The sequence below is a fragment of the Labeo rohita genome, chromosome 21 (genome assembly GCF_022985175.1).
Source record: "Labeo rohita strain BAU-BD-2019 chromosome 21, IGBB_LRoh.1.0, whole genome shotgun sequence".
Taxonomy (NCBI): domain Eukaryota; kingdom Metazoa; phylum Chordata; class Actinopteri; order Cypriniformes; family Cyprinidae; genus Labeo; species Labeo rohita.
In genome coordinates, this window is record NC_066889.1 from 11,188,522 (window position 1) to 11,332,700 (window position 144,179).

Below are 144,179 nucleotides of genomic sequence, written 5' to 3' on the forward strand. Positions count from 1 at the left end.
ATAAATACTAGGCCTATATAATTATTGTTTGTATTAACTAATGTAGTTAACACTTCACAATAAGGTGACATTTGTTAACATTAATGTATTAACTAACACAAATGAACAATACATTTATTACACCATTTATTATGCTTTGTTAATGTTAGTTAATAAAAATACTCTTTAATTGTTTGTTCATGTTAGTTCACAGTGCATTAACTAATGTTAATAAACACAACTTGTGATTTTAATAATGCATTAGTAGATTAATAAATGCTGTAGATGTATTGTTTATTCTTAACTAACTAATGTTAACAAATGAAACTTTATTATAAAGTGTTACCCTATTTTTTAAGTTTAAACTTTTCATCTAATATTTATTTCTTGTTTTATGCATTTCAATGAACAAAAATGACTTGTAATAGTTTTAGTTAACAATAAAAACACTTTTGTTGAACTACTCCTTTAACCATAAATATATAACAGCAATAAAGATGGTAGAATTTGTGAATATGCATGTTTATTTTGGCAAATACAATATATATTACAATCACAGAATATATAAAGTGAGCAATACAAAAACATAATATTGAACAATGGACAAATTCATATTTATGTCAAACGTCAGTGCATTTATGTATGTTCTAGGCTTTTAATTTAACAGAATTGAAATGCATTGCAAAAACATAACAAAAAACACAACATAAAAAACGGGACTGGGAGCAGTAGCCCGGGGTGATTACTGTTGTCTTTCAGCTGCAACATGAATTAGATGATGTCAGCAGGTGAGTCTGAGAAGAGCGTGTGAGGGCATTCACACAACCGTCTGATAGCAGGAATCTCCTCTGTGTCCACTCGGACCTGCTGACTCAGGCACTGCACTGGGAACTTGGCTCACGATGCAGGCCGACCGCTCCCTCAAGTGCCTGCGGCCACGATTCATACCTGACGGCGCTACATCCCGTGCTACACCTCTGTTCCCTCCCGCGGATACAGTAAGTCGGAGGATCCCAGCACAGGATAGAGCTGGCTGGTGTACGGAGTGAGCATAGAGTCACTGTAGCTCTCTGTGTACGAAGTAGGCGAAGTGGAGATGTTGGATGGGACGGGAGGAGGGATGTGGGTTTCCCATTGCGGCACGGTAGCGCCCGGAGAGTACGAGCCATACGCCCCAGTCGGAGAAGATCTTTGGCTCAAAGGCAAAGCTAAAGGAGAGCCTGAAGCCACATCACCCATTTGACTTAGAAAGCCATTGAGACACGGAGTTGGATCTGTGGAGAGCGGAGAGTTTCCTCTTTCTGAGGTGTCACTGGGCTCTTTAGGACTCGATAGAGCCGAGTCCGATCCGGAATAGCCTTTTCCCTCTTCTTCGGCCAGAGAGTCAGACTTTCTCTTCCTCTTGCGACGGAAGTTGCCATTGTCGAACATCTTCTCACAGTTTGGGTCAAGAGTCCAGTAGTTGCCTTTACCTGGTAAACAAAAGAAACTTTGTTATTTTGCCAGTTGAATAATGAGCTATATCAAAACTAAAACACAAACAGTTATACAAGAAGAAGTTTAAACATGTTCTAACCTGGATCGCTATCATCTCTGGGTACTTTCATGAAGCAGTCGTTGAGTGAAAGATTATGCCGGATTGAGTTCTGCCAGCTGGCTTTGCTCTTGTTGTAGAAGGGGAAGTTGTCAGCCACATACTGGTAGATTTGGCTGAGAGTGAGGCGACGGTTTGGGGCTCCGTGTATTGCCATCGCAATAAGTGCTGAGTACGAGTACGGAGGCCTTACGAGTTTCATCAGATCTTCTTGGGAAGGCAGGGAGAACCAGCTGAAGCCCCCATCGGAGCCTCCGATCCCGCTTGCTCCTACGTATGGCTTTGGCATCCCATAGTGCTGAGGCCCTCCGCTGAGACACGGAGCTGGATTGAGTCCAGGTCCATTGAACCACAGGTAAGGGTTGGAAGTCTGGCCGGAGTATTCTCCGAAATCGTAAGCGGACGGCAGGGTTTGCTGTGGACTGGGCACAGGCTGAGTGCTGTAGAAGTTGTCACCATACAGGCTGAACTCTTGGGGCTCCTGTCCCATGGTGTGGAACTGGGGTGAGAGGGACTGTGGAACAAATGATGTCATGCTTTCCTCCTTTTTTCTTCTGTTTGTTCTGAGAGAAAACACCTCCTTATGCTCTGCTGCCTCTGTCTAATGCAGGTGGAGTGGTCAGGTGCATCACAACCTGACACCTGTCTCACCTGAGCTATTTATACAAGTTTTGTAACACCCTCTTTGCTCCGATTGGCTGTTACGGTTACACCTCAGCCCTCATTTGTTTGGGGGGTGGTGTGTGTCTGTGCAAGGGGGGTTGATATATCAGTAGATTATCTTGATTAGAGTTAAAGTTGCCTTGCATTACATGAAAATATAAATAATTCTTAACTTTTAAATCATTATACACAACAAAGGACCTTTTGTATGTCACATATGTTGAATGTAAGTAAAATAAAAGGTTTTGGCAAAACAAAAAGTTTTGGCAGTTATAAAGTAGCACAATTTACCTTAATATTTCATACTGTACAAATAGAGTGTTTTAATCTGAGCTATTGCAGTGAAATGGTAAATAAATAAATAAAGGTTAGAATAAGAAATGTTAATTGTGCTGGCAAATTTAATTAACTAATTTTATGATGATACCTATGTGGTTTCAGTGGCATTATAAACAAGATGCACCATGCAGTTGGCTTAATTAATTGTTTACATTTTCAGATCACTTGAAGCACTTGGGGGGGTGAAATGTGCCCCTCATTTCACCCCCCGCCGTTTCACTTGAGATAATGCGAATTCAATTTGAGCCATTCGTGTCTCAATCGCAATTTACATTCTAAAACAAAAACATTCCTCCACGCGCCGATCGAGCGATTCCTCTGCTGTCTCGGAGGCAGTGTTGCCAGGTCCACTTTTTCCCCGCGGAATTGTGATATATTTAACACTATTGCCGCGGGTTGAAGATTTAGCCTTTGGGATGCGAATTTTACTTCGGGAATCCCGCCAAAACTAGGTGACAAATGCGATATTTACCGGTGGAACCCGAGAGTTTTGTTGTGAAAACTTGGCAGCCCTGCTCGGAGGCATAGCCTGATCGCGCGGGATTAAATGAAAGTATGCATGCCTGCCATGGTGCCAACTGTAGTGAACAGATAATTAAAAGCTATATTTAAATACATCCAAACCACCTTTAAAGTGCGCTCACATTTGACATTGTTGGACGAATTTTTCTGAAAGTTTCTCCTGAGGACATGAAAGTTCCTCACACAGATTTTCAAGCTGGTCACGAGAATTCTCTGGTTGACTAACTGAAAACTGCTTGTGTGAAAGTGACTTTGTGTGAACAGTGTTTCATACCACTACTGGCCTAGTTTGCCAACAAAATTTACATCCCTGATAGCACAAGTACATCACGGAGACGTCTATTTGACCTCTACATTTACATCTGCAAGACGTATTATTATTATTTTTAAAGTTTTGGCTCATCTGCAATATGTCTGTATCCTGTTAGATGTCAAATAGATGTTTAGTTGTCTTTAAGATGTCTATGATTTAGAATGTATGTAAAACTGACACCTTAAAGACGTCTGTCAGATGTTTGTACACAGCAGATGCTTTCCAGATCAAGCTATCTTTTAACAAACATCTAACGTTAGACGTACATGTGCTATATGGGATCATATCAAAACAAGACGGGCACACATATTTGATTTGACACAAATTTCGCAAAAATCCTAAAAGATTCCGATCCTAGGCTAAAATCTTAAGTCTTTGATGGGTAGTTTGACATGTTCTAACGACCAAATTTTACCTCAGACGTAATTCTGTCAGTGTCAGAAGATTTGACGTCCGGCAGTGTGACTTCTTATAAGACGAACGTCAAATTGTCTTCGTTTTTCAAGACAAGTCATAATTAGACTTAATGCTAGAGATTTTTCTTCTAACCGTCATAAACTCCGGCGCGGTTAATATTGGCTACTTAATACGCAGGTATTTTAATGTGAAAGGGTTGATAATGTAGAACTCCAGACAAGTGTTCTTCCGCGCACTAGCTTTTAACGCGTCCGGACTGTCCTACAGTCTGACATTAATGACAACTCAGATCCCACAGGGTGGAATCATCATATTCGTACAGTCTGACAAGCAACAATCGTAAAAACTATTAGGCTATAAATCGTGCATTGTGCACCCAGCTTACAACTGCAGTAAGCCTAATGGACAGGTGTGTAACTTAACTCTCTCAAAGCACATGATGTTGGAGGACAAATGGAGTCCTTTTTGAGTTAATCATTTTTGCATCCCAGAGTTAAATGGGTGTCCCACAGAAGCTCAGGAGTGCTGCCATGTCTGCTTACTATTGTTAAAATGTAATTTAGCCTAACCTGATTCATGTTAAGAATTAGGCTTTTTATAGCCTACAGTAGTCAACATTTGAAGTGGTTTCATCAAAGTTGTCCTAAAACCAAAACAATAGCCTTAGGTCAACTTTGATTAACTTTTTTGATCCACTTCAAATGAAGACTACTATATAAATAGCCAGTTCTTAACTAAAACATTTTTAAAATAATTTAGTTAAAAAAATATTTTGGGTTTTATGAGATTTGGCAACATCGCAATAGAATTTATTATTGTCTTAGACCTACTGTAAATCGTTTTCATGTTAGCCTAAATGTATATAAATATTTAGAATCCATGCACCAAAAAAGCACATACATCCACAATTTTCACATGACAATTTTCCAAGAACGAATGCAGCATTATGCAGTCAGGATTTTTATTGCAGCCTGTTGCTTTGACGTCATATGCCAAAGTCATGTAACCAAATATCCTAGTGTACACTGGTGTGTTGTAAGCAGTTTGAGACAGTTTGACAGGCGTAAGAGCATTTAGTGAAACGGTGACCCGCGTCTTCCCTCTAGAAAGTCAGTCCTCAAATTATTAATGGCAGATGAACAGAATGATTTCACAATAAGCGACGAAACACAAATCCTTGTTAGTTAGCGCACTGTAATCCTCAGTTAGTCCATCACGCCACGTATAACGTTCCTCGTAGAATTGGGCTATATAATCTTTATTGCCATGTCAATATACAATTCATATTTCATGATCACACAAATATAACAAATAAACACATTAAAACGTTGAACCATTCAAATAAAAGAGACAAAGAGAATAGTTTGAGAAAATGGTCATAATAGTGATAAAGTATTGATTTATCATTTTGTTTTTAATATGAACATTTAATATGAACATGTATTCAGTATTATCGAACGTGCAGCGCAGCTATGCATTCAAAAACTTTATAATGTTGTAGACTACCAGAGTCATATTTTTACAAACCTGAGAAATTTCGACAGTTATGAACGTTGTGTTGGTTTGAGTTGGAAAAAAAAGCTGAATGAAATGTAATACAAAACCAGAATGGAGGTTTAATATCTAGCTGGATAAATCAGAGCACACTGGTTCTGTTGGCTTGCTTCTCGGTTCTTAGCATCAATAAGAAGGAGTGGCATTTGTTTGTGCTGGCTGATAATGTCGCTGACCCGCTCGAAAGTCTGCCCAAAACAATCAATAGTGTTACAAATAAGTCATTACACATGTAGCTTTGATTACAGACATAAAAACAACAGTTTGAATACCTCTGAGGATTTCAGACCAGTGCCTAGCATGAATCCATCATGGTTTCTGCGAATCTGAATGTTGTAAACTTTGTCCTGGTACAGGACCACGAGTGTGTAAGGCTGGTTAGAAGATCGATTCGAACTGTCTCGCACAAGGAACGTCCCATCCTGACAGACGGCAAATTTCAACAGATTAACTTTGTTAACCTGATACATTAACAATGATATTTTTATTCCCTGTAGATTCTAAGAAGACAATAAGAATGCAAACTTTAAAGTGCCATATACAGTTCATTTGAACACAATGGTCTCACCCTGTTAACTCTTCTCAGGCAGCTCTCTGCCTCACCACGGCTGATCTGACCAACATACCAAGCTGGATCCATGTCCTGTAAATGGAGAAATTATAGTATTATAAAGCTGACAATGACTAATGAGCAATGTATGTCTGTTTTCTCTGCATTTATGTGAGAAAATAATGATTTTAGCTGGTATTTCTTTATCAGAACAGGTTTGGAGAAACTGTATCACTTGCTCACCGGATCCTCTGGAGTGAATGGGTACCATCAAAACGAGAGTTTAAACAGCTGATAAAAACATCACAATAGTGCACAAATACCCCACACGACTCCAGTCCATCAATTAGCTATTTGTTTGTAATAAACAAATCCATCATTAAGATGTTGTTAACTGTTGTTAACCTGCTAAAATATCCATAGTATTGCTGTCTTCAGTTAAAAAGATCAATTAGGAGAGAAATATGCACATATCACGCAACATCTGTAAGCAAAAATAGCCCTTTGTGTCTTACAAACATGCAGCTTATCACTTCACAAGATATTAATTTATGGACTGGAGCCGTGTTGATTAATGTGATCTAGACTCTCATTCTGACGGCACCCATTCACTGCAGAGGTAAGTGATGCAATGTGATGCTAAATTTCTCCAAATCTGTTCTGATGTGGAAACAAACTCATCTATATCTAGGCTGGCCTGAGGGTGAATACATTTTCAGCACATTTTAATTTTTGGGTTAACTGTTCCTTTAACGCATACAAGAGACTAGACTCCAGCACCTCAAAGAAAATGCAATACAAAGGCGCCATCTGCTGGTTGATTGTTTGTCAGCAGTTCAAGTATTTTTAAGCATTTCAGTCTACTGTACCTGTGGCTGTGGTGCTCTTGCGCTTCTTCGGTGATCATTCATTGCTTGCGTGCAACAAAATAAAGGATTTAATTAGTCATTTTAATTAAATGTATAGTAAGATTAATCAAACTAATGCAATGCGCTTACCATCCGGCAGTTTTGCCGGTAGTGATCGAGTCGGGTGTACGCTGTGAAATGTGACAGGAAAGTAGTTGGAGTAATTAATATTTCTGAATATCAGCATTAATTCAGCAGGAGCTTCTTGAATAGGCTGAAATCTGACTTCCTCCTGACAGTATTCTCATTTGAATACATACTTGTCTGTTTGATAGGACTGTCCGTGGGTTCCTGGTGGTCTTGGTGAAGGGTTCCTGGTGTGCAGTGGGAATGTGTTGGAGCTCCTGGCAGCTGTTAGAATTACAGAGTGTTAAAACTTAATTAGGGTTTTTACTGATCATAAAGCTTAACCATCTCATCAAAATATAAAAGCACACAAAATACCACAAAGAAAGTTACTTACTGTCATCGTGAAACTGCTGAAGAAAAAACATTAAAATTAAGTATGGGTGACTGAATATTATGTAAATTCCACAAATATATACTACCAGTCAAAAGACTCACATCTTGATGATGAAGACATTTATAAAATTACAAAAGATTTCTATTTTAGATAAATGCTGTTCTTCTGAACTGTCTATTTATCAAAGAAACTTGAAAAATTCTACTCAGCTGTTTTCAAAATAATAATAATAATAATAATAAATGTTTTTTTGAGCAGCAAATCAGAATATTAGAATGATTTCTGTAAAATCATGTGACTGGAGTAATGATGATAAAAATTCAGCTTTGAAATCACAGGAACAAATTACATTTTAAAATATATTCAAACAGAAAGCAGTTATTTTAAATAGTAAAATTTCAAAAGCAGAAGAGAATTCTTTAAAAAAAAAACAACATTAAAAATCTTACTGTTCAAAAACTTTTGACTGGTAGTGTGTGTATGTATATATATATATATATATATATATATATATATGGTTTCTTAATGTGATTACCTCCACTCTGTTGTCAGGTTGTCTGCTGGAAAAACAAAGTATGAGTTACAGTGGCAGCTTTGTGAAAAGAATTGTGCAGCGTAAAGTTATGAAGTTATTACATTTTATGAATCTGACCTGTTTTGAGAGTAGCCTGGTGTAACGGATGAGGCGCTTCTGCGCACCCCTGATAGAGGAGGAAGTGAGGGTTTGGGAATTCTCATTGGGTCTCCTGGTGGCTCCACTGCAGGGAGTCTGATAAAAGCAAATGTAATAAGAGCAAATGAAAACATATTGAAAACTAGAAGACAAATGTATTTTTTTATTCACAAAACAAAGAGATTTACAGTAATTTGCAGCTGCTGTAAATAATGGACTGAAATAATGAGAATATCAATGTTTTTAAACAGTAAATTATACTACTAAATATGGTCATACTAAAGAAGCAAGTGCAGTCATTTCTGTAGTTTATGAAAGAGGAAATTAAAAGAAACCACTTTACCGTCTTGGCTGGCCAGCCTAGAATAACAAAAATAAATTACTAAAGAAATAGCATTTTAGCACTGAAATGTAAAGTTATTGTGTATACTATGTACAAAAAAGAAAAAAAAAAAAAAAAAGAAATTTAGCAGTGGGATTAGGGGGTAAAAGTATGCATTTATTTATTAAAAATACAGAAAAAAACTGTATTATTGTGAAATATTATTGCAATTTAAAATAGTGGTTTTCTATTTTAATATACTTTAAAACAGAATTTATTCCTGTGATGCAAAGCTGAATTTTCAGCATCATTACTCCAGTCTTCAGTGTCACATGATCCTTCAGAAACTACTCTAAATTTGATGATTTATTATCAATGTTGGAAACAGCTGTCCTGCTTAATATTTATTTTGTAACAATACACACTACCATTCAAAGTTTGGTGTCAGTAAATGTTTTCTTTCTTTCTTTCTTTGAAAGAAATTAATACTTTTCAGCAAGGATGTGATAACCGATAAAAAAGTGACAGTAAAAATTATATTGTTACAAAAGATTTCTATTTGAAATAAATGCGGTTCTTTTTAACATTTATTCATCAAAGAATCCTGAAAAAAAGCAACACTGTTTCCAACATTGGTAATAAATGAGCATATTAGAATGATTTGTGAAAATTCGTGTGACACTCTGAAGACTAGAGAAATGGCTGATGAAAATTCAACGTTGCCTCACAGAAATAAATTATATTTTAAAGTATATTAAAATAGAAAACTGTTATTTTAAATTGCAATAATATTTCATAATATTACTTTTTCTGTGCTTCGATGTGTAGTATATAGTGTATAACTAATGGAAGCATTTTAATGAATCAATTAATTGATTTGAAAAAAAATTAGAACAATTTTTAATTCGAAGCAGGACAAAACAAACTTACTCTTTCAAGCGAGCATGTGCCTCTTCCACCTGTGAAGACGAAATCCAGTTTAAAGTTAGATACAGCATACAACCCGCAATTGCAATACAGTTTAGAATCAAAGCCTTCCATTCAGACGCTGCCTACATTATCTTTACTAATGGCTTTGACACCAGATCATATCAAGGTAATCTGAATTGCATCATTTCTCAGTTATTATTTGCTAATAGAAACCTGCTACAGCTGGAGGGTGGCTTCTGTCCAGAGCTCCTGGCTTTTTACTGCGATCCACAGCAGGTGCTAAAAGAACACAGGATGGTAGAAACGACATAGAAAAGATGGATAAGTTTAACAACATCACACCCAGTTTATCTTTCACTGAAAATAAGAATGCTTTCCTACCCGGGGGTCGTTTTAGTGGCCGCTCTTCTCTCATAGGTAGACAGACCTATCGATCATAATGTCCAATATAGAGTTTATAGCAAAGAAGGCTCAAAAAATGAAAATCAGACATTAAGTGGGACACACTGTTTGGAAATACGAAGGACTCACATTTGGCCGCTCTATAGGAGGGAGAGCGGGTCCAGGGCCTGGGCGCTCCGGAGGAACAGGCGGTTCTCTTCTCGCCCCTATATGTGGGCGGTTATTATCTGATAAAACAACACATCCTATCATGATTCTTCCAAAAAGACTACGACAACAATAGGACGGAAGAGTCCAGTTCTCCATACCTATATAATCGCTGTTTTCCATGGGTTTCGCGGGACAGATCTGGGCTGTATCTTCATTAGGCTCGGTTGGTGGAGGCTCGTAGCTGTTATCACTGTCTGACGCCTCCTCTGGGGACTCATAGTCTCCACCGCTAGCTTCACCCTCTTCATTCGAATCTGGATTCTCGTAGTCATCATCGCTCTCCTTAATGAAGAAAGAATACATGGCAGTCAGATGTGATGCTGATCACAAAACAGTTTTAAAAAAAAAACAAGACTTACAAACTCTTCAGAGTCCCATGCTTGATCCTCATTGTGCTCAACTGGAAATAGTAAGAGGAGACGACTTCAAGACACTATTTTAAAAGTGTAATTTGTAACACTGAATATATTGTTCTTTATATAATACCTGGTGGATGTTGGTAGCTGGGAACTGGGGATGGCCTGTTGCAAAACACTAAGGATAGTTAGTTGTCTGCTGACAGTAGATGTTCTATATGGTGGTTACAGTTGAGGTCAAAAGTGCAGAATCTGCAAAATGTTAATTATTTTACCAAAATAAGAAGGATCATACAAAATGCATGTTATTTTTTATTTAGTACTGACCTGAATAAGATATTTCACATAAAAGACATTTAGTCCAAAAGAGAAGAAATAATAGTTGAATTGATAAAAAAAAAATGACCCCGTTCAAAAGTTTTCATACGCTTGATTCTTAAAACCGTGTTGTTACCTATTTCAATATTTAAGTGTGAATGTGTATTAACTGTTACACGTTTAACAAACATATGCAAAAATACTGAAACAAATAAAAAAATTAGGAGTACAAGTGAGCTTGAGTAAACAGATACACATGAAACACAAATAAAATATAAATGAATTATACACAAAAACTAAATAAAATAAACAGAGCCTGACTAGACGTAGGCATACTAATATTTATAAATGATAAGAAATGCAGGCTGTTCTGCTTGTTTTTAAGGACTAATTGATGATCACAAGAAAAAAAATTATTGCATTAGACATTAAATGCAGGTCTGTAATTATTTAACATAACATGCTAAATGTGGCTCATTTTTCCTTATATGGCAAGTCTGTCTGTGATCACTGGCATCATTGCATGTAAAAAAAACAAGTACTACAGCAATAAATATTATGTATATAGCAGTCAAAACATCCTTTTTTCCATCTCTCTATCATTCTTTCATTTCAAATAATTTAAAAATAGCATTTATGTGTAAGAAGACTTCATTTTGACTATTTTAAGACTTTTTTTTATTTTTTTTTTTACCAGAAATGATAAAGAACACTGTTTGTTGTGCCTGTTTGTAGTGCTGCACAATTTGGCCAAAATGTTGTTTTTTATCAAATGACTAATTCTGATTATTGTTATTACTAAATTAAAAAAAATTAAACAAAACAATAATTATTGTTAATGATTATCAATATATTTTACAGAAAACTGCAGCATGACCTGTTAACATGCAGGAGGCCTTAGAAAAGTATAAAGATTTATTATAAAAAAAAAATTACGATTATAATTTTTTTGGTAGAAAATCTTAAGCATTCACTGAGAGAGAGGAAAAAACTCCTCTACACTGGAGATAAAACTTTGAAGTATTATTATTCCTATTTTTACCCAGAATAATGTATTGTGAGCACTAGAGAGTTCACACATGTAATATAATGTTTAACTCATACAGGAAATCCCTAATATGGACAAAGTTATACGCTTTTGCGTAGCTGAATAAAACTCAGATACAGACGTCTTAACTGATGAAACATGGAGATATGTCTGTACGATTGCAACTAAATGGTTTATCTGTTCTTTAAGCCATATGAGGTATTTTTATATGAATAAACCATAGATGCAACGCAATGCTAATCAACAGTCTTTATCACTTTATAGAGTAGGCTATATAAAATATATAAATAATGATTTTGCCTCATTCTGTAATTTGAAACCATGTGAGATCACAAAAGGAAGTTATTTCAAACATTCGACTGATGTTAAATGAATTTGGATGTCATTAAAATGTTCTCTTTAGACAACAGGTTTGTAAACGAACTCAAACACATGCAAAATCCATGCACGTGTTCTACTGTGGTAAATTTGACGCACAGACTGATTCTTTAATACGTTCGACATATATTCCGCACTGTACAGCCCTGGCGCGTCACTGTAGTTATGTAGTTAGAAGGTGTGTGCGGCTTAAAGTTGTGCTGCGTTGATTGGGGCTTAAAGTTGTGCTGCACCGATTGGGGTATGACATTAAAGTACCGCAAGAGCGATTTGAAAGCACGCAGAGCTGTCTGTGCTTTATAGCTCTTGCGGTACCTTGATTTTAATCATGGATCTTTCTGCGCAACGCCGCTTCAAGTCGAACGCACCTAAAAAAGTCCAACTGACAACCTCACGGCCGCGGGGCCCTAGGCAACCGCCTGTATTGCCTGTTTTGGACGGGCCGGCACTGGTTACCTGAATGATCCACAGCTGTTAAACTACCCATTGCTCTTTAGAAAAATCTTTCAAGTGCCACAAATTCTTTGGTTTTTCAGCATTGTTGTGTATTTTAACCCTTTCCAACAATGACTGTATGATTTTGAGATCCATCTTTTCACAATAAGGACAACTGAGGGACTCATATGCAACTATTACAGAAGGTTCAAATGCTCACTGATGCTCCAGAAGGAAATACGATACATTAAGCGCCAGGGGGTGAAAACTTTTTAAATTTGAATATCAGGGTAAATTTAACTTATTTTGTCTTCTGGGAAACATGTAAGTATCTTCTGTAGCTTCTAAAGGGCAGTACTATATGAAAAAATATGATATTTAAGCAAAATAAGAAAAAAGTACACATCTTCATTCTGTTCAAAAGTTTCAACCCCCGGTTCTTACAGCATTGTTTTTTCCTTCAGAAGCATCAGTGAGTGTTTGAACCTTCTGTAATAGTGCATGGATGGATCTCAAAATCATACAGTCATTGTTGGAAAGGGTTCAAATACACAAAAATGCTGAAAAACCAAAGAATTTGTGGGACCTGAAGGGTTTTTCCTAATGAACAGCAGGCGGTTTAACTGTTTAAACAAGGAACAAGGAAACAACACAGTATTAAAAATCAAGGGGATGTAATATTTTGAACATGGCTATTTTTTAATAAATTCAACTATTATTTTCTCTTGTGGACTATATGTAAATGTCTTTTATGTAAGATATCTCATTCAAGTCAGTACTAAATAAAAAATAACAAGCATTTTGTATGATCCCTCTTATTTTGGTAAAATAACATTTGCAGATTCTGCAAGGTGTATGGAACCTTTTGACCTCAACTGTATATAATGAACCATTTCATTCACTCGCCCTCATGACGTTTTTTTTTTCCTTCTGTAGAACTAAAAAGATCATTCTATTTTTAACTTTTCGGTCCATACATTGAAAGTCAGTGGGGTCCAGCGTTGGGGGTAATGCATTTACAAGTAACTTGAGTTATGTAATCCGATTACTTTTTTCAAGTAACTAGTAAAATAACAGATTACTTTTAATTTACAGTAAAATATCGGAGTTAATTTTTAAATAAGTAACAACAATTACTTTTGGTTTCTCATTTCTTGACTGTCAGCTGTCGTGCTGCTCTGTTGAGAGAAATCGGGAGTAAGTGCGGAGGCGTTGTGTGCGCTGTGTAAAAATTATGCTTACTGTAGTTCTAGATTAAATGTCAACGTGTATTTACTCATCTAATTTGCATAAAGATTCAGGATTCCAGTGAATCAGTGAAACGCAAACCCTGAATATGATACAAACCTGCAATAATTAAATATGTTAATAATTGAATTTACATTTCCTTCAGTATTAAGCATATTCATTTTACTTTTGTTGTGAAAAGGATTTTTTTCTATTAAAAACATACAAGAAAACCCAGCCCGTACGCAAAAGTAACATAATGCTAATTACTTCAATTACTACTTCAATTGCTACAATTAATTATCCACTTATTTATTTATTTTTTGGTTTTAGGAAGTAATTTAAAGGAGAAGTCCACTTCCAAAACAAAGATTTACAGATAATGTACTTACCTCCTTGTCATCCAAGATGTTCATGTCTTTTTTTCTTCAGTCGTAAAGAAATTATGTTTTTTGAGAAAAACATTTCAGCTTTTTTCTCAATATAATGGACTTATATGGTGCCCCGATTTTGAACTTCCAAAATGCAGTTTAAATGCGGCTTCAAACGATCCCAGATGCGGTTGTAAACAATCCCAGTCGAGGAAGAAGGGTCTTATCTAGCGTAACGATTGGTTATTTTCATTAAAAAAGTACAATTTAAATAATTTTATTCTCAAACACTCGTCTTGCCTTGCTGTCATTGAACTCTGTGTATTCTTGCTCAAGACAGTTATGGTATGTCAAAAATCTCCAATCGTATTTTCACCCTCAACTTCAAAAATCATTTCAAAATCATCCTACACTGCAGAAGCACCGACCCAGTCTTTGAAAAGTGAAAATGCAAAGAAGATCAAACACCCTTAACAAAAAAAACCAGTCCGGGCAGAGTAAGATAAGACGAGCGTTTGACATTAAAAAGTATATAAATTGTACTATTTTTATAAAAGTAACCAATTGTTTCGCTAGATAAGACCCTTCTTCCTCAACTGGGATCATTTACAACCACATTTGGGATTGTTTGAAGGCGCATTCAAACTACATTTTGGAAGTTAAAACTCAGGGCACCATATCAGTCCATTATATGGAGAAAAATCCTGAAATGTTTTCCTCAAAAAACAATTTCTTTAAGACTGAAGAAAGAAAGACATGAACATCTTGGATGACAACGGGGTGAGTACATTATATGCTAATCTTTGTTTTGGAAGTGGACTTCTCCTTTAATAATGAAATGGATTGCTTTTAAAAGTAACTGTCCCCAACACTGCTGAGGTCCAATATTGTTTTAAACCCCACTGATTTTCATTAGACAAAAACATTTTTCAAAATATCTTCTTTTGTGTTTTGGCAGAAGGAAGGAAGCTATACAGAACTGGAACAACATGAGGGTGGGGAAATGATGACAGGATGTTAATATCTGAGACAACAAACCTCTAAAAGTTTTACATTAAAAATGTTTGAGGTCAGTAGTTTAACACTTTTATTATGCAAGAATGAACTAAACCGATCAAAAGTGACAGCAGAGACATTTCTAATGTTACAAAAGATTTCTGTTTCAAACAAAAGCTGTTCTTTTGAACTTTTTATTCATCAAACAATCCTAAAGCAAAGTTCCCACAAAAATATTAAGCAGCACAACCATTTTGAACACCGATAATAATAAGAAATGCTTCTTGAGGAGCAAATCAGCATATCAGAATGATTTCTGAAAGATCATGTGACACTGCAGTCTGCTGAAAATTCAGCTTTGCCATCAGAGGAATACATTACATAGATATTTAAAACTGTAATTTAACAATATACAATATTGTTTTTATACTTTTTGATGAAATAAATGCTGCAGTGGTGAGCATGAGACTTCTTTCAAAAACATTTAAAAAATCTTACCGACCCCAAACTTTAAATGCTTCTTATATTAGACAAAATTTGTGATGGTAGAGATGTACTGGCCTTATTGTTGGAATCGACGTAAATAACCCCCCCTTCTTCTTCTGTTTGTTGATTTCCTGACAAATCTTGGAGATGAACCTAAAATATTACAAAACACCAGTTTCAAATCCTCAAAGCTTAACTACCATTACTGGCACATTATTGATTTGTAGGCGTTTTAAGAAAAAGAACAGAATGTAATTATTGCTTTAAGTACCGTCTGAGGGTTCAGCTTAAGCAGGATGTGGTAACATAGCCATAATTTTCTGTCCTCGTTTCTTTGCACCTGACACTTCTTAATAAACTTAATAAACAACAATCACTTTACCACAGAGTCACTACTGTCATATACCTAAAGCCAAATACACCTTTGGGGGAAAAATCAATAACATCTGCTTATATGCGTGTTATTGAGGTGTGGGGGCTTCAAGCGTTTCACACCAAACATGCTCTGCAAAACAGTTTCTGCATCAACGCAATGGTTCCTGCCACATCTGCTTCTCTGGTTTATCTTTCCTGTGCAGTATTTCCTCTTAATGTCACTATGTCATCAATAGCGTTCTTGCGCATTTCTACCTGTTTGTACACTCTTGCACTGTAAAATAACATGACGAGCAACATGATGAGCTACAGCTGTTCTAAAAAGATTTGTACTTTTAAAATAAATGAAAACTATGTATTTGAATATTGTGGATATATTATCCTACACTTTTTATTGGTCTACAATATCTGAAGTACTCATGTGATTTACCCAGTATAGATTAAGAAAGAGGAATAACAAAAACACAAAGTAAGCACAAAAAACTACAATCTGTACTTACGGCGCATGAAGCTTAGGGAACCTTTGAAGGTCATTGTCAGACATACTCTGAAAAAAATATATACAGATGTTAAATTTTGTATTTTTTAATTCATTTAATTTAATTCAACTGGCTGTGTGTGTGTATATGTATATGTAAATGTACACTGCCTGGATTTGGATCTAAATAAGCAAACACTGAAGAGTCCACTTGATCATTATTGCAGCGATTAATGTTTCTGGCATATTAACCTTCCTTTTAACCCTAGCTGATGCAGTGTGTAGCGTTTCCTTTTTTAAACAAAAACTCTAAAAAATGCTGGGTTAAAAACAACCCAGTATTGGGTGAAATATGGACAAACCCAGCAATTGGGATAAAAGTTTACCTAACCTAACCTTCTGGGTAGTTTTATTTAAAGTGCAGACACAAAATGCACATTTTAAACTACTGTATTATCTTTTATATATTTGCTTTATTATCTACACTACCAGTCAAAAGTTTTTTTTATGTTTTTTTTTTTAAAGAATTTTCATCTGTTCACCAAAATACAGCAAAAGCAGTAATATTGTGAAATATTTTTACCATTTAAAATAACTGCTATCTATTTGAATATATTTTAAAATGTATTTCATTCCTGTGATCAAAGCTGCATTTTTCAGCATCATTAATTCAGTCTTCAGTGTCACATGATCCTTCAGAAATCATTCTAATATGCTGTTTTGCTGTTAAGAAACATTATTATTATTATAATTTAAAAAATAATTATATTAATTATATTTAATTAATACTTTTATTTCGTAAGGATGTTTTAAATTGATCAAAAGTGATGAGAAAGATGTTACAAAAGATTTCTATTTCAGATAAACGCTGAAACCTGAAAAATATCTACTCAGCTGTTTTCAACATAATAACAATAATAAATGTTTTCAAGTGTTGCCCTCAACACTTAAAAATGACTATTTCTTGCTTAAAAGGAACCCAAAAATAGGTTGGTTATTAACAAGTCGTCACCTTAGAATTATAAGGTTCTATCTGACGTTTTTGTCAGAATTGACTTATTCACATATTTTTATTCTGTGACAGCTTATTTACATTACGTGATGTTTCTTTTGTAAGCTGTGTACATTTAGAAAACAAAAAGGGTTCTATCTACAGAAGTCTAAGGAACCCAAAAACTTTGAAGCTCAATATCTTAAAACTGCTCAGAATCCAGATAGAACCTTATAATTCCAAGGTGGCGAAGTATTAATATGTTAAATAAATTAACATGTATTAACAAGTTGAACAGGCCTAAATAGTAAATAAATAATACATTTTTTAAAAAATTGTTCAGTAATAAATACCCACCTTTTAATTGTTGCTGACGCCTCTAGTAATTATGTGTCTAATTTTTACTTCACAGCCTATTTTTGCTTCAATTTAAGCCAGCCATATAGTCATTTGTAAACAATATTTGAGTTAAATAAAACCATTCAAAAGGTTGGATTAAATATTTAACCCAACTGCTGGCTGAAAACAACCCAGTCACTGGGTTTGTCCATATTTAACCCAGCATTTATATTCATATTCCAGGATGACAATGTCAACTCATGTTGTGAAATAATGGTTCAGTTAGCATGAAGAACAATTTTCACAAATTAATTTTATTGTGCTCAATGAACTTACCCTATTGAAATTCTTCCAGTATTGCGGAAAGTTACTTTCAAAAGTAATCCATTACAATACTGAGTTACTCCCTAAAAAGTAACGAATTTAATTACTTAGTTACTTTTAATAGAAAGTTATGCATTATGTTACTTTTGTGTTACTTTTTCTCATTTGGGTTGGGCTTGCCTGTATGTTTTTAAATAAAAAAAAGCTTTTTTACCCCAAAAGTAACATGAACACGCCTCACACTGAAGGAAATGTAAAATCAATTATTAACATATTTAATTAATGCAGGCTTGTGTCATATTCAGGGTTTGCATTTCACTGTTATTTATTTATTTTGAGGAATCCAGAATCTGTGCAAGTAAGATGAGTAAATGCATGTTGACATTTAGTCTAAGCATCATTTTTACACAATGCACACAACGCCTCTGCACTTACTCACGATTTCTCTCAACATAGCAACATGACAACTGTCAGTCGAGAAATGAGTAAAAAACAAAGCAATTGACGTTACTTGTTTGAAAAAGTAACTCAGATATTTGACTGTAAATTAAAAGTAATGTGTTACTTCACTAGTTATTTGAAAAAAGTAATCCGATTATGTAACTAAAGTTACTTGTAATGCATTGCCCTCAACACCGTTTAGTCGACTTTACAGAGAGGTGTGACTCGAAACTTATAGTTCTGACTCTTGTCATTTTCAAGACAAGATCTAAGCCAAAAATGAATACAGCTCTTGACGCAAATAAATGTTTATACCACAAAGCACAATGCTATAAAAGCTAAAGGCTGCCCAAAGAAATATCAGAATGTGTGACTTTTTTTTTGGACTTGCAGTGTAAAGTTGTCACCAGCACATCCGTTTTTGTGGGGTTAAGGTCAGTTGGTGGCCAATCTTTCCCAGTTTGAGCCTGATGAATCTTGCCATTGTCATTGTGGAATACGTACATGGGTACAGGCGTCTGATTGTTTGAGAAATAAAATGCCATGCGCTGCATCAGTTAGTGTAAAAGTCCTTCAAAATCATTTGACAGATCACTTGAACAGAAACGCACAAATGTTTAGAGCTTCTTTATTTCTGACCGATTATGAGTTGGTAGTTTAAAAATAAAATGCAGGCGAATTAGGAGTTCTTGGTAGTCGTTAGAAGTTAGCACTTTACTTGGTAGTTTCTAATAACAGCACTTCCTGAATTGCTGGATCAAGGGAAACGATGATACCACATTGAGTCAGACCACAGACATCTGTTTTGTGAAGGGAAATTTGTGTCTGTGCTCCATAATGGATATAAATGTTTAACAAAATGTAATTTTACAGCTGCACAACATGTAAACGTCCTTAAAATCTAATTTTGTTACAGGTCCAAAAATAGACCAATATTAAACAAGTGACAACATATGCTAAAAATAGTCAATTCTGGTTTCTAAATGCCTTTCGGATTTCATTTTCCCCCCTGCTGTCTGTGATCAGAACAGACCTGTCAAACAGTTTTGGGTTGTTGTGATCATCCAAAACAGCTGGACTTAAATTTTTAAAGTGGCACTTACCAGGAACCTGTGTCCATTGATGCTATAACGTATCACAACCTTGTCACACCCAGTCAGATTGCGCTGAAGATAATTAAAAAGAAAGTGTGTCAGTTTTAATACACAGACTTACAGACATAACCATATCTCCTACATATAAAGAAAATGATGTAACATCATTAAATATCAAATTTCTACACATCTATAGAAATACATTCAGTGCCATTCGGTGCATAAACGGTTTTAAAGAGTATCAAATTCATAAGTATATTTGTGCTGAAGCCTAATAATATATAGATAACAACAAAAATGTTTTCAATTTCACTTCACATTTTGCATTAAAAGAGAAAGCAACTTACCCTCTTCAGAAAGTCTGCTAACCGTTGTGGATCCCAGCTTTGAACCTCAGCTTTGGATGGAATATCAGAACTCATTATTCCAAATGTGCTGCACTTACTTATGAATATCAAATCTAAGACACCTTCAAGCATTGAAAAATATGTTGCCACTCTCGCAGTGACTTGTTGCAGTATTCACACTATGCCTGACACTATGCCTACTGAGAACATAAGAAGACTGGTGCTAAACCCCAAAAAAAAAATCAAAGAAGAAAGAGATAATACTTTAGTGACAGAATCACAACAAATGTAGAAGCGGGAGAATTACTCAAAATTCTACCAACATTCTCAAAAATAACTAAAAAGCCCAACACCCCGGATTCGCCTGAGCTCAGTATGAAAAGAAAGAATGACATCTACTTCCCCTTAGACTTCCTGTTAATGATTGTTGTTACAAATAGGGGAAGTACAGCCCCTTCATGAAAAAAAAAAAAAGTTATTTCTTAATATACTATAATTCATCGTCACCCCTCCAGCCAGTTTAGCCTATAAGCATTGGACATTATGAACTGCTGGGCTCAATCTGAGGTTCATTTTAGTATTTGGTGAGATCCAGGACACAAAACGCAAGTTTAAAACTACAGTATTATTTTTTATATATTTGCCTCATTATCTACACTACCAGTCAAAAGTTTTTGAACAGTAAGATTGTATGTTTTTTTTTTTTTTAAGAATTCTCTTCTGCTCGCCAAAACACAGCGAAGGCAGTAATTTTGTGAAATATTTTTACTATTTAAAATAACTGCTTTCTATTTGAATATATTTTAAAATGTAATTTACTCCTGTAATCAAAGATACAGTTTTCAGCATCATTACTCATTCTTCAGTGTCACATGATCTTTCAGAAATCATTCTGATTTGCTGTTCAAGAAACATTTTATTAGTATCAATAATAAAAGATTTTCAGGACACTCTGATGAATAGAAAGATCCAAAGATTAGCATTTATGTGAAATAAAAAGCTTTTGCAACATTACACCATTCAAAAGAGTCAGTACATATATATATATATATATATTTTAGGGGTAGAAATTATATAAATTAATACTTTTATTTAGCAAGGATGTTTTAAATTGATCAAAAGTAATGCATTGATGATAAAGACATTTATAATGTTACAAACGATTTCTATTTCAGATAAATGCTGTTCCTCTGATCTTTCTTTTCATCAAAGAAACCTGAAAAAAATTCTACTCAGCCGTTTTCAGAATAATAATAATAATAAATGTTTTTGAGCAGCAAATTGGAATATTAGAATGATTTCAAGGATCATGTGACTGGAGTAATGATGATAAAAATTCAGCTTTGAAATCACAAGAATAAATTATATTTTAAAATATATTCAAATAGAAATCAGTTATTTTATATAGTACGAATATTACACAATTTTACAGTTTTTTGCCGTACTTTGGATCAAATAAGTAAAACTTGAAAAATCTTAGTTCAAAAATCTTTTGACTGGTGTACCTTATCTTGCTTGTTGCACGTCATGTGATTCTTAAATTTTAGTTTTGATTTTTCATAAGCACAAGCAAAGTGTTATCATGGTGGCTTTCTTTGCAAACATTTTTTTTTATAACGTTTGGAAGTTTACAACACAAATCATATATTCACCAAAGCTGTAATTTCATTATAACTATTTTTTTTTTGTGTTTTATATTTTAGTCCAGAGTTTTATTCACCATTAGTTGAGGCTTCCCAAGTTAAATATTTCACTTATTATTTAAATATAGATTTAACGTTTAGATTTTTTTAAACGCAAACCTGGTTAAATTGTACGATTTTTAAAGCATGTTTTATTTTAAAATTACCCCGTATTGGGAGAACCATGCAGCTTTTTCAATCAAAAGTCACTTTGTGTGAATGGTTATGTGGATCATGAAACCTGCAACACAGTGGCTGGTTCAGTCCCTGAACAGTTTGCATTTAACACCCACAACTGGAAACTATGAGTTTTGAGCTTTCAGTTGCTCCTGTTCTAGGGGTTAGTTCATGGAAATATTTCTCAAAATGTTCTTCTATCACTAAATATCCGCTGTGATATAGCTGTAAGGTGCATATGATTCGCAAACCTGTAAACGGATGTTCAGATATGATTATCATATTGCATTTACTTGATGTCATGCACCAGTACACAATAACCCCTGCCTGTGTGCCTTGTCACACAGATATTTCCATTTCCTGGCTGCTTACGAAATAAGAAGGTGGTTCAGTGGGTGTATTAAAATCTGTTTTAAGGGTGAAGTCAGCGGTCTTGATTCAGAGTAATGTCATCCTGTTGTTTATATGTCAATAATGTTTTATGGAGCTCCCACACTGAATTCTGTCGAGACATTACGCATAGTTTATTTTAGTGGAAACTGACGTTACATGGTACGTTTTCGTAGTGACTCTTAAGAAACACTAAAAACAACCCTTTTCCTTCCTTGTTTCTATTTTAAATTCAATTATTTGAACATTTTGTGATTGATGATGCAGTTTATAACTGAGTCTACAGTCTCAATAACTACATGTTTGTTTTTGGAGATCATAAACCTGTCACTGCTGCTCAGTTTTTCCTCATTTTTGATACAACAGACACGTTATATTTCCTCTTTATCGGTGCACAATGGAAATGGCATTTGTAGGCTAATGAAAGGACAGAACCCTCTGGCACGTGTCACCATATGTGTCTGTGAGAACTTGTATGAACAACTGAGCCGCTTCCCCTTACGAATTCACATTTTGGTTGGTCTTTTTGTTGGAATATTAATGTAGTGAATTGGCATTTTTGAAAATTTGGAAATGATTTAGAATGGTCGTTGCTGACTTTTGACTTTATGGTGTTTTATTGATTATTTTGCCAAATGTAATTTTTCATTTGCCATAGTAAACTTATGGGATCCAATAGCACCACCAGGTGGTGATGTACTTTAAAAATCAATAGCACCTAAAACTTTTGTTTTACTTTAGTTTTGGTAATTAGTCAAGCTAGAAATTCTTAATTACTGAATTAAGTTGATATATTATATAATTTTCATTATATGCACTTGCATAAAGTAAAAAAAAACAAACAAACAAAAAAAAACGCTGTAACTGAAGTAATTAAAAAAACTAATACTAATAAAACTAATAAAAGGAACTGAAACACTAACATTTCACACATATATATGTGTGTGTGTATGTATTCTATTTCTGTTCTAACTACTTTTTTAATTAATTGTTAGCATTCTCTATTCTTATGACTTGTTTTCTTTTATTTTTTGAAGAAAAAAAAACCTCCCTAACACTGCCATTCTCTATTCTTTTTTTATTCTTTCAACTTGTTCACTTTTTATTTAACATAACTGACCCTCTAATACTAGTGTTCTCTATTATTTTTTTTAAAAAAAAATATATATATACTAAACTTAACACTAGTTATCTATTTTTTTCTATTTTCAGTTTGTTTAATTTTATTTCTTTAAAAAAATGAACCCTTTAACACTAGTGATCTCTATTCTTTTGACTTATCTTTTTCTTTAAAAAAAATTAACCCTCTAAAACTAGCGTGTGCTATTCTTTTTATTTATATATTTTTTAATTAATCCTCTAACACTAATGTGCACTATTCTTATTTATTTATTTTTTTTATTAATCCTCTAACACTAGCATTCTCCATTCTTTCAACTTGTTTTCTTTTTATTAACAAATAGACCCTCTAACACTAGTGTTCACTATTCTTTCGACTTATTTTCTTTTTTATTTTAAAAATGTATTTCTTGAACAAAAAAAATAACCCTCTAACACTAGCGTTTTCTATTCCTTTTCCTATTCTTTCGACTTGTTTGCTTTTTATTTATTTAAAAAAAATAACCCTTTAACGCGAGTGTTTTCAATTCTTACGGCTTTTTTCTTCTTAAAAAAAAAAAAATTTACACTAGTGTTCACTATTCTTTATTTATTTTAAAAAATTAACCATCTAATATTAGCATTCTCTATTCTTTTTCTATTCTTTTGAATTGTTTTATTTTTATTTCTTAGAAAACACTAGTGTTAAAGGGTTATTTTTTTTATTCTTTTGACTTGTTTGATTTTAATTTATTTAAAAAAATTAACCCTTTAACGTGAGTGTTTTCTATTCCTTTTCTATTCTTTCGGCTTTTTTCTTCTTCTTAAAAAAAAACATTTAACACTAGTGTTCACTATTCTTCTTATTTATTAAAAAAAAACCCTCTAATACTAGCATTCTCTATTCTTGTTTTCTTTTTATTTATAAAAAATAGACCCTCTAACATTAGTATTCTCTATTCCTTTTCTATTCTTTCGGCTTGTTTTATTTTTATTTCTTAGAAAAAAATGAACCGTTTAACACTAGCTTTTTTTTATCCTTTTGACTTGTTTGATTTTAATTTATTTTAAAAAATTAACCCTTTACGTGAGTGTTTTCTATTCTTTCTGCTTTTTTTCCTTCTTAAAAAAAAAAAAAACATTTTAGTGTTCACTATTCTTATTTATTAAAAAATAACCCTCTAATACTAGCATTCTCTATTCTTGTTTTTTTTTTTTTTTTTTTTTTTTTTTAAATAGACCCTCTGACATTAGTGTTCTCTATTCTTTTGACTTCTTTTTATTAAAAAAAAAAAAAAACTAACACCAGCGTTTTCTTTTCTTTTTCCTATTCTTTCGACTTTTTGGCTTTTTATTTATTTAAATAAATTAACCCTTTAACATGAGTGTTATTCCTTTTCTATTTATTCGGCTTGTTTTCTTCTTTAAAAAAAATTAACACTGGTGTTCACTATTCTTGTTATTTATTTAAAAAAAAAAAAAAAAAAAAAAAAAATCAACCCTCTAACACTAACATATTCTATTCTTTTTCCTATTCTTTCGATTTGTTTGCTTTTTATTTATTTCAAAAAATTAACCCTTTCAACACTAGTGTTCACTATTCTTTTTATTTATTAAAAAAATAACCCTCTAATACTAGCATTCTCTATTCTAATTTTCTTTTCATATATTAAAAAAAGAGAGAGAATGCTATTGTTAGAGGGTCTATTCTTTTGACTTTATTTGAATTTTTTTTTTTTTTTTAAACTAACCCTATAACACTAGTGTTTTCTATTCTTTTTCTATTCTTTCGGCTTGTTTTCTTTTTATTTAAAAATAATTAATCTCTAACACTAGTGTTCACTATTCTTTTTCTGTTCTTTTGACTTTTTTCCTTTTTATTTATTAAAAAATTAACCCTTTAATACTAGTGTTCTCTATTTGTTTTATTCATATAAAAAATAGAGAATGCTATTGTTAGAGGGTCCATTCTTTTGACTTTTTTTTTTTTATTAAAAAAAAAACTAACCCTCTAATACTAGCGTTCTCTATTCTTTTAACCTGGTTTTCTTTTTATTTATTAAAAAAAACCCTTTAACAATAGCATTCTCTATTCTTTCGACTTTATTTAAAATTAACCCCTTTTTTAAATTGACCCTCTACCACACACATTCTCTATTATTTTTCTATTCCATCTACTTGTTTTCTTTTTACCTTATAACACCTTGTTATAGGTACTACATTAGACTAACTTAGACTTGTCACAGCACTTACATATTATTGCTCTTTTGTTGATCTTGATCGCTTCTATTGTCCTCATTTGTAAATCGCTTTGGATAAAAGCATCTGCTAAATGACTAAATGTAAATGTATAAAGAAATCTTTACGTCAGTATTTTATTGTACTTTAATACACTAGAAAACTCTGAGAAGGTTGTTAGACAATATTTTTAATGTAAAATAACCACAAATTACAATCTATCAGTCCCCTTATAATAAAAAAAAATCTATAATTACACAACTTTAACAGGTTTTCCATTCCCTTGTCTGCCCCACATCTACAAAGACACTGGGGAATAGAAGCATCAAGTCTTGTCTTCAAAAGAGGTCATGTTGTTTTAATTTTAACCTTTTCTGTTGCATTGTGTGGAAGGTATAAGAGGGTAATTTCAGACACAAGTCAAAAAACATTTATGTATATGCAGCCCTATTTACACAATGAACTTATAACAAAAACTTCATTATAACAAGGAGATCAATTTAGATTGATGGAGTTATGCTGATGTTCTATGATCAAGGGCCGAAAACTGGTTAACCAACCACGTGTATTGAATCAGAAGTATTTAACAGAATGTGTGATAAAAAGCTGTGCGGTCCTGTAAAACAATAATGAAGTTCTTGAAAATTTTCATACAGTTCAGGGATACCTATTCAGAGAAGGCCTTGGTGAGCAAACTTTTAAAATGAGTGATCAGTGGCCTTTTTTGGAGGATCCAAAACCTGAGAATCCCATCACAGCAGCCATTTCATCATCATCTTCAAAGTTGAGATCTTCTTCAGCCTTTCTTTTCTTTTCCTTTTGCTTTTCTTTTCTGTAGGCTTTTGCTTTCTCCTCCTTAACAACAGAAATAAAATAAAAATCAGGATGGATTATGAACTGAGCATTGACATGCTCTCGCTAGAAAAATATATTCAAATTCTTAAATGGACAGTTCACCCAAAAATGATAATTTGCCGTTAATTTACACACACTCGGGACAACCAAACAACAAAACGTGGGTGACTTTTTTTTCTTCAGAAGATTTTATAAAAACCATAGTCCTTGGTGATTCATAAATGCCAGTGGCTACCAGCACTTAAAAGAAGAAAAAAGACATATTAACGACATATTAAACCAAAGCAACTGGTCTGTGCAAGAAACTGAGCCTAAGGCTATGGATTACAGGTAATAATGTTGTAAATAATGTTCAGTTTCTTGCACAGACTGATCATAAGACCTCAATATATTGTTTTCTTTTACTCTCAAGTGCCAGTAGCTGCTGTTTTGCATTCATTTGCAAGAATCACCAAGGATCATGGTTGAAAAAAATATTCTTTACTGTTCTACTGAAGAAGTCACCTACATAGCTTACAGGGGAATACATCAGCAAATTTTCATTTCTGGGTGAACTATCACTTTAAAATCTGGACATTTTTGTCAGACAAGTTACTACCATGCTAGTGAAAGCATGCACCTGACATTACATTTTTTTTTTTTTTTAAACTCACAATCTTGAGTTAAGAGGCACTCATTTTCAGAACATTTATCTGCATGTCACCTGTCCGTAAATGAACCTTAATTTCAACACTGACCTCCTCTCGCAACTCCTTCATTCGTTCCTCAAAATCGTACTCCTTCTGCTTTTCCTCCAGCTTTTTCTTGTTTACTTCAAAACGTTTTTTAACTTGGTCCAATGAAGAGCGTTCTACTCGCATGGACATTCCCAGGTTTCTTTGATCTGCGTCAAGGTAAAAATTGTTTTAGAAAATGCTACTGGCCATGTGTGCTATTGTTTTCTATAGAAATATAGCAGTAAGACACTGAAATACAAACATACAGAACAATAAAAAATAGAAAAGAAATATATACATACAAAGTGCTGTAATGCACAGAATATAAATATTTGTATATACAATACCAGTCAAAAGTTTTTGAACAGTCAAATTTTTTTTTTTTTTTTTTTAATTCTCCTGTTCACCAAGGCTGTGTTTATTTGATTAAAAATACAGCAAAAGCAGTAATATTGTTAAATATTTTTACTATTTAAAATAACTTTCTATTTGAATATATTTTAATCATTTGTAATTGGATTTTTTCCTGTTATCAAAGTTAAATTTTCAGCATCATTACTCCATCCTTCATTGTCACATGATCGTTCAGAAATCATTCTAATATGCTGATTAGCTGTTCATAAAAACATTTTTATTTTAATTATTAATATTTAAAACAGCTGAGCATATTTTTTTCATAATTATTTGATGAATAGAAAGACCAAAAGATCAGCATTTATTTGAAATAAAAAGCTTTCATAACATTATACACTATACCATTCAAAAGCATAACTTAACAAAAGCATAATTTTTTTTTTGTTTAAAAATCAATCAATACTGGATGCTTTAAATTGATCTAAAGTGATGATAAAGACATTTATAAAGTTACAAAAGATTTTTATTTCAGATAAATGCTGTTCTTCTGAACTTTCTATTCATCAAAGAAACCTAAAAATCTGCTCAGCGGTTTTCAACATCATAATAATAATAATAATAAACATTTTTTTGAGCAGCAAATCAGAATATTAGAATGACTTCTGAAGGATCATGTGACTGGAGTAATGATGCTAAAAATTCAACTGTGAAATCAAATTAATATATTACATTTTATATATATATATATATATGTGTGTGTGTGTGTGTGTGTGTGTACAGTAAACAAATAGAAACACGTGTGTATAGTACATATATATAGCGATATATATTGTTGATACAGCATTTAAAGTGTTGCACAGAATAAACAGAATAAAGACTGCAATACTTACGTTTTTTGCCATTGATATGATCCAAGAAATTTATGGAATCTTTTACTACACAATCACAGACATTGCAGTAGTATCTGAGAGGAAGAAAATTTGACAAAAATATTTTTATATGACACAAACGCATAATAATATCAACAGAAATTCAGAATTTCCTAAAATATAGTCTTCCAATAAAAAAAAAACCCTCTGGGCAATGCACAACAGGGCTGTGCAGTATGGACCTTTTTTCCTATGGAATTGGGCTTCTTTAACACTGTTGCCAAAAATGTGATATTTAGCACCCGGAATGTGAATTTTACCAGGGAATCCCCACCACAAAAAAAAAAAAATAAATATTTTACTCCCCAAAACGCGTTTTTTTACTTGGAAACCCTCTGAAACGCGGTTGGGCTAGTTTTGAGAAACAATTGGGTGGGTTTTGCTGTGAAAACCTGGCAACCCTAATAGTTTGACACACTATTTTTTTACAATTTACATTCATAAATGAAGTTTGGGATAAACCAAGAAAAGCTGTTGACAATCAGCTGAAGTAGCTGCGGCTTTATTGACAATATTTGTGGGCACCATATCTATCAGTGGTGGATAAAGTACACAAATCAAGTACTTGAGTAAAAGTACAGATAGGTATAATAAAATATTACTCCAGTAAAAGTATTCCTTTTGTGAGTACTTGTGAATTCAGTTAACTGGAGACTCACTCTAAACAGACCATTTGAATCAGTGAGCTGTCCACTTGAGAACAGCTGCAATCGGATCATTCCAATTCGTGAATGAATCATTTGGAGCGTTTTGCGAACCGATTTAACAGGTTCATTGAAAAGAATCAGTTTGTTCATAAATCAAACACTGCTTCTGTGTCTCGAAATACATGATATATTATAAGGAGTATAGATACGTTTCATGAAGTGCAGTGAAGTAAAAAATACGATCTTATGCTTTGGAACGTAGTGAAGTAAAAGTGAAAGTTACGCAAAATAAAACTACTCCAGTAAAGTACAGATACTTAAAAAATGTACTTAAGTGCAGTAACTAAGTAAAACTACTTTGTTACTGTCCACCACTGATATGCATAAATCGTGCTTTTTGCATTTTAGAAATCAAGCATGTTCACATTGTGATTTCATGTACAGTCATAGTACAGCAAATACCCACCCTCCCATCTCAGCCTGTGGTGTGGTCTTTGTGATGACAATAGTCTTTCCCAGTTTTGACTCCAGATCCACTTTATAATCTCTGTGGCGGAGAAGCTCCCGCTTGACGGGGGGCACAGGCTTGCCTGGAGAAAAAAAAAGATGGATAACATAGAAAATACTACTATAAACCATTTACTTGGATAAACGAATGTAAGCAACAAAGTTTATTTGACCCTATATGTGTCATTCTCATGTAAAATGTAATAAATTTGTTCTTTCACTAAAGCTTATACAGTGAAAAACTGAATATATATAACACTACCATTCAAAAGTTTGGGGTCAGTACATTTTTATTGTTTCTTTTCTTTTTTTTTTTTTTTTTTTTTTTTTTTAAGAAATTAATACTTTTATTCACCAAGGATGTATTAAGTTAATAATTAAAAGTTTATTAAAAGTTAATAATAAATAATTTACAATGTTATAAAATATTTATATTTTGAATAAACACTGTACTTTTAAAACTTGTTATTCATGAAAGAATCCTGAAAAAAAAAAAAAAAAATCACAGGTTCCAAAATATATTTGGCAGCACAACTGTTGATATTATCCAACATTGATCATTCTAATAATAAATCTGCATATTAGAATGATTTCTGAAGGATCATGTGACACTTAAGACTGGAGTAACAGCTGATAAAAATTCAGCTTTTCATCACAGGAATAAATTCTATTTTAAAGTATGTTAAAATAAAAAAACATTATTTTATATTGTAAAAACATTTTGCAATATTACTGTTTTTTTTCTATATTTTTAATCAAATAAATGCAGCCTTGATGAGCATAAGAGACTTCTATAAAGACTATTACAAGTCTTACTGACCCCAAACTTTTGAACAGTAGTGTGTGTGTATATATATATATATATATATATATATATATACACACACACACACACACACACACACATACATACATATAGAAAGGTTACAGCATTGTTTTGCTTACCATCTTTTTTGTCTCTCTCTTCTGTGAGTCGTTTCTGGGCCAGCTGTTCATATTCATCTTTGTCCCATTTGCGACGAAAATCATTCTTGGACTACAAATAAAAACAGATTACAAACATGTTTAACAAAGGAATCACACCAGCTCTATACAGAAATCTGATGAAGCTGCATAGAAAAGCATGTGCACAAAATCTAACGTTAATAAAACTCCTCTGATGATTTAACAAGGCTGTCGGCAAATCAATACTAGAGATACTAGACTGCAATACGTCTCATAGTTCAAATAAAACCATGTTCTTGCTTTTGTATACGACAACAAAAACAAAACGATCTGGCGTCACAACCCTGAACCAGTTTGCTTTTTCCTCAGCTAAGTTACCACGACATCCACACTTCATAAAAGAGTAAATTAAGACCAGATTTCATTCATAACGAATGGTCAAAGAAAGCCGACAGACTTCAATTCTAAACAAAGAAACTAATCTAAACAAGTCTTAACAAATTTCTTACCCCACTGCCGGACGCCATTTTGCTATGGTGATGCCGTAAAGCGTGTCGCTGTCGTAAACAAGTGCCGTTGCTACTCTATTTTCAAAAGTGGTCAAACCAAAGCCGCTCTCTGATCAAACTGCAGTCGCTGAACATGAAAAAAAAAAAAGGAAAATCCCCATATTACCTGGACATAAAAATGTTTAATATAGTTAAGTTAACGTGATTTCACGATCACGTTTCATAGCTGTTTTATTGTTTACATTTTGCTGCATTAATAAAATAGGCTATTTAATGGCAGGTTACACTGTGGCAACTTACCCTATAGTATAGTATAACTTCCAGTTATTTTTATTGCCAAGAATATAAGGAAATATTTACTGAATATTCAGTAGAAACTATGACAGCTACATCTTTGTCTCCGTGGCAACGATTAGACACTGTACACTAATAAAAGCGCAATTAATTCCTTTCACACGAACGATAGTATGTAATTTTATTATGTAATTTTATACATTTTTCTCATTTTTATGATTAGTGGCCTTACCTGTCTCATTTGCACAGCCCCGCCCCCGTTACACCTGCCGCTGATAAAAAGCTTAGTCAAACGCATGGTGTCGTGTGGCTGTAGCCAAAATCATGACAACACGCATAGAAAGCCTTCTTCAAAGCCCCTTTGAGTCACGGTTGTATGTTTTTAAAATTCAGTTTATCGATTTAAAATATCCTTAGGCCTTTGTGTTACTGTAGCTTGTGTTTTGTTTGTATTTTAGAGGTCTGCCTCTTCATTTGTGGCCAACAGACGTTGCCCAAGACTTAAAGACTAAAACACATTCTCTCCCATGTAGCCCAGAACCTTGGCTTCTGCCAGGCTGCAGTTCAGTCTATGATAGTCTTGTCAGGTAAAATATCTTTGTTGTTTGAGAAACAATGTTGGGTTTTTATTTATTGGTTTAGATTGCAAACTTGATGCTGATTTGTGAACTGTGGAATCCACTTCCCAGCTGCTCTAAAACCCCACAGTCAGCTTCGCATAATGGAGAAAAGACTCCTGCTGTTCAGAAGCCTCGCAGGTCTGTTTTTATTCAATGATGTTTGGGTTTACATTTTAGTGTAAGAGTTTAATTGTAAAGTTTTGAAGCATTTAAATTGTGGATTTTCTGTTCAGGTCATCCATTCTTGAGCGGTGTATCCTTAAGATGTCTACAGCTAGTGTTGCTGTTGGAACGGAAGACATTGATGGGATCAAGAGGTCTCTTAGTACAGTTATTGAAGATGGGGAAAATAAGTAGTATTAATAATGTTTATAGAATTTATATGCATGCATAAAACATTAAATATTTAAACATTTTTAATAAAGTAACGTTTTAAGTAAATCACATGTCTATACACTACCAGTCAAACATTTTTGAACATTTAATAAGCCTGCATTTATTTGATGCAAAAGTGGTAATAATGTTAAATATTTTTACGAATTAAAATAACTGCTTTCTATTTGAATATATTTTAAATTGTAACTTATTCCTGTGATCAAAGCTAAATTTTCAGCATCGTTACTCCAGTTTTCAGTGTCACATGATCCTTCAGAAATCATTCTAATATGCTGATTTGCTGCTCAAGAAACATTTAGCAATATTTAAAACCATTGAAAAAATATTTATGGTAAAGATTACCATAAATTCTTACTTTTATTGAATGCTTTAAATTGATAAAGTGATGATAAAGACATAATATTACAAAAGATTTCTATTTCAGACAAATACTGTTCTTCTGAACTATACATTTAAAAAAAAAAAAAAAAAAAAAAAAATTGAAGTTCTATAGCAACTCAGAATATTAGAATGATTTCTAAAGGATCATGTGACTGGAGTAATGATGCTAAATTCAGCTTTGAAATCACAGGAATAAATTATATTTTTAAATGTAGGCCTATTCAAACAGAAAATGGTTATTTTAAATAGTAAAAATATTTCAAAACTCTACTGCTTTTGCTGTACTCTGAAAAATAAATAAATGCAGGCTTGGTGAGCAGAAGAGACTTCTTAAACATTCAAAAATACTTTGTACAAAAGTACACTTGACTGACACTGCCAGTCAAAAGTTTTTGAACCTTGTTGTTGGTATGTGTGTGTGGTGTGTTTTTTTTTTTTTTTTTTTTTTTTTTTTTTTTTTAAATGTGTATTGTTTTATTTATTTGGCCTTTTTGGACCAGCTGATTAAATAACACGATTAAACTTATTTATTTATTTTTAGGTCACCATCAGGGCGCCCGTGGTGCCCCAGCAATGCTGACCCATCACAATTTGAGACTAATGAGGCAGTTTTGAAGCGTAGACAGAAACAGATTCAGTATGGAAAGAACACCTGTGGCTACCAGAACTATGTTCAGCAGGTTCCAAAGTGAGAATTGGTGAAAATGTATTAAATTGCTAACAACCATTAACTTCCTTTCATCTATCTTGAATGTTCTCCTGATTGTACTGAAAGAGGGGTGTGATAATTCTGGCTATTATGTTTCCTTACTGTTCAGGCGTCTGCGTGTGCCTGGGATTCACCCTTCCACTCCAAACAAATACCGCAAATATAGCCGTAGATCTTGGGATATGCAAGTCCGTCTCTGGCGGAGAGCGCTTCACGCTTGGGACCCACCGTCTGCATCCCAGAAAGACATGGAGGGACAAGATCCCGTCGATCAATTGTAAGTCTTTAATGACACAACTTTTGGTTTTGCAGTAATTCTATTAACGTGCAAAATTAAACCCTCTTAGGCAGAGCTTGCTTGAGAAGATGAATACAGAGCTGTGCGACAGTGGAGAAAAGGAGGGCACGAAGTGGGAAATGGAGCCGGATACCATGTCGTCCATTATTTCACAACCTTCCGAGTTATCAACCGACGGTCCTTGGCTGTATTCTAATGCTACTCAGGTCAGACCTAAATATTGAGTCGATATTGCCGAAGTCACTATATAAACACCAATTTGATTAAGTGTTTAAGTCTGCTGCACCTTTCTGCAAATGCAACAAGTCGTCAATGCATTTATTGTATGCATGCAGAAAATTTGCATGCCATGCATGGTATATTGTAGCAGTCACAAGTAGAGTGCTGTTCTGAACAAAGCAAAACTAAATTCTATCCAGGTTGGAATCCCATGCCACCAGAGCCAAAACTCTCCACCTGGATTGGGCTACACCTTCAGCAGTCACCTAACAGCACAGGAGAATGTCCTAGGATGGTTGCGATTCCTCCTCGAGACTGACCACAACCGAAACCAGACGCCTTTGCTGCACGAAGAGCCTTTCTGGAGATTTACATAATGTCTCGTCAAATGCGAACGGTCTGCACAGATCAGGTGCAAAGCTTGTTCTCCAGCAGTGTTTGAACTACACTTGGATCACTGTTTTCCTAGTTCAGTATGCTGTGCACTTTGTATTTTGTAATCAAGTCATCTCCAGATGAACGTTTCAATATTGTACACTTTCAAGTACCCGTTACTGCAACTTTGTTCCTCACTTTGTGATTTCCTTTAATTTTCTGTACTTCAAAAGCACAGGTTCTATTCCGTTTGTTCTGTGTTCCTAACACCATCTTTCCCTCCTGTTTGTCACGTCACTGTTTTTCTAAAAACAGGAAGTTCAGAAGTTTTATTTCTTTTTATTTACTTTCTTTTTGTGTGTGGACCTCTATGAATGGAAAAACTAATAAAGATGTGGACTCTGCATATCTGCTTTTATCCTTAAATCTCCTCTAAATGCACTTGAACATGAATAACGTTTTATACTTATCTTTATTAGGTCAAAGACCTGATAATATAAGCAATGCAAGTTTGACTGGGTATGCACAAAAAATGTTAAACTTTAGATTGCATACTTTGTTTCAGTACAAGTGTGTATTTATCCTAAAATGAACTCGAAATTAGGATTATTCATAAAAAATAAGAGAAAAATCATTTTTGGAAGTCACTACAATTCCCATGATTCTGAGTGTGGTATTATCTCAGGATCGGTTCAGTCCAAAGAGAGTCGAGTGTTTTCGCTTAACTGTATTGTTTGGCACCTCCAAGCTCATTTTGTTCATTTATTTACCTCATATTTCCTTTCATCTGCAAATTCCCCACACAACACCTTCCACGCGTTTACATGAAGACGGTTGCAAAATAACCCGGAGACCGTATTTGCCCTGAGTGTTATTTACAAATTCCTCCATAGAAGGGACGCACTTATTTTTCCCTAGTGGGCGACGTTGAGAAGACAGTCTGTATCGACCAAGCGTGCAATTGCAGACCAATCCTCAATTTTACACGATCCTCTAAATCATCTGCTCGGTCTTCGCTTACAATCCAGCGTGTTATTTCAACGGTATGTTTTTTGTTAAGCATAGCGGTCGGGAATTGTATACAGATATATTTCCAGGCCAAAGCGAGGACGGTGTATTAGACTGCAAGCCGACCTGCTTTAGCTTGTTGTACCGAATCGGCTGAATCGCTCGGTTGAGAGCAACATACAAGGCCTGGGGTTTTATCGACCACTCTCGGTTGACTCAAGGTAAGCCATTATCGTCGAAAATCATCAGTGCATCTCCGTGTAAACGCTGTGTTATTCATACAACATGTAGTTTCACTGCAGTCAGGCTCATTGTGCATGGCTTAGCCAGAAATCGGTTCGTGGGGCAGAATTGCATTTCATAAACGTGTGTAAACAAATCTGCAGCACATGGCAGGGATGCGGTAATTTGCTTTTGCAGGCTCGCGAACGGAACGTACTGTTTGTGAGGGGAAAACGCTTAAAATGTTTATTTCTTTAACAGGCCTGTTTACAGCACCGCGTTAGCTATAGCCCGGGTCGCCTGTTCCTGATTGGCTTGTCATATACTCAGTTATTTTTAATTATCATGAAACGAGTAGCGATTTATTAAATGCTAAATACAGAATTTGACATTTCAGTTTGATGTGTTAACTTAACGTATATCCTGGAAAATCGAGCACAATACTGTACAACCGGTGTACGCGATATGAAACCGCTTTCTGCTTCCTAATGTCGGCCGATGCTTATTTATAGTCTCAATTCATTCGCTTGCCTTCGGCGTGCAAAAATCAATATACTCTTAATGTGTATGCATGCTCGGAATGGCTAAACTTGGCTAATGCCCCGTGCAAACCCTACGCGCACGCTTCGGAAATGTAACCCAGTGGCCTACGCCGACCTTCAGCGCGATTTTATTTGATTTATAGGTGTCGATGCGATTGAGAAATGCGTGTATTTTGATCTCAGCAGATGATTTGAATTGTAGACGAAGGATATGTTGTGCTACATGTCACGCTTAATGTGCTTATAATGGAGATGACAGGCAGGCTGAGGCTCCCCCTCCCCCCTTCATCGCCTCCATCAGTCGCGACCGCTCAGCGCGTTACCAGGGCAACGGCGGAACCGAACCCGAATTTACTCGTGACCGCCATGATACGTCATTACTAGCCACGTTTTTTAAGTTAAATCAGTGAATTTGCTTTTCTTTATTTGCTGTCTAAATTATATGCTTTCAGTCTTTATACCATGGACCTGCATGTATGTTCATCCACCTCATTCGAGGGACCCCCAAATCCCATTTTTTCTACATATGGTACTAGATTTATCATTTTTACTAATTTATTTACTTGTTTTAGTCTCTCTTTTTTTTTTTTTTAATTTGTAATTTTTTTGTCTCTAAAAATTTTCAGCGCTCTTATTTGCCCCCCGATCTAAATAAAGTGCACTAACATGTACACATCAAAGCAGTCACGTGGGACAATGAGTTTTTTAGTGCTCCGTGTGTCCGTGAGCACAGACAGGGAAGGATGTGTTCGCAGGAGTTCCCACAGTGGCATCAGGCCAGCGGAACAGCCGGTTCCTTGACTGTGCAGCTTTCCCAGACACCTGTCACCAAGCAGTCCCTATTCATGTGTGCTGTAATGGGAGACCACTAGCAGACTGGGGCCTGTGCCCTGCAGGGTTACAATCCAAGCGGGGGCTTGGAAAGCGAGAACTTCAGTCGCCTTCTTTAATTAAACCATAATCTGAGGGTACTTCAAAAGGAAAATAAAGAATAAGAGTTTAAAGCATGAGAATATTCAAATATGAAGTAGAATTTGCTCACATTCTGTTCATGTGAGATCACAAACACCTAATTATTAAACTGATTACAATAAATGAATTGCCAGATTTAGCCAGTTACTAGAAATATCGTGTTATTTTGTGTATTTTCGGGTTTGCCTATTTTTAAGTGTTGTTTTGTCCACACTTTGAATACTTTCAAGTCAGTCACCTGCAGTTCCTGGTTTGTTTCAGTGTGAAAGTGTGATGTCAGCAATTTAGCAGTAAGGACTTATTAATCAAAGGGAATTTTATATGTTTGCTGTAGGCAGTGCATACTTAATTAATAAAGACTGCTCTCATGTCTGCTTTATAGAGAGTATTGTTTGTAACAACCTTTTCTAATGACAAAAACACCTATTTTTTAAAAAACGTGAAATATGTACTGCCGCCAGTGTTGCCAAGTCTGTGGATTTCCCGCTGAATTTGGCTACTTTAACACTGTTGCTGTGGGGTTTTTTTCATGTCCGTGGGTTGAAGCGACCCCAGTAACATTATTCGCTTGTTAACGGCAACGAATGCACCTACGAATGCTGTTTCCGGGTCCAAGCCTCAACTTATTTTTCTTGAGACTACTGTCTCAACAGCTGTTTATGAGCACTGTTTATTCATATTAAACATTTAAGCTAAACGTTTTCAAACTTACGGTGTACACTACAGTCTCTGTGCTCACAGCACCCCAAACACAAATAATTTTTATATTTATTTATTTTTTATTTATATGTATATTTTCATTCTGTGGATTTTAAAGGGGAGGATTATAATTTTTTTGGTAGTATTATATCACATTGTGAGTGTATATTGGCACCGTTTGTTGTTTTCTTGTGGCATCTGAGCGTTTGGACACGGAAACGGTGGCGTGTGATGTCAAACTTAACAAGCAAATATTTAGCCCCTGGATGCAAACTACCAGGGGAATGCAACCAAAAACGTGCATTTTACCCCCTGAACGCGATTTTAACTGGGGTACCCCCCTCGAAACAGACTGGGCTAGTTGTGGGCTAGTTTGGAGTTGCGGTTGGGTGGGTTTTGTTGTGAAAACCTGGCAACCCTGACCGCCACCTACGTTTCGTGACGTATGCGACAGGGCTTCAGACTGCGACTAAAACGGTTGCATTTGCGACCAAAAATTTTAATTGGTGAGTGAAGTTTTTGCTAAGGTCGCCAATGGCGATTACATAAATTTACGTTATGATTTTAAAATGTGCATGTAATGCCTTTTTTCATGATAGTTTGTGATCACATCATTTGTTTTGTTGATCTAATAAACTGAGATGATGTGCATCAAAGATTCAGTGGAAAAAAGTGTTTCAAACAGTCCTCATCTCACCGAACATCAGCGTTGATGGCACAACTGCTAAAAGCATCTCCATTGTGCAGCATAAGAGAGATCGAAATGACCAAGACGTGCGAAGTGAAAGTGCAGAAAAGCAGTCTATTTCGTGCACAACTTGAACAAACTACAACAGGTAAAACGGTCAGATGTAACAATATTGTTAACAATTCTCGTTTATAATTGATACTATGGCTATTGTTAATGCGTGAACTTCATATTATTTGTAGCAGACTTACACTCCTGTAACCGGAGTAAGCTTTGTGCTTTGTTACTTTTAAATAAACAAAGTATCAACTTTAAAATTTAGCCAAATTCATAACAAAATTCAAAGAATAAATACGGGTTTTGGTGCTCCTTCATGCGGCATGAACGATCGCCTTAGTTTAGCGCCTCAGTTAAAACAGCTTATGAAACTATCATATCTTTCTCTTTACTACTATAGTACGAAATAAACATGAATGGACATCAAAAGGTAGGCTATTTTATAATATAGCCTACAGTACGACTTACTGAAATGTCTCATGTAATTGCTCATTCAATGTTTCAAACTTTGGAAAACGTGTAAAGTCTAATTAATGCCACCTAACAATGCATTTACAATGCATAGTAAAATAACTATAAAGAGGAGCATTTTGCTAAATTTATGCGCTATATTGCACATTCGTATTTTACTTAACCTGTTGTAAACATAAGAAACGATGCAAGGAGCTAAAGAGAAAATTCAATACCTATAAAATTGCATGTCACTAATAAACAGTTCTTTGTTTATGTATATAGTATGTTTATAGTTCTCAAGTTGGAAAAGAAGTTTAGTTCCCAGGACATCTACAAAATGGATTAAAATGCTGATAAAGACAAAAAAGATGAGCCATAAAACATGACAGTATAACTGAAATGTTAGTGTTAAAATAAAATAAAACACATTTACTCTGAGGCACCTAAAAAATAATTTTTTCTCATAGGAGCCAATGGCTCCTGAATTGATTTTTTTTTGTTTGTCTGGAGCCCTGTTTGATGTGAAATGTCCACTGGGTGGCGCTAAAAGAGTGTTTGATTTTTTTTTTTTTCCCCTGAATAGATGACGTTTTTGTACGCGTCAGTTCTGACTTGAAATGTCCATTGAGTCACGCTATAACTCTAATGCTATGTGACGTTTTAAAATAACACACCATGTGCACTACACCTACGTAAAAACACAATCGCAAACATGCCTTTTTAGCTTGTTTTTCAATCTCAACTTTTAGCTCTTTCATTGTAAGTCATGTTTTTCACAGGATTCGTACCCAAGGATTTCATATCCTAAATCTAATTCCGTGCCGGCTGAGCTACTGAGCCAGCTTGTTATGTTCGGAAAGCGAAACATATGGAGATGTAATCATAACTGTGACGAAAACGATTACAAGTGCTTGTTATTTTACCGCCTATAGTGTTAATTTCTGTTGGAAACTGCAGTGATATGTACTTTTTGGTATGCGTTTTGCGTCTTGCGAAAAACTTCCCAAAGGTACGTTTTCGTCAAGGGTTCAGGTAGTGATTGAACTATGAAAACAATGCAGGTGAAATTGCAGGGGTTTTTTTCTACTTTATGCAGGACTCAATGATTTTTCAGAATGGAAATGGTGAATACTGTCAGGGCCCGTCTAGACGGAGACACATTTAGCTGTATATGTAAAAAATTTGTATTGTATAGCGTTTCGTCCCAACAGATCCAGCGTTTTGGGAGCGTGAAACTGCTATTTTTTTTAAACTGAATCCCAGAGTGGACAAATCTGAAAGCAACTTCTTTTTTTCTTCCTTTTAGAAAATTTTGCTATTGGCACAGTCTTTTAAATATATTTAGCTAGGCAGGCATTCAGAAACAAAACTTCAATTTTTGAAGTTAGGCAAAAAAAAAATTCTGTACATCCTCTTGCACAGTTTAGTTACACAGGAAGGACTCTTATCAAGGATTTATACTCTTCCTTGTAAACATGACAAGTTTTACATCTGAGTGTAACTGTAGGGCTGCACCTATTGTTAAACATTTACCACTGAATTGTTATTTTTGTTTGCTTTGTTCCGCCATTTTGGATTGTCTTTTAGAGCAACTAATTGTCATTTAGGGTTCACATACATTTATTTAAAATGGGTCATATCATGAGAAATCAAATTTTTTCATTCTTGGATAGCATTTATGATAACATACTGTACCTCAAAAACAACTGAAAAGTCCAAAAATACCATCTAAAAGCCAAATGATTCAAAGTGGTAAGAGAGATGGAGGAAAATGGTTGTAAAATATATATTTGAGAAACACACTTGAATAATATTGTGCGTTTTTGTTTTTCTATCGTAAGTGAAATAATAAGTAAAACTTAAATATCTAATAATTTATTTGACAACTTCTGTCCCAGGTGATGACGTCATCATGTTTCCTGAGTGAGATCGAGTGAGCAGCGTGTCCTGGATGTTTGGTGGTCTGTGCTTCAGTTTTATCTAGCGCACATCAGCCTCTTTCCCCACCTTTCCTTCCTCCTCCAATTTGCCATGCCATGGTTTCGTTAAATGTTAAACAACAACGTTGTCCCAGCATCAACAACCACCACTGGACAGCAAACTGGTAAAGCTTGTGTTTTACACTTAACACAGATTTGTTTCACTTTAGCATTTATCTGTTTCTTAAAGCAATATATATATTATTATCTTATCTTACAGTCTCTACTTCATCGTCAGAGCCCCGAAACCAGCCGGCCCACAGATGGATTGATGCCTGGTATGTAACCTACCTCTTGAGTATCTGGAAATCAAACACTGATTTAAGAGTTTCATTACTGTAATAGTGAAAATAATGTACACGTTAATGTAAATGCTTAAGTACTAGGGATGCAATGATATCAAAATCTCACGAAACGATAATATTGTGATTTGAGGTCCACGATACGATATTTATTGTGATATTTAAAAAAAAACACAAATAAATAATTTTTAAAAAATGTACATTTTGTACATTTTAAAGTTACATGTTTCTATCTAATGCACTTTGAGAGTTCAAAGTTAAGAGCTCCAACCCAAAACTTAAGTCGGAAAAAAAATCAGTGAAGTTTACCTGAACTTTCTCAGTCTAAATTACATTCACACTGGTGTTTTAGGAAGCCAAAAAACTTAGAATAATAATAATGACAACAACAGTAATAGCCATATATTGTAAAACAACTACACTGCAAAATAAATGAAAATAAGTATTTCTTAGTTCTGTTACTTTTGCTTTACACTACAGTAGGGAAATCACAATACTTCTTTCCTAATTTCCACACTTGAAAGAGATGTTTTGAATTTGGACTGCGGTAATGTTACCCGTTTAAACCGCTAACTGTCAGCAGTTCACACTGCACTTTAAGGTTTTATTTTGATGGAAATGACAGGAGAGCTTACATTTTGAAGGAAAACTCAAGCTTTATTAAAAAAAACAGGCTTGCAAAAATGCATCTCACTACAAATCTAGTAAAATGCTGTAATCATCAGCCGCGAAAATAAAGGGCAAACAAACGCACGCTAAACTCACAGTACATGCAATAAACCAGTTCACTGCATTCATTCATTGTAATCTGAACCATTCTGAGAAAACAGCAGATCACGAGCTGATCACCTGAACGAAGTACACGCTTCACTTTAAAACGCACAGTGAAAACAGACAAAACAGGGATTAAGCTACATTGTGCTTTCGGTTTGTCGGTTTGTTTGACAGATACTGTGCCAAAGCATAATGGCCCAAAATACAACTTTAAAGACCTTTTATGTTAGAATAAGAAGTTTAAATATATTTAAAGAACTACACTTTTTGCCTGGAAGACCTATCGTTTTATATCATCATGTGACCACGATAATAACAAATGTAAAACCCCCTGTAAGTCTAACTCTAAATAATAGCTGCTAGTTAAAACAAAATTAAGGTTAACCTGTTAAAAAGTGTGAAAGAAATCAATACTTAATAGAAAATTTGTTCTAAATGGGTATATTTTACAATATTACTGTTTTCTTGATCAAATAACTGCAGTAGAAATGTCAAATAGTATAGATTTTCCTTTGAAATATGTTGTGAGATATTTGAACTAGTTTCAGTGGGCAGGACCACTTAATGTTAATTACACATGAGAATAAGGTAAAATGGAGTAATGTGAGCGTCCTGATTAAAACATGTTCCAAACAAGTCAAGACTTCTGATTAAGGTGTGTAATGTAAAATGTGCTTGTTTACAGTTGCTGAATTATTCCACTTGGACCAGTCGCAGCTCATCCAATCAAAATTTATAGCCAAAACTATCTGTTACTAAAATCATTAGAATATTAGGTAAAGATCATGTTCCATGAAGATATTTTGTACGTTAATATATCAAAACTTAATTTTCGATTAGTAATGTGCATTGCTAAGAACTTAATTTGGACAACGTTAAAGACGATTTTCTCAGTGTTTTAATTTTTTTGCACCCTCAGATCCCAGATTTTCAAATAGTTGTATCTTGGCCAAATATTGTCCTATTCTATCCTTATTTATTCAGATTTCAGATGAATCTCAGTTTGCAAAAAACTGACCCATATGATTGGTTTTGTGGTCCAAGGTCACATATCTCCCTGATAGTTTGAATTAGAAAGAGCTTGTAAGAGTTCACCTCTTCGTTGTGATGATATTTAGTGTCCCCGACAACCTTTGTAGTCCCATTTAGCCATTTGTTAGCAAGTAAATAGGTCTCACGTAGCTAGACCTAGAAGGTCTGGGAAACTTGGCCTCTTTAAATGGCCAAGGAATCATACAAGAGGCCATATGACTGACAGGTAAAGCAACCAATCATGTTTCATTTTGTGCCATGTTAATTTTTAGGGGCATGGAAATGTCCCTACAATAACGGACCGGTATCTAAAACTTTTGGACGTATTTTAATAAGTCTATGCCGCAAACTTTACATATTCCATACATTTTTAGAAAATCGGTTTCAAAAATGTGTGTAATTCAACCAATCTAATGACGACTTCAAAACTCCTACTCCCGACTTCGAAACTAAAGTGTTTCCAATTTTGTGTGCCATATGCATCAGTCGTTCAGCCAACGATCTGTGGGCGTGACGTCTGAGATTAGCAAGTAAAAGCTTGTTGTAGAATAAAATGGAAAAATATCTTGAGCTAGTGTAAACCTCAGACCTTATTTCAGCTGTTTAACCAAAAGCCCATTAAAAAAAACTGTCAACTTCAGGTTGTGGAAGTGGAAGAGTTAGAAACCTTGTTTCTGGGTTTGCGCCTACAAAAATGCGTAAAACGCCCACCTCTAGTGTCTTCATTGACATTAACATTGTGATTAACTCGTAAAACTCTGTCCTTCCTTTTTCAGAGAGCAGTTACTGGCAGCTCTGCCCTCCTTCGAAGGCCAGCCTGCAGGGGGTGCTCAGCTCCAGCTTCCCCCCCGGCCCCGTGCCCCTGGGTCCTCCAGAAAGCCACCTGCCGGAGGGGGATGCCCTGAACCGTCCGCTCGCCCCTAGCACCTCTGTGACGGACCTGTCTTTTCCCGGGCCTCCCCCTCCCCCCCCGCCACCCCCCAAACGCCACTGTCGTTCGCTGTCTGTACCAGAGGACCTTTCACGCTGCCGGTACACCTGGCGGCCGAGCGCCTCCAAGGTCTGGACACCAGTGAACCGCCGATGTCACAGTGGAGGGGGCGCGGGGGGGCCGTGCCCACTGCGTGCCCCCAGCTCCTCGCTCAACTCCTCGCTGCATTCTTCTTCCAGTCCCACCTTTTTCAGTCTGGCCCTTTCCCCAGATTCCCCACTCCCGTGGACTTTCCCCTGGGACCCGAGTGACGGTGCCGGAGGCGGCGCCTGCTGCTGCTTCTTCCCCTCGCCGTCCTCATGCTCCTCCTCTCCCTCGCCGCTCCACCCGCCGCCTCCGCCGCAGAGGCGTTTCTCCCTCTCTCCCGTGCTCATCCGCGAAGCTGCCGCCCAGTTCTTGCCGCCACCTCCGGTGCCCCCGCAAATCACGTCTCACCCTCCGGCGGTGCCCGCCTCACCCTCGTCCGCCTGCAGCACTCCGTCTTCTGTGCGCCGTGCTCTTCCTCCTCAACTTCCACGGTGCCATTCTCAGCCCTGCGACCTGCTCCTGCTGAAACCTGGCCTAAAGCGCCGCAGGGACCCGGACAGACCATGTGCACGGCCTGTGCTAGATTTCGCCAAAATGACACAGGTATGCTCTTCTTTACCACTGTAAAGATAAATAGATTAAAAATAGATATAAATAGATCATAAATAGTTTTTTGAGGAAAATGTTTCAGGATTTCTCTTCATATAGTGGACTTCTATGGTGCCCACAAGTTTGAACTTCCAAAATGCAGTTTAAATGCAGCTTCAAAGGGCTCTAAATGATCCCAGCCGAGGAAGAAGGGTCTTATCTAGCAAAACGATCTGTTGTTTTCTAAAAAAAAATGAAAATTTATATACATTTAAACCTCAAATGCTCATCTTGTCTAGCTCTGCCATGCACATGCGTACTCTGTGCAGCCTCTTCAAGACAGTTTGGCTATGTTAAAAAACAAATTTTCTCCTCCAACTTCAAAATCGTCCTACATTCATTTTTTTTGTAAAGGGTGATTTGACGTCCTTTGATTGTTCACTTTGTAAACACTGGGTCGGTAGTTTTGCAGCGATGTGGGGCGATTTTGAAGTTGGAGAAGAAAATGAGATGGGAGTTTTTTGACGTACCCTAACTGTATTGAACCGGAATGCACAGAGTTCATGCAGAGCTAGACAAGACGAGCATTTGAGGTTAAAAAGTCTATACATTTTAATAATAAAGGAGTACTTATGATGGATAGATGCACTTCATTGACTTCAAAATATCAACACCTATTCACTATCATTATTAATCTGGGAAGAGCCAGGATATTTCAAATATAACTCTGATTGTATTCATTTTTTGGGTGAATTATCCCTTTAATTCTGTATTTGCTACTGGTTGTATATTTGAACAAAGCAGTGTTTCAGACTGATTTATTCTGATAGCTCATCTTTTTGGACTATTGATTAGAAGAACCAGTTTGTTAGTTAACTGGACTAGAAACACTCATTTTCAGATAGGAAATGTTATTATTTCAAAAGTCCACTCCACTGCACTGAATTTTGTCTAAAAAGTGTCTTGGTAAAATTAGAATGTTCTGGTTTAACTTTTTAAATGTTTAAATAAGTTGCTTCCTAGGTCAAGAAGTATTGTAAAATGTGTATGCATATGTACAATTTGTTTGTGAAAGTTTCAGAAGTGTAACACTGGAGGGCCAATATAAAATATCATGAAATGGATTTACAAGATTTTGTTTTCTCATGATGTGATGAAAATTCTCATCACAGCTGCTTTAAGAAGTTTCGTTTTTTATGATTTGTTGTTGTTGTTGTAGCATCTGTACAGTTGTACAGCTTTGTGTTTTTGTCATGTCTTAACTTTGAAAACTTTGTCATAGGGGCATGAAAACATCTTAAAGACCTTATCACAACCAAGACTCTTAAATATTGATTAGGTGCTGTGACATATGCCTAGTAATCCTTGTTAAAAATGCAGGTAAGAGAGTGCTAGCTATAGCAGATTAATGCCAGCATGTTCATATACTCCACACCAGAAACAACCGTTTGACGCAGAGGATCCGCCTGCTCTTAAAGTTGTTTTATTTGGCCAAAACTCTTAAAATATATGATTGTGCCCCAAAAAGTACTGGGGAGAAATCTCTTAAAGGGATAGTTCACCCAAAAATGAGCCCCTTATGGCATTCCAAATCCGTAAGACCTTTGTTCATCTTCGGAACACAAATTAAGATATTTTTAAAAACAGAAGAAATCCGAGAGCTTTCTGATCCTGCATAGACAGCAACACAACTGACATGTTCAAGGCCCAGAAAGATAGTAAAGACATCATTAAAATAGCCCAAAGCTCTCAGATTTCATCAAAAATGCCTTAATTTGTGTTCTAAAGATGATCGAAGATCTTGCAGGTTTGGAACGACATAAGGGTCTGTAATTAATGACAGAATTTTCATTTATGAGTGAACTATGGCTTAAAATTTGTTGTCACTAAAGTACCAAAGTAACTGTATTTGTCTCTTTGATTTCAGACTCGAAGCACAGACCCTCTCAGTTATATGGAACGTGGCAGACTGGCCTGCGGTGGGGACGTCTGTATGGGCCTTGAGCCTTTTTTTGGAGACTTCAGAGGCTCATGTTCACCAGCTGAAGGCCTGGGTAGGACGAGTATTGGGCCGTTAAGTGAAAGTGACGAGGAGGAGGAGAGAGAGGAGGAGGACCCCGAAGAGCGTGACGGGGGACAAACTAGCGTGTTTGAAAGGGATTGTACCGAACTAGATATCACCCTCATTGAGGAGAACTGAAAGTTATCCGGGGAATATCTTCTCCCCCTCCCCTCACCTCCACCGCCAGCATTCAGCTCTCTCTGCACCACCTGCTACCTTACACTGGCAGGCCTCTCAGGAACCCTGCTGCCCTCGCACGAGGCGCGCAGGCGTAGACGCCCATTAATGAAGACGTGCCGACTACTATCATATGCAGGCAGTCACAGACGCTGACCCATCAACATTGTACATTCCAGAATGAGTTGCTGAGACATTCTGAAGGATGCAGATATTTCGAAAAGGAGTTTTCTGTGTATCGGACGTCCTCTTAGAATTCATCTTCAAACGGACAGAATGGAACTGGAGGCCAACAGCTTCCCGCTTCTTTCTTTTCTCGTCTTTCCTCTCGACTTGTTTTGATAGTAAGAATAGACTTTCTTGGATGACGGTTATAAATATCAGTGTTTTGTTCAGTTGAAATATAAAAGGGCAGTATGACATAGCAGTATTTACTCTGCAGACCTTTATACTTCCTGACGAAGGTCCATCTAATTCAACATAAGCCTTAAGATGCCTGTTTTTTTCTTCCTCTTAATCAAAAGATTCCTCAAGGAAATGAATTGTGTACTGTAGCTGTTGTTCTGTTTTTTTTTCTTCTGCAGTCTCTCTCTCTCTCTTTCTTTTTTTTTAATCTGTACAATGCATTCCTCTGAAATTGAAATGTGTATACATTTATTAATGCACTGTATTTGGGACATTTAGAAAGAAACAATGAAAGCAACCACTGTATTCTGAAGGCACATTGTTATACTGTATTGTACAGCGAGTATTTGTTCAAATAAGTTGTGTAAAGATGGTAGCTTGAAGGTTGGAGACAGGCTATTTCTGTCATTTAGAGATTTTTTTTATTGTATGTGTGATAAATTCAGACTCAGTTTATGTAAAAATAAAGTTTATTTGAAATTACAGTGAGTTGAAATATTCTAAAACAAAATGGTAGAAGGATATGACTGACTTGATTTCTTGTTTCTAATTTACATACTTTTTTTTTTATTTTCATAGTGGCAATATTACAGGCAAATAATTTATGTTTACATTATGCATATCCGAATTCTCCTAATCTCCTAAGCATTATAAAATGCAGTGTCACAAATCTTTTGATAGTAAATGTCCCACTAAGGTAAGTTGTATGCCATGTGAGTTGACACATTTTGTATATGGGCTATTCTACAGAACTGGTGCAAAGTCAGAGTTGGAAACCTCTTTTTCTTCAAATTTTGTATGTATGCAAATTGTATAATATCCAAGGTACACATTTCTAGTAGGGCAGTTAATTTTCTTATTGTATTTTAGTTTTGGAATATTTGTCTTCTCCCCAAATCTGTCACTACCGAAACACAGTAATATCTACACTGAGCAAAATTATAAATGCAACACTTCTGTTTTTGCCCCTATTTTTCATGAGCTGAACTCAAAGACCTGACTTTTCTATGTACACAAAAGGCCTATTTTTTTCTCAAATATTGTTCACAAATCTGTCTAAATCTGTGTTAGGACTTCTCCTTTGCAGAGATAATCCATCCACCTCACAGGTGTGGCATATCAAGATGCTGATTAGACAGCATGATTATTGCACAGGTGTGCCTTAAGCTGGCCACAATAAAAGGCCACATTAAAATGTGCAGTTTTATCACACAGCACAATGCCACAGATGTTGCAAGTTTTGAGAGAGTGTGCAGTTGGCATACTGACTGCAGGAATGTCCACCAGAGCTGTTGCCCATGAATTGAATGTTCATTTCTCTAGCATAAGCCGTCTCCAAAGGCGTTTCAGAGAATTTGGCTGTACATCCAACCGGCCTCACAACCGCAGACCATGTGTAACCACATCCAGGATCTTCACCTCCAAGATCGTCTGAGACCAGCCACCTGGACAGCTGCTGCAACAATCGGTTTGCATAACCTAGGAATTTCTACACAAACTGTCAGAAACCATCTCAGGGAAGCTCATCTGCATGCTCGTCGTCCTCATCGGGGTCTCGACATGACTGCAGTTCGTAGTTGTAACTGACTTGAGTGGGCAAATGCTCACATTTGATGGCGTCTGGCACTTTGGAGAGGTGATCTCTTCACGGATGAATTCCGGGTTTTCACTGTACAGGGCAGATGGCAGACAGCGTGTATGGCGTCGTGTGGGTGAGCGGTTTGCTGATGTCAACATTGTGGATCGAGTGGCTCATGGTGGCGGTGGGGTTATGGTGTGGGCAGGCGTATATTATGGACAATGAACAGAGGTGCATTTTATTGATGGCATTTTGAATGCACAGAGATACCTTGATGAGATCCTGAGGCCCAGCGTGTTCCAGTTCCTGCCAATATCCAGCCACTATAGAGGAGTGGACCAACATTCCACAGGCCACAATCAACAACCTGATCAACTCTATGAGGCAAATGGTGGTCACACCGGTTTTCGGACCCCCCAATACAGTAAAACTGCACATTTTAGAGTGGCCTTTTATTGTGGCCAGCTTAAGGCACACCTGTGCAATAATCATGCTGTCTAATCAGCATCTTGATATGCCACACCTGTGAGGTGGATGGATTTTCTCTGCAAAGGAGAAGTGCTCACTAACACAGATTTAGACAGATTTGTGAACAATATTTGAGAGAAATAGACCTTTTGTGTACATAGAAAAAGTCTTAGATCTTTGAGTTCTGCTCATGAAAAATGGGGGCAAAAACAAAAGTGTTGCATTTATAATTTTGGCCGGTATAATTTAATTAGAAGGGTTATATTGACCTATTAAGCTTTTGCTTACATCTACCTTGTAAATATATATTTTTTGCTATTTTATTAAAAAGTTTTCAGAGGTAGATCAATAACAATTGCAATTTTAACAATATTTCAAGTGTGATTTATGAGATTTGTTTATTTTGAATCCAGTTTTTCTTTATAAAGGGAAAAAGTTGATCATACTGATTTTAAAGTATGGATTCATTAATTTGAATATACACTGAACCAAACACTGTCATAACATCTTAGTTGATAATTCAACATACTTCATTTTTGACAAAACATCTCATCTTCGGTTGTTTGACTACATCACATCACAGAATTTTAACTCACATACTAAAACACTAAAATATTAAAAATGTGCATAACTGTACTAAAATTTTGTTTATTTTCCACAAATAAAGGACTGTGTTCTGTTTTGTCACTACCAAAACATTGGTAGTGACTTAGTCGTGACTGTTATGGTATTGACAATTTTAGATACTTTCAGGCCTAGCTCAAAGATGCTAATCAGCACATGGTTAGCTAACACAGTTCTAAACAGTTGTACAAACATAAAAACAAAATTTTATGGAATAACACACACACACAAAACAATGATGTCACTACCGAAACTTTACCAAATGTGGCTGTTTCGGTAGTGACAATTTTAGATACTTTTGAAACTAGCTCAAAGATGCTGATCAGCACATGGTTAGCTAGGACAGTTCTGAACAGCTGTACACACATAAAAACTAAATTTTATGGAATAACTCCCATTTCGGTAGTGACATGCGGGGCACATTTTTTTACATGAAAAAATATATATATAGAATTTTAATTTTAAAAACAACAATGAAATAAAATGCAAAAATGATTTCAATATTTTCATAAACTGAAATTTAGGAATTAGGGTTCGGGACAACCACCTCCCAATTGAAAGTACCAAATAAAATATGATTTTATATATATTAAGCTTACTGATATTTTAAATATTATTGTGGTTTTCAATAGATAATACAAAACATCTAAGATTTAAATATTAAATGCTTTTTAAATGTTTTTTTTGTGTGTTAAATTTTGTAGAATGGCCCATATATTTCATTTGAATTCCTCATGTCACGTCTGATTTAAATCACACATTTTGTTATAGTTTCTAATAAATGCTCACCATCAGGTAACTCATTTTATTTCCTCACCAAAACAAATTAGCTGTTTGATGGTTAATTTTGGACCTTTTATGCAGTCTAATAATATTCTGATACTCCGGGCTTTAAATAGTAAATGGAGGGCCACATTAACTCCTCGTAGAGATGTTACTTACCTGGTATTACTTACCTTTTGAGTTTATCTTTCAAATAAATGCACAGAGTGATAAATATAAACTGGCAAAACGAGAGCCACAGGAACCTGCCTGTTGTGTTTTCCCAATAAAATAACAAATCTTATGTTTATTTTCACAAGCATTGTGTTTTAATGTGACACAGAGTTGTAAAATATTTAAGTAGTATTCACACCAGTGAGAGGAAACACTGGGGCCGTGAGAGGATCTTTCTCATGCAGTCGAGACAGAAACCTCTAAGGCCAGAGCAGCTTTAGCAGGAACCTCTGGGACCAGGGAGGTTGAGTGAGAAGCTCTGGGACTGGAGCGTCTTTAGACATCAGCTCTGGCTGAGGTTATTACAGGAAACACTGAGGCAGCCTTGGTTGGAGGTTTTTTGGCAGCCGTGGCTTGAATCTCAATACCATCATGACAGGAGCTATTGTGACAGACATGATGGGAGGCTTTCAGACTGTAGCTGTTATGACACAGAGCTCTGGAACCACTGTGGATTCTGGGGTTGCATCAGCATAAACCTTCAGGCCTGAAGAAGAAGCTTTCGGACCAGGGCAGCTCTCAAAAGGTACCATGTCAGGTAACATCTGTGGTGCCTTTGATTCGGTTCTCTCTGACCTCTCTCTGTTCTAGTGCAGAAGTGTCAGGAACCTTTATGGAGGCCTTCAGAGTGATTTTTGAGCAGCCCTGGCAGAATTTCTAGGCCCAAGGTGGCTGTGAAAGTGAGCTCTGTTGCCATGTCTGTGTTGCAGTGCCAGGAGCTTGTGGGACAGGCTTGACAGGGAGCTCTGAGAAGCTCTAGGTGACTCCATTTTTAGAAATATGATTGGATGGTGTAATAACTAACTAAACTAAAGCTAAACTGTTTACACATCCCTAGGCAAGTAGTTCCGCAAGACGCTAGAACTACTCACCTCAAGCCATGGCGCAAGACGCAACCATGGCTTGCCAGCCACGCAAGACGCTAAGGCTGGAGGGATGGGTAAGCTAACCTAACTAACTAAAACTAAACTAACTATTTAGACTATGTGCCCATCCCTAGGCGAGTAGTTCCGCAAGACGCTAAAACTACTCGCCTCAAGCCATGACGCAAGACGCAACCATGGCTTGCCAGCCCCGCAAGACGCTAGGGCTGGAGGGATGGGTAAGCTAACTCAACTAAAACTAAACTATTTACACTATCTACACATCCCCAGGCGAGTAGTTCCGCAAGACGCTAAAACTACTCGCCTCAAGCCATGGCACAAGACGCAACCATGGCTTGCCAGCCCCGCAAGATGCAAAGGCTGGAGGGATGGAGGGGTCACCCATGTCAGCCCGCAAGACGCAAGGCTGACCCTGTCCTCCATGACTTACAAGGTGACCTAAAACACAATTACAAATTGTACATTTTGCAAACTGTACAAACTGTACAAACATATTTCATAAGGTATAAAAATGCAAATTTTTATCTATGCAGTGTATGTGGATTGACTATAATGTTGCAGGTATTGACAGGTAACATAAGACAGCTGATGTTCATATTCACATAATCAAACTATAATACCAAAAATCCACAATATATAACTACAAATAATTTTAGCTTGTCTTTGACACTGTACCTTAAACCAGTCATGGAAGAGCAACTCATCCAGATGAATCCTGCACTCCGGGTCGTTCTTCAGACAACCTCTGATAAAGCAGCAGCATTCTGTGGAGAAAGATGGAGAGATGTCTGATTATTACCTTATTACACTTTACAGCTGTGAATCTGAGAAAGATTCCTGCATTATCTGTAAGGACATCTTTTATAAAGCCATTTTGTCTAATTAAAAATGGTTGAAATAAAGATCTCACCATTGGAGAAGCCTGGCTTGGACCAGATATCAGTGTCCATCAGACTGATATCGCTGCTCTCGGGGAAAAGGCTGGTGATCATCCGGAAGAGGAGCACTCCCAGTGACCACACGGTCGCCTGTTTCCCATGGTACTCGCCCTTCTGAAAATATTCAGGAGGGCAGTACCTCGCTGTCCCTGGAGGAAAGAGTTTGTCACAGGTGTCTGCATTTAATATTAGTCACTAAAAATAATTTTATGACTGGCTTTTCTTCTACTGAGAATGTTGTTAGTTCATTGTTCATTGTTCATATCTGATTGGTGTTACTGGTCACTACAGTTTAAGTCCCAAAGTACATGTTTGAAAATAATACATACCACTGTAGGATTTGTACTTGGTGCTCTTCAGGAGGTCCCCACAGCTGAAATCAATCAGCTTCACCTCCAGGGTCTCTATGTTGACCAGGAGGTTCGGCATCTTGATATCGCGATGGAAGACCCCCCGGGAACAGCACACGACAGCAGCGTCTATAACCTGCTGCATGAAATGACGGGCCATCCCCTCAGTGAAGAGCCCGTCATAATGCAGCCAGAAATCGTGCATGTCCATGCAGGGTGAGGGCCGCTCTAGGACCATGATGTACTGGTCAAGATGGTCTTGCCAGTCCAGCAGCTCTATAATGTGGCGACAGCTCGGGCCTTGATTGGCCAGAACTGTCAGGGCCACTTCTAGAGGTACTGGTCTGGGATGGTCAGGCTAGAAGCAAAACAGTTTTTATGATGGTAAGATGTAAGTGATTTCTCAAATATGGATTTAGCTCAGACTGTTTGAAATACTGATTATTTGTATGCTGTGATTCACATTAATCCAAAATTTTATAAACTGCAAACAATGACTGAGGGATGACACAGAGAGCACAGTCTACTTACAAGGCTGAGGTACGGCTCTTTCTCCGTCTTCGCTGTGATTTTGACAGCCACCTGAAGGCCGTCCTCACAGCGGGTCCCTTCATACACTGAGCCGTATGATCCTTCCCCCATCTTTTTGCCGATGACATATTTCCAGCAAATGTGTTCTATTGAAACATACAGTTATATTTTACTATACAGTAAAGCAATGTTCTCCAGTGTGGCATCCCATGCTTACTCTAAAACTATTTTAACACTGTTTGTAATTCTCATATTATCACTATACTTGCACTTTTATATTCATTCATACACTTTCTTTTATAAACATACACCTAAAATAATTTCAAGAATAGCATGTGTTTTTGAGTTATATTTTGGATTATGACAGTAAACTCACCCTCAATCCTCACGATCTCCTCACAGTCCAGCTGTCTCAGCAGATGGGAATCATTCTCACCTGCTGACGGACTGGCTGGACCGTCCTGATCTTGAGGATGGGTGTCCATCATTTGCTGGTCATCGGGAGCGGCAAGGACCTCAGGATCACTGGTAGGAGGCTCCTGATGATCATCATCCTCCTCTACAGTACAGACGACGTCCTGTAGAGAAGTCTGATCTAAAGAGACGAATATCAACCAAATGCTTGTTTTAATTAAACAATGTCAATTAAATATTACATACTCACATTCATTTTCATTTAGAGGAACATTTGATTACTTCAGAGATTAATCTTGAAATATTCAGTTTCTTACAAATATTACTTTCTATATTAAAACTTTTATCACATGTTATCAAAATAACTGATCTGCATTTTTACAATGTGTCATTGTGATTTTCACATTGTGTGTAAACGATTAAGAGACTTTTTGATGGTCAGAGCTTGAAATTTACCATCAGTACACCTCGATGGGGCTTCATCGGTGTCCTGGTCCACCTCACCCTGCTCCACCTGCTCATCATGAGCCCTGGTGGATTTGGGACGAGACAAGTAAGAGAAGAAAGAGGTAAATCTCCGAAACCTCTTTCTCTTCCTCTTCTTCTTGGCCTTGTCTCCCCCTCTCTCCTGCCCGCCTCCCTCACCGACACACTCAGGCGTCTCGTCGGAACGAGGATGGACCTCCGCCTTGTGGTCGGTGGGTGTAAGTGATGCACCGGGACTGATCCCGTGCACACATTCACCACCCTCCGCTTTCTCTTTACGAGATTGTCGCTGTCCCATACTCAACAAGAAAAACGCTATCAACAACTGAATACTCAAAGTAAACACCGTTGACAACAATACTCCGAACTCGCCACAAAGTGAGCAGGTGAGTTTCGTGCTTTATATAGTCCTGCGCAACGTTCTAAAACTCTTTATGATATCATAAGAGCTTAGAACTGAGAGCGGAAGATTCTCACAAGAAATAATAAAATAAAACAAATAAAAATCGTAGCTTTTACAAAATATTTTTCAGCAGTTTTAATTTTTAATCTCTCGTGGTTAAAATGTAATTATTATTATTAGTAGTAGTATTAGTACGCAATAGGATAATTTTGCGATTTCATTTTAACAAGCATTTAACACAGCACTGATCTGTTCATGTAACTTTTTTTTTTTTTTTTTAATCAAGAAAGCATAAGGACACATGTTTCAGTTGTCTAGTGGCCCCCAAAATATTTGACCACATTTAAATGTGAGGTAATGTGATTTGATATTTTATCTAATACAATGACATTCATTTTAAGTGTGTCTAAAATGTCCACACACTTTTTAAGGCCACCATATGAAACATGTAAAGCACAATGTTGAATTATAATTTATTTTGAACTACATCATTCATGAAAATCATTATTTTATGTTTTAGTGTTTGAAACCAGCATCCATCTTTTTTCTTTAAACCTATGGGTGGGACTTCCAGTTCAATAGCCACTATAGTGAAATAATGAGAAGAATAACAATGTGAAGAATAACAAACGGTAAAGCTGTTTGCACTACAAACCAGTGTGTTTATAATTAGGACAATACATTAAAATATTATAGTAACTCACCAGCTTCCAATATCAAGCAGCAAAACGAGCTGTTTTGTACAGCTGAAAATAGCTGGACTCGAATGAGACCAGAAGCCATAAAATTTACAAATGGACACGCCCACTCTTACATAAAGAAAAAACAGAGGTGCTAAAGGAAACAACCATTGGTGCAACTGAATTCATGTCTTAAAACCTTATATTTAGTTAGAAATTGCCTTTGTGTCAACACAAATTCATTTGAGTTTTGTCAGATAATTAATGTTTCAAACTAAGTATGTGATCACATTACAGGTTTGAATTTCCCTGTTTATTCTCCCTCTTGGGCTCATTGAAACTTTGCTCACTGGCCAGTAGATGATTATTACAATTATCTGAAGTGGCTGGTGGGAAGTGGTTGTAATTACTCTCACAGCCACATGAAGGCATGGAAGTTATTTTGTATCTTGCTAACAGCCTGTAGATTATCTGTATATGTTGGTTCTTTAGACCAAACATACTGGATAATGTCTATGGCTTTCCATGGGCATTTCAAAAACTTGGTGGGGCAGCATTATTTTACAGTGGCTGGTCAGTTTTTACATCACTTTATGAATTATAGGTGTTTGGATGAATTCAAAAGCAATTTTTGGCAAATTCATGATGATAAACTTTGATTTTATTATTTCACTAGTAATTAATAAAATATATTTAAAGAATATTTTAATGCTTTATCTAATGTGTCCCGCAAGAAAACTAATCAAGATCGTTTATGGCACCAAAGGTAATTCAGCAGTAACAGCTATTTTAAAACAAAACTAAATAATAACTGAATTTACACACACACACGCAAAATAAATAAATAAATACATAAAATAAAAAATCAGGTTAATCAGATTACCTGCTTGATTCTTAATTCTTAAAACTGATTTTTAATACTGTGTACTGTCACATGGATGATCAAAAACTGCATAAATTTACTGATGCTCAAGGCAACATATAATGATTTTTCTTCATAACAGAGGAAAGAATAGGACTGCACAGGACAAACATGACACTTATCATAAAAACAAATAATAAAACAGTTGTGGATCACCAGGTAATGAAAATCAAGGTTATGTAAACTTTTAAACTGCTTAATGTTGTGTAAATGCTTATGAACTGTAAACCCCTGTTATGAGAAAAAGCTTATTCAGGGCAGTACTAAAAAAACAACAACAACATGCAAGATCTGTTGTTTTTCTTTTATTTTTCATCTTTTTAGAGCTCTGTTATCTTGCAGATTCTGCTAGGTCTATGTAAACATGACTTAAACATTTATAAAAATATGGAGAGCGTTTGTTGTGAATAAAGTGAAAATGAAATGAAAAGTGTTTACTGCAGAATTAAATTTAGATCTGCGCATAGTGCATCATATTCTTTTCACGTGTTTTACAGTGTTTTGCATTATGACCAATCACACACATTCTTACTAGGCTTACGTCAGTAATAATGATAATGTAAATGTTCTTTGCTCACTCGCTGTATTAATTTATACGTTGTTTGAATAACCATGGACATGCTGCATTGGGTATGTCCTTTGCCCACTTGTTTTCCATTTTGGTTATAAGACTGCTGTCCATAGTCTCTAAAAAATCTTGATCTCTTTGTGTTTCTCTTATCTGTTGTCTATTCTTTTCACATTGGTTAGCAAGTCCTCAGAAAGAAGCAGTCACTGGTGTTGTTTCAGTCTGTGCAGTTCTTTCAAGTCCATCAATTCCATGGTGGATTTCAGCATTTCTAGATCTTTTAGGCCTGGAGTCTGGAAATCTCTTGATTTTCTAGGTCTTGGTGGTCACTCTGTTTTTCACAAAGTCCTATTTCTTGTGGAAGTCCCCTGGCTCCACTGGTTCTGCTGGCCTTCTTGTCCTTCAGATGACCGGATCATTTTTCTCGATGCTTATACCTGAAACAAGATCAAAAAGAAGAGGTTGCCCCCCCCTTTCCCCCACAAGAATCTTTTCACATTCAAAACATCAAAGCTACAAAAATGTAATCACAGAATGCAATTAAATAATTTATCATAAATTACATTTAAATATTATATATATATATATATATATATATATATACTCCTGAACAAAATCTTAAGACCGGGGTAAACATTCACATTTCACACTGGTGGATCGTAACCAGGTTTTAAGTACTGCTTCAAAATGGCAAAAGAAGAAACATGAGCAAGAGCCAAAAAAACAGAGAGTAGGCAATTTATAGAGAAATGAAGAAAACTCAAACAGGCTGTTCATCAGCTGATTAAAAGTTCAAGACCATAGCCTTAAAAAGTTAAAATCTGTGCAAAAATATGGCTTTCATGTCATTGTTATTCAGGCAGTCACATTGATATGACCTCCTGATGGCAAAGGCAGAAGGCTTTCTGTCTTTGAACGTGGCAGGATTGTTGAGCTGCACGCGCAATGCCTCGCACAATGCACCATCACTGTTGAGATTGGACGCAGTAAGACAGACATTTTACATTTCTCAAAATCCTGAGAGTTATGGGACAAAAAAGTCAAGTGGTAGACCCAAAAAGAATTCACCTGCACTGAGCCGAAGGATCCGACAGGCTGTCCATAAAGACCGGCCGATCCTCGACCCAAATTAAGGCCCTTACTGATGCTGATTGCAGCCCAATAAGCATAAGACGGCATCTGTGAGAGAAGGGCTTCAAGAACAAAAACCATCTTCAAAGGCCACATCTCCTCCCAGGCCACAAACTTCCCCATTTGGAATTTGCAAGGGAGCACCAAACATGGGACCTTGAAAGGTGTAAGAAAGTTTTATTCTCTGATGAGAAAAATTTTACCTGGACGGTCCTGATGGCTTCCAATGTTATTGGCATGACATGGAGATCCCACTGGAGATGTTTTCTGTGCAGCACAGTGGAGGAGGTTCCATCATGATCTGTTGTGCTTTTTCCTTCAGTGGAAAAATGGAGCTTCAGGTTGTACAGGGGCGTCAAACGACCGCTGGCTATGTGGACATGTTGCAGTGGGCATCCCTCTTCACTGAGGACCCTCGTCTGTGCAGTAATGACTGGGTCTTTCAACAGGACAACAGTTCACATGAAGACATCTTCAGTAATCAACAAGAACGCTGCGTCTACTCACTACTGAGTCCTTTTTTGACACTTTTAGTTCTGTTGTGGGGTTTTTTTTGGGCTATGGTCTTAAACTTTTGATCAGCTGATTAACTTTTTCTTCAGTTTTCTATAATTTTTTTATTATCATCTTATTATCTCTTCTATTAGTTGAGAAGGGTTAAGTGTGTTATTGGTTATATTAACCTTTGATTTAATTCTAGACTTAATTTGTTGATATTGAAGGAACTGTTCTCCCCCAAGACCGAACCTCTGGATTAATTGGTTTTAAACTGTGTCAATTTATTTTCTTGAAATAAATGACGGAGGTGAGTAATCCCTTTTTGTCACCATGATGGAAAGTGGATAGGTTATTGAAGTGTTATTGCTTTGATTTTGTTCCAGATCTATCCATAAAGTAGTGTCATTGTTTTTGTGAATCCATTTAACTACAGTAAGTATTGTAGTTGGTTTGCTAAAAAGTTTGCTGAAAAGTGACAAAGTACAGGCAGCACTTCAGATTTAATTAAGTCAGAATGAATCCAGAACATCCTAAGCTCAAACCTTTTATATCATTACAGTTTACTATCCTTAATGTAAATGAAGTTGCTCCTGTTGTAACAGCTGCGGTCTATATGTTAATTACGTCTCACAGTTAATTGTCTGAGATGGTCCTCAGTGTCCCACACCCATTCCATTCTACAACTTGTCACCATTTGCTCAGCTTGTGATTAACCCAAATGGTCTAGAAACGACATAACTGTTGACTTTCTTCTTCTCTATAATAATTAAGCCATTTTGGGAAATGAGCATGAACAAACATTGTGAAGTGGAATCTGGGTAGAGGCACACTATAGTTTCTTACAGCTTTTTAAATGTGTTTTTTGGTTGTGGGACAGCTGTTTGCATCAGTTCTGTAGAATGGCCCATATATTTCATATGAATTGCTCGTGTCACTTAAGTTATTTTTACAGGCTGATTTAATTCATATACTTTATTATAGTTTCTAATAAATGCACACTATCAGGTACCTTATTTTATTTCCTCACCATAACAAATTTGCTGTTTGATGGTTAATTTTGTACCTTGTATGTGGTCTAATCAAATAATATTCTGACACTTTGGGCTTCAAATAGTAAATTGAGGGCCACATAGTGTAACTCCTTTTTGAGATGTTACTTACCTGGTATTACTTACCTTTTGAGTATATCTTTTAAATTAATGTACAGGTGATAAATATAAACTGGTTAAAACGAGAGACTTAACCTCTCTAGAACCTCTCTGATGTAACAATAAAATAACACATCTTATGTTTATTTTCACAAACATTGTGTTTTAATGTGACACAGAGTTGTAAAATATTTAAGTAGTATTCACACCAGTGAGAGGAAACACTGGGGCCGTGAGAGGATCTTTCTCATGCAGTCGAGACAGAAACCTCTAAGGCCAGAGCAGCTTTAGCAGGAACCTCTGGGACCAGGGAGGTTGAGTGAGGAGCTCTGGGACTGGAGCGTCTTTAGACATCAGCTCTGGCTGAGATTATTACAGGAAACACTGAGGCAGCCTTGATTGGAGGTTTTTTGGCAGCCGTGGCCTGAATCTCAATACCATCATGACAGGAGCTATTGTGACAGACATGATGGGAGGCTTTCAGACTGTAGCTGTTATGACACAGAGCTCTGGAACCACTGTGGATTCTGGGGTTGCATCAGTATAAACCTTCAGGCCTGAAGAAGAAGATTTCGGACCAGGGCAGCTCTCAAAAGGTACCATGTCAGGTAACCTCTGTGGTGCCTTTGATTCGGTTCTCTCTGACCTCTCTCTGTTCTGGTGCAGCAGTGTCAGGAACCTTTATGAAGGCCTTCAGAGTGATTTTTGGAGCAGCCCTGACAGGATTTCTAGGCCAAAGGTGGCTGTGAAAGTGAGCTCTGTTGCCATGTTAGTGTGGAAGTGCCAGGAGCTTGTGGGACAGGCTTGACAGGGAGCTCTGAGAAGCTCTAGGTGACTCCATTTTTAGAAATATGATTGGATGGTGTAATAACTAACTAAACTAAAACTAAACTAACTGTTTACAACACATCCCTAGGCGAGTAGTTCCGCAAGACGCTAGAACTACTCGCCTCAAGCCATGGCGCCAGACGCAACCATGGCTTGCCAGCCCCGCAAGACGTTAAGGCTGGAGGAATGGTTAAGCTAACCTAACTAACTAAAACTAAACTAACTATTTAGACTATGTACCCATCCCTAGGCGAGTAGTTCCACAAGACGCTAAAACTACTCGCCTCAAGCCATGACGCAAGACGCAACCATGGCTTGCCAGCCCCGCAAGACGCTAGGGCTGGAGGGATGGGTAAGCTAACTCAACTAAAACTAAACTATTTACACTATCTACACATCCCCAGGCGAGTAGTTCCGCAAGACGCTAGAACTACTGCCTCAAGCCATGGCGCAAGACGCAACCATGGCTTGCCAGCCACGCAAGACGCAAAGGCTGGAGGGATGGAGGGGTCACCCATGTCAGCCCGCAAGACGCAAGGCTGACCCTGTCCTCCATGACTTACAAGGTGACCTAAAACACAATTACAAATTGTACATTTGCAAACTGTACAAACTGAACAAACATATTTCATAAGGTATAAAAATATAACTTGTTATCTATGCAGTGTATGTGGATTGACTATAATGTTGCAGGTATTGAAAAGTAACATAAGACAGCTGATGTTCATATTCACATAATCAAACTGTAATACCAAAAATCCACAATATATAACTAAAATAATTTTAGCTTGTCTTTGACTCTGTACCTTAAACCAGTCATGGAAGAGCAACTCATCCAGATGAATCCTGCACTCCGGGTCGCTCTTCAGACAACCTCTGATAAAGCGGCAGCATTCTGTGGAGAAAGATGGAGAGATGTCTGATTATTACCTTATTACACTTTACAGCTGTGAATCTGAGAAAGATTCTTGCATTATCCATAAGAACATTTCATAAAACAATTTTGTCTAATTAAAAATAGCTGAAATAAAGATCTCACCATCGGAGAAGCCTGGCTTGGACCAGATATCAGTGTCCATCAGACTGATATCGCTGCTCTCGGGGAAAAGGCTGGTGATCATCCGGAAGAGGAGCACTCCCAGTGACCACACGGTCGCCTGTTTCCCATGGTACTCGCCCTTCTGAAAATATTCAGGAGGGCAGTACCTCGCTGTCCCTGGAGGAAAGAGTTTGTCACAGGTGTCTGCATTTAATATTAGTCACTAAAAATAATTTTATGACTGGCTTTTCTTCTACTGAGAATGTTGTTAGTTCATTGTTCATATCTCATCTGATTGGTGTTACTGGTCACTACAGTTCAAGTCCCAAAGTACATGTCTGAAAAATAATACATACCACTGTAGGATTTGTACTTGGTGCTCTTCAGGAGGTCCCCACAGCCGAAATCAATCAGCTTCACCTCCAGGGTCTCTATGTTGACCAGGAGGTTCGGCATCTTGATATCGCGATGGAAGACCCCCCGAGAACAGCACACGACAGCAGCATCGATAACTTGCTGCATAAAATGACGGGCCATCCCCTCAGTGAAGAGCCCGTCATAATGCAGCCAGAAATCGTGCATGTCCATGCAGGGTGAGGGCCGCTCTAGGACCATGAAATACTGGTCAAGATGGTCTTGCCAGTCCAGCAGCTCTATAATGTGGCGACAGCTCGGGCCTTGATTGGCCAGAACTGTCAGGGCCACTTCTAGAGGTACTGGTCTGGGATGGTCAGGCTAGAAGCAAGACAGTTTTTATGATGGTAAGACTGAAGTGATTTCTCAAATATGGATTTAGCCCAGACTGTTTGAAATATTGATTATTTGTATGCTGTGATTCACATTAATCCAAAATGTTATAAATTGCAAACAATGACTGAGAGATGACAGAGAGAACAGTCTACTTACAAGGCTGAGATACGACTCTTTCTCCGTCTTCGCTGTGATTTTGACAGCCACCTGAAGGCCGTCCTCACAGCGGGTCCCTTCATACACGGAGCCGTATGATCCTTCCCCCATCTTCTTCCCGATGGCATATTTCCAGCAAATGTGTTCTATTGAAACATAATTTTAGTTATTTTTTTCACATTTGTATTATATGATAAAGCCATGTTCTGCAGTGTGGCATGCCATATCTACTCTAGAACTATTTTAAAATTGTTTCTAATTCTCAAATTATTACTAAACTTGAACTTTCTTTTATATACATCCACCTAAGATAATATATTACAAGAATAGCATGTGTTTCTGAGTTATATTTTGGATTATGACAGTAAACTCACCCTCAATCCTCACGATCTTCTCACAGTCCAGCTGTCTCAGCAGATGGGAATCACTCTCACCTGCTGACGGACTGGCTGGACCGTCCTGATCTTGAGGATGGGTGTCCACCATTTGCTGGTCATCGGGAGCGGCAAGGACCTCAGGATCACTGGTAGGAGGCTCCTGATGATCATCATCCTCCTCTACAGTACAGACGACGTCCTGTAGAGAAGTCTGATCTAAAGAGACGAATATCAACCAAATGTTTGTTTTAAGTAAATAGTATCAATAAAATACTACATACTCATATTCATTTTTCATTTAGAGGAACAGTTGACTACTTGAAATCTTGAAATATTCAACTATTTTCAATGCGGAAGTAAGCTGTTTCCTGGTAATGTGAGACTTCCAGTTCTTAAGCCACCGTAGGGAAATAACGAGAGGAATAACGAAGTGCAGTAAACAGTATAACTGTCACACTACAAGCCACTGTGTTCATAATTACGATTATATATTGAAATAATATGTTAAGACACCAGTTTACAATATCAATATCATTTACAGATAAAAGTATCCGGATGTGGATGAGACCAGAAGCTAGACACATTAAATTTACAAATGGCCGTGCCCACTACAGGAACAATAATGTGGTTATTAAAACTTTTATCACAAGTTTTTGCATTTTTATGATGTGTGATTGTGATTTTTGCATTGTGCGTAAACAATTAAAATGTGTTCAGAGCTTGTCATTTAACTTACCATCAGTACACCTCGATGGGGCTTCATCAGTGTCCTGGTCCACCTCACCCTGCTCCACCTGCTCATCCTGAGCCCTGGTGGATTTAGGACGAGACAAGCAAGAGAAGAAAGAGGTAAACCTCCGAAACCTCTTTCTCTTCCTCTTCTTCTTGGCCTTGTCTCCCCCTATCTCCTGCCCGCCTCCCTCACCGACACACTCAGGCGTCTCGTCGGAACGAGGATGGACCTCCGCCTTGTGGTCCGTGGGTGTAAGTGATGCACCGGGACTGATCCCGTGCACACACTCACCACCCTCCGCTTTCTCTTTACGAGATTGTCGCTGTCCCATACTCAAGAAAAAAACGCTATCAACAACCGAATACACAAGGTAAACACCGTTGATAACAATACTCCGAACTCTCCACAAAGTGAGCAGGTGAGTTTCGTGCTTTATATAGTCCCGCGCAACGTTCTAAAACTCTTTATGATATCATAAGGATTTAGAACTGAGAGCGGAAGATTCCCACAAGCATTAAAATAAAATAGAATGTTTTTATATTATTATTATTATTATTATTATTATACAGCAGGATAATTTAGTGATTTCATTTTAACAAACATTTAATACAGCACTGTTCATGTAATTATAATTTTTCAGCAAGAAAGCATAAAGGCAGATGTTTCATTTGTCCAGTGCCCCCCAAAATATTTGGCCACATTTAAATTTGATATGTAATATGACGTGACTTGATATTTTATCTAGTGCAATAACATTCGTAGTGCGGATAAAATGCCCAAACAATTCCAGGATGTATTTGCTCAAAATAAAATTATATTTTAGTTTGAATTACATAATTCACGAAAATCATTATTTCCTGTTTTAGTGTTTGAAACCAGCATATGAAACACTGCTAAAGGAAAACAATGTATTATTTATTTATTTTACCTTATAGTGAAAAAACCAGCATATGCTGGTAGGTATGTTTTGATGCTGGGATGCTGGTTAGGTAGGTTTTGATGCTGGTTTAAGCTGGTCCTTTGCTGGTTCATGCTGGTCCTTGACCAGCAAAAACCAGCAAAGGACCAACTTAAACCAGCTAAGGACCAGCATAAACCAGCAAAGGACCAGCTTAAACCAGCATCAAAACCTACCTACCAGCATATGCTGTTTTTTTTCACCAGGGTAGTTAGCGATCATTGCCCTTGTGTAAACAATTATGAACACAAATTAATTTGGGTTTTGTCAGGTAAATAAAAGTTACTGTTTCGATCAAAGTATGTTGCCCTGTTGCTTATTCTTTCTCTGTTTGGGCTCATTGAAACTTGCCATTAGATGTTTATTTCACTCATCCGAGGTGACTGGTGGGAAGTGGTTGTAATTCCTCTCACCTCCACATGAGGGCATGAAAGTTATTGTGTATCCCACTATCAGCCTGTATGTTTACAGTATAGTTTAATTCTTTGGCCCAAACATACTTGGAAATGTCCATGGATTTACTTTTTTTCTAATGTTAAAATAATAAAACAAAATCCTACTAAAATATTCAATCTGGACATTGGAGAGCATTACCTGCTCTTTCTTCTAACCATTCGTGACTAACAGCATGTCACATGCAAACAGACACAAAACACATGAGTGTTTTACGAAATTACACAATCGCCAGTCTGACAAAAATAAAGTCATAGTTCAAATATACAGTCATTTGACTGAAACCTAATAAGCACACATACACATACAATATTTCTGGTGGAAATATTAAGTGTCTGAAGAAATTCTATAAAGCAATAAATCATGTTTCTATGTGCTGCAGGGGCGGCACAGGACAGAAACACATGTCAAGGATGTTACAAGACCTCCTCTGGATCAGAGGATATTTTAAAGATAGGCCTATATGTTTTCATATTTAGTTTACATTTCAGAAGTTTATGGGTTTTTAAATAAATCTCTTCCACATTTTGTTTCCTATATTTTATGAGATACCCTACATGACACCAGCTGCTCTCTCCATTTCCTCTATATCTTGACATCAACACTTGACACTTACTGTCTCCAGTGACTTTTTAACGGGGGACACCCCTCGAAATCTGATTGGGCTACTTTTAGGCTAGTTTTGATTGGTCGGGTTTTGTTGGGAAAACCTGGCAACCCTGCCGCTATAAGGAAATAACAATGTGCAAATGTTAAAACTATTTGCACTACAAACCAGAGTGTTCATAATTAAGATAATAAATTAAAATAATATGGAAAGACACTTTTACACCAAAAAGACACCAATTTGCAATATGAAGCAGCAAAAAGAGCTGTTTGGTACAGTTAAAAATAGCTGGATGCAGATGAGGCTGGAAGCCAGACCCATAAAATGTACAAATGTCCGCACCCACTCTTACGGAAAAATAAGGTGGATATGTAAGTCAATATATTTGATGTTCAATTGACATCAAATCAATGTCACGTCAAGTTTTGACGCCAGTTTGATTTGCATATTTGACCTGTTTTTTGACATCAAACTGACGTGTTTTTATCATCAATTGCCCACTGGGCAGGTTTTTCATGTGGTTCAATACATTAGTGGTCAAACAGCCATTGGAATCTGATAAATAGTTGTGCATTATTTGTATAATTGGCTCTGAGGCTTAAAGAACAGTTTAATATTTTATTTTAAAGGAGCATACACAAACAAAATCAACAGTAAATACTTATTATTTTAAAATAAAACGTTTTTTATGTACAAAATACACAATTTTTGGAATATGTCAACCCTAGTTTACCCATTTTTGGATGAACTATCCACTTCTCAAAGTAAAAATGAACAATATTAAAGACCTGCAAAATGTATACATTTATGCTTGTGTATGTTAAAGCAAAAAAACAGATGGTTTTTGTGTTTATTCCAAAGTGTAGATGTTCTCCTCCACTGGTCTTCTCGTGCGAATTTCATAAATAATGTGTCGGGGCTCCTTTGAGAAACTGAGGTTCAAAACATAGTCATTGTGATTACACTGTTACTAAGGACATTGTGGTATTCGCAAAATGAATCACATGCACTTACCACCCACTGTCAAAGGCCTTCCCATAAAAGCCACCTAAATCAGAATATACATAATTTCAGTAAAGATACAAGTACGTTTTTAACTATCAGTTTCATTAAACAAACATCCAGTCGATTCATAACTGAGTGCTATACGTACGTTTAAAGGTCAAAAGGGCCAGTGTGCCCAAGAGGAGCAGTAGCAGACTGAGAGACAGAGACAGAACCGGGATGTTTATCTGTAGCGTGATCCTAGAGATCGGCTCCTCCATCTTTAAATAACAAATTTAGAAAGGTTTCAGCATTTTCAGTTGCTATTTGGAGGAGCTTTTTGCTCTGTTATAAAACCAGACGTCATTAAAGTCTCAGTTCCTTAACAAAATGATTCAAAAGTTACTTCCACCCAGCTATTTATATATCCTTTAATTTGACAGCATTTTATTGGATCAAAAACACAGTAAAAACAGTAAAAAATACAGTAAACTGTGAAATATTAATACAATTTAAAACAGCCATTTTCTACTTGAAGAAATTTAAAATGTAATTTATTCCTGTGATGTAAATCTGAATTTTCAGCAGTCATTACTCTAGTCTTCAGTGTCACATGATCCTTCAGAAATCATTGATAGTAATAATTTCTTATTATTATCAATGTTAAAAACAGCTTAATATTTTTGTGGAAACCATAATATATTTTTAGGATTCTTTGATAAATTGAGAAATTTATTAACAGAAACTGTCTGTAACATTATCTTTACTGCATGTTTTGGACAATTTAATGCATCTTTCCTGAATAAAAGTATTACTTTCTTTTAAAAAATCTTACTGATCCCAAAGTAGTTTGCATATAAATAGATAAGTGAGATGTAACAAACTTTATACAGCATGCTGGCAATTATATGTTGCAAGATACAATGACTCATAAGGTTGCTCATAATATTACTCACAATATTCTTAATTTTCCCACACAATAAAACATTTTTTTATTATGCATGGAGAGAAGTGATTTTAACTGCAGAACTTATTATTGAATTGATTATTGTAACTGATTATAACAGTGACTAAAGTGATAACTGCGTATAGAGGAAGTACCATTAGAATCTTAACAGTGACTTGTTCATTTTCCATATACTGTGTTTGTGCACCAGTAACTCACCATAGCTCCAGAATGCACATGAGTGACATTCTGCCAGGAAATGTCAGAGAATGACAAGTCTTCTCCTCTGGACTGATCTGACAGCGAAGATACTAAGAAATTCAGAGCAAAAGTCAGGAAATTGCTTGCCGGTTGATACGTGAGAACCGTTGTTTCTAACCACAAGGGTCTGTGACATTTGAGTTATGTGGTCTCTCATGACACGTTAAGCCTGTGTACAAGTGCAACTGAAATGCAACTGGTGATTCATCATATATTGTGGTCTGACTGAATGGTAAAACCAAGGGTCTAGGCAAATAACGTGCATGACACTTACTATGCAAATCACGTATAAAGGAATTAGCTGTTAAAAGCAGTCAGCAGAAATGATTTCTAAGACACTATAGGCAAAACTATATTTTTTTAAGGTACTGATTCATTTTGAGATTCAGGCTATTTTGCTCCCATAGCTTGTGCTCTTTCAGACTGCACATTGAATTGTTTATTTTATTATACAGTTCAGGTCAAAAGTTTACATACACCTTGCGGAATCTGCAAAATGTTCATTATTTTACCAAAATAAGAGGGATCATACATAATGCATGTTATTTTTTAATTAGTTCTGAACTGAATAAGATATTTCACATCAAATGTTTACATATAGTCCACAAGAGAAAATAATAGTTAATTTATAAAAATTACCCTGTTCAAAAGTTTACAGACACTTGATTCTTGTTATCTGAATGATCCACAGCTGTGTTTTTGATGATGTTGTTGCTGTTCAGGAGTCCCTAGTTTGTCCTAAACTGCCCGCCATTCTTCAGAAAAATCCATCAGGTCCCACAAATTCTTTGGTTTTTTAACATTTTTGTGTATTTGAACCCTTTCCAAAATGACTGTATGATTTTAAGATCCATCTTTTCACACTGAGGACACCTGAGGGACTCATATGCAACTACTACAGAAGGTTCAAATGCTCACTGATCACTAATAGTTGCAAATGAGTCCCTTAGTTTGTGTGAAAAGATCATACAGTCATTGTGGAAAGGGTTCAAACACACAAAAATGCTGAAAAACCAAAGAATCTGTGGGACCTGAAGGATTTTTCTGAAGAACAGCAGGCAGTTTAACTGTTCAGGTCAAACAAGGGACTCATGACTCATCACTAAACAAAAACAAAACAAAACAAAACAAAACAAAACAAAAAACACAGCTGTGGACCATTCAGGTAACAACACAGTAGTATAAAGAATCAGGTTTATGTAAACTTTTGAACAGGGTCATTTTTATAAATTAACTATTATTTTCTCTTGTGGAATAAATGTAAACATCTTTTATGTAAAATATCTTATTCAGGTCAGTACTAAATTAACAAATAACATGCATATTGTATGATCCCTCTTATTTTGCTAAAATAATTAACGATTAGCAGATTCTCCAAGGTGTATGTAAACTTTTGTCTTTAACTGTACTTTATCTATTTCTGTCTTTGGAATTCAATTACAATACATTTTTAATGCAATTTTCTTGAACTGATCTTTTCATGCTCCAAACTCTATATTCTGAACCATCTGTATTGAACCTGGCTTCAAAAACAACTTTTGAGTTACAAAATAATGCACCTCACCTGATTGTGTCTCCAGTGGTTCTGTAGTAATCTGGGTCGTGGTTGTTGGAGGTGCAGTCGTTGGAGCTTCAGAAATGAAAATACATTAAAATTTATTAAAATATGAAGCTCTTCAAATGTTGTCCAACTTTAAAGTATCTTGCCTGACTTGCCTTTCATGACCCTCAACGTGTAAGACACCTTTTTGTCATTGAAAAACCCTTCTATGTCCACTCTACAGCAGTACGGCCCGCTGTCTGTCTTCTGTATTTTTTGGATCCCCAGGTCCATTTGTCCTGACAAAACGTCTCCGATGAGCTTGTATCTGTCGGAGACTTTGGAGATGACGCCATACTCATCTGTTTGAACGATGATGTCGTTGCACCAGAATGTTCCGCAATCCCGTCCCCAGCAGACGTGGCTCAGGCCGTGGTGCTTCACTGAGTAATGACACGACAAAATCACTGTGCTGCCCTCCGTCACAAGAAACGCCAACACGGAGGAACCATCAGCTGCATGGAACAAAAGTAGCAACATTTCAGAGGTTGCTTTGGATATGAATGGGGATGCATTGCATTAGTTTATATAATAAATCAGTATAAAAAAAAGAAAGAAAAGGGGTGAATTCAGGTTAATTGGGACACTTTCTCCATGTCATCTCAATGGCAAAAAGTGTCCCAGTTGACCTGAATTCATCTGGAAACAGTATGACAGAGCATAATAAATCATTACAAAAAAACAAACAAACAAACAAACAAAGAAAAGGAAAAAAAGGGATGAATTCAGGTTAATCGGGACACTTTTTACAAATTTACCTGAATTTACCTGAAGATATTTTTAATGGAAAACAAGTCAAAACCCATTTTTGCCATTTAATCGTATTATATATATATATATATATATATATAGAATTAAATAGTAAATTCATAAGTATTTTTGACTTGTTCTATCTATCTATCTAAAACAAATGCTGTTTTGCAATTTTTTTAAATGCAATTTCTTGCTATTTAATTCTATATATTGTACATATAAATTAACTAGTAAATTTTTTTTTTTTTTTTTTTTTGATTATTCTCCCATTAAAAATATCCAAAGAGCAAATCAATCTATCACTGTAATAATACCTATGAAAAATGCTATTTTTAGCCCTTTTTAAATGCAATTTTTGCTATATAATTATATATTCTATATAAAAAATTAAATAGCAAAAAAAAAAAAATTTTGGAAAATGTTTTGACTTGTTTCTCTTTAAAATATCTTAATTCCAAAGAACAAGATAATAAGATTATAATATCCATCTATCTATCCATCTATCTATCTATCTATCTATCTATCTATCTATCTATCTATCTATCTAAAAGTATCTATCTGTCTATCTATCTATCCTTGGCTAATCCTTTTGTTTTTTATTTATTCATTATCTTGTTTTATTATTTTTTTAAGCATGAAAAATGTAATAAATGGAAAAAAGGAAAATAAAAACTGAAAAAAGAGATATTTTTGCTGTGTATTCCAACTATTTTAAATAAATCCTAAATTAAGTTTATTTTTTGAATATGCTTAAAATAAGAAATAAACTACTAAATTACTACACGGGGGTAATAAAAATAAACTGAAGTTATATTTCCTGTAAAATTTCTGAAAACAATCACATCTTATGCTGTTTTTCAAGTTTTGTTTACAGTATATACCAATATTTTTACTGGAAAACAAGATCTGAAGATTATTTTTTTTGCAGTGTATTTTCTGTTAAAAGTTAAATTTCCCATAATACATTGACATAATTTTTGTAATTTATAGTGCGTTTCTTGCCTGAAATTTTGAGGAGGAGGATCCAGTGCAGTACTGATAACCAGGGAGGAGCAGCCATTCCGACCAGCCAGTGTGGTGTTTAGGCAACACTGCCTTGTGCTGGGCGGCACCAGGGTTATGCAGAGGAGGGCATGTGAAAGAGTCACTGTGTTCTCCAGCTCTGCGCCTGTGACATCTCCAAGAAGGACAGGGCCACTGACCCATCTGCAGTCCTCGTCTGGAGGTGGAGTTGTGCGGCAAAGAATAGGGCCATTGTGTGACGGAGTTTTATCTGGATATCTTAGCTATGTGCCAGTAAACAGGCTCCATGAATGATTCAGTGGGCCTGCACACAGCACACGCCATGTCCATGGTGGCACGTGTGTTTGCTATTGTTGGTAAACAAAGTGGGGCAAAGTGTTCATACAATCACAGCTGGATCTTTGGATAAACCAAGTAATTCTTCATCAGAATAGAGGAACTGACTAATTATTGAACAAACATTGACAGAGTGAGACTATTCAGCTGGAACAGCTAAAGACTGTTCAGGTATTTTGAGACAATAATGATTGTGAAACAGCTAATTATTAGGCTATTACAATGACCTTAAATGATCTAGGAGGCTTACACTGAATCAAATAGTATTAAATTGTTGATCAAATAAGCTACAATACCTCTACTAAATCAATATCAATAGAGTGTTTTCACAATGCGTCATCAGGTGGCCACATACTGGCAGCATTAAATGTAAATGATGTCACTGAACCGAAAAACTTGCATTTTTTCTTGATTATTGCTGCTGAAAATGGTCAATTATTGTCATGTTTTGGTCTGTACTAAACGGTCGGACCAGGAAAAACATTTGGAGTACTAGACTGCCAAAAGTTAGCCTATAACAAATCAAGGAGAAGAGTGCAAAAAACTGTCTGAGGAACAAAATCTGTTTGTGGTTGGCCAAACTGAACCAGGATTTCCAGGGCAAGATTCTTGACAACATTAATGTTTGTTCTTAACATTTCCGGTCAGGCAGGTAAAATATTAGGCTAATATCTTAATTAACACTGCTCTTACATATCTTTACCACCTATTTACTTTAGTTCGTCAAAATATTGCGAATTAAAACGTGTAAACTTTAATAATTCTGCTTTATGAAAAAAAAGTCATTACGCAATGACATTAAATTGGTCACAAGTGACAGTAGACAACTGTAATGTTACATAAGATTTAAAATGATTTAGTATTTCTATAACGTTACATCAAAATATTGTAAGTATTGAAAAATGTAACGTAAAAATAAAAAAAAAAATGAAGCCAGTTTCCACTAAAAATGTTAATAAAACAACTGTTGTAAACACTGATCATCATAATAATAGCCTAATGTTTCTTGAGCAGCAAATCAGCAAATTAGAATGATTTCTAAAGGATCATGTGACACTGAAGACTGAAGTAATGATGCTGAAAATAAACTGTATTTTAAAATACATTCAAACAGAAAACAGTTATTTTAAATTGAAATAATATTTAACAATATTACTAGCTTTATCGTATTTTTGAACAAATAAATGCAGCCTTGTGAGCATAAGTCTTATTTTTTAAAACAAAGTTACAAAATCTGACTCCTAACTTTTAAACAGTTATCTATGCTGATATTTGTTAACATATTAACATTGAGCTTACTGATAAGAGATTTGCACAAATCTTTTCCGCCCTATGTACACAAATTGTGGAACAACATTCATGCTTGTGAAAAACTGCATGCTAGTTAATCAGAAGTCTGTTTTTGGTTTGTTATGGTGGAAGGAAGTTTCTTGGGTGTGATTGATGAGTGCTAAGAGGTGTGAACCAGCATGATGATTGTTGGCAAATATGAATAACGCATTTTTATCTGTCCCCACCAGTGGAAAAATTTGATTGATCACTCATATCAACACTGATCTGACTGTTTTCATCGACTTTGGCATTTAAATTTGTTATTGAACCAATGGATGACCTCCTTTACCATCTAGTTTCTATTGTATTCAGTTATATAACCTCTCTGAACCCACGTCAGCACTTCTGCAGCCCTGAATTGGTGTTAACTCTGTGAGACGTTCGGAAATATTCAGCTGTGGTGTCAAAACACATTTGTGGTAAATGAAACATTCACTCTTAGATCAGTTAACTTATATTAGTTTTAATAAGATATAGTGTTGCAGTATGTTAGCTGCTAGACGTCAAAGTATAAGGTTAGTCCAGAGCATCATTTTTTTTCTGATCAGCAATAGCTGTCACATTTTTACAAACACAGTGCAAATACGACAGAAGATAAAAAGTCCACACTGATCAGCTTAAAGGTAAACAGTAAATGTGAATTAATGCCACTGTTCATATTCATTTTCAGGTTGTATTTGATAGACGTTTTCCACAGCCATCTCTCTGTTGTACAGGCCCACACTGCTGCCGGAGTTACTGTAGATGACAGAGTTGTCTGAGTTCTGTGTTCTGAGGGAGAAAAATTATGAGAAACATTTAATGTCCATGACATACATATATGAAATAACCCTTTAACTGCCACCGTCCCCCCAGTGAGACGTTTACTTCACCATATTACAAATAAATCCTAATCTAATCATACAAACTATACATCGTTGAAAAGGTCTCAGACTCCTAAATAGATATTTTACCATATTTTTGTGTTAGAAATTATGTAGGAAAAGTAATAGATTAATATATGTCAATAGTGCAACTTTAGATATCATAAGAAATTATATATCGGTTCAAAATTTAAAATCTCAAAATTCAGCCTTTGAAAGGCATTTTAAAATCAGACATTGCATTACCACAGAAAATGTACATCAAAATCATATTACAAAATGTTTTCATTAATTAATTATAAAAAATTAAGTCTGGATAATGCATTTTTAGGTCTGTGTTCAAAAATGGGAGTGACAATTAAAGGGTTTAGGCCTAGAAAACCCTTGAAAATAGCAATATTCCTGAAGAGGACCTGGAAAAGCTTTTGAATTATTGATCGCAATTCAAAAAACATCATTCTTTTTCGCTTATTTCAGTTGTCATAAAACTAGTATGTCATAAAACTAGTGAGCAGTAACAGAACTGACAATTTGCTGAGTAAACGGTAAAACACTTTCGCTGAAGACGTGAAAAGAGGAACAGATTTACGCTGGCTTTCGATTGATTCAAACTCATGACTTCGATCATTTATTTTAAGCGATTCGCTAGCAAAAGCCAGATCAAATTAAAAGAGCCATTTATTTCTAAAAGTTGACATCGCTTGTAATGATTTTAAAAAGCACCTAGTGATAATTGAAACAGAGCTTTTCGAAACTCCAAATGTGTTAAAACAACGTGTCGAAACGCTCCAATCTGAATGCGTAACGCGAATCATTTGTTTCAGATCGGGACTTTAAAATGTGTATTGTGATTGATTAGATTTGGATTGAAACTTTGGAGCACGTAACATCTTGTATCTTTAAGAAGAAAGAACTGAAAAATACTATATAAGTGATTTTAATGAGCCCATTAGTTGTCTTCTAGTGGCATCTAGTGGCTATAATTAATAACTGCAGAGACCTTACAATGGGCATAATAGTTGTTAATGTTTATAACTATTATAGTGCCATTTTTTCCCCAATCTCCATAAAATGTTGTATGATTGTTTAGAATTACATCATGTATGTATTTGGGTACACTATATAAAGACTACATTTTTAAATGACCCTGTCATAGCTGTCCAAATACAAATATTTAGCATTTTTTTTGAGAATTATCAACCTGGAGAGTCTAGAGGATTGTACTGCACTGATCTTTTTTTTTTTTTTTTTTTTTTTTTTTTTTTTTTTAAGTTTAAAAGCTAGGGCTAGTTGGAGACTAGAGAATGTTTCATGGCTCTGTGCTGCCTTATTTGTTGACCACACCTGATTCTGATCACCAGCTCGTTAAATGAGAGCTCCATGAACTGACTGGAGTGCACTACATAAGAAAGACATACCTTATTGGCCACACCTGATTAAGTTCATCAGCTCGTTAGAAGAGAGCTCCATGAACTGAATGGACTGTGTCAGATAAGAGCCAATGAGTGGTCCTCTGCTGCCATGTACTGATTATAATGCCAATTACAGGGACTTTATCATTGAAATGTACTGGTTTTAACCTTTATGACTGTTACAGCACCAATTTTTGCCCGATCTGCACAAAATTTTGCAAGCTTGTTTGGAATCATATGATATATGACCTTGCATAATTTCATGAAGTTTTGAGTTGTCATTTAGGATTTACAGACTTTTGGGTACACTAGGTAAACAACAACATTTTCAATGACCGTGTTAAAGCTGTCCAAATTCAAACGTTCAACTTTTTTTGGATAACTTTTGATACTCAGACTCCACAGAATATTTCTGCACTGGTTTGGTTACAATCGGCCAAAAAACCTAGGACTAGTTCGCAAAAGTTGTTTTTTTTAAATAATCTTGAATAATTAATGAATGATTTGATTGACAGCAGTGGTTCTTGAGGCAAAGTTGTTCAGAATGAGAAGATCTATCATATGATATGAATATTATTCATATGCGTGAAACACCTCGTGATTAGGTTATGCGCAAAACTCGTAAGCGCCACCTGGTGACCGATTTCTTTCAAATTTCTCACAGACCTCTAGGGCCTGCCAAGTTTCATTCCGATCTGCCTTTGTTAACCTTGTCTAATGGGTGCTCAAACTTGATTGGCCGATGGCGGCCATGTTTTTTAAGATACGCGAATGTCTTCATAGATTTTCTTGGCCCTTTGGACAAAGATGCTGCATACCAATTTTCAAGTCAATCGGACTAACTGTAGCGTATTTATAGCTGTTTTTATGTTTTTTCGTTATTATAGCGCCACCAAGTGGCCGAACGCTGCAATTTTTTTATTTGACCTAAAAACGAGCTCTTACAGATACATACCGAGTTTGGTGAATATATCTCATTCCGTTTCTTGAGTTATAGCCACAATTAGCAATTGGCTAACGTTAGCGTAACACGTTTTTCCGCGCTGTTACGCGCAAAAAACAAAATTTCAACTTTTTTTTGATAATTATTGATATTCAGTGTCCAGAGAATATTTCTGCACTGGTTTGGTTCTGATTGGTTCTGAAAACCTAGGACTAGTTCGCAAAAGTAGGTTTTGGATATAACACAATTTTGCGGAAAAAACGTACGTCGTGCGAAAAATCTGACCCAAGGATCGCAACAATGTAAAATTTTTGAGTCTACGACAAAAATTGTACGAGCTACGGCCAAAAATGTAAAAAAAAGTTAGTTTTTTGCGGTGTAGCGCACCTATAGGCCGATTGGGCTGATACTTTGATAGGTTCTCCCCAAATTGAGGTCTACCATCTGGCCAAATCTGAAGTCTCTAGGACTTACGGTTTGTTCTGCATGATCAGTTTTACGGCAGAAAAATAAAAATAATAATAAAAATCCTAACAATTACAATAGGGTTTCAGCACTACGTGCTTGAACCCCTAATAATCTTACTGACGAGTGGTTGTATTTTTGCAGTGTCATGCCAGCTGTAAATTCCCATTTGTTTTCATTGCTTTATTTATATCTGTTTTTAATCCAAATAACATTGTAATTATTGTTTTTAATCATTCTAAATTCAGTATCCACTTTACTCTTCAACGCAACAGTAAGTCTGTGGGCAAGACTTTCGATTCATTAGCTGCTATAAGGAAATAACGAGAAGCATAACAATGTGGACTAAAAGGTAAAACTGTTTGCACTACAAACGAGTGTGTTCATAATTAAAACAACACATTAAAATAATATGGTAAGACACAGCAATTTCCAATATCAAGCAGCAAACAAGCTGTTTTGTTCAGCTAAAAATAGTTGGGTGCATGAGACCGACCCATAAAGCCAGACCCATAAAATTTACAAATGGTTTCTCGCTCTTACGGGAAAAATAAAATGGATAAATAGCACTTCAAGGATTGACTTACATGTCTCCCGCAGCTCTGGTTTTCTTCTTTTGCTTCACTGAAAATAGAAACACGGTTTCATTTTATAATTAACAAACATGACGAACATTGCTGTGAAATTTAAAAATGTGAATTGACTGAATGCACTTTGGACTCACATATCAGAATAACAGCAATGACTATCAAAGACAACAGTAACAGGAGAACAGGCACAATCACTGCAGATGCATTTACCTTCAAACACAAATCAGTATAAGTTTTGTTTCAAACATGTTTCAAAAACATGTAAGACTTTATATTGTGGTGAAATACATACGCTCTCTTTGTTTTCCACAGAGGATGATTCACGATAATCAAATGGAATGTCTTCTTTATAATGAAAACACATAATGGTCAGTCAGCATATTCACAAATACATGTTACGCATAATTAGAAAGAGCATAAAATGATCTGCTGTGTCATACCGTGTGTCGTGCCGGAGGACCACAGTTCAGCAGTGCTTGTCTCGGGAGCATTTGTTGAACTGACGGATGTAGAACTCTCTTGTGTCGTGTTCGTTTCTACTACAAAAAAGGATCATGTCACATAATGTTCATTAAACTACCCATTTAAATGTGTTTTAAGAAAGCAGAGATCTTTAATGACTAAATTTGTTGTATCGCATATTCGCCAAAATCGAGCGTTATTAATGGCAATAGATTACAGATAATGAGAACTGAGTCAGTTATTTAGAATGAATCCTTTTCTTCAGTCATTATAGATTCACTGCCAGGGTTAAAATCATAATACCTCCTGAAGTTTCAGTGGTCTGTGTTTCAGAGGTTATATGCCCAGAAATAGTGGTTAACAAAGGCTCTGGTGTGGTTGGACCAGGTGCTTTGAAACAGGATGTAGAATGTTCCTTTTTAAAACGTTCACACTCTCACATGAGCAGTGACTATTACAAAATTGCTGACAACTGACTGACTTCACATAGCACTGATCTAATCTGTGATGACGGAATGATGGCAGACAACTTCTTTATTAATGTATTCATTCACCCTTTTTGTTTGTTTTTGGTTGGTCATGGTTTTCATCATTCAGCCATGACAGATTCACAAAGACAGCATAGAATCACATATATTAACACGTAAACACACACAAGTACCCTCTGTCATGGCAGTGCTGAAAACTCCTGTGGTTTCATGCTCAGATGTGCTGCTTGACATGGATGTAGTTTCCAGTGTTGGAATAAGTGCTTTGAAGAAAGTGTATTTCAATGTAAAAATGTACTATTTTTTTTTAAATCTTGTTTTTTAATATTTTCTACATCTACACTTCACACTGTAAAAGTCTGGGGTCAGTAAGAGCATTTATTTGCTCAAAAATGCATTTTTTTTATTTTAATAAAGTTCTGTTTTAAAATGAAGTTAAAATACTCCAGACGTCAGGTAATAATTTGTCAAGTTTGATCATTTTAATCTATTCTTGCTGAATGAAGAGTCTTACTGACCCCAAATTAAAAATCTTTTTAGCAGGAGTTGTAGCAGAATGATAAATGAATGATGGAAAATGTTTTAAACAATTAAATAACTGGGATTTAATTTCAAGTGTTTTGGCATGAAAAGTTTTGCTTTCAACACTTACCGTTATTAACAATCAAGTGGACGTAGTACATCTCATCATTAAAGAGTCCAGGCACATGTATGCGGCATCCGTATTTGCCAGAGTCTGTTTTTTTAATGTTTTGGATTGTCAGAGACACGTCTCCGTGCTGTATTTCTCCCATTAGCTGGTATCTGGATGATTTTTGTCTCACCACTTTATCTCCATCACTTCCAATAATTTCATTACCACAACCCATATTAGGAATGTCTCCCCGTCATCCAGCATATGTGACATTTTCCGTGATATTTGCTGTCATATTTGCATGGCAAAATGACACTCTCGCCCTCGAAACTCTGCACAATGACGTCCCTGCATTGAGAAACTGAGAGAATTTGATATTTAGATCATAAAATTGAATCTATATAAAAACGTATTGTTAACATCTGTTCTGTGTCTGTATAAAATGATAATAGGGGTTACTGCATAAATAAATACTATATACAGTTGAGGTCAAAAGTTTACACACAACTTACAGAATCTGCAAAATGTTTATTATTTTAGCAAAATAATGCATGTTTATTTAGTACTGATATGAATAAGATATATCACATAAAAGATGTTTACATATAGTCCACAAGGGAAAATAATTGTTGAATTTATAAAAATGACTCTGTTCAAAAGTTTACATATGCTTGATTCTTAATACTGTTGTTACTTGATCGACGGCTGTTTTTTTTTTTGACAGTTGTTCATGAGTCCTTTGTTTGTCCTGAACAGTTAAACTGCCCGTTGTTTTTCAGAAAAATCCTTTAGGTCTTACAAATTCTTTGGATTTTTAGGACTTTTGTGAATTTGAACCCTTTCCCAAAATGACTGTATGATTTTGAGATGCATCTTTTTACACTCACTGATGGTCCAGAAGGAAAAAAAAAACAACGCATTAAGAGCCGGGGGGTGAAAACTTTTGAACAGAATGAAGATGTGTACATTTTTCTTATTTTGCCTAAATATCTTTTTTTTTTCATTTAGTACTGCCATTTAAAAGTTACAGAAGATACGTACATGTTTCCCAGAAGACAAAGTAAGTTAAATTTACCCTGATCTTCAAATTCCAAAAGTTTTCACCCCCCTGCTATTAACGCAGTGTGTTTTCTTCTGAAGCATTTGAACCTTCTGTAAGAGTTGCATATGAGTCTCTCACTTGTCCTCAGTGTAAAAAGATAAATCTCAAAATCACAAAGTCATTCTTGGAAAGCGTTCAAATACACAAAAATGCTGAAAAACCAAAGAATTTGTGGGACCTAAAGGATTTTTCTAAGAAGCAGCGGGCAGTTCAACTGTTCAGGACAAACAAGGGACTCATGAACAACTATCACTAAACAAAAAAACAACTGTGGATCATTCAGGTATTCAACACAGTATTAAGAATCAAGCATATGTAAACTTTTGAACAGGGTCATTTTTATAATTTCAACTATTATTTTCTCTTGTGGACTATATGTAAACGTCTTCTTTTGTGAAATATTTTATTCAAGTCAGTACTAAATAAAAAAAAATACATGCATTTTGTATGATCCCTCTTATTTTGGTAAAATAATTAACATTTTCCATATTCCACAAGATGTATGTAAGCTTTTGACCTCAACTGTAAATAAATCATACTGTTTTAAAAATTATTAATCTTTTTTTTTTTTTTTTTTTTTTTTTTTTTTTTAATCTGTTTCCTCACTGTCACAGCCACACTTAAGTATAAATGTGAAACTCACCTGTGAGATAACAGAGAATCCAGGATGCAAATAACCAGCTGTGAAGATCAGTCATGATGAAAAGGTTTCACTCTCTCTGCAAGCAATGATCAAGTCAACCTCATCTCCCTTCTTACATTACAACCCTTTATGCGGAAGTCAACATGCACATGACACCTTCTCAGCTTTTCTTGAATGTGCAGTCAGACTTTTTTTTTAAAGTTTCACTTCCATACGTGACCTACTATTCTGTGGTCAGCTTCAAATAACGAAAAAGAGACTTCTGAGAACATATTAACATTTATTTGTTCTGCAGAAACACACGCCACTATGTGAGTTTTTATTTCTTGTTTATTAAGATTTAATTGTGCGTACATTATTAAAACTATTGTTAGGATGACGTTTTTTATGGAACGGCATTGAACACAAGAGGCCGCTATTGTGTGATAAATCAAATTGCGTTTCCAAACAAACGCTCAAAACTTTAATCCAACGTGAAGCTTGGACATTTAGTAACTGATTTCTGAGAAAGAGATGCGTGACATTAGATTAGAGTTTGGAAGCTTTTTACAATACAAGCAACAAACATTTCGTATTACAATGAGAATACATAGTGTAAACAAGTTATCTCAGATTTACATTAATAACTGAATCAGTTATTTTAATAAATATTATGCACTGAGAACTAACCAAAAAAAAAACCAAACAAACCGAAAAAAAAAAACAACAACAAGTATCCACGTCACCATGTTTGTGGTTTTTTTATACAGTCATAGTGACCTCAGAACTATCACACCATATCCCGTTGTGTGGTTGTTAGGCTGAGAAGCCTGTCAGATTTTTATATTCTCCTGCAGCTGGTGCCTTCTCCGGAGCGCCGCAGTCCTGAGGGCAAAGCGTTCAGATAGACGCGTTAATGCACAAGTAAGCAAAACAGGCAGTGAGTCACCTCTTTCACTTCCACTCAGCCATGGAGGCACATTGTGAGAGCCAAATTTAACGCTGTATGCAGCAAGAGGATCCGCAGAAGTTTCCACACAGCCATATGGAATGAGCAAGTGTTTCTTGTTCATGCATTAAATGTGTTCAGTCACTTTTCAAACTACACATTGTTGGGTGCAGAGGTTTGTTTGGTTGAATATGACATATGCGAACATGACAACCTGACAAGGTCACATATTTCCCCCCATGTATATATAAATAGACAGATATAGTTATGGATGAGGTGAATATGACAGGCCTATGTGAACATGACAACCTGACAAGGTCACATATTTCACCATATGTATATGTAACTATTTTCTTATGCAAATTATAATTTCTTATCTACTCTTTTTTTAAAGGAGAACTCCACTTCCAGAACAATTTACAAATAATTTACAAACCCCCTTGTCATCCAAGATGTTCATGTCTTTCTGTCTTCAGTCGTAAAGAAATTATGGTTTTTGAGAAAACATTTCAGGATTTTTCTTCATATAATGGACTTCAATTGTGCCCTCGATTTTGAACTTCCAAAATGTAGTTTAAATGCAGATTCAAAAGGCTCTAACAATCCCAGCCGAGGAAGAAGGGTCTTATCTAGCGAAACAATCAGTCATTTTTTTCCAGAAATAATTTTTTTGGTACTTTTTAAGCACAAAAGCTTGTGTAGCACAGGCTCTGGAATTCACGTCGAAAGGTCACGCGGAACAACAGATCCAGTGTTTACAAAGCGAACGTGCAAAGACTAACAAAGTGCAAGTAAGTCAAATGCTGTTTACAAACAAAAAGCTACAACGATGTTGGACGATTCTTAAGTTGTAGGAGAAAATAAGATGGAGTTTTTCGCCATAATCAGTACACAGACGATGAACTTAGACATGATTCGTAGTAGTGATTGGAAGTTTAGATCATTTTACTGACTCGAACCTTTCAGTCTCGTTCAGCAAAATGAACGAATCTTTTTTTGAGTCATTTCTTTCACTTTAGCAAAATATAATTAAAATGTTACGTGTTACTTCCCTAACACATCTACTGCTTACACAAATGTTGATCACACTACAAACAAATCAAAACTATAATGCTATAAGAAACAGAAAAGATTAATTCATTGTTTACCTCCCTGGTGAAAAAAACAGCATATGCTGGTAGGTATGTTTTGATGCTGGGATGCTGGTTAGGTATGTTTTGGTGCTGGTTTAAGCTGGTCCTTTGCTGGTTTATGCTGGTCCTTTGCTGGTTTATGCTGGTCCTTAGCTGGTCAAGAACCAGCATAAACCAGCATAAACCAGCTAAGGACCAGCATAGACCAGCAAAGGACCAGCTTAAACCAGCACCAAAACATACCTAACCAGCATATGCTGTTTTTTTTCACCAGGGCTGGGTCTTTAGTCTATGATTAGCACACCTCACCACTTATCTGACAAGTTTTCGGGTTTGTGAACTAGTTCCAGTACATGCGTGACTGAACGAATCACTCCCTGAGACAACTCGTTCTTCCCAAATCACATTAAAGATCCGTTCAAAATGAACGAATCATTTAAGAACGCGCATCCCAGAGCCTGTGCTACATGAGCTTTTGTGCTTAAAAAGTATACAAATTTTTTATTTTTCTAAAAAAAAATGACCAATTGTTTCGCTAGATAAGACCCTTCTTCCTTGGCTGGGATCGCTTAGAGCCTTTTGAAGCTGCATTTAAACTACATTTTGGAAGATCAAAATCGGGGGCACAATTGAAGTTCATTATATGAAGAAAAATCCTGAAATGTTTTCCTCAAAAACCATAATTTCTTTAGGACTGAAGACAGAAAGACATGAACATCTGGGATGACAAGAGGGTGAGCAAATTATTTGTAAATTGCTGTTTTGGAAGTTCTTTAAGTTTAGAATGAAATGTGATTTGTACATGTTGAGATTCAGCCCTTTTTCATTTTTTACAAGTATTCAAATTTAATTCAAATAATTTCTTGCTGCTTACTGATCAGAAGTGCGATGATTAAACCTGGGATGAAAACAATGGCCCCCACTCTTATCGTATTTATGATGAATTTTTCCATTGTATCCTAGAATAACACACAACATGTATGTGACACATATAAAATCAGTTAACATTTACATATAAATTACCTACAACATAATCAAGGCAAAATATGGATTGACATGCTAATGTATGTGTCTTTGCAATACCTCAGTATGGACAACTGCAAAGGCTTCATCCATGTAAATGTCAGTAGCATCTGAAATAAATCAATATGTTTGCATTTACTCTTTTCATGTATTGTCTTATATTTCTAAATCATTCAATGTTGAAATGTGGTAATGATTATATTTACACCTTCAATTGTCTTTTCTGATATGATATATAGCTCAGTAATTAGTGTGGTTGGGTCTGATACATAGTAGACTGTGTTAAAACAAAAAATGGTTAGTCAAGGTTATTTAGTGTTATATAATCCTTTTTGACCACTAGTGAAATGTTTTCAGACCACTGTATTCCAAATATTATGTTAGTACTTGGTAATTGGTAATCAGGTTACAAATTATGGTTATTAACATGCTAATACATGTGTCGGTTAATAATGAATTATTGACTAATCTTTGAAATTAATGAAAGAAAAAAAGACAAAACAAGATTTTCACCAACAAATTTCATTTCTAAACTGTTGTCTTGTGTTGCAGGGCAGTGGGTTTTCTAATGTTCCTGAAAACAATTTTGCATTTATTTGATCAAATATTAAGTAAAACTGCATGTGAAATTACAATTTTAAATAACTGCTTCTAATTTAATGTTCTAAAAGGTAACTTGAAGGGGTGTGCATAAGACTGACATGACACCTTCATAATCGTGACATGACACATGTTATGAATATGAAGGAGGTTTTATGCATGTTTATGACAACTGTCATTCGCTCAGTTATGTCATTTTTAATGCAAAGATGACATTGTTTGAGATGCCTTTGTTATGACATCTTGACATATCATACATCATAACCTGTCAGTGTCATGACAACTTGACATTATCAAGACAATGTTGTACTATATGACAGCAATATATGTTATATACTTTATATGTATATGACAGCGTTTGTTCAGAAAAATATGAAAGTAAACCAATCTTTTGTTGTAAGGAAATAAAATGATGAAAATGGAAAAATATTACGAAAAATAAAAATGCATTTGCACCTGTTGGGAATTTATTTGTTATCAGGCCAGATAAGAAGGATCAGTCTATAAACTGTTCAAGAGGAATGGATTCCAGTGATTGAAAAAAAAAAAAAAAAAATACAGTACAACCCTGGGTGAATTGCTCTCCAAATGCAATAAAATACAATTTTATCCATTTAATTATTATTACTGGATGATAGATTTTATTTCCCTAACACCTGTTCATCTATCTGACCTTCTGTTGGAGGTAACTTTAAAAAAAAAACATTATGAAATAAAAAATATTCATGATGCTGTTATAAAATAATTTGACAGAGTATTAACACTTAATGACATTTTAATGACAAGTTCATCTTGTAGCACTATAGCTGAGGTCAAGAAAAATATTCATGACACTGTTATAAAATTATTTGACAGAGTATTAGCACTTCATGACATCTTAATGACAAATTTGTACAAATTTGACAATTTGTACCACTATAAAAAAAGTGGTTAAAAAAATATTAATGCCACAATTATAATGGCCTCATGACAGCCAGTGTCCAAACCAACCACACAGCAATTTAATGTTAACTCACAAAGCTAAGTACTTTATTGTTTGATAATTAATCTGCTATGTCATGTTTATTACAGATTTATGACAGGTTATTTTGTCTTGGTAACGTGAAGTTGTCATGACAAAGACACTGACAGGCTATGATGTATTGGTTTATGTCAAGATGTCATAACAAAGGCATCTTAAACAATGTCATCTTTGCATTAAAAATGACATAACTGAGCGAATGATGCTTAATGACAGTTGTCATAAACATGCATAAAACCTCCTTCATAACGTGTCATGTCACGATTATGAAGGTGTCATGTCAGTCAAAAAGTAAAAAAAAAGGTCATTCTGTTTTTCCAGAATTGCATGATACAAACTCACAATTCTGTGAAATGATAATGCTATCTCACAACGTACATATTTTATGAGGTGGCTAATTCGTCACCTAAATCGTACGATTTTGGATGATTTTTGTGACGATTAAGTTTAGGGGTGGAGTTAGGTATGGTCCTTCATACAAATTCCTACGAATTTGCCACCTCATAAAATATGTACGATTTTTCACAAGTGGTATGAATTTGTACTAGTGAGGTTGTACAAATTTTCACTAGTTGGCCACCTTGTCCAAAATGTATGAATTGCTGTGAGATCGGTTGGAAATTAAGTCAGTTAAACAGTCATAACTTAGACATAAACTCACAATTTTGAAAAATAAACTTACAATTCTGACTTTTTTTCTCAGAATTGTGAGTTCATATTTTGCAATTTTGAGAACATCTCAGTCTTTTTTCCCTCAGAATTGGACTTCATAATTATATCTCACAATTATGAGAAAAAAAGTCTGAATTGCTATAATAATTGCGACATACAAACTCACAATTGTGAGTTTATATCACACAGTTCTGAGAATTGTGAGATATAAACTCACAATTGCAAGTTAGAAAGTCAGAACTGTGAGATAAAAACAGAAATAAAGTCGCAATCTCAGAATTGCGAGATATAAACTCTCAATTCTGACTTTTCAACAGTTTGCTGATTAATATTTTTGTAGCCTCTTTAACAAACAGAAAGGTCAAAATTTGAAATATAAATCTTCACATTGTAATTGCATTTACTGTCGCTTTTGGTCAACTTAATGCATCCTTGCTGAATAAATGTATTCATTTCTTAATCAATCAGCCTTTCTATGTCAGCCATGTCTTTGGATGTGTGACCTTTGACATCAGTAACAAAAGTAGTGCTACAGTACCTAGTTAAATAGCTAGTTGCATAGCTATTTCCCTCGCTCACAACAGATAAGTACTTCTGCAAAAGGACAGACTTTCTTACCTTGCTTTTCCTGATTTACTGTTGTAGGCATCAGTTGTGTTTCTGAGATGACTCTCTTTGGATCCAGTCCTTTTATGCAAGTACAAGAATAATGTAGATCATCACAGTATGAGCACAAAAACACCAGTATCAAACTGAGTGTTTACTTACCATTGCTGATAAACAGATAGACATTGTAACTAATGTCATTGAAAAGTCCTGGGATCTCGATACGGCACACGTACATCCCAGCGTCCCTCTTTTGAGCAGCTTTTATGGTAAGTGAAACATTCCCTCGCTCCAGTCCGCTGGCCAAGCTGAATCTATTTGACTCTCTGTATGTCACTTGCAAGCCATCGGAGGAGACAACAGTGTTCTCACAGCCGAACCATGACTGATGTCTCCCCCAGCAAACGTTCAATAGGCCATTAGTGTTAATGTTATATTTACATGGAAGAGTAACTGTATCCCCAACCTGTCCAACCACCAGTTTTGATGATTCGCTGCAGGCTACAACACAAAAATAGAGAGAAGTTTCAACACTTGTTAGTTTTATCATACATACGGCACCACAGTATTAGATTTCTCATGCATTTCTCACATTTTTCCTGATTCTTTCATAATGACAGTTTTCACAATGCACCACCAAACTAATCAAATAATGTTAAGTGAATGATGACAGAACAAGAAAATGTTTTTTTTTGTTCCACTGGCCTTACAGCACAAGAGGAGGAGAAATGCAGCACAAGAAACACAATATACATAGAGAGAACAGTATTCAATACAGCACTTATAGCTTTCCAGTCAAATATTTGAACATCTTAAAATCAGATACATTTAAAGTGCCTTTATAGACAATAAATCTTAAATAAAGTTTATTTTGTACCACATCACCATTTTTCTTTTAAACACACATTTAAATTTTGCTAGCAGTATTGTTTAAAATAAGAAAGAACTGGAAAACGACAAGTAAAGCAAGCAAAAATTCTTTTCTAACTGCACAGATATGAAATATAGCATACATTATTTTATATTATTGCACTGCTTAATGAAGAATTATTGGTACTTACTTGTTACATGTATATTTGATGAGATAATGAAGAAAAAAACAATCATTTTCTTTGCTGTGGTACACTCACTATGTCACTAATTCATGTGTAAATGTCTCATATACTAAAAATGCAACTTCTCTTTTTCATGAAGGCTGTTCCCCAATAGGAATAACCTAAACATGCCATTGGTTCCACAGCCAGACAGAGAATTTGTATCCTTTGTAAGTTTTTATTTAATGTATTTTTATACTATCAAAAAGTTTGGTGTCTGTTTGTGTGTGTGTGTGTGTGTGTGTGTACTTGTTTTTGCTACATTGTGGGGACCAAATGTCCCCACAAGGATAATAAAACCTGAAATTTTTGACATTGCGGGGACCGGCTTGTGGTCCCCATGGGTACAAAAGCTTATAAATCATACAGAATGAGATTTTTTGAGAAAGTAAAAATGCAGAAAGTTTTCTGTAAGGGTTAGGTTTAGGGGTAGGGTTAGGGTAAGGGGATAGAAAATACAGTGTGGTCAGTATACAAACCATTGCGCCTATGGAGAGTCCCCACAAAGATAATAAACCAGACATGTGTGTGTGTGTGTGTGTGTGTGTGTGTGTGTGTGTGTGTGTGTGTGTGTGTGTGTGTGTGTGTGTGTGTGTGTGAAACTAAAGAATTGTATAATGTTCTTTGACATGAATGATATTCATCAGTTAAATCTGAAAAAAAAAAAATGTATCACAGTTATCAAAAAAAAAAAAAAAAAAAAAAAAAAAAAAAAAATATATATATATATATATATATAAATCAATTATTTTATGGTGGTAAAATATTTCACAATATTACCAGTTGTTACTTGAGTTACTGATCAAATAAAGAAACATTTTTTTTTTTTTTTTTTTTTTTTTGTCAATCTTACTGACCCTAAATTTTAAATAGTAGTGTATATATGATGAGGGATATCGGAAAATAATATAATATTATAATATAATATAATATAATATAATATAATATAATATAATATAATATAATATAATATAATATAATATAATATAATCAGGGTAATTTTTTTTTAAATTGAGAATTATACATCATCCAAAATCTGAATAATTAAGCTTTTCATTGATGTATGGTTTGTTAGGATAGGACAACATTTGGCCGAGATACAAATATTTAAGGGTGCAAAAAAATCAAAATATTGAGAAAATTGTCTTTAAAGTTGTCCAAATGAGGTTCTTAGCAATGCATATTACTAATCAAAAATTAAGTTTTAATACAGTAGGAAACTTACAAAATATCTTCATGGAACATTATCTTTACTTATCTTTATCTTTACTAAATCCTAATGATTTTTGGCATAAAAGAGAAATCAATCATTTTGACCCATGTAATATATTGTTGGCTATTGGTACAAATATACCTGCGCTACTTAGGACTGGTTTTGTTGTCCAGGGTCACATATAATATAATAATCTTGCATGAAAAGCATGTATAACATGATTTAAAAAATGGTTTGAAGATTAGTGGTTAGCTACCAGTGCTTGTACATTCTGAAACTGTTATATTTCTGTTTTATTTCCATGAAGACAGCATTGTTCTGTGCAAATTTGTGCAGAATTCCCCCGTGGGTCTCAATGGACTACGTCTAATTCTACAAAATCAAAAAGAAATGCCACACATGGCCACAAAAGCATCCTCCTCAACTTCCTTCCTTATAGGGAAATTAGGGGAATGTTTTTTTTTTTTTCCTCCCCATTTACCATAGCTGACACAACAAATCCTGAGTGGCCGTTTCAAGTCTAGACAGTCATATTTCCTTGAGACTGGAGGCTCAGTTTGAACAAAGGTGACGTAATGTTCTGGTAAAGTTAACCTCTGTTGCACTCAAAAAGGCTTCCTTCTTTGCATGTCAGTGCGTTTCCATGCCACAACCAGATACCGACCCCAAGTTTCATAAACAACAATTCTGTCACAAATACAATAGCAAATGGGGAGCATCTGTCCTATTCCCTTGAAAATGTCCTCCTTTCTAATATTTATTTTTTCCTATTTTTTCCCAGTACTAAGTCAAAAAACTGACCCAAAGAAAAAAGCCATCTGTGTAACCCCATTACACATGGGATCAAACAACATACTAGTGAATCGGAAACAAACGCAACTGCAAATTAACGTTTTTACAGATACTGGATATCCAAGTTTATTAGCTGTTTAGTCTAGTTAAACTTCTTAGGCTTATTTTAACTAGTTTGAGTGTTGTTGATAAAAATGTAAAGATATTTGATTTATGTGTGTGATTATTGGTTATGCCACAACATATGAAACTGAGTTCACATAGGCCTACAAGTGATTTGAATTTATCTATACAGCATAAATCTTCTTTCAAGGGAATTTTTGTAATTTTTGTATCACTAGCGTCAGCAAATAGAGCTGCAAACAATACAATAATGTTTATGGTTTGTTAGAGATTTTCATAATTTGCGAATCTTGCTTTTTACATATTAAAAATATACTGTGTTGTTGAGAACCAATGAGATTTGTGAGCGATTTGTTCTCCACCTTCTTCTCCTTATATGGTGTCTATACCGTGCTCACTGCGCAGCACTTCTGTAAATAAAAACATAGGCGTTCTCGTGTTTTTACATGAAAGATTTTAGATTTTAGTTTTTCACACAAAGCAATTAAAGGTGCAGTATGTAATCATGAAAGCTAGTGGCTGAAATTGGTATTGCCGTCTATATTCAAAATATTGTTTCTCCCACCCAGCTCACGCGGGTTGTCCAATGCTCTCTCATGACCAATTTGTACGCATTTTATGAGGTTGCTAATTCATACAAATTCAACAATTTAGCAAAAAATCTGCAACCTCGTAAAATATGTACGAATTGCCATGAGATCAAGGTCAGATAGACGACACACAAAAAAGCATAGCTGATAATGGAAGGTGACGAACCTTACACTGTAAACAGATGAGTTGAAGTATGCACGTTTTAATGTGTTTGTGGTCATAGAGCTTTTTAGATGGACGCTGAGGCTTTTTACAGTCGGTTGCATGGGATGTAAGATCTTTGACCCAGTTTATTTGCTGGCTTCCATGGCTGCCATATGCTGTGTTTTCTGCAAACTGGCAACCCAGGCTAGCAAAATATTATTGGGTAAACTGTAAGTGGTCGGAATCCAACAGGTCAAAACAAAAAAAGACTTTCCAACACTGAAGCACATTTTCAAAGTAGAATAACTGGCTGTACCATTGGAGAAACATAGGCCTGTGTGAACTTAGCATGTTTCCTGAATATCTGCAAATGTATTATGGTGTTTTTATGCTTTAGTTTTTAAATAATTTGGATATAAGCAAACAAACCTGACTATTGATCTTTTGATAATAAAGTACTGACAATAAAAAGGTTGTGCCAGCTAAGGATCACGCAGCCTGTCTATGTGTGAGAAAATCTTGTGCAGAAGTCAAATCAAATGAACACAACTGCACACAGAAGAAACATACTGTGGTAAAAATGTAGTTTTTATAAAGCTTAGCTTAAACGACATGACACAACCAAGAGTTTTCCCTGAAAACCACAATTGCAAATTTGACATTAATGGAGAAGTCCACTTCCAGAACAACAATTTACAGACACTGTACTCCCCCTTTTGTCATCCAACATGTTTATGTCTTTCTTTCTTCAGTCGTAAAGAAATTATGTTTTTTGAGGAAAACATTTCAGCATTTTTCTCCATATAATGGACTGATATGGTGCCCCGAGTTTGAACTTCCAAAATGCAGTTTAAATGTGGATTCAAACGATCCCAAATGCGGTTGTAAACTATCCCAGCTAAGGAAGAAGGGAAAAGTGAAACGATCTGTTATTTTAATTTAAAAAATACAATTTAAATACTTTTTAACGCTCGTCTTGCTTTCTCTCTCTGTACTCTGTGTATTCTGACTCAAGGCAGTTAGGGTATGTCGAAAAACTCCCTGAACTTCAAAAATCATTTCAAAATCATCCTACATCGCTGCAGAAGTTCCGACCCAGTCTTCGCAAAGTGAACATGCAAAGAAGGTCCAACACCTTTAACAAAAAAGGTAAAATTGATTCAGTGGTCCATGCATAAAGAGAGGCATTTACTTCATTCTTAAATGAATCAGCCGTCTGAACGAATCATCTGAATGAGTGCCTCAATGGCTAACTCATTAAGACAGTCACTTGCTGCCACCTATTGGTGGTTTACTTTCACATTTTAAATTAGCATCTTTACATTTTTTCCAACATTTCATATATATATATATATATATATATAAACCTGATTTTAAACTACAAGCTCATAACATTATTTACACTGTTGTATTTTTGCAATGTAAATGCAAAATTCATGCTACATTTCAGCTTTATTAAATTGTGTGTAAACGCATCTAAATGCCACTTCAGCAGCTTCTGTTTCTGTGGAAAGATCAGTTTTGTTAATACAGATTTGATTGCTAACAGCCCTATTGTGTCTTATTAAATTAAAGGAGAAGTCCACTTCCAGAACTACAATTTTAAGATAATGTACTCACCCCCTTGTCATCCAAGATGTTCATGTCTTTCTTTCTTCAGTCATAAAGAAATTATGTTTTTTGAGGAAAACATTTCAGGATTTTTCGACATACCCTAACTGTCTTGAGCTAGAATACACAGAGTTCAGGGAGAGTAAGACAAGACGAGCATATGAGATTAAAAAGTATTTAAATTATATTTTTTAAATGAAAATAACCAATCGTTTCGCTAGCTAAGACCCTTCTTCCTCGGCTGGGATTTGAAGCCACATTTAAACTGCGTTTTGAAAGTTCAAACTCGGGGTGCCATATCAGTCCATTATATGAAGAAAAACCCTGAAAAAAAACAAACAATTTCTTTACGACTGAAGAAAGAAAGACATGAACATGTTGGATGACAAGGGGGTGACTACATTATCTGTAAATTGTTGTTCTGGAAGTGAACTTAACCTTTAAGTGAAATTATTAATAAAATACTGGAATTTTATATGAAAGCTGACGCATACATTTAATACGGTTAGGGAAAAGTGCCCTTTAAATATGCAAAAATAGATAAATAAATAATAAGAAGAATATTTTTTAGCATGCAGGAACTGTAGTCATATAAAACATAATTTCCCATCAACAAAATTGTGGCCAATGAAAATGCTGAGTGACCAGTAATTTTGGAAAACCACTAAAGCAAAAAAGTTAGTGTCAAGCCCTGCTGACAGCTATTATGTAATTTATTTATTTTTTTTTTTTTAGCTTGATGGTTACATCCTTAAAGTTGCAACACAAGAGTAAGTAAATGACAGGGTTCATATGGCATGTTCAGTCCTGAAATCTTAAGTATTTGCTTATTTAAATCCAGAGAGCTTTTTTTTTGGCCAGACAGTGAATATTGAATTTTCAAAACAGAAAGTAATCAGAAAATAACAAAACAATAAAACAATAGGTCTACTAACTCAAAACTGAGTCCATTTTTAAACTGAGAGTGTACGTTTTTATAATTCAACAACACAGTGAAGACTGAAAGTTAACTGAAACATTTTGATATTCATCAAAAAATTCAAAGCTGAACAGAAAAATAAGCAGTTGCAAGCATCAACTAAATAATCTAGTAAAAATTTCCATTTTTAAATATTGTTACGACAGATTATGACGGGTGAAGTTGTTTTCTTACAGAAATGAGTCTGGGGTCACAATTACTTACATCATGATGTGCTAGACTCCCATTTCTCTTCTTCTTTTTCTTGTCTGTGTTTTTTGTCCTGCTTCATCACAGCATTGCAGATATACAAAGACTTTCTTACAGCTGGCTCTCTGACAGAAAAGATCCTCTTTAACTCTACAAATCAAATCCAGTATACAAAAGAAGACAAACACTGAACCACCACTTTAAACAGAGGCATCATCCATGCTCATTCACAAAATCTAATTACCTGCTGTCCTGCCCATGGTTTAGTTGGTGTCTCATTCTGCTGGTCGTCTTGGGTTTTCAGAGTGTCTCTCACAGAGCATTACTGTAATGGCAGTACTTTTTCATTTTATTTTACTCGGAAGACATTTCACCCAAATGATACTGGCCGTTCGCCTGGCCGGAGGTCAAAACAATCTAAAAATCCTATACGATATAAAATCTAAAAGGCACTTAAACAGCTGTTCAACTGTAACAGCTGGAAGGGCAAAGACATGGTCGTCCATGGGCATTCATCATCATAATAATTTTTATGGTCCTCGAAATTATTTTGCATAATCCCCAGTCATTTAAAAGCTCTCTTTTAATTTACTGTAATTGCTAGCAGATCTAAAGAGTGCTCCACAAAATAACGAATGGGGCTATTACATTTTGTAATCATTAATCATGTTTTAAGGTAATATAACAGGATGAACCGATCATAATCAGTGGCAGAGTATTTCAGCGGTATAGTTAGTGCCAAGAAAGCTCACATGTACCGTCTGTGAAGCGTGTTGTAATTGTTTAATGTAATAACAGATGCACGTAAACAGCTTTGTTTCTAATCTTATAGACATTGAATGCTTCATGTGCCTTCTGCTTTCCTCTGAGCAAACAACCTAGTCAATACGTCTGTGGAAATCTCGAACGCAGGCGCACTCTAGTGTGTGATTCAATTTCAGATCACCTCTTATCTGAGTTTACTGCGGGTTGACCATCATCCAGAATGACACAAACCTGCTGGATAATTGCACTTTTCCAGAGGAACATTCCGAAGACAGGGCAAGAAGGTTTATTTGAGGCTGTAAACGCACGTAAATGCAATATAAAAGCTTACGCGGGTCATGCGCTGGGACATGTGCTGGACAAGGCTGCAGGCATCTCTCTTTCTCTTTCATGTAACATAAGCAGATGGGCTGATATATGCCTCGTTTACTTGTATTATTTTTAAATCCTATCTTAATATTAATGAGAGGCACCATTTGCTCATTTGTGGACACGCCGCACCTGTACACACTCACGTTTTTGGCATTGATGGCGTTCGCTATTGTCTGGTCGCCCATTCAGCAGCAGCATCTCACTCTGTCAAGCACCATCAGCAATAAATAGAACTGACAAAGTCTGTTTACACCTGTGAAGAAATATACCATATCAATTAGCATCTTGCTCATTATGAGTCTCCTCAGAATGACAGGAGATGAATAAAGTTATTTTTTCATTACAATTTCACATGCCCTTCTTTATCTCCCTTATTTCTATTATAGTATTAATTAACTTTTCATTAATTATGTCCATCTGGAGGGAATGTTTAATTCAAATTGAGTCTCATGCCCAGGCAATTCACAACTGCGAATCCACAACAGTTTCTTAATTGTGACTATACATCTTGCATTTTAACATTACATCTTGCCACTTTTTTTTTTTTTTTTTTTTTTTTTTTTTTTTTTAAATCACAGCTATATCTCACAGTGTTACTTTATTTATCGCAGTTGAAACTGTCTTATTATAAAATGTCTTTCTTCTTATGTTTTTGTGTTTTTGTTTTTCACCTACAATTTCCTAATTTTCAAGGTCACTGCTTAGTCCTATTTAAAGTTATCCTAACAAGAGTAGAAGGGCAGTTTGTAAGCATTTTTCATTAACTAATTGTATTGTGAAGCACAGTATTAACTTAAGTGAAATATTTAAGAAAATAACTCTGTTGAAAATTATACACCACTTACAGATTCCTCCAAGCAACAATGCAACAATACAGTTTTATTTTCGGTTTTTAACCACGGTTTTCGGTTCGGTTCTAATATCTTGTCAGTTCAGTGTGTGTTTTTTTTTTTTTTGTAACAAATTGACAAAATACTCCCATAAACCTCTGTACACTGGAAAAAACGTGGTTTAGTATATGTCTGCTTATTTTTTCTTTTTAGAGAGGTATTATTTTTCGATTTTTATGCAAAATGGAATGGGTTTCATACTGGACGTCAGAGGGCGCCGCTGTGCAGAAAATCCACATATGCGTCAAAGAAGTATCATTGATGACGTTCTGTTCCAGCTTCTCTAATATGGACAAAGGCAAATCCTGCGAGTCGGTCCAGGTGAAGGCCAAAGGGATGATCCTTTCAGCCATTTCAAGAAAAGCTGGTCATTCCAAATTTGTGATTTCTCAAATATTGCAGGTGTACAATAAGGTTTATAATGATAATTCATTCAAGTCCCCCAAAAAGACTGGTCATCCAGACAAAGGCATTAGAAGACAGGATAATGTGGAGACTCTCAATGGGTAATCGGTTCAGCACTGCAGCTGGAATTGCTTGCCAGTTCAGTGCTAAACAGGGTAGGGATCTGTCTCAGCACATTTAAGAGAAGCTGGATTGAAAGTGCACTCTGCCGTGACCAAACCTCTAATTCAATTCAAGTTTATTTGTATATTGGTTTTCACAATACAAATTGTTGAAAAGCAGCTTTACAGAAAATTTAATTTTCTACAATATATTTAGTTAGCGGAAAGAATCAAAAGGCTAACCTTTAACCTTTGCTGAGGAGCATGTTGTGTGAAAAGTTCACTTTAGTGAACATGTCGTGTTGTTTCCAAAGTTTACTTTAGTGATGAAAGCAAGTTCAATTTATTTGGGTCCAATAAGAAACATTTTGTTTGCCGTCAAAGTGGGGAAAGGCTGAACACCAGGTGTGTAAAGAATAGGGGTGGAGGGAAAAATTCACATCAGATTCACATTTTAATCGCGATTCAGTCTTCTAGCCATTCGCATAAATTTACAAATTTCAAAAATTGATTTTCCAGTTAATATAACAATAATGATAATAGCATGATGTTGTCCCTACGGAGCCACTAAAGCCACTGGTTAGCCACATTGGCGGTAGCCTGTTACATTAGATTACATTATATATTTCACTTACCACATAAACAGAGTAAGGAGAGGTGACTGATAAGATGATGGCGAATGATTTGCAGATCTGGAGCACCACTGACAAACATTTAATCTTGTAAATTATGTTGTAAATAGACCTGTCGCTCAGCGTGATTGCGAATCTAGAAAGTGAAAGTAAAACACAAATGCGCATTCAAAGGCGGTTTCAGTGCTTCCTGATGCCTGCAATTTGTGTGCAGTGTAATTACCCAATGATATATTTGCGAGAGAAAGCACTGAAATATATTTTTACTCCCATCTCGTATTTAGGGATTTCATAGTACATAATTTCTTTCCTGAATACGGTGTGATCGCATTCGGACACATCCCTAATGGGAAGTGTAAAGTATTTTAGATTTATTAGGAAGTTAATAGTTAATAGGTAACAAAGATTTCTTGAGTTAGGTGTACCCACACTATACTGTAGATTGGTGTGTTTTTGTATTAAAATACTGGTGTATTTGATGTCCAGTGTGCGCAAAAAATTGTACGAAAAATTGTGAATCGTGATTAAAAATTCGAAAAATCGTGAATCGAATCTTGAGGTAGATTTGGGGGATGTTTTCTGCAGCAGGAGTTATGTATTTATTTTTTTTTACACATTTTTTTCAGCACCCATGTTAACAGGTTAGAGTATTCACACACAGAGGCGGTGTGATAGCACATAGCAGAAGCAGAGCAGAAACGGCAGTGCCGCAATTGTTTTGGCGCCGAGTCTATTTTTGCTGCACCCTCACGTTGGATTAAAGCCACAGGGCAGTGTTCTTGTTTAAAATAGACACGCGTAAACTACATAACAAATAACAAATTTCACCATAAAATCAGATAAGTAAGCCCTTCCGTGTTTCACAACCCCCACGACATTCAGCACTGTAAAAAAAAAAGGTTTAGTAAATGCACAAAAACACATAATTGCCAGGAGTTTTTGCACAAATTTCAAAGGCTTGTTTAAATAATTAAAACTATGGTTTATATGTATAGTCTATCTTAACATTAAGATTACTTTCATCATGCATTCTACACCACAGCATCTTATATGCATGTGTGTGTGTGTGATACATAATTCACATCATAATTCACATCATGAATCAAAGCACATGACAGACAGTTGTCGGAGAACATTTGAAGAAAACGTGACCGAACTGAATGAATAATTCTCGTCTGTATTTATAGTACATGCCACAGCTCAGCTGCATGCGGCAAACGCATCCAGTGTGAAAGTACAATAGGCACATGTTGCTCACGCTCTGTGTATGCACAGCTTCTGTGCTGCCTCTGTTCTGCTTGCCCTGCTGAAAAAAAACAGCTAAAACCAGCCAACCAGCTTAAGCTGGTTTAAAGGTTTTTTTTTTTTTGCTTGTTTGTTTGTTTTGCTGGACATAGCTGGTTTTAGCTGGTCTCCCAGTCTGGCCAGGCTGGTCAAGCTGGTTTTAGCTGTTCGTTCCAGCTGGTCTCCCAGCCTGACTAGCTAAGACCAGCCTGACTAGCTAAGGAAACCAACCTGCTGACCAACTATGACCAGCTAAAACCAGGCTGGATGAGGAACATAGTTTTTTTTTAGCAGGGTGCGCATTCAGTGTGAAACCGGCGTTAGGCCTCTTATACAGCTACATATCAGGTTAAATGCAAATGTTTATCAGAACCTCCTTCAGCAACGTACAGTTCCTTTTCTGCAAGTATCTCCCAGTCAGCCTGCAATTTTAATGCAAAACAAAGCCCCCGTCACACAAACCCTGTTGAAAAATTCAGCATATGCAGATTAGGTATGTTTTAAAGGGGTCATTGGATGCTAAGTTCACTTTTACATGTTTTTTGAACATTAATGTGTGTTGGCAGTGTATGTACAAATCTACTCTATAATGATAAAAATCCATGCAGTGGTTTTTAATTAATCTGTAAAAATAATATCCCCTTTTTCAAATCAAGGCATTCTCAGATGCCTGTCGTTGGTGTCACACCCACAGAGGCTGCTCCCACGATAAATTGATTGACATGAGCTCTTACCTCAGACCAGCTGTCACAGTCCAGTAACTTTCCTTGTTTTGATGCTGAAGCAGGGATGTAAATTAGACTGAGCGATTGAGGTGTTGTGTTGCTGGATGTAATAATGAACATAGTGGTCGTCATTTACTTCCGACATTTGAGCCACTGAAGATGCAGTAGATTACATTTGTTTGTGAATAGAATGGGCCTCCCAATCTACATATGTCCGTCTATGTTCACGCGAATCATTCATGATCCAGCTTCACTTACAGCATAAGTGTGAATAAGCATTTTTTATGAATCTTTGCGATCGCCTTTCCTTATAACGTGGAAGTTAGGAAGTTTAGCGGCTAAATGCGGCTAAAGTAAACAAGATCGTCATTCCACAGAGAGAAGAGAGGGGCGGGGTGAACAGAGCTCATTTGCATTTAAAGGAACAACCCCTTAGAATGAGATGATTTTTGCAGAGCTGATTTAAGCAAGTTAAAAAGTGTGTTGTTTTACAAAACCATTGAGAATTTTTAATCAAAGTATATTAGAAACTTTTCATTAAGGCCCTAAAGAATCATATCAACTTGTCGAAAATGGGCATCCGATGACCCCTTTAAACCATGGCTGCTGGTTTAAGCTGGTCCTTCGCTGGTCATGAGCTGGTTTAAACTGGTCCTAAAGGCCAGGACACACCAAACCGACTTCAAAGAACTAGCGGCGACAAAAGCCGACTGTGTTGTCACTTCGTGTCGGCAGCGTCTAGACAAAAAGCTGCACTTGAACACATCACACAGACTACAGATGACTGCAAACTAAAGCTGCATTCACACTAGCAGTGACTTCTGTCACTGCATGTCGCCAGGGGCTGTCGACGAGGTTGCTAGTGGGCGTTCTCACTACTGGTTGCCTTGACAGCGAATCAGGTTTCTTGCCACTAAATACAAACATTTTGGTGGCAAAAGACTAAATATAATATAAATATAAATTAAATCTGTACATACAAACAAAAACGAATAAGAAGCAGAGGCTACTTTTTCCATTGTGTATGTTTGTCTATGGCTGAGAGGAGATCGATCACATGAGCTCTACCGTCTTCTTTACCTCTTCATTTACATAGAGTTGAGGGATTCTGAACTTGTGACATCGCTGGACATGCCGCATCTGTTCGCCAACGGTTACTGTAGCTCACTGTCGCTCTTGTCGCCGGTAATCGCCAGCTCTCCATTGAAATTAATTTGATCGTGTCGCTTTGTCGCTGCCTGTCACTTGTAATGTGAACAGGGCTTAACATGTGTGCTCTGTGCCTACGTGAGAATGTTAACCTGTCTATATCAGCAGCATTTAATATAAAATATGTGAGAAATGTAACAATTTCGATCTATTTTCTCACTGTGTCAGGGGTCTATTTAACCCGCATATTTTTATGTACAATATAATACAGTTTATAAGTACTTGATTTTTTAAATATCCAAGGGATTTAAAAAAAAATATATATATTTTGTGGAAAACACAGGGATCAAAATTAGAGAACAGTAACCAGCATAGCACAAAAGAAGATTACAACTAAATTTTGGATCCAAACTGTGGTCCAGCCATTTCATTATTTCAGTGTTCTTAGCTTCAAGGAACTGCTTCCCTTTTGAAAAAACTAGCATATGCTGGTTAGGTATGTTATGAAGCATGGCTGCTGGTCATGAGCTGGTTTAAGCTGCTTCTTAACTAGTCATGACCTGGTCTTAAACAACTAGCTCCTGCTCAGGACCAGCAAACCGATGGTCGGCCGTCAGTCTGTTTGGTGTTTTCCTCTTGTCTGGCTTGTTGAATGTACCCCCCTACAGGGGTAGGTTGTAACACATACTGGGGTAAGTTGTAACAGGTAAACAAAATGCACAAAAACTAAGGGTACTACAAGTGATATGCCACAACAACAGTTTTATTGTAAATGAATGACTGCAACAATACAATATATGTGAATATTGGAAGTGTATGTGCATATTGTGTGTGTTTGTGCATGCACATGTGCGTTTGTGTGTGCATGTCTGTACGTGCACATTCATATGTGTGTGTGTGTGTGTGTGTGTGTAAGTGTGTGTATGTGTGTGTGTGAGTGAGAGCAAATTAATAAACACTAAAATAAAAAATTAATTTAAAATAAAAATTAATTTACCCCCATTCCACAGAATGAACAAATGAAATGCATTCTTTATCTGTCACAATGGTGACAAGAGCAAACAAATGAAATGCATTCTTACTGTAAGTCACAATGGTGACAACAACTAACAAATTAAATGCATTTTAAGTCACAATGGTGACAAGAACAAACAAATGCCAAACAAAACAAATTGACTCTGTTAATCAGAGTCACAATGCTGACAAATGAAATTGGTCAGGCCTGGAGTGCATGCCTGGTGGGCCCAAAAGCTACATAAAACACACTTGACCCACACTTCCTTGGGTCTTGAATTTCTAAATGGTTCCATGCAGACGACACAGAAATCTTCCTCTTCTGAAGAGGAGTTATCAGCCCTCACCCTTTTTCTGGCAGGTTTCTTTACCTTCTTGCTTTTCTCACTCCCCAAGATTTTTTTTCTGATGTTTTTCCCTTTTCAACGCTCCTCCTCTTCCAATGCCAGCTTCACTGGTGTATCGGTGAGGATTTCTGAGAGCCTCTTCTTCCTTCCCCTACCTGTCTCTTTGGCACCATGAATGGCTGGAGTGGGGCCAGGCGGCAGGTAAGGAGGAGAGGAGCCGGGCGGCAGGTGAGCTGGAGAGGACCTGGGCGGCAGGTGAGCTGGAGCTGGGGCCGGGTGGCAGGGAGGTGGGGCCGGGCGGCAGGTAAGGTGCAGTTGAGGAGCCAGGCCGGCAGGTGGAGAGGAGCCGGGCAGCAGGTAAGGAGGAGAGGAGCCGGGCGGCAGGTGAGCTGGAGAGGACCCGGGCGGCAGGTGAGCTGGAGTGGGAGGTGGAGGACCCTGGAGTGGGGCCGGCAGGTAAGGTGGAGAGGAGCCAGGCAGCTGGACCCGGCCGGCAGGTGAGGGGAGAGGACAGGTGAGCTGTGCCTCTCCCCCAACGTCATGGCACCGACCTGCTTCACACCCCGGCGTGCTACGACTCGGGATGGTGCCTGGACAGTTGTCACACCGGTTTCATCGATATTCCATATATCACTGCCATCGAACCTGTTTTTTTCAATCACCTCCCCCAGTCGACTGAAGAAGAGTTCCACATTAGCACGATTGAAACTGGTGGCTCTTGAAAGGCTAGTTGCCTGGGGACTCCTCACTGAAAGTCTGGGGTTCCGCTTAATAAACGAGGTAAACCAATCAGGCCCCGCCATTTTTTTCTCATCCCAGGTTTGTGGATGGGGTATGTTATATTCCACCAAGAGTTGATAGGCAAACTTTCTGATCTAAAAGAAATCATAACACAATGTCTGAGTAGGGAGACACATTTTTTAGAAATTGTCTAAATGTATGTGTTGGTATTTATTTAACTTTTATCTGATTTTAAATATTTTATTCATCATTCACAAACATTAAATTGAGTTTGCATGAAAGGTCCTATAGAAATTAAGAGGTCTTGCATCTTGCCTTTTCTACCCTGTTCTCAAGACGCTTATCCATCATGCTCACCTCACGTGGAGTTAGCCCATAGTATATATCGGCTGCCTGGCTTATATACTGTGACAAAGTCTCCTCCTGCTCCCTGTTGAAGACCTGGTGAGGACTGCAGTATCCTACACGAGGAAGGTCCCTCGATCCCTGGTCTTTCATTTCCTTATATTTCCGCCAATATCTGTTCAAGGTGACATGGCAGATTCCTTTGGATTTTGCCACTGCCCTGACAGACATTCCTTTCCTTACTTCCTCTGCTGCTGTTTTTAAAACATTGGCATCGACTCCTCGATTTGTTTTTCTCACCCATTTTCTAGGCATTCTGTAGAATTAATAAAATCACAAAAATGTTCTAAGTTGTATATAAGGGGATGGTTGTAACACTTTCAAAACACGTGTTTCAACCTACCCCGCCACTGTCACCCATTGTTTAGCTAGCTGTATTAGCATGGTGCTTTGAAATTAGCAGGAGGTTGATACACCATTCTTTACTAGAGAAACTACAGTTTGACTTGATATAGTCTCAGCCTCAGACGTCACGCCCACGGAACGTTGGCTAAACGTCTAATGCATATGGTACACTTAACTGAAAACACTTCAGGAATGTCGAAGTCGTCGTCTGATTGGTTGAATTTTATCGGATTTCCGGGGGGACGCGAGTGTCGCGTATATTTTCGGTCCGCCGGGAAACAAAGCTAAGACGTGTGATTGCGGAAGAAAAACTGTTGTGTTTACATGAGTGACAATGAGCATTTATCAAGATCAGCTAAACGTAGGATTCTCAAAAGTATGCGAGGTTCACGGCATAGACTCTTTAAGAGATGTCCAGGAGTTTTGTTTGAGGCACTTAGTGGAGACAAAAAGAGATATTTTAGCCTGTTTGCCGACGGGATTTGGGAAGAGTATTATTTTCCAAGCCTGGCCGACCCTTTGTCAGCATTTAGAAGGATTCCCAGCAGATCCAATTTTACTACTTGTGTGTCCCCTCCTATCTATTATGGAAGATCAAGTGAAGTACCTAACTGAGAAGGGGATATCAGCCGCTACTGATTTACTCGGTGTTTTGATCAGATGTGGTAATGCAGACGCCATTGTTGTTATAACGTGACGCTGAACGAAACGAACTGTGATTGGTTGTTTGACATGTCGGTCAAACGGCCTTATGGGCGGGCCTTGGCCAAAGAAAGCTGCTATGAATTCCAGACCTTCAGCCGCAGTCTGAAGGTCTGGCTACGCGAGACTAGACCTGATATAACTCATACAACATCATCTACAATGGTAGAGGTACTAAACAAAATATTATCTTGTTATTTTTTTTTAGTTTCTTACCTCAGAATTCGATTTTCTGTTGTAGCTTCTGGAGAGATTGCAAGACTGACTGGAAAATCTCCACGTGTGATTGTTAAGGAAACCTGAGGAAATTGAAAATGTCACATGACCCCTATCTTATCCCTGATTCGTGGAATTGGTAGTGTTACAACACTCCCTGTGTTTCAACTATACCCAGTCTCCCCTACATATTAGTCATTCAAAAGGAGAAACCAGAACTAAGACATACGAGATAAACACAGATATAAGAAACGTAAACAAAGCTCCGTTTGCTTATCATTTTGAATATCAGTTCACATTAGAATATTCTTCTGTTTGTGCCGCCTTCATTTACTTACGCGTCTTCATCACTTTAGCTTTAACTCTCCGGCACTGATGCGTTTGCGGAACTAGGCATCCAATCAGAGTTCTCACTTTTCCCAACGGTCCCAACATTTTGAATGTGGCAAACTCCTGCCGACGTGAGCCAGACAAGAGGAAAACACCAAACAGACTGACGGCCGACCATCGGTTTGCTGGTTCTGAGCAGGAGCTAGTTGTTTAAGACCAGGTCATGACTAGTTAAGAAGCAGCTTAAACCAGCTCATGACCAGCAGCCATGCTTCATAACATACCTAACCAGCATATGCTAGTTTTTTCAAAAGGGAAGCAGTTCCTTGAAGCTAAGAACACTGAAATAATGAAATGGCTGGACCACAGTTTGGATCCAAAATTTAGTTGTAATCTTCTTTTGTGCTACGCTGGTTACTGTTCTCTAATTTTGATCCCTGTGTTTTCCACAAAATGATTTATTTTTTTTTTAATCCCTTGGATATTTAAAAAATCAAGTACTTATAAACTGTATTATATTGTACATAAAAATATGCGGGTTAAATAGACCCCTGACTCAGTAGAAATCACACAGTGAGAAAATAGATCGGAATTGTTACATTTCTCACATATTTTATATTGGTAAGTCTGTGAGAAGCTACAGTAAAGGTTTTTCTGTTTACATTAATTGTTAGTTTAATTGTTAGTTGATTTTTAAGAATAATAACAACATTAATAAGTAAGCTGAATATTGTAGGGGTATTTACAGTACAGTGATTTAAATGTACTGCAGTTTTAAACAGGGTTACAATGGCCACATCAACTTTAAGTGTGACCAAGCAGAAAAGTGTCTCTATAGATTTCTGTGTAAAAACATTACAAAGCAAACCCATTAAATGCAGTTTGTCCTGCTGGACTTGGTGCATTTTAACTTACTAAAGCACTTCTCTAATCTATGTCAATTAGCCTTATGGATGCTTAAACGAATCAATAGCAGTCAATGTGAAATGACCTCATCTACATTTCTTTTGTTGATTAAACAATGCGTAAACATTAACTTAAGCTCAATGGGTTTAATACATTACTCGGATACAAAATTGTATTAGCATTAATGTTGTTTATGCCAGTAATGAGCTCTGTGTTATGTGATGCAGTATATGCAGCTGATCTGCTGACAGGCCAGCAAGACTTAAGATGAATTTTAACTTTTTTAATATCAAACTTGGCAGATCTAGATTTGCAGATTTGCATACCTTCACCTCGTTCATCAGATGAGAAATCAAGGGCAGTTTGGTTTAAAGATTACAGTGATCTGTGCACTGTCAGTGGACGTTCATATTTTACAAAACAGATTCAACAGGCATTAACAGGAAGTGACCGAGGAGACATTTGCGTTTCTCATTTAACAGACCTATTTCTGATTCTTGCAGACAAAATATATGCCCAGTGTGAGTAATTGTTTTGGTTGAAACGGAACCTGTTGTTGTGTCTTCTACGCTTCACCAAACAGAATCCTAAATGAAACATTGAACTCAATTTAACAGGTTGTTCTTGTGCTTAATCTTGAACATTGTGTATTCCTAAATGCTGCCATGCTCTTGAATTAATTATGCTATTCCTGGGAATTAGCTCTCACTGTGTTTTGCCAGAGGAGCAGCACCATGCGGCGCTGAGGCGGTTTATCCATTGATTTGTATCAAAAAGACCCGTTAGAGACACATTTAAGGGAAAAAGACATCTGACACAGCAACTCATTTTGAACTCTCCACCATCGGTTTCACTTCCTACTTGTGCAACTTTGTGTATGCTATTTTTCTTTAGACTTTAGATTCGCTTGCTACAAATTTTGACCTTTTGTGACTCCAGGATGTTGTTTATTTTCTTATCATCGCAGTTAAAGTTTCTGGAGATTTGCATTTTGCTGCCATTGAACTGAATGCATATGTGACAAATAAAACATTGTTGATTTAACATAACATGTGCTACTAATCTGTGTAGTAAATTTCACTTTCGCCAACCCAGGGGTGCCAATTAATGTAGTGAATTTTGCTTTCGCCAACCTAGGGAGGTGAAATAGGGTAGTGATGGGTACTCATGTCACAGCTGATGTTATGATTCTTGGATCACGTGTCAATTGATGTGTGGTTGTGAGTACATCACATAAGAAAGTTTGGTGGGATCTCTAACTTGTAGAAGCTCTTACTGTATTATTAACACAAGGAAGACACAAGTTGTAATAAAATAAATTTTATTAACAAAAGATAGACAAGAGTAATCAACAACTACTAAATGAATACCATTAATGAAAAAGGAATAAAGTGCATAAGATGCATAAATGGCAAGTGGATGTTGGGTGTTGCTATGTCAGAGCTACATTATCTGGAAAGATAAACTGTTGCTACTCTAAAACAAATAAGGTGAAGAATCTTATTATGCATCAAACAAATACATGTAAGATTTGTTATCAACTGCAATCAGCTATATCATTTCTAATGTAAATTAGAAAACCATATACTGATAATATACAACAATGCCAAGGTCTCTGGAAGAGGTTTGGAAGTGATATTTACGTTCGCTGCGGTTGAGTGAGCTGTCCGGTGGTGGCGACTTCTTCCACTGGTTGCGCTGGTGACATTACAGTGGGGGAAGGAGCAGGAATCCGTTTCAACAGCCTTGAACATGAAGTGCTGTAGGATGCTGATCTCCTGGAGCACCAAGGGTCCTAAGATCTGGAACACGCAGATGTGGCACTGGAGTAGGTGCTGAAGGTCCTTAGCTTGGAACACGCAAGCAAAAGTACCTCAAGTGAAGGTTGCTCGCCGGAGCTTAACCTTGTTGCAAATGTCTGTCTGTCTTCTGCCTCTCTGGGCTAGAGACTCAGTGGATTGACTCAGGTGGATTGTCTCTCTAGGATGGAGACTCAGGACGCTGCATCTGTTGTTGTCTTGCTGAACAAAGACTCTAAACGTAGATTATCTCTTTCCTCGTAGGCTGGAGGCTCAGAACGTGAGAACGTGTCTGTTGCTGCTTCAAAAGCTGGAGACTCAGACTTGGTATCTGTTGTTGTCTCACCTTTGTGGGTCGCAGATTATCTGTTAGTGTCTCTTGGACGTGCCGGAGACTCAGAACGGGGTGTTTCTGTTGCTGCCTTCCTGGTAACAGGCCGGAGATTCAGAATGTTGTTGTTTTGTTATAGTCCTTTCCTTGACGGGCGGCAGAATCGGAACGAAGGCGATCTGTTGCAGTCTCTTCCCTTAACCGACGGCAGACTCAGAACTGGTGTTTCTGCTATTGTCTCACCTTTGCAGGCCGTAGACTCAGAACAGAGGTTGTCCTGTTTGTGCCTTTTCCTTCACAGGACTCCGACTCAGAACTGAGGTGATCTGTTACAGTCTCTTTCCTTAACAGACTGAGACTAAGAACAAGGAGTGTCTTTTGTAAGGGTACCTTTATCCCTTTCTGATGAGGAGGAGATTGCAATTTGGCACTTCTCCATTTCCGTACTGTGACTGGCTGGTTCCATCAGAGTCAGGGGGGACACGTGGTGGCCCACCCTTCTTTCCTCCTGTGGAATTTATTTGCATAGTCCAAACACAGAGTTAGAAAAGTGTCACTAAAGTTTTATCGGTGCATTTCTCACTTTCCAAACCATAACCAGAATGCATTTGGCAATGTCACAAACACATTAAGTCCACACACGATGGGAAAATATTGAACTGTCATGCATGCATTCATTTGTCCATTAACAGCTGAGTTTGTGTAAGATGTTGCACTACACATCGCTGTCACTAAGAATACTTATTTCTCTGAATAAGTATAAGATGTGTGTGTTGTAGTGTGCATCAGTTTTAGGGTTTAAAAACCTAGTTAAAATTGGATTTGGATGAATCTTTGTGATCTCCCTCTGTTTTACCCACTGCTGCTGCATCTGGATGTCCTAAGGAATTTTTATGGTCGGTCACAGGCCAAACCCTTAGGAATCAGTCTCAAGGTGGGTGAAGGGCAGAAACTGCATTTTGACCAATAGCGAGTTCTGTCCTTCCTGGGCTTTGTACCAAAGGTCTTCTTCTTGCCCTCTAAGAGATGTCTGGCTGTTGTCCTGGCATCTTCATCTGATGGCTTTGGACAGTTTGCTTATGTTAGTTCACCAAGATCCAATCAAAATGTAGCAAACCTCTGTCCACTACTGTGGTCAGGGAGGGCCCCTTGCAATAAACTGGGCCCTGGAATGTGTTGTCCACTACATCTGCCTGGGACTTATTGCTCTGAACATTTCTGATTTCTTAACATGACCTCATAATTTAATTTACTATACACAGCCTGGAGGAAAGATATAGCCTATATTGCAGTGGCTCTTGTTTCAGGACCCAGTTGGATTGGGTTTTTAAGCATCGACTCAACATTGTTTATCATACAAACACAGACAAAAATGTTACAATTTAGCCATCATTTCACATAATTCCAAATGTATTTCATATAATTGCTCACTGAGACTCAGCATTCTCATAAAGTGACTTTACTTAATAAACAGCCTTTCATATGTAACATTGAAATTTATTATAATTATTATAATAACACAATGTTGCACCACAAATACACATTGTTCTTGGCACAAATCACATTAATCCTTCTTCCAAGTGAAACTGTCTGTATACTCCATGAAGTATGACTAGCCTCTACCAAGTGGCAGACAAATTTGTGCCAAAATACTGTGGGTTTTGCTCAGAAAAGCTGCATTTCATGAAAGCATTTATTTTTTCATTATAAAATATTATAGGCCTACTTATTTTACCATTCTATATGCCAGATAGTTGCACTATTTTTTCCCCCTGACCCACGAGTTAAGATCCACTGGCCTAGTGATAAAGGTCTCATCTTGTGCAAGATCTGATTACTTCTGCTAGATCTAAAAACAGCTAGATCTGATTACTTTTAGTCTTTTTTAGAAGAAAACAAACACAACCCCAGGTATTAATTCAGTACAGTGGCCAAATAAATGAAAAATAAAGCATTAACAGGTGTTGACATTTCCCAACAGCACATCAGTAATGACTTTATGAACTTCTTTACTTCCAAGATCGATACTATTAGAGATAAAATTATAACCATGCAGCCGTCAGCTACAGTATCGCATCTGATAAATAAATCCCCTGAGGAACAATTCCACTCATGGCCTTGTTCACACAGCAGCAAAATATGTTTATCAGTACTGTATTTGAGCCCTTAATATGGTTTTGTTCACACACAGTACGGTTATTTACGGGTGTGACAACCGTATTCTATAACTGAACTCACACCCGTACATTTTCAGGACTCACAACCTCAGAAACACATGTGCTATCTGAACAGAACATGACTGGACAACTAGGGCCACATTTACACTGTGAGTTTTTGGGATTGACAACCGCATTTACTTACAGGTGTGAGTCTTGAAATCTCACAGTCACACAGCAGCTTACGGTTGCTTTTCGAATACTGTCTGTGGCCATGTTCACACAGCAGTAGAGCGCAGTTGTCAATACCATATTTACAGTTGTCAATACCATGTATTTACAGGTGTGACAACCGTATTCTATAACTGAACTCACACCCATAAATTTTCAGGACTCACAACCGCATTCTTTAAATTGTGGTTTCGGTAACGTACAGTGACGGAGAAATGAGCTACATGTCATCTGAAAGTTTTATATCCAGTTTCCACCAGAGCTGCTCCCTCCCATCAGTTTTGTGTTCTGCGCACGGCTCAGTTGCTCCGCTCTCCACCCAAATTTAAAAGCTGCTGTTGGCTCATGATGATTTGATGGATGAACTCATGGCTCGACTGGACTCTTGTTGTGTCAGAAAGTGGTAATACTCTCAGTTTTATTGGCGTATTCTTTACAAGTAACCATATCAACAGAGACCAAAGCAATATCAAAGATGGTGACATCTGTAAAACAGAAAGTATTACCACTTTCTGACACAACAAGAGTCCAATCGAGCCGCAAGTTCATCCATCAAATTATCATGAGCCAACAGCAGCTTTTAAAGGAGAAGTTCACTTCCAGAACAACAATTCACAAATAATTTACTCACCCCCTTGTCATCCAAGATGTTCATGTCTTTCTGTCTTCAGTCATAAAGAAATTATGGTTTTTGAGGAAAACATTTCAGGATTTTTCACATACTGTTAAATCATGTCGAAAAGTCATGCCGGAACTACAGACCCAGTGTTTACAATGTGAACGCACAAAGACTAAGAAAGTGCAAGTAAGTCAAATGCTGTTTACAAACAAAAAGATACAACGATGTCGGACAAAGTTGTAGGAGAAAATAAGATGGAGTTTTTCGCCATCTACCTTTTTAAGCCGGAGTACACAGACGATGATCTTAGACGTAATTCATAGTAGTGATGGGAAGTTCGGATCATTTTACCGACTCGGACCTTTGAGTCTCGTTCAGCTAAATGAACAAATCTTGTTTCCAGAGTCATTTCGTTCAGTTTAGCAAAATATAATTAAAATGTTACGTGTTACTTCCCTGACACATCTTCTGCTTACACAAACGTTGATCACACTACAAACAAGACAAAACTATAATGCTATAAGAAACAGAAAAGATTAATTAACTGTTTACCTGGGTCTTTAGTCTATGATTAGCTCACCTCACCTCTTATCTGAGAAGTTTTCGGGTTTGAGTCATTCGTTCATCACGTGACAGCCTCATAAAATGAACAAAGACTCAAAACAGGTGAACTAATTCCAGTACAGAACCTAACAGGATGTTGCGCATTCGTGACTGAACGAATCACTCCCCGAGATGACTCATTCTTCCCGAGTCACATTAAAGATTCGTTCAAAATAAATGAATCGTTCAAGAACGACCCATCACTAATTCTCATTTCTCCATCACTGTAAGTTACCGAAACCACACATTAAAGCATGCAGCACACGGTAGACACGTAGCTCTCTCGCCCCGTATGATGTGACAGACAACTAGCTGTCCAGTCCTGTTTTGTTCACACAGCGCGTGTGTTCAGAGAATGCAGTTGTGAGTACCGAAAATTTACGGGTGTGAGTTTGGTTATAGAATACAGTTCTCACACTCGTAAATAACTGTACTCTATGTGAATGTAATTGTATTAAGGACTCAAATACGGTATTGACAACCATATTCTGCTGCTGTGTGAACGTGGCCTAGTTGTCCATCACATCACTTAGAGCGAGAGAGCCACTCTGCTGCACAAACGTGTATCTAGTGTGTGTTGTGTGCTTTTATGTGTGGTTTCGGTAACTTACAGTGACGTAGAAATGATCTCCCTTTTCTGTCAAAGATACTAGAGAAGGTAGTATCTTCACAACTATGTTCCTTGTTAGAGATAAATGGTCTGCAAGGATTTGGAGTCAGGATTTAGAACGATTGAGACTGCCATGATCACAGTTACAAATTACCTGCTCTTCTGTTCCAGTCCTGGTTGTAATTCTCTATAAGTGCTACTGGATCATAGAGCTGCGTTTGACACTATATTGACCACAAACATTCTTCTAAATAGACTAGAATTATGTTGGCATTAGTGGAAGTGCATTAGCATGGTTCAAAGTGTACTTATCTGACCATCATCAATTCATAGCAGTGAATGAAGAGGCCGATCACAAGTGCAGTATGGCGTACCGTAAGGCTCAGTACTAGGACCGTTGCTTTTCACACTTTACATGTCGGGAGGTATAATCAGGAAACATGGTGTTAGCTTTCACTGTTATGTCGATGATACTCAACTCTATATTTCTTTGCGGCCTGATGAAGCACACCAATTTGCAAAATGAACAGAATGATTGTTGATATTAAAAATAGGATGACAAGTAAATTCTTACTGATAAATTCTGAAAAACAGAGGTGTTAATAATCAGACCAAAAACCTCTGCTTGTAAATAGCCTAGAACACTGTCTGACACTTAATGGCTGCTCTGTGTTTTTTTCTCCATTTCTGTCACCGATGGAGTTTTGGACACTTAATTTCTGGGAATATTGTCAACTTGATGGCACAGATACTATTTAAACTTAAGATGGAGGACGACATCACTGAATCAATTATGAACTGAACTGAGTGTTTACTATTGTTCTCTTGCATTATCAAAACACTGTTTAATACTGTAAAGCTGCTGTGACACAATCTTTATTGTAAGAAGCGATATATAAATAAAATGATTTGACTTCTGTTGCAGAAGTCAAGTGTCTGCTTTTACTGGATTGTGGTTGGGTAGTAATACAATGCAGATTTTTATGCTAAAATACTTTTAAATCAGTGATGTGCATGGGACTGAATGTTTTATACTGGCATTTCTTTTTACATTCTGGATTCTAGATTTATGCGCTTGAAAGTGTGACAAGCATTCACATAAAAAGGAGCCAATTGTCACTTCCTGCACGTTTCGTAATGTCTCTATGGACAACTGGCTGTGGCTGAACTTGGACACATGGACAACCTGGACCAGGCTGATAACAGACTCACAGCTGCTGCAGAAAACCTGCTTTGACAGTTATTGAGAGATTATGAATCTAGCCATAAATCTGTTTGCTTGTTGGACGTGTTCAAAAAAGATACATTCTGTTATCATTTTGTACAAAGCCATTGAGAGATTATAGCAAAAAGAAGAGGAAAAACACAAAAGAGCTTCTCTGAATCAGTAGGTTGTCTGAAATGACATAAGACACTCCATATTTTGATCCTAGATGACAGTCTGTTTAATCTCAGACCTTAAAAGGAAAATAATAGTCAAGTTCTCTTACAGTAGAGAATGTTCTAGATGCATTAGCACCGCTGTGGACATTTCTAATAGCTTCATTGATGTGATACAATCAGAGCGCCCAGGGCGCCTAGTCACCTCCTTTATCAGCCCTGCATGACAGGAGAGTGGAGAGAGGTTCTGTCTGCAGGCCATTGCTGGAGATATGACTATGTGCCAAAGACTCGTCCCCACACACAGGGGAAACAGATTACTGAGGGACAAACACATAAACCCTTGAGAGGTGGGTGCTGGGAAGGGAACGGGATGCAGTAGAAAGAGGAGAGACACTAGATAAAAATTGTGGCACTGCAGGTCTCTTAGGGTGGGCCATACAGTTGGCACTTACATTTTTTTTAATTAATCTGTAAAAATAATATTCCCTTTTTCAAATCGAGCCATTCTCAGATGCCTGTCCTTGTGGCGTCACACCGACAGAGGCTGCTAGCATGATAGTTGATTGACATGAGCATTTTACCTCAGATCAGCTGTCAGAGTCCATCCTCTTTGTTTCGATGCCGAAGCAGGGATGTAAGTTAGACAAGAATATCTCCGATTGAGCGACTGATGTGTTGTGTTGCTGGATGTAATAATGAACATAGTGGTCGTCATTTACTCCCGACATCTGAGCTGCTGAAGATGCAGTGGATTACATTTGTTTGTGAAGGGAATGCGCCTCCCGATCTACATATATCCGTCTATGTTCGCGCGAATCATCCGTGATCCAGCTTCACTTACAGCAGAAGTGAGTATAAGGGGTTTTTTTATGAATCTTTGCAATCATCTTTCCTAATAATGTGCTAGTTTGCAAGTTTAGTGGCTAAACGCGGTTAAATGTGGCTAAAGTAAACAGGCTCGTCACTCCACAGAGAGAACAGAGGGGCGGGGCGAGCAGAGCTCATTGATTGAGCTCATGATTTTTGCAGAGTTGATTTTGGCAGGGTAAAACGGGTGTTGTTTTACACAACCATTGAGAATTTTTAACAAAAGTATATTATAGACTTTTCATTAAGACCCTAAAGAATCATATCAACTTGTGGAAAATGGGCATCCGATGACCCCTTTAAGACGTATATGGTTTAAAATAACATAAATGATGTCTCTTACTGAAATATGTAGTATAAAACCCATGAAAGGCTTGCATTATTCAAAAAATCTGTTTGTTTTATACATATTTTGGACTATGGGGGTGCCATTATTTCAATGACATAAAATAGCTGCTGGCGCTACCTGTTGCTATTTTTACCACAACACAACTTGGAAACTAATATAGTTATATGATGCCACATTTGCAGCTTTTGGTTGTAATTTTCAGTCAAAAGGCAACAAGAGAAGTGATGTAAGTCTTCATTGCTTTCTTAGCGATAAGAAGAGGAGAGAAGAATGGGAAGATGCCTGAGGACGAATAAAACTTCCTAAAGACCCACATCTGTGTTCTCTTAACTTTAGCCCTGGTGCCTTTGAGGCTTTTAGTAGACCACAGCTAATGAAAGAGCTTACAAATGGCAGAGACAAGAAACGCTAGATGCCATCCTGGAAGGATGTAAACATGCTGAGCTTGTCATGATGCCACGGAACTGAAGGATTTTCTCAGCGTGGATTTAACCCAGTATTCGGGGTGTTTAGAATCCTTGGGCCCTATTTTAATGATCTAAGCACATGGTCTAAAGCACACGTCGCAGGTGCACTTTGGGTGTGTCCGAATCCACTTTTGTTATTTTAAGGATGGGAAAAACGGTCGGCACACCCGGTGCATGGTCTAAAAGAGTTGTCTCTATTCTCTTAATGAGTCATGGGTGTGTTTTGGAGCAGTTAGAGCAATCAGAGTCTCATCTCTCATTCCCTTTAAGAGCCAGTTGCGCTCACACCATGGCGGATTCACTATTTACATAGCGGAATTTGCTAGAACACAGACTCAGCGCTTCTCCAGAGAGCAGGGTCAGCGCCAAGGGGAGGCATTCACGGGCCAAACCCCCTCAAATGAGTTTCTGTGTGCCTCCTTTCCATATTCTCATGTGGGGAAAATCGATGGTGTGGCATTTGCTTTCAGCCTACGCTTATATCCATGGCCATCTGTAAACTCTTTCAGTAGCTGTGGTCATCGTATTAGTATTTTATTTTTCTGAATTGTGTTGTGGTAAAAATAGCAACAGGTAGCAACAGTAGCTCACCGAGCACAACCATTTCACATCATAATGGCGCCCGATTGTCCAAAACCTTGTGGATTTTTTAAATTACATAAATCTTTCATGGGTTTTCTACTACGTTTCAGTAATAAACATAATTTACTTTATATTAAGTCATATATATATAATCATACCAAGGATTCTCTTTAAAAATAAAGCCATTAATGCTTCCATGAAGGACTTTGTTTTGGTACTCTTGTGAAAGTCGTTATTTTTGTTTTCTTTGTGCACAAACGTATTCTCTTTGAGAGTAGCACTGTAAAGTACATATTCTTAGAAGACAGACTGACATTTATATGGCAGCATTTCATGAACGTTATGACCAAATTATTTCAGTAGTTTTCTTCAGAACCTCCTGTATGATGGAAATCAATAGGCGGTCATTCCAGTGATGTCACTGAGTGGTGTGATTACAGATTGGGCTCCATCTTCAGACCCCGGGGATATTTATAGTATGTATTTTCACGGCTCATGGTGATTTGTTGCTGATTGCCGAGTTGTTTTTTTACAGTCTTTGTATGCTCAACAAGCCTCTGCCAGACTCGCCAGAAGTCATTCATCATGAGTCAGTGGTTAGAGGTCTCCATCGGAGCGGAACACGTGACTCATTTCATCACACCCAAGGAGATGACATTCCATCTATGCTTGCATGGATTTATCTCCCTTTGGCTGTAAGAGATGAACCACAATCAGTGGAATAGCCTACTTCAATCACAAGGGCTTTAAAAATTAAAATATAAATTAATTTAGTATTAAAGGGATAGTATACCCATGTCATTTCAAACCTGTAAGACCTTCGTAACACAAATTAAGATATTTTTGATAAAATCTGAGAGCATTCTGACCCTGCATACAGTGCAGCAGTGCAGCAACCACATTCAAGACCCAGAAAGGTAGTGAGAACATTGTTAAAATAGTCCATGTGACATCAGTGGTTCAACCGTAAAGCTACGGGAATTTTTTGTGCGCAAAGAAAACAAAGATAACGACTTCATTAAAACATTTCTTCTCTTCTGTGTCAGTCTTCGACCTGCGTTCACGAGAGTAGCAAAACGGTTGAACCACTGATGTCACATGGACTATTTTTTCAGTGTCTTTACTACTTTTCTGGGCCTTGAATTTGTCAGTTGCACTGCTGTCTATGCAGGGTCAGAAAGGTCTTTCATCAAAAATATCTTAATTTGTGTTCTGAAGATGAACAAAGGTCTTAAGGGTTTGGAACGACATGAGAGCATATACTTCATCTGCTTCTTTATTTCATAAATTTCAGATTCTTACCATTTATGATATTAATATTTTTCAAACATGTGTGTTTATGTATAAAACATACACAAGTGTGGGTAACAGTCCAGAGCAATTTAGAATGTATTTTAAAGTAAATTCACAGGTTCACTGTTATTTAACTCGTCAGTTTTCAGATTTTCATCTTTCTAAAGTTCTCACTTATAGAGGACAATACTTGATAAGATTTAGGAGTATTAAATTATGGAATGGTTTGTCCCATTTAGCAACGAAATGTTCCTCTTTAATATGTTATAAAAGATTTATAAAGGATTATTTTAATGCTATTTTGTAAGAGTGTTTTTTTTTTCTTTATGCATTTTATGGTTTGTTTTTTGGAGTATTGTTTCTTGACTTCATGATTAATTTGTATTTATTTATGTTTATATTTATATATTAGTTATTGTAATTTTGTTGTGTTGTTTTTGATTGTCTTTATTGTTTAGGTGGAGGCTCTTAATAAGTCCTTTGGGATCTCTGCCTCTCCCTGCACAGTTTTGAATGGATTGCACTTTCTTGTTTTGTTCTTTTGTTGTTCTTATTTTATTCTTGTGCAAATAAAATGAAAACTAAAAGAGAGTGAGTAATTAATGACAGAATTTTTGGGTGAGCTATCCCTTTAAGCTTACTTTCCTAAAACACATTAAAGGAGAAGTCCACTTCCAAAACAAAAAATTACAGATAATGTACTTATCCCCTTGTCATCCAAGATGTTCATGTTTTTCTTTCTTCAGTTGATAAGAAATTATGTTTCTTGAGGAAAACATTTGCTAATTTTACTCCATATAATGGACTTCAATGGTGCCCCCGGGCTCTAAACAAAGGGTCTTATCTAGTGAAACGATCGTCATTTTTGAAACAAATTGACAATTTATTTACATTTTAATCTCAAACTCTTGTCTTGTCTTGTCTCTATGATGCACATGTGTAGTGTGTGTAATCCTGGTCAATACAGTTAGGGTATGTCGAAAAACTCCCATCTCGTTTTCATCTTCAACGTCAAAATCCCTACATCGCTGTTTTACCTTTTTTCGTAAAAGGTGTTTGATCTTCTATACATGTTCACTTTTTAAACACTGGGTCGGAACTTCTGCAGCAATGTAGGACGATTTTGAAGTTGGGAAAGAAAACGAGATGGGAGTTTTCCGACATACCCTTGAACCGGAGTTCACGCAGACTTAGACAAAACAAGCGTTTGAGGTTAAAAAGTACATAAACTGTTAATTTGTTCGAAAATGATGATTGTTTTACTAGATAAGGCCCTTCTTCCTCGGATGGAATTGTTTAGAGCCATTTGAAGCTGCATTTTGGAAGTTCAAACTTGGGGCATCATTGAAGTCCACTATATGGAGAAAAATTCAGGAATGTTTTCCTCAAGAAACATAATTTCTTATTGACCGAAGAAAGAAAGACATAAACATCTTCGATGACAAGGAGGTAAATAATCTGTAAATTTTTGTTCTGGAAATGAACTTCTCCTTTAATGGGCTTGTGAATGATTCATCTATGCAAAGTTTTTCCTCAGTGGCCTTTTTTATAGCTTGAATCTCAGTCTGTGAAATTAATTCATCCTAAGAACTCCTTATTATTTTTAGCCATACAATTCACCTTCTGTCTCTTTCATTTGCAGAATATTTTAAGTCTGAAACCCATAGAAATGGGCTCCACTTTAAACAGTTCATTTCAATAAATTACACAGCACCTTTTCTTTTTTAAATATTAAGTATAGTTTTAAAAAGTATTACTCTTTTCACTAATTAGCTTTTGAATTTTAAGCAATGTTGCTTCACAAAAGTGTTTTGAAGTACTATTACATTGTGAGCATTATAAGAAATGAACAAAATGCCATATTTGCATAAATTTTAAACACAAAACAATAGACTGAGAGACAGGTCTCATTCATGCATGAACAGGACATCGTCAGATATAATAAATTCATAATAACCCAAGAGTTACCGCAGTAATTTCAAACTGTTTGCTTGATGGAACTGAACTGGGACCGGCTGTCATCAAGAAATGAATGTTTTAAGGGGTCATATTGTGAGAAATCAAATTTTCCTTTTCAATGCTGATTGTTTTATGAATCTATCACTATCTATCAATGTGATACAAGGCTGCTATTGAAGGATGGGGCAGTTAAAAACTACATTGGATACAACAGCAACCCTGTGTCATGTGTCTTAGCTGTTGCTCATTTCACATGTAAAGGGGTCCTTTCTTAAAAGGGCACAGCAGAAAAAAAAACCCAGCCCATTTAATTCTAAAGGTCAGAGAGAAGGTGGCAAATGGTAATTAAATTTTTTTAATTAAAAATAGCTTTACTAACATAAGTCAACCCCAGAGGAAATATATATATATATATATATATATATATTTTTTTTTTTAGAAAACTGTTTATGTATCACCGTGATTTTTAATGACTTGGCATTTAGGTTTCTCTGTTCTGTTGTTGCACAAATTCTGCTGCAATAATTTCATTAGGCTCCCACTCAGTAAATCACTAATAAAGTTTGAGCTTGAACGAAGTTACTTACTAAACAAAACTTTCAGGTCTTGCTGTCTCTACGCTATTTTAGCCAGCAAAATAATTAGCCTTACTCGATTTGATAACTGGATAGAAATCGTTAAATAAATAAATAAATAAAACGAATATTTCCACACTTCTGTTGATTATGTAAAAGTCTGTTCATGTGTGAACGCTGACAGAAAGAAAGTGAGCCAGCAGGCAAACCCAGAACAACATGGGGGTGGCATACCCTGCTGTCTATAAAGCCAATCTTCAGCGATTAGGATTTTTACACCTCTTATGAAAGTAAATCAGCCCTGAGTGGGAAGAAAAAAGGGCGGATCGAGCCAAGCTGGCAGCGGGGAGTGCTGATTCAGTCCCCCGCGTGCCGTGAGTTACTATGACACTGCAGGATCACGATGTGATTCTCTCGCCGAAAATCGCCACGTTTGATTAAAAGCTTAGTGCCCTTGGGGCCGTGGCCCTAAACCCCATAACACAAACTTGCATATGAATGCTGCTTTTCAAACGAGGTAATTGCACTCCTAACAGAACAGATCCAGGCTAATGTTTACGCAGGCTTATCAGGATTTGAGTGGAGATTCATCTTTGTTTATGACAAAACATTGCTTTTTAAACACCACTGTTATATCCTGACTATCTAATTCAAATAAACACTTTAACAAAAATAGCATTAGATGTAGATGATGGGTAAGGCGTAAGTGCACGACTATAAAAAGGATTCTGGGAAGGGGCTGTGATATTTAAAAAAAGTTCTTTTGAAGATGTCTTTTAATGACCGCTGAAGAGAAAATGCCATGGCTATCCTGTTACACAACGGCTCCATCTGTTGAATTGAGCTGAACTCAAGCCCGTTTCAGCAAGTCGTGCTTCATAGGTTGATGTGGATAACGCAGTGGGCAGAGGGTTTTCAGTGTGGTCTTCCTAATTGGTTTACTGGGCTTAAAGCAAAGCAAAAGAACAGTCTGGTCTAAAAATGTTTAATGTGCTTCTAACCAAGGATTATGTTAAGAAAAACACTAAAAGAGCAAAGCTATGTCACTATGTTCACATCTAGTCAAGATGCTTTATACTGTATATGGTACAAAAGAAAAATAAAGACATTTATAATGTTACAAAACATTTCTATTTCAAATAAATGCTGTTCCTTTGAACTTTCTACTTAAAGAATCATGGAAAAAATGTATCATGGTTTCTATAAAGTTATTGAGCTGTTTTTAAAATTGATAATATTGAGAAATGTTTCTTGAGCAGCAAATCAGCATATTAGTATAATTTCTGGAGGATCATGTGGCACTAAAGACTGGGGTAATGGCTGCTGAAACATTTTTAATGTTAGTTTATGTTAGCTAATGTGGTTATTTAATGTTAACAAATACAAACTTATTGTAAAGTATACCAACTTTTTTTCTGAAACATGAAAAAAAAAACCTTACCAAATCTAAACTATTAAATGACAGTATATATTATAAAAATACTAGTGCTGTCAATCTAATTAATCACACATTTTTCTGAAATTCACACCAAGCAGTTTTTAGATATACTTTTATATTGCAATAAATTTGCGTTCAATCTTCAAATTAATGTAGAAACAACATAAAGACTGTATATTTTTACTATTTGTTAAATAATTTTTTTATGACCGAAGGTGAGTATCACTAATACTATGACGTTTGTAAAAAATCTAAGAATACAAGATTAAATTTGTAATATTTTGAGAATATAGTCCAAATATTACAAGAATAAATTTGAAATATTTTGAAAATAAAGTTGAAATGTTACGAGAATAAAGTCAAAATGATGAGAATAAAGTCAAAATATTTCAAGAAAAAAGTCAAAATGTTTCAAGAATAAAGTTAAAATGTGTCGAGGATAAAGTTGAAATGTTTCGAGAATAAAGATGAAATTATGATAATAAAGTCAAAATTTTGAGAATGAAGTCGAAATGTTTCAAGAATAAAGTTGAAATGTTACGAGAATAAAATCAAAATGTTACAAGAATAAAGTTGAAATGTTACGAGAATAAAATCTAAATGTTTCATGAATAAAGTGTCGAGAATAAAGTCGAAATGTTAAGAGAATAAAGTCGAAATGTTACGAGAATAAAGTCGAAATGTTACAAGAATAAAGTCGAAATGTTATGAGAATAATTTGGAGAGAAGAGAATAAATCTGAAATTTCGAGAATAAAGTCCAAATCTTTCAAGAATAAAGTCTCAGCTTTAAAAAACTGTCAGTATAACAGAAATACAAACAATAGGTCTATTACAATGATGTGTTTTTTACCACTTATTTTTTACAGATCGATGTATTCGCTTCAGTTTAAGCGCATGTGAATCGATCATCTTTCCGATTACAATGAGATATTCATTTCATTAAATTAGGCTAAGCTTTTTTCATTCCTTCTGACGTTCCTTCATGTTTATATTGTGCTATAAACTTAAAATGAAGAGGAAAAACACATATTACATTTATTATTTGTATTTTGTTATAAAACAGACAGAATTTGAAAGCTGAACTGTGTTATATATAAGGCAACAAAGCACAAAATAATGTGATTACTGGGTTGCTGGCGCACTACAATTAATGAATGGAAGACGTTAAATATTATTTCCAATAATTTACTGTATTATACCGTGATTAAAACAGCTTGTGAATAGTCACTTAACAGTAAATACCTCAGAAAAGACAGCAATATAACTTATGTTAACGAGTAACAAGACCACTTCAACCTTTAGAACATTTTATTGTTGTTTTTAATTCAATACATGTGAGCAATGAAAGGTTGAATGCCACATATGATTTTGTGGAGTAGGGGGTGGAATTTTCATAAAGAAAACAGTATAATTTTCTTGCCATCAAACACAAGACTTAGAGCTAAATATGCTAGACTGAATAGATTACATTTGTGTATCAGTCTGTAAAATTAATAAATCAGAACAGGGGATCCAAACAGGCACCTGGGGATACTAATGCACTGTTGTGTGCTCATGTATTTTTTTTTAATTGTTGTTTTTTTTTTAATTGTGTGTATTACTGTTGTTTGTTTAGTAATTGGTGTGAAAGTGTATTGATGTGAACTGATGTCAGACAGTAGACACTGTGAGATGCAGGACACATTTTTGGAAAGCATTCCAACAATAAAGTATAACTGAATTGAAACTAGTAATCAAAAATATAATTGATTCACATGAATACAGCTATCTGTCACGCCACATTAAAGAGTGTGAAAAACACATTATTGTAAGACAAATTGGCCGTGTTTAATTGGTATTAACCTGCATTTTCGTCGATCCGATCACAAGTGGACAACTCTAACCACCAGTGCAAACGGGGTGTAAAACGTTTTGAGTTTGTCCACTTTCAATAACATCCAGAGGTGGTTTAAAATGCATTTGATCGGATTGCTTTTGTGGTGTAGACGCGCATGTGTTTGAATCCGTTCTAACAGCTGCTAAAGGCATCCTTCTCTGTGCCTACTCACCTAATATTGACGGTTCAAAATCAATAGTGGCCACAATTTATCGCAGTGAACATTAAATGTGCGCCATCGCATACGTAAATGTTTGAGCAATTGATGATCATTAAACATACCGAGCACAATGTTTCTCCCCACTCCTGACTTCTAGTGCAAATCCACAGTGTTTCGGCAGGGTCTTAAGGCTATCACTGCTAAAACAAACCTGGCTGCTTTCCGCATTTTTCTCATTTGTCTAATTTTGCGAACGTGTGAAATTTGTCCGAGCTTAATATTGATATTGATGCACAATAACTTTAGCCCTCCCGTGCGTGTTTTGATGCCGACATGGGGATCCACCTATTCGCCCGCCTCTTGATGTAATCATCACCACGGGGGTAATCTGGTCAGAAGTGGTCGAAAGTGGGCAGAAGAAACGGATTAAAATGCCAGGTATAAACGGGTATGTGTCTCCATTGTCCACTTGTGATCCAATTGACCAAAACGCATCTTGATACCAAGTGTAAGGGACATTGTTTGTATTTTACTAAGTTGAGGCTTTGGTTTATATTAAAAGTACCAATAACACAAAGCTTATTGCTATTATTGGGTGCCAGGTGCACTATAAATATGCCTAATGAGTGTAATTTTTTACCTTATTCTCGAAACATTTCAAATTTATTCTTGAAATTTTGACTTTATTCTTGAAACATTTCGACTTTATTTTCAAAACATTAAAACTTTATTCTTGTAATTTTGACTTTATTCTCAGAATATTTTGACTTGAAAATATAATGACTTTAATCTTGTCATTTTCAATTTTTACATATTTTAACATAGCACTAAAACGCTGTCATACTGATACCAATATTACTTGTGTCTCTAGGAAATTGTTCTTTTTTTGTAATATTTAACCATTGACCATTCAACATTACAGTATAAATGAGAGCTGTAAATTTTTACATTTATGGTACTTTAAAAAATAACTTCTAATTTAAGTGAACTTAAAACAATTTTCACATTAACCAATTATTTACCTGTGCCCTTCAGCAGATGGGAAATACACAAACAACTCAAACATTAAATACTTTGTTAAATATAGATGAATCCTTAACATTACAAAAGTCATTGATTTCCTCTTCTTTCTCTCTCTGATTAGTACACATCACAGCAGCTGGGTTATATGTAATTTAACAGATATATGCTGCTAAATTACAGTTGTATACTGTGGATGACAAAACGGCATTTTGCTGTTAATTTCAAAAACAGTAGCACACTGTATTTTTACAGTATAATGCTGGCAACCACAGCTGCCAGTAAATTACCGTTTTATACAGGGAAATTTTTTACAGTGTAGGTTATTTAGCTGCTATTACTTTAAGAGCTGCCGCTGCTGAATGTGACATGGATCTGACATGCATGCTCGTAGTTTAATTTGTGCTTTAATATGAAATGAAACAGGCTGCTGCATTTGTGCGTTCAGTTAAAATGCACGTACCACAAGCACAGTATAATGGCTGACAGGACAGGTAAAATCATTTTTACTGACATATGGCCTGACAACATCTCATCTGACCACAGTTCACTGTTGTTCTGCTGAAGCTCCTCGTCACCTGTACCTTTCCTGCTCTGGTTTGACTAGTGCCTGGCGCTGAAGTGAAGTTGGAGTGTGCGTCTGTAAAATAACACACTTCTTGTCAAGAAAAAAGAGACAGAAGCAGCAGTCATGAGTGTAATGGCCAACCTTAGCCCCGCCCCTGCATTAATGGCGTTACATTTTTTCAAAGTCCCTTTAAGACAAGTACATCTTTGAAATGCAAGTGCAGCTCCTATCTCTTTGAATGGGGAAACATGGGGAAGCTTATGGTTAAATTTCCTATTTGAAAACACCAATGAAATTTGCCAACAACAATCTCATAAAGCTTGTTTCTTATGTTCAAATACCATTAAAAAAGTTTCTTTAGGAACCGGAGCTTCTAATGGCAGCTGCAGTGATGCAATGGCTTTACTAATTAACGATTGGCTCTTCCATTTAGAAGGCGGGTCTTATTAGTAATAGGTTTGCACAGTCTTTCACAGTCTATAAATAAGGTTTTGAAATTTTTATTGCCTTTAAACTCCAAAAATTAATCGCTTGAGTTAATGTGTTATTTTGACAGCGGTAAAATATAGTAATTTAGAATGAGTTATTTTTTAGTGTGAGGTCTCTGTTGTTACATGACTACTACTTTACCAGACTAACTGATTTTCCACATTGCTGAAACCCCGTAATCCGCCAGGCTCAGACATTTCATTTGAGACCACTTATTTATTTTAAAAGGATTTATTAATCATGATTCCCAAAGATTTCCCATGAAAGCGCTGTCTGAATGTGAATGAGGACGCTCGGTCTTTACTATAAATGAACCAAAACAGTGTACTATACTCTTGTCTGTCCTTAGCAACAGTAATAGAAAGTATATTTATGGGTTGGACAAAGCTAAAAAGCTCATTGAGAATATAAACAGAGCAATTAGGAATTGTGTTTACCATACAGTTGGATGTGGTTTCCACCTGGCTGGGAGCCATGATGTGCTTTATCTCATGGGAATTAGTAGAGCTGCTTCTGCCTGCATCTACATTCAGAGGGGAGATGTTTCGATGGGAAGACGTGGTCCTGCTGGCCAATTCTCATAAAAGCACAACATTTGAATGTTCCTCTCAATAGCTGATTCATATCTGCTGCTCTTGACAGAGGACACATCCAGTTCACGTGGGATGATCTCTTTGATGAAAAACTGGCTCATAACAACTGCGCTGTGTATACAGAGCTGTCAGCACTCATGAAACATTTCCCTTTTCCCCTCCGCTTGATGACTAAGCTTCTGTTTTATTTATTGTTAAGCCTTTAATCTCAATGTTATTTTTGGGAGAGTTAAAAAAAACAAGCACAGTGTGTCTATGTATTATTTGCATATCCCGTACGGCAAAAAATATATGAAAAAAAAGGCCAATAATATGTTTATTTATATATATTTTTACATACGAGGTTGCACTAGACTTCAACATAGTCCATCATTTTGACGGACAGGGTCGGAAAAATTCCGTCATAATCTATTACCCATCATTTTAATTTTCATATTTTAATTAGAATAACACATTTAATTGCTTTTATTTTTGTTCACATTTTCGTTTTTAATCATGAACCTAAAGGACGACAGCGCAGTGTTTAAAAAATACACTAGGGCTGGATAAAAAATAAAATAAAATAAATAAATTTCTCGATTTTAATAGATTCTCATTTTAATGAACCAATATCAATTCTTAAACCACAATCGTTCTCTTGGTCTATGCTGTTTTCAGGTGATGAATGGACAGTACATAGTGCGTCATCCTTACAATAAATAGAAATATGCTAGGCTTTGTCTCATTTTGATATGAAAGGACTTAGATTTCAAATTCTGTCAATTTCCTTAGGAAATTCGCTCTTTAATGCGAGTTGGCGCTCTTTAATGGAGTGGAAATTACAGCTACAATTTCCAATAGATCACCCTCAGTGTAATCTGTCAAAATGACGGACGCCTTCAGATTTTTCCATCACTGATAAAATTTCTAATGTTTATATATATTTATATATGTCAGAATTAGCGTGTTAACGTAGTGGACGTAGTGTCCGTGACGTCACCCGTAGGTTTCTGAAAAGCATTTTTGAAGCTCTTAGCCATCTTGGAATCGCGTCACTTCACGTCACTACCGGATAATCCAAAATGGGCAAAGAGGTGGGATGTGGGTGGAGCTGGTTGCTGAAACCACGCCCACCTAGCACGACGGTGGTGACAGCAGCGGCAATCCACCTGTCACTCAAGTGGCCACGCCCTACATTATGCAGGACTTTAAGGCTTAATATAATTTAAACGGATGAGTTATGAAAAATTCACCCCCCTCACAGTTGACATGAAGGGCAAAATTAACTCTATAGACCAAAACCACTTTTTTGTACCAGGGTGTAAACATTTTTTTTTTCTGCTATAAAGTTGGGCATTTTAACATGGGGAGTCTATGGGAATGACTCCCTTTTGCAGCCAGTCTCTAGCGGCCAGTCGAGGAATTGCAGTTTTAGTCACTTCCGTGTTGGCTTCAAGAGGGAGATCGGGAGTTTGCCGCTTGGTTAACGCAAGCGATTAATTTTTTCAGTTTAATGTTATTCAAAATATTTAACGCCATTAACGCAGGAACAGGGCTAGGTTTGGCCACCCCGCTCACAACTGCTGCTTCTGTCTCTTTTTGTCTCTTTCTCTCTTCTTGACCTGAATTGCATTTATTTAGTCACAGAACATCTTTACGACCACATCAAATGGGAGACTTGCACAGACGTGCACTCCATATCCTCTCAGTGTCAGGCGCTAGTCAAATGAGCACAGGAAAGGTACAGGTGACAAGGGAGCTTCAGTAGAACAACAGTGAATTGCAATAAGATGAGATGTTGTCAGGTCATATGTCAGTAAAAACCAATTTACCTGTCCTGTTAGTTGTTATACTGTGCTCACAGCACGCTCTTCAATTGCACGCATAAATACGGCAGCGCACACTGTAGCCTGTATCATTGAATATTAAAGCATGAATTAAACTACGAGCATGCGTGTCAGATTCGTGTCATGTTCAGCAGGGGCAGCTCTTAAAGTAATAGCAGCCAAATAACCTAATAACCCAGCTGCTGTGATGTCTGTTAATCACAGAACAAAAGAAAAAAGTGGAAATCAATAACTTTTGTAGCTTTAAGGATTCATCTATATTTAATTTAGAAATTAGTGTTTGATAACTTTATTCAGTTTCTGTATATTTTCTGCTTGCACAGGTGAATAATGCGAAGATTGTTTTAAGTTCACTTAAATTTGAAGTTGTTTTTTAAATTCTAATAAATGGTAAAATTGATAGCTCTCAATTATACTGTAATGTTGAATGGCTATATTCAATGGTTAAATATTAGGGTAATATTGGTATCAGTGATACATAGCTTCAGTCATTAAAAATATAAAAAAATATATTAAAAATATACTGGTTTTATGTTGTTTCTGCATTAATTTGAAGATTGAATGTAAAATTATTGCAATTTAAAAGTATATTTAAAAACTTTTATATTAGCTGGGAATAGTCACAATTAATTTTTAAAAAATGTGATTAGTTAGTTTTTCTTTTTAATCGATTGACAGATATACATGTTTAAAGGATTTAAAAAATAATACCATCCATTTATTTTCAGTCTAAGAAAATACATTCACATTTCACATTTGAAGAAAAACTTGAAAGATTTGTTCTCTATAACACATGTAAACATATAACCCATTTGAACAATTTCATTAAAACAATCATAAATCTAATTTATTACTGGACATTTTAAGCTTACAATTAAATATATTTATTAATAAAAAATAAATAAATGTAACTTTATTGTTTACAACATAGATTTAAAATATGCTTAAAATCTATTTTGACCTTTATTTTTTTATTTATTTGTGTGTGTGTGTGTGTGTGTGTGTGTGTGACCCTGGACCACAAAAAAGGATACAATTTTTTTTTTTTTTAATTTAGAAATATTGAGAAAATCACCTTTAAAGTTGTCCAAATTTCTAATAAAGTTCTTAGCAATGCATATTACTAAAAATTAAGGTTTGATACATTTATGGTAAGACATTTACAAATATCTTATTTATGATATCTTATATCACTAATATCCTATTTTTTTTTTTTTTGGCATAAAAAACAGAAATCGATAATTTTGACCTAAACAATGTATTTTTGGCTATTGCTATAAATATACCCGTGCAACTTACGCCTGGTTTTGTGGTCCAGGGTCACATATAGTGTAAAAAAAATCACATATTTTGGTGTATTTAAATAATGTATTTAAAAAATATTGGCAACAAATTGATTCCATGTGTTGTTAGGTAAAGTTAGAAAATGCTTTAACTACTATTAACTTATAGTATAATATGTGACCCTGGACCACAAAACCAGTCATAAGTGTAAATTTCTCAAAGTTGAGATTTCTACATCATCTGAAAGCTGAATAAATAAGCTTTCTGTTGTTGTATGGTTTGTTAGAACTATATTTGGCCGAGGTACACCTATTTGAAAATCTGGAATCTGATGGTGCAAAAAAATCTAAATATTGAGAATGAAATGAACTTCAATGCATATTACTAATAAAAAATTAAGTTTTGATATATTTACGGTGGGAAATTTACAAAATATCTTCATGGAACATGATCTTTATTTAATATCCTAATGATTTAAAAAAAAAAAAAAATTGATAAAAAATCAATAAATTTGACCCATCCGATGTATTTTTGGCTATTGCTACAAATATACCCGTGCAACCCATGGTCCAGAGTCACATATTGTAATATATATGATTATCATATATATATATATATATATATGAAGAGTTCAGATGCAAAACCTTCTAAATCCATCTGACGTCTTTCTTTAAAAAATGCATTTTTATCAGGCTTGGATGTATAGGTTTCTATGTAAGTACCGGTACTTCTGATCGGGCTGAGGCTGGTATTTTAGCAAGTTTGAAGAAAAAGTATTTGATAGACGCATAATATGTGTTGAGAGCATTCACTCAGTATCATTATCTCATTTTTGACCGAGATGGCTTTTAGCTGGTTTTGCATCTGAATTCTTTATATATATATATATATATATATATATATTTTTTTTTTTTTATTATTTGAGTCCTGATTTTCATAAATACAGTAGGCTACATGCATATATAGTCATTTCATGTGTGTGCTCATTTAGAGCTTTGAGAGCTTGTGAAAATACTTCAGACTTCACTGTTCAGCATCCAGGACTAATTAAGTGGTAATTCTTATGCTTCATGCATATTCATTAGCCCTCATGGTTCATTCATTCAATTAGTCATTTTACATGCATATCAAATGCGACCATTGATAAGCATTGTTAATCCTCCCCAGCACACTGTGTGCATCCGATCGTACCAATTATTTTTAGACTTTTATTCAATTAAGCATATGAATCAGTTCATTTTTTAAAAAAGCAACTGACGTGTTAAAGCTGAACACATCAAACCATTGTCGTCATCAGTTCTTTCAGGTCATAGCTTGGACGAATTAAGCTTATTAATCCAACTAAAACCTAGCACTTATCATTTTCCAATGACTCCATTTTGGACTATCTATAGACCTGGATGAATCAGACGTGATTCAGCCTGACCTTGTTTACTCGCCTATAGCAGTCACTATCGATTTTCTGATGATAACACCGGTACCACAATTCAGCACTGTGGTAACAGGTGATGTTGGGAGAAGAGAGACTATTCACAGAGTTTAAAGCCGCAGGTAGTGAGGGAAGTGTAGTGTGATCAGTCTAACATCCTCAGGAGATTAACCCTTAATTGTCTCGGCTTGATCTTTGTCCCTGTTCCAAAGTCACTCCTGAACCCCTTCAGCTACACAGCTATAAGCCGTGCCTGTCTGATAATGCAGACGGTTAGAATCAATGGATTTCTGTCATTTGTTTCACCGTAAATTAGTCATGCCAGACACAGTGCCATTATGGTGTTTGGGCCAAGCAGTGCTGAGTGAATGTAGCAGAGATGTAATGAAATATTATTAATCATGGCAAAGAATATTGTATTAAAATTAGAGTTCTGCTTTCATTGAAACTTAGATTTTCAAAGGGTTGTAGGTCTACTGACTTTTGACTCTGAAGCAATATCATTCGCATGTTAAAGTGTTTTATATTGCAAACAAGAAAGCCACAGAAATATTACAAGTAAAGTACAAAAAAAAATATGTTGACCATAACGTTGTTCTATCTCAGGCTTTTTATTTTGCATCAAAAGCCCTTTTGTAAACAAATTAATAATAATGTAAATAACAGAGGTATAACACTTTGCATTTATTATTTTAATTTTTTTAAACATATTTTATTTTTTAATTTGCACCTCATTAAATGGATACCCTATCCAAAAATTACCCCACCCTCATACCATTCAAGATATAACTCTCTTTCTTCAGAGGAACACAAACATATTTTTAAAAAAATACCTCTGTAATTTCATTAAATGCATATGACCCTAGTTAATGAATCAATGTCTTCTGGAGCAAAACGATAGATGTGTGTAAGAAAAAAATATATTTTACAGTATTTTTAACTATATAAACCATTGCTTTGGCCAACTGTCATATACTTGCATTATATAAATTCACATAGATTTAGATTATTTTTCTGAAATCTGTGTTGAAGTAGCAAATTACATCTGGAATGCCACGAGAGGGGATAAATGATAAATTTTCATTTTTGGGTGGTTTATCACTAAGGTCTATAATCTATCCATCTTTTTGCAAAAGCGGGTATGGCCATTTGTAAATTTGCAATGTCTCCAATGTTTCCAGTCTCATCTGCGTCCAGCTATTTTTAGCTGTACAAGCACATTTTGCTGCTTGATATTGGACATTTCTGTGTCTTGCCATATTAGTTTAATGTCTTATCTTAATCATAAACACAATGATTTGTAGTGCAAACAGTTTTACCATTTACTGCACGTTGTTATTTTTCTCGTTATTTCATTATAATGAACTGGAAGTCTCACCCATAAGCTTTTTTCCACATTGAATAAAAAGGTGGATAATCTGCTGAATAATACCCATTTGTCTAAATTTTAAAAATAACATCCAGCATTTCCTTATATAAAACTCTCAAAGCCTTTAAAACGCCATTGATTTTCTCCTGTGGGTTTACAGTATAGCACAGCAATAATGATGTGTTTTTATTCCTCAAAACATGAGGTGTCCAATGTACAGATGAACAGCTGCTACTCCGCTCAAACAAACAGAACAACAATGGTTTGTTTTGGGTGATGAATCAGAACGCAGCCACACAGAACAGTTCAACCACAAGCTGGTCTCATGATTTCCAGACTTTACTGCATTTGTCTTGTAGTGATATAACAAGATAATATTTGAGCAAAATAAACAGGGCCATTAAAATAGTGGCTTGAAGAATGTCCCTCTAATCTCTGGGTTGGTAATGTCTTGGAGAAAACACGTGGATGCAACAAGGCACAAAATTAGCCGGCCTATTTTTGTAATGTCTGATTTATTTACAAAAGCTTAAATTGAATTTTATCTCATTCCTGGAATGTGATTTGGTTGTTATTCATTGTATAGCTCAAGCATTCCTTACTTTATCTTTGTGGGGAACTTACCAAAGAATGTCCTCCCAGATAGTGTAGATTGATTATATAGATGAGATTATATACACAAAAGTACACAAAAACGGTTAACTAAAACAACTATTAAATCAACTAGAATAGCTTTTTATGTGCTGGAATACAAAATAACATTGTTCAAATGCTGAATAAGACTATTTTGGTATTGCTATGGATTTAGAAACATATTCCAAAATAGTCTGCATTAAACTGCATTTATTTTTTTGTAAAATATTTATTATACTATTATATCTTATCCGCCTTTTTTCATGTAAGAGTGTGTAAATTGTAAATTTTATGGGTTTGACTTCCAGTCTCATCTGCGTCCAGCTGTTTTTAGATGAACAAAAGTTTGTTTTGTGGTTGATATTTTAAATTGGTGTGTCTTACCATATTATTTTTATGTATTTTCCAAATTACAAACACACTGGTTTGTAGTGCAAACAGATATGGTTTCCCTATAGAAACGAATGAACTTGGAATCTCACCCATAAGGATCCTTCTGCGTTGAAAAAGGAGGATACTACAGGGCCGTTGAATGCCTGAATCTGATTGGCTGACGAACATTCTAAAGTGTGCAATTATTTTCAGGGTAACGCATGACTAAAGTAGTTCCAGGCAGGTCTTGACCGCATTACATGTCCATATAACTTTGGCAATTGATTTCAGGTATTTCAAAGGTCTTTACAGCCTAAAACAGCAAACACCACAACAAGTAAATATAGTAAACAACAGGATAAAAAAGACAGATGTCAGGGTAACTACTGTGAGGAGCGAGGAACGAAGGAGACATGGGATAAACTCAAACAATAGTATTTTAATAAACATCCACTGGGTAACACAGGGCAGGCAGGAACACACACGTAGCATAACAGGACATACAAAATTACGTTAACACCGGAAAGGAATCATGGGGCAGACACACTTTAAATACTAAATTAAACAAGGGGTAATTAGCAAGACACAGGTGAAACAAATGACAAATCAACTAGAACAGGGGTGGTGAACGTCAGTCCTGGAGAGCCGTAGCCCTGCAGAGTTTTGCTTCAACCCTAATCAAACACACCTGAACAAGCTAATCAAGGTGTAAATCATCACTAGGAAGCTGCAGGCAGGTGAGTTTTTATTAGGGTTGGATCTGAACTCTGCAGGTCTGCAGCTCTCCAGGACAGAAGTTCACCACCCCTGAACTAGAGGGAAATCTAGGCCAGGGGGAGTACATGGGGAAAAAAACACACAAAAACAGTCCATGGGATATCGCCCCTTCCCAGAAGGCACGTCCTCACAGGAACAACATAGGGAGGGACGGGTGGGAACTTGGGAGGAGGCTCAGGAGGAGGATGGACACCCGGGAGAGGGTCAGCAGACAGAGGCCAGGGTGGTGACAATGGAGGGAAGAGCCAGGGAGGACTAGATGGAGACAGGAGGGACTTGGAGCAGGAGGAGCCAGGTGGGACTCAGGCCACAGCTGGAAAGGCAACCCACGGTGGAGCTGCTGGAGGGAGAAGCCATTGACGACTCCAGGAGGCTGACCAACGCCGGCAGAGAAGCCCGAGGCGAAGATGGAGAGCCGATGAGCCAGTGTGACGAGGAGGATCCGGAGGGCCAAGGCGGAACAGATGGCTCAGGCGACCAAGGCAGAGGCGGGTATCCGTAAGGCCACGGTGGAGCCAGAGCAACAGATGACCAAGGTGGAGCCAAAGGGATGGAGAAGGAGGGACCCGGAGAGACGGAGGGACGAGGCGAAGCCGGAGGAGCGGAGTCCTGAGGTGAAGGATGGATGATGACAGACCAAGGAAGAGCCAGAAGGATTAGGGAGGCTGGCGGAGCCAGTGGACTGCTGGGCCACGGCAGAGAGGAGAGAGCTAGGACCCATGATGGAGCTGCTGGGTTGACGGGCAGAGGCAGAGCCCTGGACTCTGAGGCTGGAGGCGGAGACAGAGGATCCTCCAGCTATGACGCTGATGGAGACTGGCAGACCTGTGATAAGCCCATTGCACAGATGGTGGGCTGAGGGTGAGCAGAGGGACTGCCAGACGACAGCAGTAGAGGAGGCAAGAGCGGGAGGGTGGGCGGGCATTTGTGAGCCTCCGGGCTTTCAGGGCGGGCAGACAGTTCACAAACAGCCTCCATGGCCGAAACAAGGCTGACTGGTATGGTCGGCATATAAGTCCATATAGAAAACCCCCTCAACCTCCAACTGTCCCAGATCCACAAATAGCTCACCCTCAGCCATTGTGGGTGGGCGGCTTCATCCCTTGTGGCAGGCATTGTTGCTGGCTTACACACCTGGTCTGTGCGGCGATCCTCAGCTCTGGCGCTCCATGCAATGATGGCTCGGTGGTCGCGGCAAGCTTGGGCTCTCCATCATTGGTGGGCTCAGGCTTAAGCTCCACACAGTGGAGAGATTGTGGGCTGGGTTCTGGGTCTGGAGTGGCATTGATGAGATCATCCTCGGAACTGACGTTTCTTCCCAGTATCCACTCCACAAAGGCATTTGAGGACCATCTTCAGACAATGAAGCTCTGCACGCGGGGTTCAGGTGTGCAGTTGTCCAGGTAGCTGGTGAGATAAGCAATGTCCAGGAAATATTGATTTTTAATGACTGATCGTTTCGCTAGATATAACCCTTATTCCTCGGCTGGGATCGTTTACAGCCCTTTGAAGCTGCATTGAAACTGCATTTTTAATCTTCAATCCACTGAGCACCGCTGAAGTCCACTATATGAAGAAAAATCCTAGAATGTTTTCCTCAGAAAACGTAATTTCTTTGCAACTGAAGAAAGAAAGACATGAATATCTTGGATGACACAGGGGAGAGTAAATTATCAGGACATTTTTATTCAGAAAATGGAGTAATCCTTTAAAAATTGTTGCTCTTGTGTGCTCTGTGTCATGCAAAATACATTTTTAGTTGTGTGTGTTGTGTTTGATATCTGTTCGCTCGAAATTGTGAAGAAATGTGTCAATGAATAGTGGATGTTTGTCGTTGTTATTACTTGGAGTTCTGATAAAGAATAGAGCAATACGTTGGTGTACAAACTGCAGTGGTTCATCAATATGTTTCTGTGTTGGGTTGACGCATATACCATGGCTGTTTGGGTGTATATGACCGAGCTGTGGGTTACAGTAATGGTGATGGGCGTTCCGTTTCCGAAATGCACTGCCCACAGTAGACCAATCACAACAGACTGTGTCATCAGACCAATCACCGCAGATTAGTTTCACACAAAGGAGGAAATTGCTCGTTGAGCGAACCCAAAACCAAAATATGAACCTTTCATAATCCATAATAGGGGCACTTTAAGGACAAAAACCTGATGAATGTCTTTAAATACAATATCTGAACAATGTAATGAGGTATTAAGACAGAGTATACGTGGAATAATTGACCTTGACCTTGATTCCAGGTATCCTGAGAGGAGAGGCAATTAAATTTGGAATTTAATTTATTATTAAATGTTCATTTTCTGGTTCATACTCTCATTAAGTTACAATTTTCATCTGCTCAAGCAAAACATTAATGTCATCTTGTGCTTCAGCAAGGTATCTCTGGCTAAAACCAACATTAAAGTTGCTTAATAATAAACAATTAATTCAATGTTTAATTAATAAAGTCCATGCTAATATAGGCTACAAAGATAGTTAGCTAACTGTTCTCACATCATGTACATTTTAAGTCAAAAACATTTAAACAAAGGTCTACATTTCACTGACTCTCCATAGTAAACTAGCTGAATGTAAATTGATTTATCTTGCGGTACATGAACAGTGTCGTCCTGGATGTTGTCATCTGCGGGCTTCTCCCGCTTACAGTGCTTAAGTAAACCCTCGCTTCCAAATTAATCTTGTTACCCACCATATTTATTTTAAAATCTTTTATATATCCCTCGATGGCATAATTAAGTCCCACTTGAGTGCTCCTTGATGAGATGGTGGGCCTTCAGTATCCAAAATTTATGACAGCTGTCATTGTAAAACAGTTGGCAACTCCGTTTGTTTGTCCAAGTGAGCAACAGTAACTAAGGGGGCGGAGCTTGCCAATAAGTGAAATGACTCTGTTTCACATTGTGGCCCTCAACCTCGAGTGTGCATTACTTTCTAATAATTTAACGCCCCATTGTCAGTTATTCCTTACGTATTATATTATATATGCCTGACAATAAAGGAAAAAAAAATACTGTATAAGTATATTGACTGTAAAACAGTTCATCTCTTCAGTAGAGCTTGGCACACAGTGAGGCTAAATTATGCTTGACTGCTTTAGGCTGCTTTCAGTTTAGGTATAAACCAAAAAAAACAAGGCTTTTCTTTTCCATGTCTTTTGGCCAGATGTATCCATTCAGGGAGAGGTTATTTTTTATTTTAAATGATTGTGCTGTTAACAGTTTTCATGCCGCCCAATCGAAGCTGCTGATTTTGGTAGATTATCATCTTATTTGGACATCAAGCTGTGACCAAACCCGACTCCGCATTTCCTGGAGATGCACGCTGACCCTCAAGCTCAAACGCACATCCAGCGTCATTCATTCCAGTCTAGTGACAACAGAGACCTGCTGAGCAATACAAACTGAGAACGCTAAATCACTGTGAAATCACATCTTTTGGGGCCACAGACTGGGAAATGCTGCTGTTTTTCCAGAAAGTCTCACAGGAGCTGAGAAAATGTGCAAAACTCATTTAAACTCGGAAGCATGGAGAATCTTCTACAGTCCCTGCGGGTCATATACTGAAGTTACTTAAACTTCATACCATCTATTTCGGGACACATTTATCAAAATTACCTGGGAATTTGTGGATTAATTACGAATGACATGCAGATGTACATTCCTTCACTGTGAAATGTAACTGGAGAATTCAACGAAGTTCAGCCACGGCAAGCAGCAAAATAAACTATTTTTAACCAGTGAAAGTGCTTCATAATAATAACCAAAAATAAATTAAAGAAAGACTACATAGTAAACAACAATAAACTGCAGCCGAGTTCGGCTGCTGTCTGGATTTTTGTGGCTCTGTTTTTGAGCACAAGGGAGGACAGCACTGCAAAACCAGCTGCTACAAATGCGGACAAAGGGCTAAGGGTTAGGTCAGATGTTAACAGAAAGTAAATAGTAGTTATTATTATTTACGAGGGGGTTATTTAAAATGCATCGAGTGTTTGGACATCATTGTAATGCAGCAGAAATCTCCAGTTATTACAGCAGGAAGAAAAACACACCAGGTGCTACCAAAACATATCTTATTAGTTCTCATTAGTAGCTCATTGCTAAACTGAAGAAAATGTCAGCTCTATGAGCTTTAAACTACAAATCATGTCTTTTATTGCCAGTTTTGACAGTTATCTGCTACGTGATTATTCAATAAAGCTGCTATTTTGTTTTTAAATATCTAAATGCAAGTCAAAGAGCTTTTCTTTCTCTCATTGTTCCTCTTGTTTATTGAACACAGATGCATCAGTGGACATCAATGCATAGACATGGCACTAAGTCAATAAACTGTCAATGGTAGAATGTCAATGAGCATCCTAGTCATTTCATTTGCACTGACGAATATAAATCTGACATTAAATTAAATAAAGACATGCCTTTCTTTTTCTTTTTTCCTTTTCACAGTTACTTTGGATTACATGAAATTGCATATGATTGCTTGTGATTTTCAAGGTAAGCTGCTCGGGATAAAAGTGTCTGCTATGTAATTATGTATAATGCAATGCAGATCTGAGTAAATGGGTTCTATTGACTCTTTTCCGTTAATTTTGTCTTTAAAGGACCTTTTTCCTCTACTGCGGATGCTCTCTGATGAGTGTAAAGAATTAGTATTCATGTCTGTGATGTTCCATTTCTGGAGTTTTCCTTTATCAAGGCAATATGACCCTTGTATAATTTTACACATCTACATCTATCCCATTCTGTCTCATATTAAAATCTGTGTGTGGGGGGGAAAGTAATAGATACAATATATTTCCCAGAGTAGTAAGATGAAACAGATTCTGAAATGCAGGAAAAAACAAAAAAACGTTTTCCCATAAAAATCCAATTTTGCAGTTTATGATAATTGACTTATTTTTATGCATTGCTTTTAGATAATGCTTGCTACGTAACCAACAAAGCGTCCAGTTATATGATAGTCATTTGATTGTATTTTCACTGACTATCTAATATCTAGTACTAAATTCAAAAGGAGTTCGCCTGCAATGGGTGAATTATACAGACATCTGGTACTTTGTGTTCCAGTGCTAATATGAAGCACAAAAGCAAAGGTAAAAGATGTTATCATCATAACATCCAGGATATTAATATTTAGATAAATCTCATGCACTGATGGCTCATGTCCTATGATTAACTCTTGGCATTATTCTCTTTGCCTGTGAGACTGTGTGATATTTCCAAACCAGTGTCTTAAAATAAAGCTCACATTCAGATATTCCAATGTCAAGAGCAATAACATTTTCGCAGGTATTCTCATTAATCTTAGAAAATAACTATTTGCCATATATTTGACTGTTCAGAGAGCGAAGACGTTATGAAAGCCTACAGAAAAGACATACTGGAAAAACAATTTGGGTAAATTAAAAGTTTAAATAATAAATCTACACTATGGTTTAAAAGTTTTAAGTAAGTATAGGAACTTTTAATGTGTTTTAAGTCTCATATGCTCACAGAAATACAGTAAAAACAGTAATATTGTGAAATATTATTACAATTTAAAATAGCTTTTCGCGGTGTCTATTTACACTGTGCAAAATAGCCCGCCTTGTTGGCAGAGGCTATTTACAATAACTTCGCCCACAAATGTGTGATTTGGCTAGTCAACACTACAAACAGCTATTAAACAATATCTATAGTAGCGCAGAGGGTAAAATGTGTGTTCTGTGCATTTTGACGCAATCGACCCGGGTTCGAATCTGCCTTCTGGCAAGGTTTTTTTCTCCCTTTTAAAATCTCATGTCATATCGGAAAGGCATTTATTTTCAATAAAACTGAAGGAAATAATCGAAAAGTTGACAATAAAGTATCGCTTAGGGTTGGGGTAGTTTTAGGGAGGGCTTATTGTCCCAGTAAGGCAGCATCTATTTAACTATAATTTACACTCAGTACATAATTACTGCATATTTTTTTAATGTACTACAATACTGAGGTGCAGATAATTGCGTCTATATGCAATAAGTATTATAAATGGCAGAAAATCCTGCTATTTTAACGGCTGAATAGAATCGATAACTATTTGCACTTAGTGTAAATAGCATCTGTCATTGGGAAAATATGCTTTTTTTTTACTTAGCACAAATAGCATCTATTTGCTATTTTTACTTAGTGTAAATAGCATCTATTGCTATTTGTCTATAGTGTATATACACACTTTTTTTTAAATGTATTTTAAAATTTAACTTTAGTTCTCAGTGTCCCATGATCCTTCAGAAATGATTCTAATATATTGATTTGCAATTTAATGCATCATTGCTGGAAAAAGGTATTCATTTATTAAAAATAAAAATCGTACTGACCCCAAACGTTTAAGCGGCAGCGAATATCTGTAGAATTACACATTTATGTTTAAAATAAACACTTGTGAAAAGGCCATGGGAATATGACATGAGGACAAACAATTGAATCTTACAGTAAAATACCATATGAGGCATATGTAGATTCTCTAGTAAATGAATGGATCTCTGGGGATTCATTAATATATGTCTGAATGTATATTATATTTATACACCAGTCGTTTTACAATTGCTTTATGTAAGGGAGGATTTTGAAATAGCAGGGTGGCAGTGAAATTGAAGTGTTCCCACACATGTAAGCTTATACAATTTTATACTGAGTTACATAACTGTCTAGTTTCATGATCTCCATCACAGTATTTTAAGCCGTGTACAAAAGGAATTCAGTGTTGAGGATTAAAATCAGCGTTTCTAATTTAATTTGAGACAGCATACACTTTAAACATAGTTAATAAGAAAAGCTTTCACAGTCGCTTTTGCTTTATTAAACAAACCTTTGTGTTTACCTCTATACCTAACCACAGAATTTGAGAACCACATAATACTATTACTACTACTAAAACCCTCACAGCCCTGCTTTGCACTTCTGGCCACAATCCAGACAGATGAATTACGATGAGTTTTTCTTGCTTCCATAACAGGAGTCGCTCAGAAAAGCTCGGAATTCATAATGGTTTGTGCCCTTCATACAGGACTGGAGGATTAATGTTTATACTAATAGTAATGAATACCATAATATTCTAACCATCGTTCTTAGCTTTCTCATTCGTACATGATTAAATAGCCCTTAAGATCATAGTAATTATTTCAGCGCTTAATCCTAAATAAACCTGTGTGACAGGAACTGTGTACTTTGGGTGTCCATGAGATGGTAAAACATACTAACAGGCTTAGAAGATTTAAACTCAACTAATGTAAAAGAAAACAGGTGATGAAAACTGTAAGGTTTAAGTAATTTGTAGGAGGAGTCCTAATCCTAAAATACCAATGTGTACTTTGTAACATCATTAGCATTAGCCTTCCAGAACCACTCAGCAGACATTTCATTTCTGAACTGCTGCAAAACATACAACAAACAACATAATAAAACATTGCTTGATTCACGTTTGTTTGTTTCGGATAAAACTGAACACACGTTAGCACCACTCAGCAGTGTCGCTAACACCATTTACACTCTTAAAAATAAAGGTGTGATGCCATAGAAGAACCATTTTTTGGTTCCACAAAGAACCATTCTGTGAATGGTCCTTTAAATAACCATCTTTCTTACCTTTTTAGAATCTGAAGAACCTTTCGCAACAAAGAACTTTTTGTGAAACATAAAGGTTCTTCAGATGTTAAAGGTTCTTTATGGAACCACTCAGACAAAAAATGTTCTTCCATTGCATCGGGAAGCACCTTTATTTTTAAGAGTGTAAGCCCACTGGCAACTATAGTTGCCACAGTTTATAGTTGCCTTTTTTCTAGATGGTATCCATGTTTTATTTCTCAGTGACATAGAAGCAAACAACCAAATAAAGGATTCAAGGGGAAAAAGGAGAAAATGGTATTCACTTGCCTCCTGTCACATGAGACTGTCAACTTCCTACCTCTACTTCCAGGAAGCATGGCGAAGGCAAACCCTCCCAAAGAAAGATAATTTTCATGTTACTAATAAGTATTTTCTGTTGACATATATATATATATTTGTGATCATGGACCACAAAACCAGTCATATGGGTCAAGTTTTCGAAATTGATATTTATACATCACCTGAAAGCTGAATAAATACACTTTCCATTAATGTATGGTTTGTTAAGATAGGACTGAGATACAGCCCAATGTTTGACTGAAATACAACTATTTGAATATATGGAATCTGAGGGTGCAAAAAAATCAAAATATCGAGAAAATCACCTTTAAAGTTGTCCAAATGAAGTTCTTAATAATGCTTATTACTAATCAAAAATTAAGTTTTGATATATTTGCACTGTAAAAAACAATTGGAGTCAACTTAAAATAATTTGTAACCTGGCTGCCTTCAAATTTTAAGTTCAGCCAACTCAAAAAAAGTTTATTCAACTTGAAAATGTTAAATTATACTAAGTGACAACTTAGATATTTGAGTTGAATCAACTTAAAATTTTAAGGCAGCTGGGTTACTTACCCATCTGTTAAGTTTAGCAAACACAAATATCTAAGTTGTTACTTGGTACAACTTAACATTTCATGTTGACTAAACTTATTTCACTGAACTTACAATTTTAAGGCAGCGGGGTAACAAATTATTTTAAGCTGACTCAACAAATTGTGTATTTTTTACAGTGTACGGTAGAAATTTTATCATATATCATCATGGAACATGATCTTTATTTAATTTCCTAATGATTTTTGCCATAAAAGAAAAATCAATAATTGATGTATTTTTGGCTATTGCTGCTAATATACCCCAGCGACCAGACACATTTATTAAATCAAGGTTATTGGCCTTGTTTAGTGCTTTTGGGGAGAAGAGAGATAGAAAAGGGGAGTTTGGAGGACACGTATGACATAACTTCCCATTCTGAATGTCTTTTGAAAGAAACTGTCTGTGTGCATTGTTGTTTTATTTGTATTTATTTATGTATTTATTAATTTATTGGTTATGTAGATGTATTTTTTCTTCATTTTTTTATTTATTTATTTTAATTTACCTTTTTGATATACAGTGCCCTGTTGGGGCAAGTTATTGGCCGCACTTTGTTCTGCACTATGGTCCACAGCTTTAAGACAAATAGATATATTGTTTGTGTTTTTATATTAAAGAGATTATAAGCTAGATGCAGCTTTTTTGGGTTCGCATTGAATGTTCTTCGACTTTTATACATAATAATTTTGCTTATGAATAAAAATTGATCTGCTGAAAGCAGTTATTTTGAGTGAGATGCCAAATGTTCTCCTCCTTTTCAAATTTGACACTGCAGGAGTGCGTATACATATTTGCCCACCAGTTGCCGCACATTCAAATATGATTTTCAAGAAAGAAAAAAAAAAAAACCTGGGGAAAATAAATGCAGAACATGTTCACATAGGACACTATTAACACGACTATATGCATGAAAACCATTCAGAAGATTTTGGGCACAAATGGGTTAATGTGCAAGAAGCAATGTGACATTATTTTGCAGAAATGGTTTGAACTTTTAGTTTACAAATAATAGTCAGCTAATAGTGCTATTTCAATTGTCCGTAGGAATGTAACAATGAGCTTAAAGGAACAGTTCATACAAAAAAATGAAAATTTGCTAAATAATTACTTACCATCTAACATATAGATGAGTTTATTTCTTTATCGAAACAGATTTGGAGAAATTGATCAAACTTGTAATTTTTCTTTTCAGGTTTTTTTTTAGAATTCATTATTATTGTAATATTATACATCACATTACCAGTCAAAAGTTTTTGAACAGTACAATTTTTAAAGCTTTTAAAGAAGTCTCTTCTGCTCACCAATCCTGCATTTATTTGATCCACAACACAGAAAAAGCAGTAATATTGTGAAATATTTTTATTATTTAAAATAACTGCTTTCTTATTTAAATATATTTTAAAATGTAATTTATTCAAGAAATCAAAATTTTCAGCATCATTACTCCAGTCTTCAGTGTCACATGATCCTTCAGAAATCATTTTAATATGTTGATTTGCTGTTCAAGAGACATTTATTTATTATTATTATTATTATTATTATTTAAAACAGTTGAGTACATTTTTTAGGATTCTTTGATGAATAGAAAGATCCAAAGATCAGCATTTATCTGAAATAAAAAGCTTTTGTAACATTATACACTTTACCATTCAAAAGCTTGGAGTCAGTATTTTTATTTATTTATTTATTTTATTTTTGGGGGGGGGATAATTGTAGAAACTAATACTTTTATTTAGCAAGGATTCTCTAAATTGATTAAACGTGATGATAAAGACATACATAAGATAAATCCTATTCTGAATTTTCTATTCATCAAAGAAACCTGAAAAAAAATCTACTCAGCTGTTTGCAACATAAAAAATTCAGCATTGAAATCACAGGAATAAGTTACATTTTAAAATATATTTAAATAGAAAACAGTTATTTAAATAGTAAAATATTTCGAAATGTTACAGTTTTTGTACTTTGGATCAAATAAATGCAGGCTTGGTGCGCAGAAGAAACTTAATGAAAAACATAAAATATCTTACTGTTCAAAAACTTTTGACTGGAAGTGTATGTTTTTGATTTCTACGGATGTTTTTGTTTATATTTGCACAGTAAACCATTTATTTGGTATTGTGTTGGGTCGCTATTTGATGTCAAAATCTGGACCTGAAACAATCAGTTCTGGTATAGACTACTCAACAGGAATTTTAATGAGCCCATTTTATAGACAAAAGTGTTTTTCATCCTTATAGAAGATGAACAAAAGAATTTGACATCTGTGATGTTATGGCTTCACAGGATGCCTACTAATTACACTTCCTTCCCATGGTTTATTATGCCCACCTAATTATCTGCACTGCATAGAATTGCAAAACACCTCTGGCTTTTTTATTATCTTTTCACAAAACAATGAATATTTTGGTTCATTATTTTAAAAGCAATTCTTTATTCAAGATACATATACTGTGGTTATAATGTAAATGTAATTCCTCCAAGAGAATTATTCCTAAATAAGTGTTTTGTCTCCAATATGGAGTATATTCTGTCACTCTGGTGTTTGACATACGCTTGCCGCCGCTCTGGGACAAGATGGCGCAGTTTAGTATGGTGCGGCTGACAGCTCAGCATATTCTTGCCTTTAAATCTCACCTTTCACTTTACATTACCTTCTGCAATTCATCATCCAAAGAGGCGATGGTATTAAATGTAATCGCCTTAATTCACTCAGAGTGTGTTTGAGCTAATAGTTGGATGGTTTTCAAGGGCTATATAGTGCCACGGGGTATGTGTGCATGTGTGTGTATTTATTGCACTGGTCACACAGCGGTCTGGCTGCTGTTTCTCCTGAGCTCAGCACTGGCGTTTGGGTTGAAATGCATCAGCCGTACATTTGGTGCCATCACCTACCGACCCGTCCACAAAGGATATAACTTTCCCCTTCACGTCACATGCTCTGCTGTTTCCCATTAGTCTGGTGGGAGTGCAGTTTAAGACTCCTTAATCTATCAGCTGAGTCTGTATCACTTCGTAATGAACAATCCTTAAGGTTTGGCCTCACTTTTATGCCTCTATAAACTCTCTCACAGTCAATGCTCTGAATTTTTAATGGCAAGGCTTATTTAATTTCGACACAATGAGGATTTTCCTGCATGACAGCAGGCTTGTTTCCTCTTTCACAGCTCTCGCTAGCCATAATTTACTTTGATTTCTGTATAAATTAGTTGATTCTGGGGGTTTTCATCCATCTGTTTGAGTTATCTGTATTCTGTTTTTGTTATTTTGGCGCAAGCCATTAAGTACTTCATCACTGTCAAAGTATATTCCTGTTTGGCTGGCATTTGCAAAGAGATTGAGTTAGTGGGTAGTTTATAAAATTACAGATGATTTGCAGGAATATTTGGACACTCATGGCAGTCTTTAAAGATGGCACAGTGTGAAGACTTTTGCCAGTG

General features: G+C 36.3%; 9 protein-coding genes across 18 annotated transcripts; 2 read left to right on the top strand and 7 right to left on the bottom strand.

Annotated features, from left to right (window-relative positions):
• Positions 1 to 506: 506 nt before the first annotated feature.
• Positions 507 to 5,070, bottom strand: foxi3a (forkhead box I3a). The gene is made up of 2 exons (XM_051092404.1): positions 1,556 to 5,070; positions 507 to 1,451 (listed from the first exon to the last, which is right to left on the bottom strand). Exons 1-2 carry the CDS (start codon positions 2,106 to 2,108, stop codon positions 949 to 951), a joined length of 1,056 nt encoding a protein of 351 aa, XP_050948361.1. The 5' UTR covers positions 2,109 to 5,070; the 3' UTR covers positions 507 to 948.
• Positions 5,071 to 5,222: 152 nt separating this feature from the next.
• lcp2a (lymphocyte cytosolic protein 2a) lies at positions 5,223 to 31,310 on the bottom strand. 5 transcript variants are annotated; one of them, XM_051092398.1, is made up of 21 exons: positions 19,844 to 20,379; positions 19,506 to 19,568; positions 16,330 to 16,376; positions 15,530 to 15,607; positions 10,326 to 10,360; positions 10,199 to 10,239; positions 9,938 to 10,121; positions 9,759 to 9,856; positions 9,609 to 9,654; positions 9,441 to 9,506; positions 9,228 to 9,256; positions 8,319 to 8,335; positions 7,955 to 8,071; positions 7,838 to 7,862; positions 7,303 to 7,315; positions 7,100 to 7,190; positions 6,930 to 6,970; positions 6,801 to 6,844; positions 5,950 to 6,024; positions 5,654 to 5,803; positions 5,223 to 5,569 (listed from the first exon to the last, which is right to left on the bottom strand). In XM_051092398.1, the coding sequence occupies exons 1-21, from the start codon at positions 19,973 to 19,975 to the stop codon at positions 5,444 to 5,446; spliced, it is 1,518 nt and encodes a 505-aa protein (XP_050948355.1). In that variant the 5' UTR covers positions 19,976 to 20,379; the 3' UTR covers positions 5,223 to 5,443. The 5 variants fall into 5 exon arrangements, 4 of the variants coding, with proteins under 4 accessions (XP_050948355.1, XP_050948356.1, XP_050948353.1 ...); XM_051092399.1 differs by having other exon boundaries at positions 7,838 to 7,859; positions 19,844 to 20,329; XM_051092396.1 differs by having other exon boundaries at positions 7,303 to 7,318; positions 19,844 to 20,328.
• On the top strand, positions 15,018 to 34,588 carry slbp2 (stem-loop binding protein 2). 5 transcript variants are annotated; one of them, XM_051092405.1, is made up of 8 exons: positions 31,434 to 31,558; positions 31,643 to 31,771; positions 31,874 to 31,942; positions 32,038 to 32,121; positions 33,123 to 33,269; positions 33,400 to 33,567; positions 33,638 to 33,794; positions 34,008 to 34,588. In XM_051092405.1, exons 1-8 carry the CDS (start codon positions 31,509 to 31,511, stop codon positions 34,182 to 34,184), a joined length of 981 nt encoding a protein of 326 aa, XP_050948362.1. In that variant the 5' UTR covers positions 31,434 to 31,508; the 3' UTR covers positions 34,185 to 34,588. The 5 variants fall into 5 exon arrangements, with proteins under 5 accessions (XP_050948367.1, XP_050948362.1, XP_050948363.1 ...); XM_051092406.1 differs by having other exon boundaries at positions 31,434 to 31,555; XM_051092409.1 differs by having other exon boundaries at positions 31,442 to 31,555; positions 31,718 to 31,771.
• A 284-nt stretch (positions 34,589 to 34,872) lies between these two features.
• On the top strand, positions 34,873 to 47,643 carry fam53c (family with sequence similarity 53 member C). 2 transcript variants are annotated; one of them, XM_051092402.1, is made up of 5 exons: positions 34,873 to 35,411; positions 40,722 to 40,927; positions 41,023 to 41,080; positions 43,687 to 44,531; positions 46,444 to 47,643. In XM_051092402.1, exons 3-5 carry the CDS (start codon positions 41,074 to 41,076, stop codon positions 46,714 to 46,716), a joined length of 1,125 nt encoding a protein of 374 aa, XP_050948359.1. In that variant the 5' UTR covers positions 34,873 to 35,411; positions 40,722 to 40,927; positions 41,023 to 41,073; the 3' UTR covers positions 46,717 to 47,643. The 2 variants fall into 2 exon arrangements, with proteins under 2 accessions (XP_050948359.1, XP_050948360.1); XM_051092403.1 differs by having other exon boundaries at positions 34,873 to 35,225.
• Positions 44,434 to 54,835, bottom strand: LOC127152013 (serine/threonine-protein kinase pim-2). Its single transcript, XM_051092401.1, has 7 exons — positions 54,401 to 54,835; positions 53,907 to 54,125; positions 53,531 to 53,676; positions 52,979 to 53,357; positions 52,622 to 52,798; positions 52,387 to 52,475; positions 44,434 to 44,549 (listed from the first exon to the last, which is right to left on the bottom strand). The coding sequence occupies exons 1-7, from the start codon at positions 54,726 to 54,728 to the stop codon at positions 44,544 to 44,546; spliced, it is 1,344 nt and encodes a 447-aa protein (XP_050948358.1). The 5' UTR covers positions 54,729 to 54,835; the 3' UTR covers positions 44,434 to 44,543.
• A 4,536-nt stretch (positions 54,836 to 59,371) lies between these two features.
• Positions 59,372 to 64,670, bottom strand: LOC127152012 (serine/threonine-protein kinase pim-1-like). The gene is made up of 6 exons (XM_051092400.1): positions 63,667 to 64,670; positions 62,928 to 63,146; positions 62,554 to 62,699; positions 62,004 to 62,382; positions 61,648 to 61,824; positions 59,372 to 61,503 (listed from the first exon to the last, which is right to left on the bottom strand). The coding sequence occupies exons 1-6, from the start codon at positions 63,992 to 63,994 to the stop codon at positions 61,262 to 61,264; spliced, it is 1,491 nt and encodes a 496-aa protein (XP_050948357.1). The 5' UTR covers positions 63,995 to 64,670; the 3' UTR covers positions 59,372 to 61,261.
• Positions 64,671 to 66,285: 1,615 nt separating this feature from the next.
• Positions 66,286 to 71,391, bottom strand: timd4 (T cell immunoglobulin and mucin domain containing 4). The gene is made up of 7 exons (XM_051092355.1): positions 71,228 to 71,391; positions 69,589 to 69,927; positions 69,437 to 69,502; positions 67,831 to 67,922; positions 66,835 to 66,946; positions 66,696 to 66,729; positions 66,286 to 66,613 (listed from the first exon to the last, which is right to left on the bottom strand). The coding sequence occupies exons 1-7, from the start codon at positions 71,283 to 71,285 to the stop codon at positions 66,532 to 66,534; spliced, it is 783 nt and encodes a 260-aa protein (XP_050948312.1). The 5' UTR covers positions 71,286 to 71,391; the 3' UTR covers positions 66,286 to 66,531.
• A 1,967-nt stretch (positions 71,392 to 73,358) lies between these two features.
• On the bottom strand, positions 73,359 to 80,621 carry havcr1 (hepatitis A virus cellular receptor 1). Its single transcript, XM_051093878.1, is given in 10 exon segments — positions 73,359 to 73,687; positions 77,187 to 77,223; positions 77,324 to 77,399; positions 77,482 to 77,534; positions 77,630 to 77,728; positions 77,955 to 78,041; positions 78,313 to 78,402; positions 78,792 to 79,026; positions 79,028 to 79,134; positions 80,519 to 80,621. Coding segments are annotated over 10 exon segments (969 nt in total). The 5' UTR covers positions 80,574 to 80,621; the 3' UTR covers positions 73,359 to 73,557.
• A 205-nt stretch (positions 80,622 to 80,826) lies between these two features.
• Positions 80,827 to 87,629, bottom strand: havcr2 (hepatitis A virus cellular receptor 2). The gene is made up of 6 exons (XM_051093580.1): positions 87,563 to 87,629; positions 86,664 to 87,002; positions 86,514 to 86,582; positions 83,663 to 83,712; positions 83,454 to 83,538; positions 80,827 to 81,382 (listed from the first exon to the last, which is right to left on the bottom strand). Exons 1-6 carry the CDS (start codon positions 87,606 to 87,608, stop codon positions 81,339 to 81,341), a joined length of 633 nt encoding a protein of 210 aa, XP_050949537.1. The 5' UTR covers positions 87,609 to 87,629; the 3' UTR covers positions 80,827 to 81,338.
• Between the last annotated feature and the right edge of the window lie 56,550 nt (positions 87,630 to 144,179).

Excerpts from the sequence above, each read along its gene's own strand:
- slbp2 (XM_051092405.1), top strand. The coding sequence starts at position 31,509 with ATGACAACACGCATAGAAAGCCTTCTTCAAAGCCCCTTTGAGTCACGG. Across the intron at positions 33,270-33,399 it reads TATGTTCAGCAGGTTCCAAA|GCGTCTGCGTGTGCCTGGGA; the intron begins GTGAGAATTGGT and ends CTTACTGTTCAG. Across the intron at positions 33,795-34,007 it reads TGTATTCTAATGCTACTCAG|GTTGGAATCCCATGCCACCA; the intron begins GTCAGACCTAAA and ends AATTCTATCCAG.
- LOC127152013 (XM_051092401.1), bottom strand. The coding sequence starts at position 54,728 with ATGGGACAGCGACAATCTCGTAAAGAGAAAGCGGAGGGTGGTGAATGT. Across the intron at positions 54,126-54,400 it reads CCCATCGAGGTGTACTGATG|ATCAGACTTCTCTACAGGAC; the intron begins GTAAATTTCAAG and ends TCGTCTCTTTAG. Across the intron at positions 53,677-53,906 it reads GGAGATCGTGAGGATTGAGG|AACACATTTGCTGGAAATAT; the intron begins GTGAGTTTACTG and ends ATGTTTCAATAG.
- lcp2a (XM_051092396.1), bottom strand. The coding sequence starts at position 19,975 with ATGCTTGAAGGTGTCTTAGATTTGATATTCATAAGTAAGTGCAGCACA. Across the intron at positions 7,863-7,954 it reads CCAGGCTACTCTCAAAACAG|CAGACAACCTGACAACAGAG; the intron begins GTCAGATTCATA and ends TTGTTTTTCCAG. Across the intron at positions 6,025-6,800 it reads CAAGAGCACCACAGCCACAG|GACATGGATCCAGCTTGGTA; the intron begins GTACAGTAGACT and ends CTCCATTTACAG.
- timd4 (XM_051092355.1), bottom strand. The coding sequence starts at position 71,285 with ATGGCTGCTCCTCCCTGGTTATCAGTACTGCACTGGATCCTCCTCCTC. Across the intron at positions 66,947-67,830 it reads ATGTGCATTCTGGAGCTATG|ATGGAGGAGCCGATCTCTAG; the intron begins GTGAGTTACTGG and ends TGTTATTTAAAG. Across the intron at positions 66,730-66,834 it reads GGCCCTTTTGACCTTTAAAC|GTGGCTTTTATGGGAAGGCC; the intron begins GTACGTATAGCA and ends ATTCTGATTTAG.
- foxi3a (XM_051092404.1), bottom strand. The coding sequence starts at position 2,108 with ATGACATCATTTGTTCCACAGTCCCTCTCACCCCAGTTCCACACCATG. Across the intron at positions 1,452-1,555 it reads CAGAGATGATAGCGATCCAG|GTAAAGGCAACTACTGGACT; the intron begins GTTAGAACATGT and ends TTTGTTTACCAG.
- LOC127152012 (XM_051092400.1), bottom strand. The coding sequence starts at position 63,994 with ATGGGACAGCGACAATCTCGTAAAGAGAAAGCGGAGGGTGGTGAGTGT. Across the intron at positions 61,825-62,003 it reads CAAGTACAAATCCTACAGTG|GGACAGCGAGGTACTGCCCT; the intron begins GTATGTATTATT and ends TCTTTCCTCCAG. Across the intron at positions 61,504-61,647 it reads CAAGCCAGGCTTCTCCGATG|AATGCTGCCGCTTTATCAGA; the intron begins GTGAGATCTTTA and ends CTTTCTCCACAG.
- fam53c (XM_051092402.1), top strand. Across the intron at positions 44,532-46,443 it reads ATTTCGCCAAAATGACACAG|ACTCGAAGCACAGACCCTCT; the intron begins GTATGCTCTTCT and ends CTTTGATTTCAG.
- havcr2 (XM_051093580.1), bottom strand. The coding sequence starts at position 87,608 with ATGATTGTTTTTTTCTTCATTATCTCATCAAATATACATGTAACAA. Across the intron at positions 86,583-86,663 it reads CTATCTGTTTATCAGCAATG|GACTGGATCCAAAGAGAGTC; the intron begins GTAAGTAAACAC and ends CTTGCATAAAAG. Across the intron at positions 81,383-83,453 it reads AATCATCGCACTTCTGATCA|GACTGCGGCGCTCCGGAGAA; the intron begins GTAAGCAGCAAG and ends CTTTGCCCTCAG.